This window comes from Cebidichthys violaceus, unplaced genomic scaffold (genome assembly GCF_023349555.1).
Source record: "Cebidichthys violaceus isolate CVI_PGR_0920_01 unplaced genomic scaffold, fCebVio1.0.p SCAF_16, whole genome shotgun sequence".
Taxonomy (NCBI): Eukaryota; Metazoa; Chordata; class Actinopteri; order Perciformes; family Stichaeidae; genus Cebidichthys; species Cebidichthys violaceus.
In genome coordinates, this window is record NW_027176329.1 from 10,821,487 (window position 1) to 10,965,665 (window position 144,179).

Here is a 144,179-nt window from a genome sequence, read left to right on the forward strand (position 1 = left end):
TTTTATGTATCGATATATAAAATAAACCAAATGTCTTTCTTTATTGTTAGAAAGGCAAATGTCATAAGTCACCAGCTGTTCACTACTTAAGGATTCATTTATAAAACTTTTGATAACGGAGAATCCACATACCTATTTTAATAAATCTAAGTTATTTTCTTTTTGTTGGTAAGCTATTTATTTGTTATCGTCTGATGAGGTAACCTAAACATAAGATTTACTGATTAATTCAATATTAATTAATCAATAGTCACCAATGTCATTTGCATTGTTAATGTGCAGGTGCAACATTTCCGAGTAGTGTTGCGTAGACAGTTATCATGGTTCCAGACCGTTTCCAGCCACTACAGGCACACTAAAGGTTCAACCATGAACCAAGTTTAAACAAGGGAAACCACAACATGTAAAACCTACTGGGCCCTTTGCAATGCCACAAACCTGCCTACTGTGAATTCTAAGTGTCAATGTTCATGTAATAACGGGAAACAAGAAAAGTGCGCACAGTGGAGTGCAGCTCTCCGCCAGGTGTGTCTGCAACGACCACTGCAGATATGTTTGATGAATGAATAAAACCACAATTGCCCCCCCCCCCCGTCTAGACCACAAGCGTATCAGACACGTTTTTCACATCTCCCGCTGCAGATACGTTCCCATTTTATTCTATGCAGTTGTCTGCACCGGCTCAGTGCAGCTAATGTATAGTTCACTGTGTAACTCTTTATGCTGACAGTCCCATCATGTGCTTAGTTCCTATAGCCGTTCACTACGTTAGCTGTTGGCACTGTTCGCCAAACGCACTGCAGGACTTTGCAGCCCACCAGCTGCAAACAGTTTACAAATTCACCTTCTACCAACACAGAATTCTGCCAAGGGACCCTGCACATGGCTAATCATTCAGAATGAGGTCATGGGACCTTCTCTTTTTTTTCCTACTGGCACCCACCACTCTATTACGTCTATTATTATTCCTTGCCTTTGTTGGTTAGTTTTAGGTATGAAGAGTGAGATTTGTTAGGTTTAGGGTGACAATACAATACTGGTGCAAGCCAACCAGAGGTTTAATAGGGAGGGTCATGCCTTCACCATATAGGACAGGGGTCACTAATAGGACCATTGTCCGGGTTCGGACCGAGATGCCGTTGTATCTGGACCCTGGACCTACAACAATAGATAATTGAGAATTATTTAATTTTGATCAGCACATTTTTTCTAGCCTTTACGGCACTCTTTCAACGGTCCAGGAAGCACACCAACCAATTGCATGCGTTGTAAATCATATCATGTGATGCTAATCGGCCAATTAAATGTGTGCATTCCGATTAGATTGCAACTTCAGCGACACACACACACACACACACACACACACACACACACGCGAGACGGGGAAGAGCCCTAACAGGAGAATTATGCGAGTCAGAGAAGTTATTCAACATGGTGTTCTCCAAAAAGAATAATGTGGACAGCAAGACCAGGGCCTTTAACCAAGAATGGACGGACTCTATGTTTATTATTCCCACAACCTGTTCAGAGACCTTGACGATTATTAAAAGCAGCAATGCGAAGCACCACTACAAAACAAAGCACAAATCTTTGAAGCAAACATACCCACGCACATCCAAATGAAGGTACAAAAAAAAATAACCTAAGAGCCCAATATGATCAGAACCCTAACACATTAATTCACCGTCCAACAATGATGTTAACAGAGAGGAATAGAGCTGAAACAAGTGGTTTAATAACCAAAGATAAAGTGCCTGCACACAATTTTTCTCCTTTTAGAAAATAAGAATATAACATCATGTTTTTCTTGGTTGACATCACTTCACACCTGAATGAACTGAATTTAAAGCTGCAGGGCAAAGACAATTTAGTTAAATTATTTTTTAGAAAATTAAGTACTTTATTTTAAGATACACATTTTTCAAAAGCTTTCCGTTAAGTAATTTAATTTCAAATACAGCTTGTATTTTACTTCAAACGAGAGAACATGTATTTATTATTAGAATATGTATTTATAATGCATCTTCAATTTGAAAACTGGCGATAAATATTGTTGAAATATTATTCAATTGAACTTTCTTTACTTAATTTGACAGTCAGTAGTTGACTACATACATACGTTGATACAACTGTTGGCTACTTCATTACATATGGGATTAAATCATAGCGCAAGTTAGACATTGTGATATTAGAGGTATCCTGTTGTGAACTGAAGTGTTGGATATGGGGAAATGTTGACCTGTTGGGGGCATTAGATAGATCACCAAAGTCATTAGGATAAAACATCTTGAGACAATAGATGGGTTCCCATCTACCCGTTTTATATGTGCATTTAAAAAAAAAAAAAAAAACTGAATGACAATGCCAAAAAGTTTGCTAAATATTGCAAAATCTCATTTACGCTTGACTGAGGTAGAAAAGCTGGTGTATACGTAAAAATAAAATGACAGAGTACATTGGAAACAGACTTGTGGGAGCCATTGCTGAGATTGTGTTTTATTGTGTTCCGTCTATGTTAAACGTATGTGATGTGGGTAGATTCATATATGGAAAAGTAACAATAAAATACAACAAAAAAAGTGAAAAGAAAATTCCCTACTGACATAGCTATCCCTGCAGCCAGCATGTCTAAAAAAAACCAAAACAAGTCATAATCATATGCTCAATCATGAACTCTTTCAGGACAACCAATATTAGTTTAAATAGGTAATTACAAAGGAAGCAGGAGAAATTGTTGTCATTGTCCATCATGCAGAGAAGTGGTTATTTGCTCTGTGTCACTATTTTATACATTATGAAGAAGAGAAAAAACTGATTGTGACGGTGCAACATTTATTTATTCAATGTGAATACATTCATCCCCATAACTATTTCACCACTACATAATTGATTGCTTTTGCTTCAAACTTCATGATTGATATGTATTTTTCCATTATCTTACACTGCTGTTGCAAAATATGAGACTAATTATTCATCAAATTAGTCTGTTTTGATTAAAATGCAGCTTTGAGAGACCATCCAATTGAATGGGTAATTAATGAAATGATTCTCCTGTGAACCCTTGACCCAACATGTTAAAAGCATTTACATAGCTACTGAAGTCATTAATGCCAGGATTTCATGTCTAACAACCATTTTATGACTTGCTTTTATTATTATTAATTATAAATCCCCCTTTCATTGGACATTTGTGTCATTTAATGTACTTCAAACAAACTCTATAAAGCTGAGGGGTTGAACTTGTGCTGTCCACAATACTGTTTGTATAATGGGAACGCTATCTATCTGTGTTACAGTGCCTGTTTGCTAATATGTAAAACTGGATGTCAAACAGGCACTGTACCTCATTGCAAGTTAACCTTAATTAATACCGAGAGCAACTTCATTAAAGGAATTCCACTGACATTTCTTGTGTTTGCGGAGTGTTAATTGACTATGGTAAACCATTACATCAATAAAAAATCAGTTAGGAAGAACACAGAAAGCATGACCGTAAATCAATAATCAAATCATAATTACCCGGAGGGATTATGCAGATAGTACGTTATGCACATTCATGCATTCTTCTGCAATAGCGAAGTAACACTCATAAAAATGAAAGCATTTTTCTAGCTACTTTCATGGGATATTGATGAAAACAGTTATGTCTGCACACCCTGATAAACTTTAGGATTACAGGTAGGGTTCACCAGACCAACTATATTAACTTGATGTCCATCACTCTGCTGTGCCGAAAACCAGAACTAAGTTATGACTGTTCCTCGGAAGGGTTGTATACTGTAAAGTGCCTTCAACTAAAGTCTGATCGTCTAGAAGTCTATAAGAAAATGACTCTACTTCTCACTTGATTTATTATCTCAGTAAACATTGTAAACATGAGTTTATGGTCTTAATGGCTAGTTTCAATTGGTCCTCAATACAGCATGATGCTCATTTAGTAAATTTTGGTATCATTTAGAGTCAAATGGAATGTAAAGCAGGATATGCTTTGGGGCATGGCTACCTTGTGATTGACAAGTTGCTTCCACGGCATTGTCCGTTCTGGGAGTTGTCAACTCTAACTTTAACCCTTTCACATTGTACTTTCAGTTCATGGAAGTTAATTGTAACATTTTGGTCACCTAAAAATGTCTTATTCATTATCGGTTGCACTTAGCTTTACCTTTAGCTTGTGTCAGCTCTGGTTGCAAAAAACTAAGACGCCGATAGCCAAAATGCTGAACTCGAGGCCTTAAAACCAAAGTGCCCAAACCAATGGGTAACGGTGACTACTTCCACTTCTCAAATACAGTCTGTGGCCAGTAACCACCCCACTAGTGTGGACAAGAGAGATAGAGCATCCAAGATATATCCCAAGCTACTAACAACTGCAGGATCGGGACCTTGGAGAGCGACATGACAGTCCTGACAGTCACATCCAGATCCTGAGCTTTTCCCAGGCTCCTTTTTTAATGGCAGACAATGTACATAACTGGTGACAAAGCTCCCATCCATCTTTATTTTCCCTTTAACAAGATACTTGAACTTCTTCACTTGTTGAGTAGCATGTGTTTGCTTTTGTGGACACATGAGTTGCAGTTATTCTGGCCTCCTTATCCCAGAAACTCTTGAGCTGACTCTTGAGCTGACCAGACCCAAAAAGTCCACAACAAGTGGTTGCAACCTCACAAGTCCTCGATCTAACCCAAACAGAATGAGGAAGATAATGACGCACAGGCCTTCCCCGACGCCATCTCCTCCATATTCATTACGAGATCTAGTGATGCATAACTGAAGTTTTAATTGCCACATGCATGGAGGTGGGGAGATTCATATTAATATGCTAATAAAGGGAAATCAGGGAAAAGAGTAAAATTAATTTCCTGTCCCCCTGAGAAATTCTGGAGCAAGAATTGTTAAGTGACAGCTTAGTATCGATGGTTTCGGACCTTGGTCCAAAAAAAAATTAAATTATATCCTGCCCCATCTGCAGTCAGGCTTCCACTAGCATCCAATCCACAATGGGGTTTTTTGCATAGTGGGTTTCATATTACAGTATGCTGTTCATAATTCAAGCCAAGTATAGCCCTATAAACAAATAAGATCAATAACATCCGTGGGTTTATTTCTTCCTATTTTTCAGGCTCTCTGTGTAATTGTTTGTATTTCACAGGAAGTGAGAGCAGAGGTGGCAGCTGACAGTGACAGATATCAGTCCACTAAAACCCAAATAGAAATCCAATAAGTTTACTGACGTCAATGCCCAGGTTCAGAAGGTACATGTTGATTGAATCAGCGAGGTTGTTGTGAAATGTCTGTTTCGCTCTGCACTGTTTGTTGTATAACTATAAGTTAGCCAGGAGATGTCCTCACAACAAGCTATCGATTCAACTAGATGATCATCATTGCATCATGAGTCATTTGCCTTTCCCAAATGCCATAATATAATGACATTATAAGGTGGCATTAAGGTGTCTCTGTAGTTTTTTCTATTAGTTTTGTTTCTTTATTAAACAGCAAAAAATTACTGGGTGTTTAAACTAGCTGTACTTGTATTTAGCTTCAAGTGGTTTGGGAGGAGACTTTTAGAAATTGTTAGCTATGAAAGTATGAAAGATGCTGAAAACTATAGTTTCGGTAGTATCCTCAGACTGGTTGCTGCTTGATCCTATTTGAACCGGTCTTGTGATTTGCACTTGATTTACTAGGTTGGTTACTTGAGCTTAACATTCTTCACCTTGGAAACAGCAGTTGACAAAACAATTGCAATTGAAGGTCCTCTTAATTGCTTTCAGTAATCACACGGCTATCATCCAGTGATTTGTATTTTAGCGGTTTCAGGTTTTTATTGCGTTCTATGAGTCTTATTGGATCATTATTGTGTGGATCCTTGCTCATCTCATTAAGTGTATAATTCTCAATGATGAGTCTATTGCTTGAAAGGGCAGTAGAAGTGAAATATTTCTCTTCCAGTTTAAGTCGTGCTATATAGTGCATGACTTGCTATATTTGCCACATTCATGGCTCCAAGAGGCTGAATCCTACTGATTTTGACATTTGTGGTTTTAAGTGAAATGTCTTGACAACTATTTCATGGGTTGTCATGAAATTGTATATTCATGATCCCCCAACTCAGGATGAATTGAAGTAAGTTTGGTGATCTCTTAACTTTTCATGTGGCGCCACCATCGAGTCCAAATTTGTCTAGTATTGCAGTTTATGACAAAATATCTACAAAACTATTCTCATCAGGCTCAGTGTCCTTCAGCACTAATTAGCAAATGTCAGCATTAACTAAGATGGTGGGCATGGTAAACATCATACCTGCTAAACACCAGCATGTTAACATTGTCATTGTGAGCATGTTACCATGCCACTAGCATGGCAGAGCACTGTACAGTGTTTTGTTGTCCGTTAGATGTAAATGTAACCATTTTTTAATGAAGCAATAAACACATTTTTTATGAAGTAATGAGCAACACATATTTTGCAAAGTATAAATGATGGCAAAACCAGGTATAAAGATGAAAACTATATAATAACTATTAAGGCTTCAAAGAACCAGACATCCCCACCAATAAGATGAAAAAAAAAGGATTCAATTTCAGAAATTTGCTCAGGGTCACACTGTCTACGCAAACCGGTAGGTGAAAGACTGCGACTTGTGGTTCGAAGGATTCAGTGGCCCATCATGGTTGCTTACAATGTTCTGATCAGAACCCCTTGATCTCTCTCCACCTGCCGGTTTGCAGAGAGCGTCTCATGTTGTGTTCTTGGACAGCTGCTATGACTGAGCAGCTCTTTGGAACCTCTAATGGTCACTTCTGCTGTTGAAAACCGAGCCTTCACACAGTCACACTCCTCTCACCCCAGATAGTTCCATCTGTGTTTCAAACCTGTTAACCTTACATTTATCCCCTCAGAGGCTGAGACCTCAAGGTGATTCACACTGAAGTAATAAAAGATGTCGGTCTGTTTTTTGTGTTTGCACTGAGTGACTGTTGTTCAGTGACATACAGAAGAAACCAATGAGCTTCAATATGGCTTTTATTGCCCATGAATGCCAAAGCTCTTACTTTTCAGCAAATAGTTTCAAACCGGAAATAGTGAACAAGGACATCTTTTTGATGATAAATTCAAATCAGAGAAAAGGTCTGCTGATGCACAAATGACTATGTCCTTGAAGGGAGTATAATTACCTCAACATACAGTATATTTGTGTTGCAGTGATGTACCAAGTGCCATTTGTGCAAAAATGTAATTTTTACTTTCCATCTTGTAATTACTTTCCTTTGTTTGTATATGAATTCCTTTTAAAAGTAAAAGGGAGCCTCGTGATAAGTGAGCAGCAGCAGCATTAGCTCAGTTAGCAAACTGAGCAGTGAAACCACAACATATCAGGGAGAGTGAAAAGGCAGCAGAGGATTGACATTTACTTTACTAAGTTACAAGATTTTCCTGAAATCAAATCGTTTTTTGATATGATTTGTGGTTAACATTTTTTCAGCAATAGTCATTCAGTGTATTTACATTCAGTAATTATATCTCTATATATATCATTTTTTAACAGGAGTGGCTGGTAGAGTCCACCATTCTTACTGTGGATTCATCAATATCAGCCTCACTGTTTCCTGTTCACACTCAGACAGAGCTCAGAGCTGCCTGGCGTTCCTGCTACGGTGAAACAAGCAGTGGCTGTTATTGTGAACCAGTCACATGAAAACACCATGTATTTGTCATCAAGGTTAGCACTAACTGCAAATGTTCATCTAAACTGCATCTACAGAAGTTGATAAGTCATTTTCAGCATTTTTTTGGTAAAGGGGTCATCACACATTTTTGCAAGTGGTTACTGAAGCAAGAAAGGAGCAGCAACAGTGAGGTAGCAACCCAGTCTCACTCCCAACTCGCCAGATGCCCACAGTTGGTAAGTGCTGCTCGGCATCTGATACCGATGCACCGAGCTTTCAACGAACTCCAATGCAAAACCCATCTGCTTCATTATTGACATTTTGTCACATGACTTCTTTGTCACTCTGTGACGTGAGTCGTTTGTTAGTTAGCATCTACCGAGCTCTTTTCCTAAACCTAACTCCCTATTAAGATGGAAATTAATTTTGAAAAGACACTATTCATGTAACGAGTGGAAATTGACATGCTATCCCTGACACGTCCAAAACTAACACTAGAGGGGTACAGCATCATAGTTTGAAGCTTGGGGCCACTGACCAATCAGGCGACTCCTTAGCAGGGCACAGTAAAGTTAGTTACATTGCCGTTTGTGGAAAACTACTTCCGCTGTGTCAGATTGACTTCTTTATCTAAACTAGAGGGCTTTGATTGAAAACACACACACACACACACACACACACACACACACACACACACACACACACACACACACACACACACACACACACACACACACACACACACACACACACACTCCAGTTGCTCCTCTATGTAAGTAGCTGGGGCTTGCTCTGGAAACAGAGAAGCTGGTGAAATGTTTTCTCTGTCTAACAAAGATGAATAACTGAATGTCGGCAGAGTACTACACTGCAGACAGGAAATCCTTTAACAAAAGGAAAGTCGTCTAAAGGTGTTGAAGGAAAATCCTTCCGTCTATTACAGGGATTGAAAAAGAAAACCCTTTTTCTCAAGGTCTGGTCTAAGCACTCAACACTTCATTCTAATTGCCTCGGCGAGCTGGTACTTCCAAGAAAGTGATTGCTGTAGGTGTTAATTTTCTGCAGTGGCGGCCTCCCTTAAAATGTCATTGACGTCATTGGAGTTAAAACAAAAAAAAACAGCCAACCTCAACAATTTCTACCAGACCAATTTCCTTCCTAGTCAGACACAAATTAATAGTGCATACATTCACAACCGTGCACATATCCAGCACAGAGAGAATAAGCAAAGTGAGTGGGCTAATTGCAGCTATTTAACACAATGAAAATATGAACACTTCAGAAGAAGCACCCGAGCAGAAGCAGACGTCATTGAACACTGATGGAGAAGAGAGAGACAGAGAGAGTGTGAGCAACAAAGACAGCAAAACAAAATTAAATATTTTATTTAATTCTCAAAGGCAGGGTGGATTCAAACTGCAATTTGAAATGTACCTCGAGAGGTGATCAATGAAACTCACAAAATGATGTCAGTTAAACTGCCCCCCCATTAATCTACAAGAAGCATGGATCAAGCATGGATCTCTGGTCTCCTCTGTGATTTGGTTTGTTTATCCACCACCTGTCTACACACCAACCTCACGTATCAGGAAAAGAATTGAATTTAACTGAATTGAAAGAATTTAATATGCAGACATTTGTGCAATGTGGCTTCAATGTGTGCAGAAGAATATGGTGTCATTCTCACAATAAGTATTCAGCTATCTTGACGAATACCTCTCTGCACAACAGATGCCCGATACACAGACTGAAACTTTAGTCAAGGAGAACAATAAATTATATTTGAATACTTTTCTGCAAAGCTGTATCCTCTTTGAAAAAGACTAAGTGTTGCTGTTCCATCTAGCAAACAGTGCAATTGCATATTAGAGGTATATTTCCTGAGTATTTTCTCCTCTTTGCACCTCTGCAGTCACTGACTGAGTTCGGAGAAAACAAGCAAGGAAATGGTGTTTTTACAGAGCGAGTGTGTCTGTCCAAATGATGGAGAGAGTCTCTAGAGGCCATGGATGTGTGCTTGGCACTCTGCCAGGTTGTGTAATGATCACATGCTTGAGGCTACAGATGGATTTTCAATTTACAGGTAATGACATGGTGCCCTTGCAGAGGGCAACAACTGGCATGTGAGAATCACAGAGGCGTATCCTTTTTAACCAGATCATTGTCATCACTGCTATTGACTTGCTCAGAGCAGTCATTTCAGTGTTTTGCAGTGTGAACGAACGGAAATATCAGGTACACTGGTACCAGCAGAAAGATGACTCAATAACTACACACGTATTCACTTGAACACAGGGTTTGGAACACAGGTAAACAGTCCAAAAATACTGGCAAGGTTTTCCAAAAATTGTAGGCAATGTATTAACTAAAGAATGGTTATATGACCACTAGGAATAACATAAGAAATGTACAGCTGGAAAGCTAACTGAGACAAAGAAGACAAACTGGCACGAACTAAGTACGGAGGGTGATAACGAGGGGCCTGTGACAGCAGGGCTAATGAGGGACAGGTGAGAACCATCAGGGTGGGGCAGATAATCCCACAATGGCAGGAAATAACATTACATTACGGTAATTTTTTTTTTTTGGTGACCGTGGAAAAGTGGAGAGCAGGGCCGCCTTTCAATCAGAGGGTCGGCGGTTCGATCCCCGGCTCCTACTAGTCTCATGTCAATGTGTCCTTGAGCAAGACACTTAACCCCAAAATTGCTCCCGTAGCTGCGTCTACGGTGTGTAGAGATACTGAATTGTAAGTCGCTTTGGATAAAAGTGTCTGCTAAATGACCGTAAAGTAATGTAATGTAAATAAAATATCTGAAACGTGAGGCAAAAGGTGACAATGTAAGGGATAATGCCCAAAGAGGTGTCCATTATCATGGAGGTAACCATCCAATTCTGGCCTCCCTTTTGGCCATTAATTAATTCATTATTGATTATAGACACCTTGAAGGGCATTATTCTGCTTATACCATGGTGAAGAAAACAAAACTCTAAGCTCCAAGCGTTCCAGGTGCCAAAGCCAAACGTAATGTCTGGAATGCAGCATAACAGCTGAGGGAAATATCTGGCTCTTTAGATGCAAAATGGCCCATGTTCATCAGCTAGCTGCCAACTGGAAGGCACAGAGGTTTTATCAGATCATTTTTTCTAACTACTGCTCTGGCTGAAACTGGGTTGGTGAGAGCAGTGAGAGTGAACCAATGCAGTACAGTTGAAGTCTGTCAAACCAAGACAATGAGCTGAAGGATGCTAAAAAGCTTCGTGGACCTGAGTGGCACTGCAGAGTCAGATGATGATCATCCATGGGTCCTTTTGCATAGTCATTTAATCCACTATCGATACAAAAAGTGTTGATCGTGCAGCTTTAAAATGACAGTTTCAGTGTCAATGGCCATATATTGCTGTGTGCAAAAGGTATATAACCAATCTAATTTAATTTATTATGGAGCAATGATTAAATAATTGTACGCAGATCGTACTCCAGGTGGAAGATAAGCTTTTAAGTTGATAGAAGTAATTTTGTGCTTTGCAAATACAAGGCTATTATAAACCCCTTTTACTGGAATGCTTGAGCAGTGGTTGCTTTGAATGGATTTGCCAGGCACTGTAAGTAATTGCACAATCTAAACATGCCACACAAATGCTCCTAACAACATAAATAGTGGCACAGTGATTTTTCTCTTTGTTTATTGCAGTTGCCTCCAGCCGTTAATGGGCTAATTGTTCCCCTTCTCTGTCTGTCCAAAATATGTTCTTTACCTATAAATGTTAGTCTTTCATTCACATTGAGATGCAGGAGCATAGGATTTAGTCACAGGAACCCGGTGACAAATCCTTATGGAGTGAAGGATGTTGCTGCTGAGAGATTAGCCTCACGCAGGTCTGATGACGCACATAACCCTGAAAAAAAAAAGAAAAAAAAGGTATGCTCGGTGAAGCAGAGAGGCAGGTGAATAGCAGGGACGTGGAATTCATGGATTAGTGAAGCTTTCATCCATGCAGGAGGACAGAATCATGGTCTGCATGCAAAATTATCAAAATGAAATCATTTGAAAGTTTCTGCAAAAATGGATACCACATGGATTCTGCGCACACAGGCGATGTCTGAAAACAGCAATTTAAGAACGCACTGCAAGAAACAAAACAAGGCTTGTTTATGTCTGATAAACGCCTCACTCTCAGAATGACACAAATCCTCCAACTGCCTTTGGCCAGGTCAGGCCGAAACGCAGGCTGCAACAGATCTCCTGCGTCACTGAGTGAGCATCAACCACTCTGATGTTTTGAATGACCGCCCACGCCTCTGCGCACTGCACCCTTTCATACGCACATGCACGTGCATACAAACACACACCCTGCATAAGTACATGCATGCTCTGTTTGACACAGCAGATCTCTGCCGGAAGGAAACACCAAATACAGAATGAGTTTTTGATGTCATGCAAAAAGTCAATCTTTTTTTCCCTTTCTCACATTTTCTTATGGGTATTCTGTATCGAGATGCAGGGAGCTCCTCTGTGCTGGAGCTTCACCATTAAACATGTTGTCACGGTAACTGAAGTCCGACATATGAAGGAACCCTGAGCTTGTCATAGCCCTGTTGCTGTGGTGATGTCTTTCCTCGAAATTTTTTTTAATGAATTTGACAAGTAGAGTGTGAACGCTGAAGGCAGCACGGCATTCAAATGAACAATTAACAACATAAAATAGATACTACCAATGCAAAGACAGAATGTCACTGCAAACAAGTTTATATAGAAATGAAATGTGTAAGTCATTGTCACAAAAAGGGATAAGAGAACTGATATTTGATCATTTTTATATTTTACTCAGTGTCTGAAACTGTATCTGATTTCATATTGCAGATGGTACGGCTGTGTCCTGCTGCACACAGTTAAAAAAACTTAACTCTCAGTCTAACTGACTGTTCCCTTGGTTGATGGCACTTTGTTCTTTTATGATCTTGCAAGATCAACAGGAGGCACAACTCCTATATAGGTGTGTGTCGTCCCCCTCCCCCCCTTTAACTGAAAGGTCAGGATGAGAAATGGGGAAAGCAAAATGAATGCATTCAAAACGGAAGCTGCCTTGGTTTGAGAAACTCAGACAAGGAGTACAGAGAGTCTCTGTGGTGTTGTAATTACTATGGCTTGCACTGGCCATCGGTGTCTGGTAGAGCGTCAGCTTCCGGCAGCAGCTCAATACAGAATACTAATGCTGCAATTAGTGTAACCCAGCAACAGGAAGTTGGCTGCCCTTGAGGAGAGAAGAGAGAACAGAGCTGAATACATTTGCTCCGATACTGACGAGCTCTAGTGGCTGCTGTCAGGTGGGCCATGCTCCCTGCTCAGACCTGAGAGGAAGAGTTGGAACTGTAAGGCTCTGCGGGCTGCCTGCACTGACAACAATGGGGGGGGTAAAGCCGGCATGTCAAGGTCAAGTGCTGCAGGATAATTACAGGTTATCCCTATGATAGTCGAGAGAAAAGCCACTTCCGAAGGTTCCAACATCTGTTTGAATGCTGTCCTGGCAGGTTCTGACCCTACAAATTTGCATTCAGAATATGTAACAACAAGAAAAGTTGCAAAGCTCGGCTGAGTGCAGTCTTCTTTTGCAGACTAAGGCAAGTAGCATGCAAATAGGAGTAGAATAAATAAAGCATACACATGTGTTGTGAAAACAAATATTTACTTGCACATGCTAAACAAAATTACAAATAATTACACAAATGTGCTGGTTGACCACCCACGTCCTAACTCCATATAATAGTATCTCTCTTCACAATCTTCAAACCCTGCGGTCTCCCTTAGACTGCTTGACCATAATGAACTGAGTAAGATGTAATGTAAAGTGTTTCTCTGTTCACAAGCCATGGAGCTTATAACTTATTTGCAGTGCTGCACACATCTCCAAAAATCAGACTGAGTAGTTGAAACAATGGGGAGGTGTGTGCAGCGATCCAGAGGTCTGAAACCAGGCAGCCCCTCCAAGTATTGACCTACAGCTATTGTCTGTCAGTTATATGGCAATTAGTTAACTTTCAGATATAGACAGAAGCCATACTGTGGTGTAAAAGACCATTAGGACCAACTCCAGACAACAGACCTGAAGTTATCGGATGCCTCCCGTTAATTGGACTTAATGGTACCAATTGTAACTCTGCAGAGAGCATCAATTCAACCCGATTGTCCCCTCTCTCACATCTCAAGTGGAGTTGGATGACACGTGTTCTGCATTCTTATGAGCCCGTAGCTATGGAAACTCGTCCTCAAGTGGCAACTTGTTTGATGCAACACACTGAGCTTTGCACGGCACTTTCGCTTAAGTGCAGCTTTCTGCTTGACTCGCTCATTTCTGAGGCCTTGCACCCATTATCCCAATGCTGATGGACAATCAAATGATAGACACAGTGTTTGTTTTCAACAGTTTGGATAGAGGTTTTTTAATTTTTTTAATTTTCTGAATGAGTTGTCAAGCCCATTGTAAGTGCTGACATGTCGGAGTCCGTATCTCCATTCATGTTTTGCGTCTTGGCTTATGGAAAGGAGGAGGACTAAGAGGAGGGAGGTTTACTAGTTGTCATGCCTCACACTACCTACGCTTCATTTGCGTTATATTTCTTCCCATCAGTGGGATGACAGTAAACATACTTATTAGCATAATATTTTTCATTGAATGAAACTGTGGGAGTAGCATAACATGAATGGGATGTGACTTGACACGGAACATGGTTGTACTCTATAAGAACTGCAGCTCATGACAACCCTCGGACAATCATGTCACCTTTTATAAAAGTATAGACCTTCACATTTTCACCGGTTACCTGCCGTTTCATTCAAGAGGTGTAAATACATTTGGAATTAAATCAAAAAGTGATCGAGGCAATGAAAGTACAGCTCCAGAATGTCCTTTAAAGAAAGTTATTATACTTACTTTCATGTTCATAATTTTATTTTGTGATTCTACTAAAACATGTTTACATAATGCAGTCACTGCCACAGACTGGGTCAGGACCCACAGGTGGGTCGAAGGAGATTTTATTAGGGTTGCCAAATAAATTTGCAGAATCTTCGCAGGAAGAAAAGTCTTTTGTTAAACATTTATATCTGCAGTAAACCTTTGAGCCACATGAGGGAGCTTGAATGTTCGGAATGTCCTGATAATTGTAGCTTAACCCTAATTTATAACATTGAATCTAAAATGAAAGGCTAACCTACATTGTTTGTTTAACTGATGAGAGGAAATGAAAAGTATGAGATGGCCACATCAATATGAATATAAGAAAGTTGTGATTTATAAAGCTTATTTCTCATCAAAATGGCTGGATTACCTCTTCAAGATATTAGGTGATGTGGAAATTGCGTAAAAATTAGCAATTTACGCATTTCTTACGATTTATAGATATTTATTGTGATTTGGGTCCCAATGCTTTGTCATTTTTAAAAAGTGTGTCCATAGAAAAAAAAGTTTGGGAGACACTGCTTAAATGTTAAAAAAAAGTTTCTATTTTATATTGACCGTGTTAAGGGCCATTGCTGTCAGGGGCCCCGATTTGCCAAAATTGCACATCAAGAGCAACTACTTCAGAAAAAAATGCCCTTCAATTGAGCAACAACATCAGGTTCAGAAAAATATGTATGCAAATCAAGTGATCAGGAAAAGTCCCCCTCAAAATAACCAGTAACACTCATTTGACAAAGCTTGCAACTGCGTAGTCACACCTGCTGTGCTCACATTGGGTGCGCTTTAAAATAAACTGAGATGTGCAGTATAAACTGATAACATGTTCAATTCAGCTGAATAGTTTTTAAAAAAGATATTTTTAGCCTATAGTTTATTTTTGATTAGCCTTCCAAATTAAGCTAGAATAAATTAGATGCTATCATTAAGTTTGTAAGTTTTGCTGTTGATTTTGTTCTGTGTGGGTGGTAAAACAACAGTTGGCACTTATCAGGAATCTTTTGTATTTTAGTGGGCTGAGCTGTCAAATTTTTCCAGTCAACCCTCTTTAAAGTATCCTTGTAAACACCACTAACAATTCGGCAAATATATAAACAAAACAAAAGTTTTGTTGTAACTTAGTTTGTGTCGCACTTTTCAAAAACAGACAGGGTAACGTGAAAGTGGCTGCCACGCTGGCGATCAGGCACCAGCTTTTGTTTACTGAAAAAAAAATGGTTGACATTTTTAGTACCTTTTTATTTTTTGTTCTCTCAGTTTCAAATGTCGGTTTTCTGGACATTTTTGCTGATTCCCACCACAGATCCATTGGCCTTTCAGCATTGAAGTCTTGGATTCTGGGTCCCTCCAGTGACACCCACATCATATTATCAATCACCTATAATTTCAGAAATGACCTGTCTTGATTCTGCTCAGACAGCTGAAGAGACTGGGATGCACGGTATGCTGTTTGATGGCCCTGTCTTTTAGATGTTAAAAAGTGGTTGCCACTGATGGCAACTAAAATGTCAAGAATCGTTGCCAATTTCTCCAAATGGTCAGCAATGGCACTATTTTGTTTTCGGGACGACATAACATTAAAATGAAACTTTAAGCAACAAAGCCACTTTGGGCTTGAAATAACTACAAACAATTAGATTTAGGCAAGAAACCCATGAAAAGTAAGGTTTCAGCAACAAAACCACTACCACATATCTACAACGCCGTGTCGAATATCGGTCTCCCGGTCCAGCTTTAGCGGGCTCCGTTTTAAATCACAGTTTCCTATAAATACACGTCTTCAAAATGAGCCACTGGTTGCCCACCACCAGTGATTATCATTATTGCCTGGGAGTGGATTCAAGGAACTATTTTTAGTTGGTGTAACTAATAATTTACCCGCGTGGGGAACCATTTTTGATCACAATGCCTCTGCCAAGATGTTTCTGTCTTAACATTGCACACCCAGAGTCTGCTTAGTACATCATTCGTGGTTTGTATAGCACCATTATGAGCTTGCCAGAAATAAAACTAACAAAAGGCAGTGTTACAGACCTACCAGTGGCACATGCATCAATAATAGCCCCCTAGGGTGACATGGCACTGGGTCATCATGCCTTTGATGCAACGTGATGACCCATCCCAAGATGAGAAGAGGAAACAAATATTTCTGTGACTTCATGGACAATTTACCTTTCCTTCCTCACGTCCATTTTCAGTACTAGTGGGAGGGATTTCTTTTGCTAAATAGCATGCAATTGACCTTGCCTAGTTTGTACCTTTTTTCCTTCCTGCTGGCGAAAGCACTTGCATAGAAAAAGGGTTGAGTCATTCTTATTGTCAGATGGCTTAGTTCATCCGGGCGCACAAGGAAATCATTATATGTGCAGTTACTGTATTTACTGTAGACTAAAGGCATACATGTCATACATCTCGACTTTTGAGTTTTGTCCTCTCTCTGCCCCTCTCTAGTTTTCTCTCCCTCCCTCCTTCTCCAACAGGAACTCTCTTTATGGAGCTCCAGCAGATAGGAAACCTGTTTCCATGGGGACTGCTGTCTTTTAGACCGGCTAGACATGCGTGCGTAAGACACTCATGCGGCTCGAAAAGAATAAAGTTTTCCACTTTGATATACTAAGCTATTGACGCAAGATGAATTGCTCAGGCTAAATCGACCAATTTTACTGCAACTAATCAATGACCTACTACAGTGCAAAAGCATCAATTGAGAGTTTAAATCATTTCTGCAGAGTGGATCAAAGTGCAGGTTAAGCCAGTTGTTACGAGAGATACAGAAAATGCAGCCAGTGTCACAGGGACATCCATTTAAGACTGAGCAATATGTCTTTTCTTTGTAAAAAAAAAAATATAACAGTGAATGCATCCTAGACTCACATGCCAAGGTATTGTTTATGTATGCATGCATAAATGAAAGCAATACTGCACTTTGCATATGTAACGAGGACACAGTTTGCCAATGTTGGAGAATTGTTTGCTGCAAAAAGCAGTTTTTTACTAAAAGTCAGGTTGAGGAAAAAGATGTCATGCACTAGATGCATTTGTAATGTTCAAATGTTGTAAGCATGGAAACATAAATTTAAGTGTGATCAGATTGGAGGTTTAGGTGCAGGACATATAGGAATGCTGCTCATCAAAAGTTAATTTACCGTTTGGTTTTTGTGTAAAAATGAATGCATACTGCCACCCAGTGCAAGCAACAGGTTTTCTGAGAGCTGTGTATGACTCATACATAGCTTGTAAAATGATACTTTTACATCATTATGAATTAGATTGCTGTGCTGTCAATTACATCTGCGCATGTTTACACGATTATAGGACCATGTATATGTAAAGACAATGTTAATTGATAAAGTGAGACCCTTCAGGCGGCAGGATATTCTGTTAATGGCCCTAAACAGTGAAGGAGCTCCACTTATCAGTATGGCACAGTAAAGGGTTTTAACAAGCTTGACATGGTCTTTAACAGTCAAAACCGGATATGCAGTTAACGCCTCCTCCTTCCCGAGCCAGTGACTTTCAGCAGTGACTCACTAATTGCAGACAACCATCGTGAATTACACCGAGGGGGCACGAGGGCTTCAGAATCTATTCAGCACAATACAAATGGAAACATAAACTGACAGCATTGACAAAGCTTTCCTTTTCTTCTTTGTGACAAATGATATTTCAAAAAGGGCAAATGTCAAAACAATAAAGCTAAATTTGACCAAAAAAAATAAATAAAATATCCGCAAACGATTTGTCAAAAGCTTAGTTCCATATGAAATACTGGATCAATTTAAATTGACTTTACTCGATGTTCCACCTCAGTGAAACGTAAATCTCAATCACTTCATAAACATAAGCAACATCCATTCACAAAATGTGCAAATACATTTGAGCTTTGATGATTAGCACTAGAAATCTTGGCAGACACTGTAACATCAGTAAGCAGTGTAGCTCTCCGTGTACTGCTCTTGGAATACCTACGCCAGAGTTGAGCTGTGTAGAGAGCCCTGGACAGACAGACCTTGAACCTGCACCAAAGTGACGGACTAGCAAGTCTCTGTGAGCGTATCATTTACGACACAGTCAATACAGATCTCTGTCATACAGTACATCATCTGCTGAAGGATGACTGAGATATTTGATCTGGTACTGCAGGTAGAAACTTTAACTAAAACTCCTGCGTAAGCAAACTCGTTTAATCTTTCATGGCATGAGCTGGCTGCTCTGAGACCAGAGTCAGGGAGAATATCTGGAGTGTAGAGAAATGTCTTGAAACTATTGGCAAGAAGTTAGTTGTAATCCGGTGGAAGTTTTAATCACTTTAATGTGTCTTACTGTCGACTGGGAGCTCTAAAGCATCCTTGCCTAGACCTTACCGCTACACGCTCCTGATGCAACTGTCAACTGGGGCGGACTGTCCAGTGAATGTTTCCAAAATCCATGGGAAATCGTTTTAAATAATCATGATGATTTTTGCCATAATCGAGCAGCCCTTCAGCAGGGCCGTAGCCAGGGTTTTAGAAATACTGAGGTAAGTCCATTCCACACTGAAAAAAAGATTCTGGTGAAAAATAATGTATTCTTTATTTATTTATTGCCCTAAAGGTAATCTGAAAAAACTCAATATGTTTTGGTAAATTTTTCTGATTTCCCAAATTAATTGGAACTATACCGGATGTGCGGACGGATGAACAGATCGCTGGATTGATTATGGATGCAATGTAACACACAAACAAACCTTAAGGAAGTGACCTTTTCACACTAGTGACTCACTAATACAGACACTCAATATAATCAGAGAGGGCAATCTGTTCAGTTCAACAGAAAAGTCAAAACATTATTGAATAAATGACAGCTCTTTCTTTGCTTTGACTATTATGTCAAAGGGCAAATGTTACTAAAGCAATTTCATGAAATCATCATTTATGAGACTTATTCCTTGTATTGCTGAAGGAAGAAATGATCCAAGCTCGGTATCTATAGACATCAGTTACCTATAGAAATGAAAATGCCTCCTGGCCACTGAGGGGCAGAATGTGTGTATGAATGAATGGAAGCCCTTTGACAACAAGTGAAGCACCAAAGGTTTTTCATTTCTATGTTTTCTGTGCATTTCCCGTCATTTAATTTGGCAGCTTTATGTTGAAAGGGAAATTCATATCTCCTCTTTTCTGCGAGGAAAAAATCTGCACACTTAATTTGAACCTGCTGCTCAGAAGCTGTGACTTGCCCCATGCATATAAAGCATTTTCTCTCTGCAGAAGGTGGCATGACATATGGGGTACCCTCCATAAAGTGGCATCCTTCTCTGCCAGTTGAGGTCACAGGAAGCTCCCTGAGGGTTCTGATGGCAGCCTGACATTTTACTGGGTGAGAGAAATGGATGAATAAGATGGCAGAAAGCATATTTATCTGCCGTTCTTGGCTGGATCAAAAAAAAAAAAAAAAAAAAAAAAAAAAAAAAAAAAAAAAAAAGAGTCTCCACTCTGCTGTTAACAGTGACGATCAGCCATCATCTAAAATCAGAAGATGGATACAGTATGCTTTGAAAACACTTAACCCACTTATTTCACATTTATAAGCAATGAACACGTAATAAACCGTAAAACTATAACAATATAAGCAGCAAAGGACGTTTGTATTAATTGCTACATATATATAACTCCTTGTATGAAACATTTGCGACCGGCGTAAACAGTTAATAAATGATTCATAACACCGTATAACACACAGCTATGATCATATCTGATGAATGTACCCAAGAACAAATCCTTGCAGTGTCTAATGAAACATTTACATATTAACTGTTTATACACATGTACAGTTAATAAATGTGTTGTAATCTGATGACAACATTTCATCTCACTAGATTTTGTAATGGGAAAAAAATATATTCTTATATCATGAAATGTTTTAAAAGATGTAAAACTGAAAGGTAAGGTGAAGAACACAAATACTGACATAACACAGCAGTCCTATAGAAGTAGTTAATCAGTTTTAATGAACACAGTGTCTTGTTTCTCACGGCTGGTCACACACTCCCACTTCGGACAAAGGAAGTGAAGACACAGTGTCTGACAAGTTTGAGACAGACCATAAAACCATCACTGATTCCCAGTAAACACACTTGGCGTGTGGTTAGATAAGAACGATAGCCAGGGTACGAGAACATCTACTCCCTGTCTATGATTTATCCCAGGGCGTGAACTCATGTGTGCATAAAATGGTTTGGTATCTTGTACGATGTTGAACTTTTCACCACAGACACTGACTGAGGTGGCTGTGGTGCATCTTTCCGTTGCAAGCAAAATAGAATAGAAGGGGACAACTTTGAATCATTTGAAGACTTCATTATTTTCTTTGAATTTGTGAACAAAACTCTTCTCCCGATTTATAATTAGAAGTTTTTCCAAAACAATTTCCTCTGCAGCTTTTAGCTGCATCTCATGGCCTTCATCAGTGGAGTTGCCTCAGTTGACGGTTGAGAGTGAAGTGTTTGTGAATAAGTATGTACTTCATTACTGAATACAACAAATAGAATTATGAAAAGTACTTCCTCAATGAATGTGATATCTGATAGAATAAATAAATAATTGCCCAGTAGTTGCTATGGTGGACGCTTCTAAGTGGTTGTTAAGCTGTTCGGGGCGGCTACTATGAATACATATAATTAATTTATAATTGATTAAGAAATATTCATAATAAGGGTATATTATTAACAACTGTACATTACTATATTGTCAATCATCCAGTAACTTTTTATATACCACGAACCGGTCATTCACATGAGTTACAAATGACGTTAAGAAATAAACTTGTATGAGGTTACACCTAAACTGTAGTGTATTTAGCTATGATAAGAGATTATATGGATTATTGGGAGGGATTAAAACAAAGCGTATTCGTTATAAGTTACAATCACTATATTAAAAGATGAATTATGTCCATTTATATAAGATGCAATCATTATTAGGGGCTCACTTCAGAAAGTGAAATCAATAAAATCAGGAACAATCACTGATGATCATTGATGTGCTATGTTCTTTTACATCCCATACTAATACAAACACACAAACCTGCAGCAAGAGCCCGGGGGCCTGTTGTTCGAAAGTAGAATAAAGACATCCAGAATAAGTGAGAAAGCCAGGTTGGACAAAGTCTCATAAGTTCATTCTGGCTTAATTGGTTGTTCGAACGCCAAGCCAGGCTGAGGAGGGGCGGCTTTGTCAAGCCAGGTCTAACTAATTTGAGTAAGTGCGCGGCCACGGCTTTCTTCAGTAGACCACAGAGATTGATCACAGATTCACTGATGAGACGACAGGTGTGGACACTTTCCTCCAATGAACAGCGGATCTGAATGCTGACGTAAGGTGACACACCTCTCATAAAATGAAGCACCGCTGCTGTCTTGAAGTTTGGAGACGGACTGACTAAATGAGTAGTGTAATTAATTGCAAGCACCTTTGCAAGTGCAGCCATTTCTAATTACTGTAATGACTGCAATAAAATCAGATTTGAGCTGGCAAACAATATGAAGGGTGTTTATTTACAATGACGAACACACAAATAGGCCCCAATTATGAAAAAGAACTATCGTAATAGGCTAGCTTTATTTTTATTTTTTAATTTGATCATGTTTTGTTTTATTTATTTTTTTAAAATAATAATTTAGCCTACGTGTTGTTTGTTTAAAAACGAGGCCAATGCGTAGCCTTCATCAGAACATGGAATGACTGTATAAAACACATTCATTTCTGATCAGCGCAGCTGCTGACTCCAAAGATAAGACAACAGAATCAACTAAGCTTGGCATTTAGCCTGGTCTGGAGCAGGCTAGCTGCAGAGAATAAATCACCATGGTAACTTGACCAGGATAAAGTTATCCAGCTTTCGAACAACTGACTGCAGGCTAAATTCAGCCAGGATAACCAACATATCCCGGCTTAATCCCTTATCTAGGTTTCGAACAACAGGCCCCAGAACAGACTGAGAACAAAACAACAACAACAACAACAACAACAACAACAACAACAACACAACCAATAAGGGAAAAAGAAAGTTATATACAGTACGGTTGTGTAACTCATGAAGAATGAGAAAGCAACCATCCAGAAGGATAATGTTCATTGTGTTTGTTTGATAAGTGATTTTTAATAGCATACTTGAGAGAATGCAGATCAAAGAAATTAAAAAAGACATCTAAAAAAAAAATGTGATTAGGTCATGGGGTTAGCTGGAGGCAAAACAAAGAACAGACTGGAGGCAAACCCATCTCCTCAGAGTAGTACGCTATAGATACATGTTGAAAATGTCATCTAGCTGTGTTGTTGGGAATCGATATCACATACACATAGGATGATAAACGGCGATTCTAGTTTCCAGCGAGCTGTGATATTGGCGAAACGTTTCAGAGATTGAGAGAAAATGTTGCTAACCTCCAGGAGCTGTCACGGCTGCCGGACTGAGCTTAGATCACCACTATAATATACTATAATCACCACTATAATAATAAACACTATAAAATATAAGCAAAATGGAAAGGAATGATGCTATTGGGTTACATTTTTTGAGAAATTAGGAGATGGCCTGCTGTTGGGCTCATACTGCAATCAGTGCAGCGCCAAAGCATGGAGGAAACAGAAAGCCTGCTAATACCACCATATACGCAACACTTGTCAAACAACCCATCCAAACAAAGTCTCATTTAATGTGCTTTCCTACACTGTGACATGAGTGTGTGGATGCCAGCAGTGTAAGGGTCGGCTAATATGGCCCTGTCGGTGAAGTAACACTCGCAGTCCCACAACTGAACATAGAGAGAAACTGATATTTTCTTCATCCATCATAAAAAAATAAATAAAAAAAAACAAGCCCACAAAACTTGCTGGCCAGCATTAATCAACATGTTCAGGGAATTGTTCTGACTCCGCCCACTCTCCTTAAGGCTGGAACCAATCACAGCGCACACTGGGCAAGAGACACACATAGATGCTAAGAATTTTCCAATTTACTTCCACTGCATGAGTTTGGATTGTGCGAGAAAAGCACCTTGAGGAAATCTGGGTCAAGAAGTGGTCTATTGTTCAAACGGGTCAAGTCTTATGAAACATTGTCTACCATTATAGAACTTCAAGTTCTACCCAGGCTTGATTACTTTAAATGTATTGAATTTTTTTCTAGCTTTAATGATATAAAGCCATGTATCAAACGTAATTATGGTAGTTAAATCAAAATTTGACAATTTTGTGCACCCATCTGTATAACAAATTATGATGAAACATTAAAGATAATACAGTTTAGTTCACTGTACACTAATGCAATGGCTATTTTGAAATGTTAATGAGTTTGTCAGGTCTCTCTCTCTCACACACACACACACACACACACACACACACACACACACACACACACACACACACACACACACACACACACACACACACACACACACACACACACACACACACACACTTTCATTTCAAACCACCAAATCTTTTTTTGAATGAGTGAAAAGTTTTTTATTTTTGTAATCACATGCCATTTGCCTGTTGATATACCAAACGCTACTGCTTTTCAGTTGTGTGACTTGTATTTTAATTAGAGTTCGAAATTAACAGATTATTTTCACTGCAGCAAATATTGGCCTTGATTCTTACAGTGATGAGTACTAGTTATATTTGGAAATAGGCAAAAAAAAACAACTTTTAAATCTGCAGAAGGACTCCCAAACGTCTGTATGTTTTATAAAACTAGTGCAGTGCCTGTTCAAAATATGTCTTCAAATATATTTCAAGACCCAAATACATTTGTCTCCCACATTTCCCCCCTTGAGGGACTCATATTAGAAACATGTTAGAACCAGGACGAACCCTTGGCCTGTGGTGTTGCTGCTTGCAGCTTTCTTGAGAACCGTTCATACAAACGACTTCACCCTTGACACTGCACTTCCTGAGCAACACACCTGCCATGACATAGTTGCATCACAAACTCAAGTCGCAACTACTCAGTCAGAAACACTGGTGAAATGCTCTTTGGTTCACGGGGGAAACCACAAGGGGCAGACTTAGCCGTTAGGCAGGGTAGGCAACCTAGGCCTGGGGCCAAAATAAAAGGACCCCTAGATTTAGAAAAATATTGAATTATATTACTATTCTAACTAGTTTTACCTTGAAAATAACTTACGAAAGGTCCCCAAAGCATGTAAAAAATATGCAACTCAGCTGTGTAGAGTAGACTACTACTTACTATGTACTTTTACTTAAGAGGAAAACATTGTCGTACTATATTTTCCAGGCAGAGTTTTACTAGTTACGTTGCTGATTCAGATTAGACTCACAAAATATAACAGTTTTAATATTATGCATTAACCAGCTTCCATCAGGCAGACAGAGATCAGATTTAGATCAGACGGGGAACAAGAGTGATCGAGGCCGTGATGTTACGCTGTGCCACCACCAGATGGGAGTCAAATTGAATCACTTCAACTGCAATGGATCTTAGCCCATCATGGTGATACACCCCAGCCCTAATCAATCACTCAGTGATACATTTTTTGTGTAGTTGATTAATATGCTTGCGTGCTTATCGTTTCCAATATTTGTTCTGGTTTAAGGCTATAATCATGTTAATAGATTTAGAAAAGATGCCTATAAACATATACTCAGCTGTCAGTTTATGTTGTGCAGCCCCGCAATAAATCTCACCCTCATGAAGGTGGTTTAGTTTTTGATTTAGACTTTGACTTGGCCATTTGTTTTTTGTGTAGGCTGTAGTGTGTGGCTCTGTTTAGTTGTATAAGGTTCTATTTATCACATTAACAACGTAATTATTGTATTATATCATGGCCATAAACCGTATATATACAGTCAGATTGATATCATATTGTTAAGACCCACGCTAGATTTGATCATCACTTCTCTATGCTTGTAAGTCAGACTTCTACCAGTGGGTGGTGGTGATACGCCGTTAACATTGAATATCGACAACATCATGAAATCCACCGAAGAAGACCGACACCCCTCCGGGTTCAGTCTGGGCTTGGAGTTAAAAGTAGGCTGCATATTTCGGTCACCGGGGGTAAACAAGGTAGGCAGACAAGACACGTCGCCCCGATCGTTGACACGATCGTCTGTGTATAACTATTTCCTTTTAATTTGGGTGGCTAAGTATGCTAGCTAACAACTTTTTTCTGCTCGAGTTGACTGACAGTAGCAAAAAAACCCTGCTGAGGCTAACGTTAGCTTAGCCAGTTAAATACTCCTAACCAGGGCAAGTTAAAGGTATCTGTTGACAAACGTTATTGAATCCCACTCATGCAGTCGCGTCTCCATCCGTCTGTACGAGTTCGTTATAACAGTAACGCTAGCTGTCATTACACGTTGGTCGTGTTAAATGTGTGTCAGACTACACAAAGCATTCGCACCAGTAATGATTCATTATTTTGTATTATTGTAACGTCTTATGCAATGCCAAAAGTATGTTTGACAGTACCACACATTACTAATCTGTAATATTACTATTATGTTGTTGGGATCACGCTAACCTCACGGGTTTTTTTTCTCCCTCAGGTTCCAGCTGTGTGCCGTCTCAACAGCATGACAGGAAACCCCTTGCAGCTTGCAGGTTAGCAACACCAGCCTGGACAATAACATTACAGCTTCGTTCTGATGTCAGGAACACACTAGAAAACCACCAGGAGGACTGGAGCCGGTATACCCCTGACAGGACAGTCCAGATCTCTCTCCTTTCTCCACTTAAGACAAATGGTTTTGAGTCATGGATCAAGGTGTTGTGGACAGTCCTGTTACCCTGGTCATCAGGGCACCCAACCAGAAGTACAATGACCACACCATCAACTGTTGCCAGAACTGGACTGTGGAGGAACTCAAAGCGCACATCTCAGATGTGTACCCAAGCAAACCCGTGAGTAGTGTCTTTTGCTCCAATCCTCCAGGACAATGCGTTAATGTCTGTGGTCTGTCCTGCTGTCCTTTGCCATTCAAGTCAGCTGATCACCTTTTGTTGAATCACCAGATAGAGCTCAACCTGTGTGTTGTCGTTTTCACCTGTACTGGGCAGCCTGACGGTTTAGTGCGGCACAGAAACATGAAGTGAGAAAGAAACTGGTGACATAACCATTTAAAATAACGTTCCCAGTCATAAACAAACATGAGTTCCGCGGTGTGCACCGTCTGCTGGGCCCCCCCCACATGTCATATGTATGATTGCCCGTTGTTGAATGTCCATTCTGAAGAATAGTGTAGAAGAAATGGATTTGGCTGGTATTGTAACAGAGTCCAAAACTGTTCAGATAGCTGTTCCTCTGAGTTAATTTGTGTTGAATTATCATAGTCACACAGACCGTTGACGTTGATCTGAAGTGAAAGTTAGGTTTCCAGACTCGTAGTAGCTGAAAGGAGTCTGTGGATTTGGCCTCACAATGAAAGGAAGACATTTAGACTCCTGCTGTATTGTGCAACTAATCACATTTTGCTCCCTTTCCTCACTGCCCGTGAATAGTTATGACGCAATCGTTGTGTAAAACACACAGGGACAACCGGCTCCCTTTGAAAGCTCTGGAGTAATCTCTGTAAGGGCTGCACTTAAGTTAGCAGTCATTGACTGTGGCATATTTTAACAATGAGGCATCTTGAACCCAGAACAAGTTGGCCAGTATTTGAAAATAAAAAGGCCATTTAAATTCCTGAACGGCCGTACAGTGAATGTAGGCTTTAGGAGGACACACTCTGACCTTGTTCCACTGCCAGGTTAATCCACTGTTAAAACCCACTTATTCCTTCTGAGGTTACTATAATCTCATCCTCATTACTCACTCACACAAAGTATCTGCCTTTTGATGTCGTAATCTACATTTCAGAGTTTGCCGTTTTTCATGCTCATTGTTTTTGTCGACATTGTTGTCAATATTAACTAGAAAAGGTTGAAACTAAATGTAATGAACTGTATTCTATTATCTCCTGTGGCCTAATTAATCTTATACTTTTGGATTTCTAGAGCTCCAAAGACCAGAGGCTGGTGTATTCTGGGAAGCTGCTTTTGGATCACTTTACCCTAAAAGATGTGCTCAGAAAGGTATGTTCTCTCTGTGGAGGATTTCGTATTCATTAGAGTGATGCTAGTTTAGTCACTCTTATCTCTGCTTTCACCAACTGCATATTATAAGCAAGTGGACACCTGTCAGACTCCCATGGTTTGTGCTCGAAAGATAAATCTTACTGATACAATAATGTTTTGCTTGTAGTAACAGTTTCAGAAAGGTCCCGTCCTCTTTAAACAAGACAAAGCGAGGTTTATGAAGAAGTAATTTTCCCGGTTTAGTCAGGACTCCTAACCTCTGCCCTGTGGAACACCTTTGAAGCTGCTCCATGCGACTGTGAGCCAGGGTGCTATGTTATTTAACGGTTAGCCACAAACATGCTATCCAGTAAAGATACTATCACGTGTGATGGGTGGTATTATTAGACTAATGTATTGTCCCAGATTTATTGAGAAAATCAACTGGACATGTTATTCTTCATTTACTGATATTTAACAGATAACATTAAAACAACTCTTCTTTTAATTTTAGTTCCTAAAGCAAATGACACCGTAGACCCATGAAGTTCACAAGTTTCTTTGTTTTTTTCTTTGAACATGCAATACTTGGACTGTGTTTTCATAATGAGCTGTGTTTGCTTCTACAGCAGGATGAGTACCACATGCTCCATCTGGTGTGCGCCTCACGAACCCCCCCCAGCTCCCCGAAGCCCCCCCGCAGCCGCAGTAACAAGCCTCAGGAGAGCTCGGCCGGTCCCACGGTGGGTCAGCCACGCGCTCCTCAGACCTTTCCATTCATTTCATCATCAGCGCATTTCCTTACATCATCCAGCTCACTGCTGTCATCTACACCTCCTTGAGGATTTGAAAAAATAAAAATAAAAAAGCGTGGCTTGCCTTTCTTTCAAGATGACTCATAAACTTGTAACTTTTTTTTTCTGGTTTCAGCCCCTTCAAAACTCTACTAGTCCGTCTACCGGTCCACACAGCCAGCCACCTCCAGCAGAGAGCAGTGATGGACTCAGACAGCGAACCGGACCCTTCCCTTACCAACAGATGTATCCACAACTTATGCACAGGTAGGCTCGCTATAGCCAGTAAGGAGTTTTAGAACATAGGAAAAATACACTTCTTTAAAAGGGAATAATTCAACGAACATTGCTGCTCCAAGAAAAATCCTGTAATGTCTGAATGATGCCACAAGGAAGATTAGCATAAAATACAGTTCCACAGATTTATGAAGCAAACTGTACTGCAGCACATGTCTGAAGAGCTGTAGTTACAAAGAGATGCTATTGTTTTGAAATAATTCATTTGAGCTTTTTTTCCAGTGCAAAGTTTGATTTTCTGTACATAATTACCTTGGCTGTTAGTTGATGCAAATGCCATTAATAACTCATCAGTCTAATGTATCTACAATCAAAGACACGTGTGTGTGTGTGTGTGTGTGTGTGTGTGTGTGTGTGTGTGTGTGTGTGTGTGTGTGTGTGTGTGTCACACAATGTCTGCGTTTCCAGCTGGAATCAGTACTCTACACAGTCAGCTGCTCCCACAAACATGCCCGCGTACATCAACCCCATGACGCTGATGTGGTGGCAGCAGTTGTACGCCCAGCAGTACTACATGCACTAGTAAGTCCCCTCATGTTTCTTAATGCGTTTACCGATTCACTATCCAGCCAATAGTAAAAGATCCCCTCTCTCTCCCTCCAGTCAGCTACTGGCTGCCTCCTCGCAACACCTCAGGCCGGACCAGCCCTCGACTCACTCCAACCAGCCCGACCCTCTGAGCCAGCGACCTCAGGCGGACCGTCGAGGCAACCCGGAAGTCCAGCTGAACGCCCAGGGAGGGGAGGTCCTGAACGAGGAGGAGCTGAACCGGGATTGGCTGGACTGGGTGTACACGTTCTCTCGTGCTGCGATCCTACTCAGTATAGTGTACTTCTACTCCTCCTTCAGCCGCTTCGTCATGGTGATGATAGCCATGCTAGTGCTTTACCTGTGAGTCTTCCTGAATTATGCTGCTCTATATTGATGTGGTAGTCCAGGCTTTTGGTTAACATTGTACATCCACCTCCCATAATGATTCCTGTCTTGTTATAATTGTCATAGACCTCATATTTTGCTAAAAATTATGATTAATAATGAATGGATAGGATATTAATTGTTCCTGGCAGGATGTAAAAAGTTTGTAACGTTAGTTGTTTTTTTCTGTCTGCAGGCATCAGGCCGGCTGGTTTCCCTTCAACCTGGAGAATGAGCTCCAGCTTCCTGGAGACAGAGCCAATCCGGACGACGTGGAGGGAGAGCTACAAAACCAGGACTTACAGGAAATGGTAGCGTCTCAGCTTTACCAAGAACATTCTATCTGTAGCAAAGGTTGTATTTGAAGTGAAAGTGGTTCACTGAGATGCCAGTTTACAGAAAATAAAAATATATAGAAACAAGTAAAAGTGTTAGTAGGGCTGGGATAACACCAACTATTTTCATCATCGATTTATCATTTGAACTATTTATTAAGAACATTTTCTTGTACCAGTTTCCCAAGATGGGGATCATATCAGTTCATTTATTTGGGTTTTACATTGTCTGACAAAAAAGTACAAGTACTGAAAGTATAAAACAATTTTACTTCAGTTAAATTACTTGTGTAAAAATGTACTCAAATAGAAGTTTAAAAACGGAACAAAAAAAAAAAAGTTTAAATAAATTGCATTAAATGTCACCGACCACACCAGTGTGTCACATGACCACTTATGTCCAAACCAACGATAAATGCCATTGTGCATACAAAAGATCATCAATTATAAATATATGACCGCCTTCCTCAGTGAAGCCTCGCAAGAATTAACCAGAAAAGAGACCGAACTCAACAGTTAAACTGAAGTAACAATAGATAAAAAAGAGCTATTAACAACAAGAAGAATGAATCCACATAAATTCAACAGCCCAACGCTTCTTATACAAACAGCAAAAACAAATATCACCAAAGCAGACAATATGGAGCTGTACAAACAATATAAACTCTACAGCGGCTGCAGCCACAAACACACATATTAAAGCAACAAAGAGAGAGACGGCACAGGTTCTACACACCATGTAGCACGCACATACAACACTGCAAGGCAAGACAGAGGTAGATGACATTCTCATCTGAAGAGCGAGTTTCATTTGTCAGGAAGTCTGTTGTTGTACTCACCTGTCTGAATGCCATTCTGCAAGGCACTGCAGAAGAACTGCTCTGGAGTCCTCCTGAATCTGCTCCAAGTTCATCTTCTTTGCTGGATGCTTCTCAAAGCATGTTGGAACCCGTCCACTCAGCCAGTCTGTCCCACAAAAGTTTCCAAACGTGTTGAGTTGAACGTGGCTCTGCAGTCACATCAGGGATTATCGTAAAAAAAAAACAGCAGACTGTCTCACACTCCTCACTGAAGCTCTTAAGTGAACGCAGGAGTCACTGTTGGAGGATCCACCACGAGCAGTTTAGCATTTAGCTCGTTAGACAGACGCAGCATGCACCTGTTGATGATGCGACATCATCAGGTGTTTTTGATTCGGGTCACTTAGTTATTAGTTAGAGGGTCAATTCATCCCAAAATCAAAAATACATATTTTTCCTCTTACCTGCTGTGCTATTTATTGATCTAGATTGTTTTGGTGTGAGTTGCCTAGTTCTGGAGAGATCGGCTGTAGAGATGTCTGCCTTCTCTAGAATATAATGGGACTATATGGCGCTCGGCTTGTGGGGCTCGAAGCACCACAAATTACATTTGAAACACTCAACAGCAGAAAACACTCTTTCCAGAAATTATGACCCGGTTACTCAAGATAATCCACCGAGCTTGTTGTGAGCAGTTCTATGTAGGAACTTGAAAGAAAATAGGTAGATGCAACTTTGTTTTAAATTTGCCAAGGGACAAGAATTCTAACCATACCCCATAAGGACGTGATCCTTCATTTGATTGCCTTGTTTAACCGTCCACTTTCCTCTAGCAAACCTCAGACACACCAGCAGACTCTTCTCTTTTTACTTTGTTCCAGTCTCACACAGTGTATCAGGACCGTGTCAGAGTTAAACCCACTGGGTCTCGCCTGATGTTCCCCTTATAATTTGATTTCGTCCCGTACAGGAAGGGGTGATGGACGACGGCTCGGACGACGACGGGGAAAGTGGGGAGGAGGGAGCGGAGGATCCAAACAGCGCCCCCCACGCGGGCTTCCTGTCCTCCACGTGGTCGTTCATCATAACCTTCTTCATGTCTCTCATTCCGGAGGGACCGCCAAACGCTGCTAACTGAACCACGAGCCGCCACGAGTCTCCACAAGGGCACATTCTTTCTCCTTCAAGAGGAGGACGAGTATCCCGCCTGCTTAGGGAAACTGTTTCTGTTGCAGCACCGTGTTATAGTTTCCCATTAGTGCACTTCACTACATGTCCAAGACTTTGAGCCAAAACACAAATGACTGATTGGACGTGAAAAGAGTAAAAAGGGTCAGAACATTTTGAACTGTCACAATGAGACGAAAATTTGTTTAGCTGCTCTACACAAGGATTGCTAGTGATGCCATGTGAACATAGTTAGAATAATAATTGATTCTGCAGTTTTGAAATAGGGACAACAGGCACATTTCTAAAGAAAAATAATTCCAGCATTCTTGTGTTTTTCTTTTGTGAGAAGCTGCAATATTTGTTGAAATTTGTTTTGTTTGTTATTGCGGTTATATTCAAATAAGACATTTTCTTAAAAAAAAAAAAAGGGGGCCACTTTAGTCCAAAAGCTAAACTTCAGAGAATAATCCTGAGTCATGTAGCGCCTGTGATAATTAACATGAGAGATGAAGTTCATAAAAATGTGTCTGAACACATTGTGTACTGTGTTGAAGTGTGATTTTTTTTTTTTTTTTACTGGAGTGAGAGCTGAGTAAGGTAGAAGAATTGATCTTCCACCATTAATGGAGTATCAAACAGGACGGTCGCTGATGGGACTGGAGTCACGTGGCGTCGAGCAAACAGGAGACACTTTGCACTGCCAAAGTTCAGATTTCATTTTGGACAAAACTCACACCTCTCGAGTGTGTGAAAATGGCTTATGCTGTTACCTTTTGACATGTTCTGTACCAATAATAATCAAGTTCATTAAACCTTCATTCATGGCATTGTAGTCATGTGGATTAAGATGGATAATGCTATGTGTTTTTTTTTTTTATTCCTCCAGATTATAACTTTAGCTAAGAGCAACACACACAACTACTGATTTAATTGCCCGTGGCCACAGAAAGACAGAAGCAGATATTTACTTCAAGGAATCCGTTAACCTGTAGCTCCATTGTGCAAAGATCTGGTCTGGACGCATAGGAGTTGACGTTGCAAGATTCCCACTCTAACAGGTTCCCTACAAAACCAGAAGACCAGAGAGAGAGAGTGTGTGTGTGCGTGTGTGTCACCAGGCCTTAGTGAGTGATGGCAGGAAAAGCGCGGGTGTATTTAGTAACATTAATGATAGCTGCATTCCACTTTCTGGGACACTTCAGGGCACCGAGCCATCGTTAATGTAATCAATTTCATTACTATGACAAGTAAAAAAAATGTCTGCTGTGAATAAAAGTCCATTAGATCTCTCTGTAACTGTTTGTTTGTTACAACAGAGAAGGAAATGTCAATCAAACCCAACCTGTAGCCTTCATGCCCACTCAGGCCTGAGAGGAGGTGTAATTAATCGAATAACCAGAACACAGAAACTCAATGTGCCAGCAGTACTCAGCTGTGGCGTGTCGGCAGGGTTGGAGTTTTACTTTTTTGTGACGGCTGGATTAAGAAATCTGGCACCCAAAAAATTAGATTACCATTGGCTTTATTGGCTGGCTAGAATTGTTTAGTTAAAATCTAGCATTGCTTTTTTGTTTTTTAAATTTGAAAGGTGGCCTCGTGGTGATTTTCAACCCGGTGTATAAATCCGTTTAAGCCCGAGGGTCCCCCATTTGGACGACCTAGTACATAAAAACTTAGAGAGTTTTGTGTTAAAAGTAACTGGCAGAGAACCCACGAAGAACGAATATAATGATGTTATAGTTCTGCAGAAACCTCAGCGTCCTGGGAACAACATGAACTAGGTCACTTCTACATGAGACAAACACATCTCCCATCAGCCAAGCAAACAAATAACAAAATATCATAAATCATAACTCGATATGACTGGAAAAGACCGGAGAAAACAGCTGCTACACTCCGTTAGCAACGTGCTACCTACGAACATGCAGCATGAAAAAGCATGTCCGCTTGACGGAGATTACGGACATATCTTCCATTTCTCTCTCCGGTAAACCATCGCAGAGATATTCAGCTTCGAACACAAAAAGTCACACAGCTTTCATCGAATATTGTACTCACTTTTGGTCGAATCTCAGCGAAAAAATGAAATATCTCCGTACTTCCACTGCTTGGTATGTCCAGCTGCATGTGCTCCGTGTGAATCCGTTCGATTCGTGTCTCTCCGACACTCCTCGGCTTCTTGGGAGGGTTGGAAGCTCAGCAAATTAGATTTCAGATCTGCCATCAGATGGGACGTTTTTGAGCTTTATTGGCTAATAGTGCTGTCAATCATCTAGCTTTCAATTCCAGGCAATTCTATTGGCTTCTACGGTTCGAAGGAGGTCTCAATGGTGAAAATCGGAGAAAGGGGGGCTGAGATACAGCCCTAAACAGAGAGAGTGGGCTGAATCTGAAGCAGTATGTGACCATAAAATGACAACTAAAAAGGACTTAGAAAGAGCTTAAAACACTCAAAAAAAAAGCCCAATCTTCTGTCTTTTGATTCATTGAACATCAGGAGTGATACATAGAAGTGATATAGAGTTAAAAAATATTTTTTTATTCAAATATTGGAATATTTAATGAGTTTTTTAATTTTATATGCTCTATATTTTATAAATGTTTCACTGTATCTATGTATAACTGTGTATAGAGAGCCTTTATCAGTTGTTATAAGAGCTGGGAATATTTTAAATCTTGGATTTCCATAATTTCCAAAAAACAATATCCTGAAATTGCTGTTTTTCCAGCTCGAGCTTTAGAATTTTCCAAGTTGTGCTGTGTTTCATCCTTATCTTATGTTAACCTGTAACATGTATACTGATATTTCCATGACTTTTCACATCTCAAAAATATATTAATTTTTTTTTTTTTTTTTTTAATTTAATTATACACTCAATTAGGTATTTCTTATCTTTTTTCGAGCTGAGGCCTGAAAATAGGCCTCGTTTTTAAAAGGATAAGACAGATCTCTGCTGCCACCTTTTGTCTTAATGATGAAAATGTTACAAATGGGACGGTCAAGAACTTCCCTACAAAATACACATTTTCATAAAGACTGCTTCAGATTGGTGTGACTTTGTGGGACATTTTATAGTTGAAAAACAGACTTTTAACTCAAAAATAGCTTTTCTGTGTATCAGTGTCTTATTACTTATTGGCCGACATCTGATACCGAAGACAAGTAGTATTATATGATATGATTTTATTGGGGACTAATATATTGTGTCTTGATTATTTATGATCCGTGTTGATCACACCTGGTTTTATTATTCTTAACTGTTGTCGACATGTAGATTTAAGCATGTGGATTGTGATGCTGGCAAGTGTGTTGCGTGATGACAAATTACACTGGAGGACAATAAAGTATATCTTATCTTATATAGCTGTGTTAGCTACAGTGCCCTCCAGAATCATTGGCACCCTTAGTAGATATGAGCAAAACAGGCTGTGAAAAAATGTCTTTGCTGTTTATCCTCTTGGTCTTTCACTCAAAATATTCACAAAAATCTTACCTTTTCATTGAAGTAAAATTATTGAAAGAAAAAAAAATGTTGACATTAAATAAATATTTTTCTCCAAAACATGTGTGCCACAATTATTGGCACCCCTAGAAAATATCATGATTAAAATCTAGCTGAAGTATAATTCCAGTCATATTTTACATTTGTAAGTTCACCTGTTTGATTAGGAACTTTTAAGTGGTCAACCATGACTTCCAGTTTCACTGGGGTATAAATATGAGATAATACAGGCCAAATTCCCTTGGTCATTCATCACAATGGGAAAAACCCGAGAACACACTGACGATGTGCGACGAAACGTTGTTGAGCTTCACAAATCAGAAAATGGATATAAGAAAATCTCTAAACAGTTGAAAATACCCATTTCCACTATCAGGGCAATAATTAAGAAGTTTAAAGTGACAGGAGATGTTAAGAATCAGCCTGGAAGAGGACGTATGTGTACATTGGCCCCACACACCGTGAGGAGGATGGTTCGACTGGCAAAAGAATCTCCAAGGATCACAGCTGGAGAATTGCAGAGGTTAGTTGAGTCTTGGGGTCAGAAAGTCTCCAAAACTACCATCAGATGCCACCTACATCACCACAAGTTGTTTGGGAGAGTTGCCAGAAAAAAGCCTCTGCTGTCAATCAACAACAAGCTAAAGCGCCTACAGTTTGCCAAATGTTACTGGGACTTTCAATGGGACCGGGTTATACGGTCAGATGAGACCAAAATAGAGCTTTTTCGCAACAAACATCAAAGGTAGGTTTGGTGTAGACAGAAAGATAGCCATACAGAGAAGCACCTCATACCCACTGTGAAGTATGGTGGTGGATCTTTGATGTTGTGGGGCTGTTTTTCTTCCAGAGGCCCTGGACATCTTGATAGGATACATGGTATCATGGACTCCATCAAACATCAGCAGATACTAAATGAAAACCTAACAGCCTCTGCCAGGAAGCTTGAAATGGGCCGTGGTTGGACCTTCCAGCAGGACAATGATCCGAAGCACACCTCAAAACCTACACAAAAATGGTTCGCTGACCACAGAATAAAGGTTTTGCCATGGCCATCACAGTCCCCCGACCTAAACCCCAGAGAAGATCTGTGGGATGAGCTGAAGAGGAGAGTCCACAAGCATCGACCTCGGAATCTGAAGGATCTGGAGAGATTCTGCAAGGAGGAATGGTCTCAGACCCAGAGCCATGTGGTCACCAACCTCATCACGCAATATAGGAGAAGACTCACAGCTGTTATCTTGGTAAAGGGAGGCTGCACCAAATATTGAATGAAGGGGTGCCAATAATTGTGGCACATATATTTTTGAGAAAAATATTTGTTTCATGATAAAAATGTAATGTTTTTTTCAATTATGTTACTTCAGTTAAAGGTTAGATTTTTGTGAATATTTTGAATGAAAGATGATGAGGATAAACAATAAAGAAATTTTTTTGCATCTCGTTTTGCTGATTTTTACTAAAGGGTGCCAATAATTCTGGAGGGCACTGTAAACTAGAAGACATCTGATTCTGATAGACCTGCAATAAGATAAACTAGGAGACGTCTGCCTGATGAATTGGTCCTGTCATAGTTTTGACTGTACAGTACATTACAGCCTGCAATGTACCTGTACTTTACAGGTATAAACTGTAAGTACTTATAGACATATCTTTTAAACAGTTACCCATAAAAGAGCATTTCTCTGTGTGATGGGAGTCCATTATCTGAAGAAAGAACCAGATTTAAAAAGTGTTCACTTCTTCACGAGCTGAGAACAAAATTACCAAACACTCAAGAATCAACGAGCATTGTCTCCCATAAAGCTAACAAATGAAGACAGAAGAACGTCACCATGTATTCACTTTTATTGCTTTGCACCAATCGGTCATGACAGAAGATGCATCATTGAGTCAAACAACAGGACGCCATGTGCTTCGCTGATGTTGTGCATCTGTACATCAGAACTAATGCATTTTTACTAAGTGATGATAGAGTAAAATCTCCACATTTTTGTTGTTGACATAGAAGATCAACGTTAAAACCGATGTCATGTGAAAATAGGTTATTCTTCATCAAATTAAACATTCTGAAATGATAAGTACTTGGTTGGTGGATGTTCACTTCGCTGTGTTGATTCTACCGATCAACAGCTCACACTTTTTTTTTTTACATCAAACAAGGAGGTGTAAGGAAAGAACTTGTGCAATACCTGTGACTGAATTCAAATTCAAGATCTTTTTGAAAATAGAGGTTTGGCAAAATGTCACCGACTTAATTTTTGACGGTAGAAAAATAAATAATTTGCCATTCTCTGATTGATTCCAAAAAAAGAAACAGTGGCGCGCACGCACGCACGCACGCACGCACACACACACACACACGCACACACGCACACACGCACACACACACACACAAAATCAGGAGTAACATTTGCAAATGGAAGATAATTTGAGTTACATCGTTGGAGTCGGTGGCTCTGGCTACGACGTGGAACAACACTAGGACAGACATAAGCGCAGCGTTGCACTGGTTCACTGTTGTAAAGTTATGATGGTCCGTCTTTGGCATTTGTGTGCCATCAGGTGTGCGCCGGTACATCTGTTCTGAACACATACATCATCAGTACGAGACTTTAAACACAAAGAGCTTCGACAAGGCACGTAAGCGATTGTCCGTAGAGTCACTGTAGCTACACATAGACGGAGCCGCTGAAGTGGACACAAAACAAATCATTTCAACAATTATTCTTTGCCTGAATAGTAGCCAGGTTCATAGAGTCCATACATTGCACGGTATGGAATACTTATTGCTAAAACAGGACTGCACTTAGCAAAATAAGAACAACTTCATAGAATATAATAGGTATTTGTTTTACATTTACTGTAGAAATTTTTTGCATAAAATGATCTGCAACGCTAAACATACCAAGTTATCTTTACGCCACGCACACATACAAACTATTACCAACAGTAATACAGACAGTATAAAAACTGGTGCATCTAACTGGGTCACAAATACTCTTTTTTAATTCAACAACTTATTATATTTTATGATTTACAGCATTTGTTAGAATAGTTGTGGTACCAGCGATGAAAGGAATACAGTGGACAGTTAATTCTCACTGCCTTGTGACAAAAAAAATAAATATCAAGTGACCAGTCAGAAATCATTCAAGATTCCTGAGTTGTTTAACTGACATTTGAACAACAGCTCTAAAGATAATTAACGCAGATATTAACACACTATAATCCATTTTTTGGTAAGAAACTATACTGGCAAAGTGCTTACTGTACAGTACAGACTTCATATGGCCTCTGAAGTAGGTTTCCTATAATGTTACAAATGAAAACACAGTATACATACATACATACATACATACATACATACATACATAAATACAGAATATTTCAATAAGATAACATACAATATCAACAGTGAGGTTTACAGTGAAAACAACCGACCAACTTATGAGCAGCGACGTCAATACTGAGTGTTCCCCGGCAGACAAGAGAGATGATTCATGAGCAAATTCTACAAAGATGTGTGTAGTAATGTGGTGTAGTATATCTGAATGTACCTCTGTTTTGGTTTGTTTCATTTACTGTGCCATACAATCTGTGGAAAAGAATCAGCTGGCACTGACAGTACCTGAATGGCTTTCATCAAACAGGTTCTGAAGCTGGTGTAGTTGGGTGACGGGTCTTAATCCAACCGAAAACACATGGAAACAAACAGCGCAGGGCAACTTGTGGTGTATGAGCTACGAAGGACCCCAAAATGTACAGTACGGTAATCAGCCAAAACAATAACAGTAAACAGAAAACAAAAATATACAGCGGGATAAAAGTGAAATTCAATTCAACCAGTCCAAGATCCTCACCAGTGAGGCCCCTTCCTTTGGCATCTGTGGTTTTAATGCGTGACGAAATTGCTAGTTTGAGAGACTTCCTAAACAAGTGAGCGTCGGTGGGCAGTAACAGCGGGATTCCTTCATTCCTCAGAGATGTGCGCTCTGCGGTGCATCGCGGCAGCCATAGTGTACACACGCTGCACACTTACAAGACTTCAGGTGGAGGAGGACTCACAGCCGCTGCCCCCAAGATGGGAACGCTGCAGGCGGACTGTGTTGCTCCAGTTCTATGCCCCCTTATGCCACTAAGATGGTGCTCGTCAGCGGGGTGTCGTGTGTAGGGGGGGTGGGGGGGTGGTGGTGGTGGTGAGGCGTCAAGACGGGAGGAGGGCCTCCATTTATCACAGGAAGGTCTCGGTGGTGGAGCTCTTTCCTGGTGTTTCGGGGCTGACGTCGACTCTAACGCAGGCCATCTTCTCCTGGCTGTTACAAAGAGATGAAGAAGACAGAAATGATGAGCGCTTGTGCTAATTCGTGCTGCTGCTGAGGGTGGAGCGCAACTTTTTTTGTCACGTAGAGGAGTGATGGTGCCCAATTAGCAGTGCTCTTAGAACAAGCTTTTACCACCTACAGTACACCTTGATGATGGGGCGTTATGTGTTAATAGAGACAATTCTAGATTCAATTTGCCAATGTTTTATGGATGTCCTCATAAAGTGTAAAAGTATTCATGTTGACATAATCCAATTAAAAGCTTTAGCTACAGGAAACAAGAAGGAACGCTTATCTTTGCTTTTTTTCCAACACTGTATGGACAGTTATCCTGCTTTAAATATTAAGTTGATCTACCTTCCAGGCAGCAATAAGCTTCCGTTTATTTCGGGGAAAATAATCTTGCAGAGTCATAAAATTCAGTCGTCCCTGACAGAGAACATTATTTTTTTTGTCGACGCTACATTATCATATCAAAAGTAATGCACTTGGGAGAGGAAGGGGGGGGGGGGGGGGCTCTGGAAAACTCCAGCAGATGGCATAACTACCTTTCACTACGCTTCACAGGTTGGATACATGACTCTGCACTCGAGTTCACTGCTTTCCACGCTGCCGTTTTGTCCATTTCATCAGAGATATTTACAACCAAGGGGTCAGAATCAGAACTACATGCGAAAAATGCAAACACACACACACACACACACACACACACACACACACACACACACACACACACACACACACACACACACACACACACACACACAAACAAACACAAAGAGAAGACAGCGGGAGAGGTTCAGTGCAGGACAGTTCAAACAAGCGGACACAAACATGCATAGAAATCAGAGATTAAAACAAATCAACAGCACAGAATGACTGACCAGACACACCATTATTTGTCATGAGTTGATTGTGTACACATTATTAGTTAGTTAGACAAGGACACGATTATTTTAACTAGACAAACGTTTGATCACAGACTATTTTACCCTCAACATAAAAACAACAACACAACAACACACAAAGCAGTGTGCTTTAATGAGCCATTGTTTCTGTTTTGACTGACAGTTTTGGCCATGCGACAACTGTCTGTGTATCAGTGAGGAGGGTTAGAACACAGCCATGTGGGTCAGATGTTTTCCATCAGACACACAACCCTGCTACCTCTTCTTCCATTGGGAGGCTGTGGGTCACTAGTCCTATTCTGTAAGATCTGTTCAAGATGGACATAACAACACACAGCTGACTACCAGTGTCAGAATTGGTGTACATGACCACATGATGCTTCAGAAAATGTGCTTACAGCTCTAGTTTATTATTTTCTCGAAGTTTCTGGACAGGTTTTCAGCCATAACAACTATTTTTGTATTAAATGTAGTCCATAAATCATTTTAAGACGTCATAGAAAAGGTGTTTTGTTGCCTCATAAGGGTCAGACCATAAATTCCCCATCTCTCTGTGATTAACAATAGAACTTGACGCCTCATGAAGCATGTGAAATAAAATGCTGCTTTGGGCGTCACTGTGTGCTCCATGGCGTCGCACCACTTACCTCCCCGAGAGTGCTTTCACTGGGATGTTGAGAAGGTTCGAGCCTTCTAAGCTGACCTTCAGTTCCAGAGCCTCTTCTTTGTACAGACTGGACTCTTCTTCCTGAGTGAAAACAGCATTGGAACCCTAAATCACAAAAGCGCACAGGTACGATATCAAGTCACATCTTCTTAAACATGCCAAGTTTAATAATCAACTCATAAGGTTGGGTGTTGTGAGAGCTCACATTACCTTTTGTGTACACATAACCACAGGAGACTCTCACCAAGTTTAGGCTATGTATAAAATGTTCCCTCTACTTTACATAGCAATGCCTGCATGACCGCTATACCTGTATGGTATCCAGATTGCTGATATCTCAAAGGTATTGTAACTGAGTACAAAAGGTAGCATAGTATGTTTGAACATTTGCTGTTCTAGCCCACATATGCATACAGTACAAAACAATTAAGAGCAATATTGTTATTATATTGTAAGTTTAAACATTTAGAAAAAATGGTCTGCTTGGTTCTATAACTAAAGACAGTCTGAGTTGATTCAGTTTAGATTTCCTCCAATTTGGAAGATGAAGTGGGGTCAATGCAGAATGAATGCACCGAACGTGAAAAGGCTGCTTCAGTCAGCTTTTTGTTAAAAAGTGCAACGTAAGATGCAGCCAGAATCTTAATTGAAAATGAACTAACATTATCAACAGAATGTGGAGAGGTTACAGTGTTAGCATTATGTCAACGATGCTTATGGATAGTGTTGCAGGGGGTCTGTCAGAAGGTCCCTCTCCTAACGCCGTTTGATAATTCCTTTGGTGAAATAAGTCTTCTGGTGGCAGGAAGGACAAAAACAAAAACAAAAAAAAGTTGTTTCTAGTTTTTACCATTTGGAATTTCATCTAATAAACAAACTATCAATATGTAGATGGACCATACAGACCCCAGTCTGCAGCAGCAAAGTAAACGAGCAGATGGCTAAACGTAAACTCTAACCGGCTGACAGAGTTTCAGCAGTTTGGTTGAATTTTGCTTAGTTTTGTCCTGCTGTTAGTAGTATGACCCAGCAGTAGTAGTAGTAGTAGTAGGGGAAATTCTGACCTCTATTTCTTTGGAGTGCTCCAAATGTCACATTGCCCCTTTAAAAAAATAGAAAAACTATACATTCCATTCTAGATTTACCAGATTTTCTTGAGCTTTCTTCTTCTTGTCGTCCTCTTTCTTCTTCTTGCTTTCTGGGATCAAGTCATCGAGCCAGCTCAGCTCTCTTTTTGTGAAGAAAAAGTCTAGAAGCTTTCGGATAAAGACCAACGCCAGAACCTGACGACACATAGATAAGGAAGCTATCATTAATGAGTCAACATCACTAAATATAAATAAAATACAATAAAACGGAATAAAAACAGATATATTACACTGAGAAAATATTGAATATCTTAATTTCATCTGGCACCACAATGAATGAACATCAATGACGTAAGGTGATATTAGAAATCTGATTTCATCCTCTTACAGCTGAACACACTCCTATGTGTTGTGACATATATCTTAAATGAGTCTTTGTCTTCAACATATCATGAAGTGTGACGTTGAGGTCATTACCATCATGGGAAACACGACAGCTGCGGAGGAGGCCTTGATGACCCAGAGCAGCACCAAACATGTGAGCTGCACCAGAGTGAAGACATGGACCTTCCACAGCGGCACGTAGCGCAGGTAGATCAGGTCGGGCTGGTGCTTGGAGGGCATGCCGAACAGCTTGATTCTGTCAAAGAACTGCAGAGGACATGAGAGGCTCAGTGAGAGAGATAAGAACTGCTAATGAGAGAGACGGGGGGGATGAGGGGGGGGGGGGGGGGGGCTCAATACCGTAGTCAGAAGACGGACTCTTCTGAATAACGATCAAAGGTTTGGAACTACAAGGGAAAACTTATCTTAACTAACTGCTGATGACTGTTCTCTTCAGGAACAAAGGGCATATTATCTTCTAAGACCAGCAGAGTAGAGTCGTATTATTATACGTGTATTTGTGTATGGATGTCTGGCTATTAGTGATCCAGTACTTGGGAGACAGGGGGCATTGGAAGGGATGGACAAGAACTTGACTTAAGTGTACTATGATCAAGTTGTATTAGTCTTTCGTGATGTATTTAATAGAATAAAAAACTTGATCTTAGAGTCTTACTTGAATGCCTTTGAGGGAAGAGACACCCATGTAGAGAAAGACTCCATACAGGACTGGCATAGGAATAAACTGTAAAGAGCAGAAGTATAACAACAGTATAAATTATTCAACTTGCAGTTCAGGAAAGGAACTTGTAGCATGCCATTTGTTGCACCACGACAAGTAGTGAAAACCTATAAGAAAATAATGAACTGATACATAGCTACTTAGATGAACTTCTCATTGTGAGGCCAGAAACATTCCAGTGTCTCTTCTGTATCTCACCTTGAGCACCGATGTCATGAAAACAGAGCAGCCCATGAGGACAAAGATCATGAATCCAGTGACACGCTGCTCCCGGATGCCCAGAAACTTGGGCTGCTCTCCCGGAGCGGAGCAGCCAGACTCCACCTTCAGGCTGTTCACGTGGGAGATGGAGAGGACGGTTGCAGCCACGAACCACGGCAGGCCCATGATGGAGCACACACCCAACATTATCGCCACTATCAGCAAATCCAGGTGATAGCCACAGCCTTTCTGTTGGACACAGGGAGATGAGAGACCGCAAATAAGTTTGAGAGCCAGTGAAGCAGTAACGTTTGTAACTGGGGAGCAAATGTACTTCAAGTAAAAATAGAATTACAAGACTCAGGAGCACAATCTTCGCATAATTTGCTTTCAAATCTTTGCTTTATGTATTTTCAAGGTGGATTGAAAGTATTTTTTTTGGTAGCACTGCAGAACCTGGAGGCATAAAAATACCTCAGAAAAAAAAAGCTGAAATAGATTGTAGTGGATTGTAGATTGTAGTAGCATTTCTGTGAGATGAGCACAGCAGAAGGACAGACAGGAGAGTATGTTAGCTTCAACCAGAATTAAGGGTGACAAGAAAGAAGGGGGGGGGGGGGGGGGGGGCGACTTGTGAGAGATGAGTGAGCTACAGAGGAATAGAGAGGTGTAGAGTGGAAGATCTGGAGGCGGCACAAATTAAGTTAAAAAAAATAAATAATAATAATTACAATGTACATTTTATACATTTGCTTACACATAAAATAAATTGAAAACATGACTTATGTCTTAGATACTGCACAGCTACAGTTTGCACTGCTGGATGTTAAAAGAAGGGATAGACGTCAACCTCAGAAACTCTGCGTGTAACTCTGAGTGTAACTCTAAGATGTAACTCTGCCAAAAGTAAATCTCCAGCGGCCGGTCTGACCTTGAGCTTGTGCTCCTTGCGGTTGATGATGACTGCAGTGATCTGCTGGTCCATAAAGATGAGGATGGTGCAGAGCAAGGCAGGAAGCGCCGCCACCAGCAGCGTCCACCAGGGATTCTCTCCTAACGGATCCATCAGCCAGCCTCTGTTCTTTGAAGTTGGCTGCAGGGAAAAAGCAGGAATGGTCTACATTTACTATATTAGGCCCAGCTTTATTATTTGAGAATATTTGATGATGTGAACATTATTTAAGTACTTGTATACCAAGCGTAAATGTATTTAAGTACAACATTTAGATATTTGCTTACATAAGAATGACTTTACAGCAGAAGTAATAATGTGTGACGGCCCCTTGTCATTTGAACAATCATGCATGAAGATAGACAGACATGCTGGAATAGATGTCTACCTCAAAGCGGTCAGGGACATTCAGTTTAGGAGAAGGGATCCCCATTAGATAGTCCACCAACACCATGATCATGATGGTTATAAACACAGCGAAGTCGCTGATGGTGGATCGCACCTACAGAACACAACACACAAGCAACACCGTTATTATGTGTTTTCTACTGACACACACAGCCTTTGTCTTAAGGTCACTGCCGAGATCCAACAAAGTAATAATTACATTGATGTCAACAGTGAGAAGCGTAACAATAGCAGCATCTGCCTACACAGAAGCCCAAGTGATAACAGACTAGCTGGTGCTGTGTGGGCGGATGCAAGGAAGTCTTTTCTTTCTGTACATGAGACAGCTCCAGTATGCTAATGACTGACACAATGTAAACATTTACATAGCGTGAGAAGCTTTAAGCTAGATCTGCACAGCAGAGTAGAAAGAACACCCTGCTCTCTCATGGGAATTTAGTTGTTATTTTTAATACAAAAATGTATTGTGCTTTGTCCTTCAAAATTGATTTCTGGACTTTGAGGACTTAGTGTGAGATTAGGTCTAAACAATTATGGTAATTATCTAATTGCAATTATTTTGACTGATATTGCAATTTAGATGTGATTTGCAATAACAGAGGGAATGCAAATTTTTACATAATTATTCTCATTTTAAAAAAAACAACTTTAAAATGATTACGGTGTGATTTGTGAGGGGATCTGTACCAAACAAAGATGTTTTGTCTGAAGTCTGAGGAATATGATGTGTAGACTCGGACATCTCTGCAGCACGACAATATTTAATGAAAAATGGAATTTTGACACACCATATTGCGATTTCGAATTGTACAGCCCTACATGGGATCATGGGAGTTGTTGTCTTCATTGTTGAAACAACCGCTGTTGCCGATAATTATCTATCTGACATGACTCCAATGAAACCATGTTCAGACTGTCAAACACTGCTGCAGTAAAATGAGAGGTTTTCTGAAGGGATTCTGGTGCTCGGAAGCAGTAGTGCTTTTGTCCATAAGGACAGACAAAATCAGCACAAAAGAAAAGTGTCTTGTAAATTTAGGATAATAAAAAATAAATAAAACCTTGACTTCATAACTAGAACTAATCTACAGCAAATTCCACACTGTGTTCAAATTAGCATGTAAACATGTCCCACAGAGCTGTCAATGCAACCTTCCCACAAGTGTAGAGAAACAGGATTACTCATCATTACACGTATGAACTTAGTTTTACACAAGACGGATCCCTTCCAGACATATTTGGGGTGAAGGGAATATGACACCATTGACAGGCAACCAAATAAAAACACACCGTTACCTTGAACAAAATCACTATTTTTCTGGGTTTGAACATTGTTGGTAACATTTAGGCTAACGTAAATTTGCAACTAAAGAAAATATATAACATATAGGTTTAGGCATTTCATTTTGGAAATGTTACGTATTATACCTTTACGAGTAGTACTAGTAGTACCAAGAAGAGAATGCACATAACAAGTAGCAAACACCTCACCCTGGTGGGAAAATATCTCTCCGTCTTGAACTGCTTAAGGAAGGAGGACAGGCAGAAGGTGGTGAAGAAGAGGATGACGGACCAGAAGAGAACATCTGGGATGTAGGGCCCATGATGACCGCAGGCAGGACCCACAAACTCCCCATGGAGGGTCTTACACATCTAGAGAAAAAGGAGTATTAAGTTAGTATTGTAAAACAGTTGAGCTGTTCCAGTACTGACAGTATTATTGCTTGCAGGTGTTTTTGGCAGGCCAGTCACAGTTCTTGTGGCGGTTGCACTTGTTGCATTAATGTTAAAGTGTCTGACTTAATCGGTGTGAATTAGTGAGTTGGTGTGAGAATGTATGTACAGGATGTAGGCCGATGATCCTATAAATGGGTGTGATTCCTGCACATGACAGTGGAGATCATTGTGTGCTGGTCTCACCGAAACATTGAGGCTGCTCCATGGGATAGAGTCCGAGCTGTTTCCTGTGCTGTTCCACTTCTGTACGAGCTCCTCCGAGGCATTGACCGGTGGAGAGCACTGACACCTGGGGACAAGAGAAGAAATGCTGAGCAAAGTACGGATGCTTAACTTAAGTTTGGTTCATTTTAAAGTCAATTAAAAACACAGGATGCAATAAATCTGCTGGCATCGGTTGTTTTTAAATTTGTTATTTTGCACGGGGGTAATTTTCCTCTCTGGGGAAGACATGAACTGGGAACGGCTCAAGCCACTGCTATCACAGTTTTCAGCAACAAGAGCAGTGTGTTCTTAAAGGGATATTTTTCATGTGCATAATACACTACTTTATGCAACTCTTTAGCATATAAAATGGCATCCTGACCTAAAGAGTGCATCAGAAAAGAGACTTTTTAGCTCTGACTTAAACAGTAAATACATACGCTGAACATATTAGTTATCAGAGAATTTCATAGTTTATTCAACTCACTCTTTGAACGAGAAATTGGAAAAAAAAGGAACTGTAATTGTAGTACTCACGAATACAGGGTAAGGTTGTCCAAGTTGTTGTGCATGTTGACAGGGTAGTGTTCTCCCAGGTGAAAGAGCTTCTCGAGAGCCTCGTAGATGAAGATGATGCAGATGAGTGCAGCGAAGGCCTCCTCTGTGAAGCGGGTGATGTAGCAGACCAGGGAGCTAGCATCTGTGGCCACCAGGACCAGACACATGAAGGCTGTCCACAGACCAATGCTGGTCCGCAGCGACAGGTAGGACAGTCCGTAGTCACTGGGAAGGAAAGACAGACAAAGGTGACACGGAGGAGAATGGACGCAGGTACACACATCCACATTAGGGCCAATTAGTCGATTGGAATCCATAAGAAAATGTATTCATTTAAAAAACAAAATGCTGCATACTATGTAGACTATTTCGTCTCATCAGTATTTTGACTGCGTATCATGAAGCAGACTTGATTGAACATACGTGCAGAACTTGAAGAGGATCTTCTCAAACACTAAAACCGGGCCCGTGCTGCCAAGAATAGTGAGGGGCTGGCCTGCGAAGAGGGAGTACGCCACTCCCGTCAGTGAGGCCCCAAACAGAGACTCTATGGCACTCTGTAGAAACACAGGAGAGGGAGGGAGTGAGGGAGGATGTGGGAGGTGAAACCACCAAAAGGAGGATAGAGAGGGAGGGACTGAAGGAGGAGAGAGAGAGAGAGAGAGAGAGAGAGAGAGAGAGAGAGAGAGAGAGAGATGAAGAAGAGACCCCCCAACAAGAACACAGACACTTTTGATTAAACAGACATTCGGAGCTGCGTCTGAGAGACTAGACGAAAACAGTTTGAATGTTTCCACCCCGCTGACTTGTCCGAAGACATGTATGTGTGTAGATCTCGCTTGCTGAGTTTACTCAGACGCATCACACACACCAGCACACAGACTGTGCCTATGCCAACAGTCCCTGTCCTAGTAAGGACATCTGGTTAAAAAGGAGAGAGAGAGAGAGAGAGGCAGACAGCGGGAGCGATAGAAAGAGAGACACTATAAAGCTTGCATTATGATAACAGATTGGTGCATGGGAAGCTGATTATTCATCATACCCTATTTTGGACAGTGAATTAAGACCTCACAGTGAAAGACACCCACCTAGATGAGAAAGCGATAGCACGGTGTAGTGGGTGAAAGATTATAGTGACTTTCCTTGACAGTGCCAGCACAATACTCACAAAATGAAATGATATACTCACATATGATACCATAATTGTACTATGTTCTGGTTGTTTAAGTATACACGGCACCTAGACAACCAGGGGTTAGGGGTTTGATTCCCACTGGGCTCATGAAAAGCACAAAGTATTGACTTTTGAGTGTCAAGCTTTCAGACTCACTATGTTGCCTTTTGTTGCCTCCCCGAGCAGACCCCCAAATGTGATGACAGGGGACATGCAGGCGCAGTAGAGGAACAGGACGGAGGCCAGACACTGCAGACTGAAGGAGTCTCTGATGTCGCTCCAGTAGAATGGTAACTTCCGCTTGACGTCCAGGACCAGACCTCCAAATATCCTGGAACAGGTAAGTTTTGTTTGAATTTTCAAGTAGGAGTGCACAATGATATTATAACATACATTAATTAATAACACATCAGTGCCTTAGGTAGGCGGAATGGCAAGAGAACACACTTAATTTAATGTCACATAAAACGCATGAATATGAAGCAGTGGTTCATCTATTAATTCCATTGAGATTGTTTCAGATATAAAAAGGTAACTGTAATGGTTCTAAAGTGAATAATAAAAATGATAAATGTTTGCAGCCATTTAACTTAAGTGGCTCTGCAAATCTCTTAACATTAACACTCTGTAAATTGTCATTTTATGGTCATTCAACACAACCTTCCATGTTCTTTTAATAGTTTGAATTATTCAAATGCAGTGTTTCCTAATATAAAGTAATTATTTTGACACAGTTAATTGGTGAGGACTGTTTGCTTGAACACTAATTAAAAAGGTATCAACACTGCCAGTGTTGATGCTGAGGCTCAAGTATGCATCTTTATAAATGCTCAAGCTCTAAACCGAGACACTGTGGTGCTGCCTGTCATCTCCGTCTGCCTCTCTTTACTTTGCTTTTGAGGGATTCCTTTTCTCACCGTGTAAATCTTTCTCTTTCCTCTGACACCTGTCCAATTGCTCTGCTGAGAAGTCTTCTTACATTTTCTTTCCCCCCCACACCTCTGGAATAACCTCTATTGCCTGCCTCCACAACCCCTGTTGTCTCTTCTCTACAGCCCTAGCTTCTGATAGCATTTCCTTACATTAGCCTCTTACACTTCCTTGCACTCCTTTGTCCTCCAGTAGCTCCCTCGTAGCATGAGCCTTTTATAGTAGCGGTGAAAAGCAGAGTGAAACTGTAAATAATACAGTGCCTCGCAACAGATGTGTGTGTGTGTGTGTGTGTGCGCGCGTTTCTGTTTGAGGTTTCAAATAATCTCTCTCTCTCTCTCTCTCTCTCTCGTTTGTACCGTCTCCAGATACCCAGCATGAGTTTCCCATAAATGTCAGCAACTGAGTTCACAGAGTACAGTAGACATGTACCTGCTTAAAACACAGTGATGTTGAGCTTATCAACATTTAACATTTCATATACATTCAAATTCTATTCTACTTTAATGATATGTGAGGTATCTCAGAAAAAAATTCAAAAGCTTTTACTGAACGCTTATAGATCAAGTACTATTACGCTCTGGGTAAGGAATAAACACGTACTGTAATAATACTTATGAAAATGTCTCGTAATATATCTCATTGTCATTTAAGAGTGTTTGCAGCGAGGAAATTCAGTCTCTTTGAGCGCTACTTGGACGGAGACAGACTGAATTTGTGGCTGAGATGAGAAAGAAAGCGCCGTACAACAGGCGACAATTAGTGTGTCCACCTGGGTGTCATGTTTCCATAACTGCGGCTCGGAGCTGGAGCTGATGAAAATGCATAACTACGGCAGAGTCATTTGTCCCTGGAATGAATGCCGATTGTATAACCTTTCCCACTAAAGCCAAAAGACAGCTGTTAGTGGGTATTAGTGGGGGGTTTCTTGTCCAGAGGGAAAGGGGCTTGATGAGTTTTCTCCTGCAGCTCTTGTTAACAAGAAGCATTTTGTCTCCACATAATGAACATGATGTATTAAACAAGCAAATGATATAATAGAAACTCCTGGAGTGGGTAAGTAAAAGGTGGCAAACTCACCTCCCGGTCCTCTGCAGCTCAGGTCCTGCGTGGTCCTCACACTTTTCCATCTCTCCAGCTGGAGACGCTGTGCCATTTAGCTGTGCCGGGACCTTCCTCTTCATCTGCAGGTCAAGTCAAGACATTTAAAAATGACAGTTTCACACAATTCAGTTCCTTTGCTGTCATGATGCTTTAAATCCATAAGGGGGCACTCTCATTGTGATTATAGTGGTGTGAAGTAAAGTGTGATATACAAAAAAGAAAAACACACAGAAACTTCTAGGTTGTGGTTTGTGAGACCAGACTTAAATACAGTATGTGAGGTGTAGTAAGTGTGTACTGCGTCACACACACACATTGAACAATCTTTGACAGAGAGAGTCATTAACCTGAGATGGGACATTCTTGGGAGGCTCAATCCGGATTGTGGGGTCCCATTCTCCAGGAGGCAGGACAGTCACTTGATCAAGGAACTCATCTATCCCCGAGAGGAGATCTGTTCGGTCTTTGGCCTTGTATGCCACATCGTGGAAAATCTACATAATGAATATTATTCAGAGTTATTAAACATCTCTGCAATAAAAAATAAAATAGATAACAGCCCAACATGCATCTTTAAATCTTCCCAAATTCTAAACTGAACCTCATAATTTTTGATACAGTTTTCAAGCTGAAATAAGACGTCTTTCTTTGTCTCACCTCGTCCGTCATTAGTGTGGCCATGGATCTGCCAATCTCATGGTACTGGGGCCCTTTGCCATGAGGACCCAAAAGCAGGAAAAGAAACCTTTGAAAAAGACAAATAATCATGAAACGCACCATGAATAACACTGATCTCAATACTAATCACAACAGCACATATTCACTTGAAGGTACTCTGTGGAGTGTTCACATCAACACTCATTGTTTCTCACTTAAATGCATTGTGGATATCCTTGAGGATGATAAACATAAAAAAAACTACATAATTGTTTTTGCAAAGTTTACATTTTTTTTCTCAATATTTTGATAGCTACATTGTTTACATCTATGTTTGCTAGCTAGCAGTCTTCTTTCCTGCCTTTGCTGACTGACACATTGCTATGTTTCTTGACATGTTACAGACATAGTTGATTCGTTGGAATACAGTGAAACGGTCTATGGCGTCACCCATGTGTCCATGTACCATGCTGAGGCCAAATTTAAACATTTTTGCCAAAATATATGTAAAAGCAAACCAAAGAAAGTTGTCTCTGTTTTCCAAAGCCACCATCTTGTAACTGGTGTATAATGAGCATTAGAGCTACAGACGGTTATTGGTGGTACTGTGGAGTATAAAGAGGGAAAACAAGGTTGTGGACAGAGATTTACTGTATTCAGAACCACAGTAAATCCCCAGGTCATGTTAGTCACATGTGAATAGGTCTTTTACAAATGACTCTGTAGAGTTATTATTCTCCAGCAGCAACTTAAAGCAAACTGACAAGAGTCAACATTTTTGGAGTAAAGGTCTCAGTCATCATCGTTCAATTCAAAATGACTGTACCTTGTGGGCACTGGCACCTCTGTGAGGCCTGTGATGAGGACGGCAGGGGACAGTCGTACAAAAGCAATTATGGGCTTCCCCAGGAAGTCCACTTCTCCCACCAGTACGTTGGAAGCTTCAGCACCCGGAGGAATCTTTTTCATGAAATTCATGTCCACCTGAAACCAATGGAAGAAATGAAATTAAAGAGTCAGATAAGCAAGCTAATACGAATGATAATCAAAGAGAAAGAATGAGGGACTCGTTTACAAGGACGCACATGGACGCTATCATAACTAATTAAAGACAAGGCAAGTTAGTAGCTACATGTAGGACTACATAGTACTGTGCAAAGAATATCAGTTGCTGCCATATTTTCCTGAATAAATCTCTCTTATGTGCAATGCTACATACAGAACTGAGCATGACAAGAAATTCGTTATCTCTGTGTAGAAAAGACTGTGCCTTCATCCCTCCTTTGTATCCTCTTACTCATATAAACACTGCACCTTATTTTTGGCAGTCATAATGGATTCTTTTATAATGATAACTACTTCTGGCGGCTTGTCATTTTACTTAATGGATGAAGAACACAATGGTAGGATGAATGGAGGCCATGCGATGGAGGACTTTTTCAAAACTAAACAGTTACATAACGATGAAGACTTTTACTTTGTTGATCAATTCTTAGTCCATTACGGTTAAAGCCTCTTACTGGGACTGCAAGAAAAGCACTGATGGGTATGTGAGGGTGGCCTTCAGTCAGACAATTTTCAACACAGACCATTGAAATGTCTGTGGAAGTCAAGAAACTGAAGAAAGACACTGATGAACTCATGGGCCCTTCCACCATGATGGACTGTTTCTGTGCTCAGTACTGTGGTTAGGTTACCTTGCTGAAGTCGACACTGCTGCTTTCTCTACTGACCCCTACTTTGGAAGGTCTCCTCTCCACTGCCTTGTTGCCATCCAGGTTGTTTGGGACAGAGTTCGGAGACACCAGTGGTCCTAGGGGGAGGGGACAAAGGGAGAGGAAGGGCAGGAGGGAAAAAGTGGTGATGGACACTGCGTCAGTACTTGGAAAGCAAAGACAGGTCGAGAAGTTGAGAATTGCACTGTGCGTCACCATGAAATGCCATTTCTTATTTTGTTACTTAAGGCTATTTAGTAAATGCCATGCGTCTTTCATTTTTCTCTCTACTCAGATTTTAAATTTTAAAAGAGCTAGAAAATAAATGGCCAAAGTATTTTCATCTGTGATATACAATGTGATAGCATTTCATTTTTGATCAGAAGTGAGTTCTTTGCAATAGAAAATCAGATACAAAATCCCAAAGTCACAATGCTACAAGTTAAACCGATCAGTTCTGTTTTCGTGTGATATTTACATTCTGTTTTGGTCATATGAGCAGAAAAATTAATCACTGCATCATATGCAGCTACTTAGCCTCATTAGTTAGTCTTAGTGGTTACTTTAGTGTTAGTGCCAGAATGTCCCAAGTTCATTTCTTGACTTCTCAGGTTAGTATAAGCTCTAATATATTCCATTATATTATCTACTTTATCAACCACATTTCTTTACAATTAAATGTGATTAAAACCAGTATTCTACAATGATAATGATTAACTTAAATACAACAAATAGGCGATCCAGCTCATAATACACATGTAGCTAAAATCAGTAGTACTTGGATTAGCCTTTTAATATTTCACATTTTTGGGTGTAAGTGAAAAGACTTCTTTCACTACAACCATCACTAGATGTGATAATTTGGTACAGAGCAGCAACACTGTGATGTCTCTCCACAGGGAAGACGATAGATTTCACAAAGCACTGTTCCTATTTGCTGCCCGTCTGTTGAGCTCATAACGCTGATGCTTAAGTCAGTCCTGCTTTGCTTGAATTCATGTCAGCTTTGAGCTAAAGGTGATGTGCCTGACAGTTCACCTTCCTCAGACTTCAGCACCTTCAAGTGGTGATGCTCCGGTATTTCTGTGCATAATTGGCTGCACACTTCAACATTGCTGATGCGATTTGAGCCCTACCAGACACAGGAAACGCTAGCACTTGAGGTGACATGAGAGCGGGAGATGAAATGAGGGAGGCGTGTATTTGAATCAAAGGATAGCATTTGCATTCTATCCTCTGAAATTCTGAAGTAACACTTCTTTTACCAGGGTTTCCTTCTTTTCCCACATACACACGTTTCTCATTTTGCCATCAGGAAGTTATCAAGCTAACATCAAACAAAATACATTAATAAAGGCTTACGCAGTATGCTGCATTTTCATTTACAATAATCCCAAACAAAATTAAAATGAGCCATATATAAACAGCATGTGGTCTGGCCAGTGATCCATGCCCTTGAACTGTACCATGGAGTAACCCCAGTGGATGCTGGGAAGCTGTGACTGCTGAACAGGAGCATGATTGCTCACATACCCGACAAAGCCTCTTGGAATAAGGGAGGGATTAGCTTAGGTTGCAATTGCCAACATGCTTCATTCAGGAAGCTAAGCCCTGGAATGCTCCCCCAAACTGGTCTTTTAAACGTGGCGTCATAGCGCTCCTCCATTCATATGCAAAACAGTAACATAAAAATCACTAAAATTACACAGCATTTCTGACTCTTGTGTGGAGCTGGTAGCACTGGGACTGTACAGGTATTATGTAAAAACACTAAGTTCCAGTAAGTCTAGATGCGGGCATTTAAAAAAAATCTTTAATAAGATAAATGTTTAAGAAAACTTTCAAAGGGAAATGCTTACAATTTTTAAAAAAAGCTCTCACACGGGGTGTAGAATAACATGGAGTGCGTGTAACAGTGAGTGCCTGCTATCCTGTGTACAGGTATTCCACCCATGACTTCATGCTCAATGGATCCATGGCCTGTATATGTATAAATAGCCAGCGGTCAAGTCAATACCATTACAGCCCATGTCTAAAGAAATGGCAAGCACACCGTTGACTACTAGAATTATGTCCTCACTCGTTATTAACCTGTTACTCATGCAGACACATTACTTTCAATGGCATATTAAGGGCACTTGACTGTCTAATCCATATAGATGTTCAATACACAGTCAGATAGTTGCTATTTTAAGTCAACGTTGTACAATAGAGCCGATTTAACAACCTACAGTGTTATTAAACTGTGATGAAGGCTTGAAACTCCCCCTCTGAATAATAACCCACACACTGATGTCAAGACGCTTGCTTCTCGTGCAATACTGAGTATTTTCCTAGAAGAGGGTACAATTACAGAAGCTCCTCAGCTATAATAAGCCCACCCCAACCCTTCAGATACAGCTCCCACCAAGTGATCGCTATTGACCCAAACTTTGTAATGGAGCCATTCCCAGAGTGAGACAAACACAGACGGACACACTGAAACGCAAACAGTCTATTAATAAACTGACCAGGCTTGGTTTGGGAAGAACAAAAAGTCACTGCTGGTGCCAATACGATGGTACATACAGTACCAATATGGTACTCTGGCTTATATTTAGCCATGCTGCCGGCACCCGTTACCCTCACTACTCTTAAATCGGGTAAAAGAATGTTTACACGTAGGAATCGATGAGGAGGAAGAGCATGTGAGCAAACTGAACCAATGGGAAAAGCACAAGTTTCATGACATCATGACATCGGTGTGTGCTGAAAATGAGGCAGTCACCTGGGGATAAAACACGTATAGGGATGTCCCGAGCCTATAAGATCTGCGTCTGAGACTACGGTACTTTTAATCCTTCATTACAATAAATTGCGCTCTGAAAATGTAGCCTATCAAATAGGCCCCGATGCACTGAGTTTGAACAGAAATAACTTTCTCTAAATGCAACGTGGTCAGTGAGTGAACAGCAGAGCAGCCAACAAATCTAATTAATGATATCAACACTAAGAGAATGTGTACAAGTAAAAGCTTTGGGTTATGTACTGTTATATTTTGCAGGTGCACCTCAAAAATGCATTTGAATGTTCATGTTGTAGGAATATAGAGATGCTCTGCAAATCTATTCCATTTTTACATTATATATTGTGGTTATGGCTGATACTGGAGCAGGATCAGCAAAGAGAAAAAGAAAATAATTGACAAGACAAAATATAAATTTAAATAAAAAGGGACAGTGAGAGAGCACGGCCGAAAACAATATTGAAACTTGGTCGATCATTTAACAAATAGATTTGAATTATGGGATTTGAAAGGTTTTAAAACCGATCCAGAATTGGCCCTTTTCTTTCTAGACTGGTATAAAATATATCTGTGTTTTTCACTAAATACATTGAGTCTTTCTTTCACTCACATGCAAAACAAATGCCCATGCTAGCCAGATCAAGACCTTTACAACAAAAGGCGTTGATGCTCATGTAAGCACTACCGCTTTTGTCCACAGGTGTCGCCAAAATCCACACAAAAAGTTCTTTGTTGTTGCTTTAAATTCTGTGGGAAACTATAACAGGAAAGCACTGATGCAGGTGACATTTTCTTGGTGAAGATATCAAGCTGTTTAACCTGTCTGGGTTGGCTTTACTGATTTGAACATAGGCCTCCTTGAGGTTAAGTTCGTATTGGGAAACCATACAATGCACCTATCCTATACATATGATACGTATTACAGATACCCAAGATTAAATGAAACACAAAAAGTGAGAAAATAGTGAATTTGACAAAAAGTAAAAATGATCGGGACATCCCTTCTAACAGGTCTTACGTGAAATGCATTGACTGACATAAAAGAGATGGGGGGGGGGGGGGGGGGGGGGGGGCTAGATGTGGCAATAAAACATATCATGATGCAGGAGGGGAGAGAGACAGACCAAGACAATTTGGAAGGCAGCCTTGCAACGACAATGTCGGGGGTGTGAATGGGGACAGGGCCAAGCAAGTCATAGACTCTGAGGAATGTCTTGAAAATGTGTTAAGAGAGAGAAGTTTGAATGGAAAAAACAAGTAAAGAGTTTGGAGAGCACAGAGAACGAGAGATATTAGTAGAAAAGAATGGGTCAGTGGAATAGATGCAAACAGAGAAGCGAGAGAAGCGAGAATCATGGCAGAGAGAAGTGTCAAAAACAGTGGATAAAAGGGAAAAGTGTCTTAGTGAGTGAGCCTTGCTTGTTATTGATGAGATGGCCGCAGGGTTGGAAGTTAAAGGGACAGTTCAACCCAAAGTCAAAAAGACATGTTTTCCCTCTTACCTGCTATTTATCAATCTGGATTATTTTGGTGCGAGTTGTCTAGTTTTAGAGATATCAGCCGTAGAGATGTCTAATATTTGGGCAACGTACACCAAAACAATGTGTATTCACAAATAGCACAACAGGTAAGAGGAAAAATGTGCATTTTTAATTTTGGAGTGAACTGTCCCTTAAACAAGGAGCAGAGCTTTCATGCTAGTGCTAGTGTTCTCTGTTCAAGCCGTGACTCACACTAGCAGGCTACACAGATATTTGCCTTCTAAGGGCATCAGCTCGAAGCCCTGGGATGCCGAGGATGCTCGCCGGCTGAACTCCGGTGATGAGGCCTCTTCTTCTGCAGAGTTTTGTGGGTCGTCGTCCTCGGGAGGCGATACCACCACTTCGGGGATGCCTTGAGGGCCAAGGCCTGTGCCGTGGGTTTGAAAGGAGTGGCGGATGGCAGATGGGGTATTTTGAGGGGTGGCAAGGAGCGGAGGGCCTGGGGCGTGCCCAGTGTTGGAGGAAGAAGAAGAGGGCAGGAGATGGTTGAGCAGGACGGAGACCCTGGACTCTCGTCTCTGGGAGAGGTTGGAGACAGAGGAGGCTGCCCCTGCCTTGTGGAGAGAGAGATGTGAAGAGGACAGGCCCTCTCCTAACAGAGGAGACAATGGCAGACAGGGGGATAGGAGGAGGAAAAGGAATAAGGGATGGAGCAGAGAGGAAAAACATGTGAAGTCGGAGTACATCACAGAGGTGGTATCTGGAGGAGACACAGCCAGAAGGGGTGGGCAGCAGGAGGTGTAGTTAAGAGAGAATCGTGCTTGAGCGGAAAGCATGGCTGTGAGCAGAAGACACTAAGAATGATTCAGTGAGGCACGTGGGAGGGTCTGCGAGGGCCAAACAGCTCGTCCCATTCAACTCCAAACAAACGGATCATACGACACGTCGGAGGTGAGGCGAAACTCGGAGTTCAGAGAGACGTGCATGCAGGAGAGGATGAGTTAGCGCGATGTGAGTGCACAGAAAGCAAACGTGTGCTCTACCACAACAGACCAGTCATAAACCCTACACCGTACATACTCATCTGACACAAGACATACATCATCACCAGCCATCAATGTGACATATGAATTTTTGACCTTTGACATTTGCGTTTTTAATGAGATTAAAAATGCAAGCCCAACAAGAACCACAGGCACGGAGGTGGAGAATGTGACATTTCTTTCATTCTTAGAAATCACAGGATCTTAAAATGCACACCACACATCAACACCACTGCGGCCATGCCCAGTAAAAAAACAAAAAACACACAATGCTGACTCCAGTTGCAGGTGAAGCAATATTTCCTGAGTGTCAACCTTTGGAGTGAAAACAATCATTAATTCAAAACCCAGAGCCAGGCCAGCAATACAGGTTAGCACAGTCAGTATAGCACCCAGACTTCTCTTTCATTTTTGGGGCCGACTGAGATCACTCTCTAGATTTTACTCACTTTTACCATCCACCTTCTACGATGGCATTGGGGGATTTGAACAGTGGATTTTTAGGTATAGTTCCACCCAGCGGTGGAAAATGTGGAGGAAAAAGAAATGCGAGTGCGTTGTTGGATCTCACCATTTCTTTCAAGCAAGAGCGGGTCAGAATGTTTCTTGCCTATGTCAGCGAAGGAGCGCACCAGAGGGATGCGGTTGCTGAGTTTTCTCTCGTTCTGGTGGTGGTGTTTCTTCAGCATGGCTTCCCGGACGTTGTGGCGCAAGTCCTCCTTCAGCTGGCCCGATGCCACCATGCTGTCTATCAGCATGTCTGAGTCGTACAAAGACAGGGACGTAAACACACAGCAAGATACGGACCACTGAATGTTATATTACTATAGTGACGGAAAGTTATTTGTATTGTTTTTCTCATACTAGTCACCACATGGCTACAGAAGCAATGGTGTGAATATGTCATGCATCTTTCAATGAGTATTGAAAAATGTACCCGCGATTTCCTCGATACTGTTGGCCCTCATATCCAGCATGACTGTGCCGTTGAGTATGCAGCTACGCAGCTCAAACAAGCTGTGTAGTGACAATGTGGCCACGTAGGGCTTACTCCACCTCTCCCCGCCGTCTTCCACGTCCTCTTCAAACTTCAACCACCTGTAGGTAAACACCAAGAGCACAACACACACGGATACAAAACTGTTTGTGAATCCACTAACTATAATCAAGCAAACAAATTTACATATTAAAGTATTATAAGAGAGGGAAAGATCTCCGAATGCAAGTTAAGTCACAATTATAATTTAGCTCTGAGTAAAATGACCCTGAGGTTGAGCGTGAGCCGAGTCTGGGTCTCTTCAGATCTGCAATGGAGACGGCCTTATTTATGGTATTAAAAATGTTCACAGTAATGTGCACATGTCGTGTAAATGTAGCCACCGAGGCTGATAGTGACTAATAACCATGATCATGATACATAATCAGGGTTTCCAACCAATAATTTAGTTATGCTACAAAACTTTCGTACAGATGCATCAAAAGAATTCTGAAAACGAATGTCTGTACAAAAAGCCAACAGATCTATAAAGCTTGCTAGGGCAACAGCTTTGGTCCAAGTTTACTTCCTGTCAGATATTGCATGAACAAGCATTGCAACAGGAAATACAAAAGGGGCCCATTTAAAATTTTGATGCTAAGTTTGAAAAGGTCCATCTTTCTGCATTGCTTTCACTTTATGCGGTTGTTGTCACACGGTTTTGTGCCTCGAGTTGCTTTCTTTCTGACCTGGCCGTCTCCTTCCATTCAGTGGCACCGCCTTGTCTGAAGGAGAGCTCGTCCAGCTCAGTGAAGAGGTCGTGGGGGACGTGCTCCAGGTCATCGTCCTCTGTACCCAGGATGAACTGAACCCGCTGGGATGGTGTGTCTGCGCAAAGGGAAAAGGTCACATTTACAATGTTTACAGTAATAACAACAGTAAAACTCTTCAGGGATTAGCTGTTATTAAAAAAGGTAACGTGGAGTTTTTGACCTTTGTTCGCACATTACATGCACAGTCCTGCCAACGGTTTCACACTTTTCCACCGATCTGCAGGTGGCTGTAATGTGCCAAGAAATGCAGCAATGTGCCAGTAAAGGCGGGGAGGATGAAGACTGCAGGCTAGTAAACATGGGTGTTAACAATGCATGTTCCACAATGTTCTGCTTTGGAAATGTTTGGTGAGTAAAGAAATAGAGCTCAAGGAGACACACAATACATTTTATGTAATGCTGAACATAAACATAAATATGGTCCAACTCCACAGAGCATCTACAAGTGGAAACAGGAATTGAATCTTAGCATAATAAAAGGAAATGGTAGTAGGATGAAACAGAATTGTTTTGCTTTCATTATACTACGTAAGAAGGAATACATCTGCAGGCCTGATGCTGAGAAAGTGTGCGAGAGAGCATAATGAAAACCTGCAAGCTTTACAGCAATTTTCTATTCATGTCTGATTAAATTAGAGGGCAGATATCAGGATATCTGGAACCAGAGAGAGAAAACGGAAATCGATAAAGCAGATTATAAGACTAAGCGCCGCAGGGAGGCAGAGATGGAACGACTGGGAGCAAAAACGGGACAGATACTTTGCCGGAGGAGCTGTAAGTGAGGAAACACCGGTGTATCCTTGGTGGAAGTGTTTTCAGCACCCGTGACGTATAAAACAGGTGTGACACACAGCTGGAAATAGTCTCAAACCGTGGCAGGTTTTTACAAATGTAACTGTTCTTTCTGTATTCATAAGCTGTAATTACGATCAACCGTTTGTGTCGCGCCTCGTAAGGTGCCGTTCTAACAGCATTCCTTAATGACAGTTCACCTTGATATTACTTGTTTTTATCTTAAAAATAGGCTACAGTAAATACAATTCCACTGCTCTAATCGTGACATAAAAGTGTGTTTAAAAAAAAAAGTAAATTCATTAATAGTAAATATATAAATTGTCATGAACACTGTTATGCTATGCATAAGATACAATGGACAGCTGATGCATCCTCAATTCCTTTCCTCGTCCCCGCTCCCATATCCCGTGAGTGGGACTAAAAAGCAAGAAGAAGAGGCGAGGAAAGGAATTGGGGACGTACAAACAGGGGAAATGAGAAATGCCCTAGATAACCCAGAGGAGTTCACAGCATTGTTTGGGTGCGCACAAGTCTTGCAGTTGAGGTGATGCACCAATTTCTCACACAAACGCACGCACGGATCACTTAAAATGTCACTGCCTTCAATCAGTGTCAGAGGCCCGTTCACAGTGGCCTTTAATGCCTTTTAGAGCTGAATGTTTTGTTCAGAGCCATTTGAAAGATGGTGAGAAACAGAAGGCTAAAGCAGAGTGGTTCTATAACCTGGGAAACTGTACATTGTTGAGCAGCTTTCTGCTTTTTGTGTGTTTTAAATGAAGATGTCTTAAAGCATTCATATTGCATTACAACCCCATGACTATGGCCATTAAGGGCAGGCAAATCACAGCTTTATAACTATTTACAAAGAACATTTATACAGTTAGCAGTTAGTGTGCTGTGAAATAAACACAATGGAAAAAGAAATTGAAAAAGTATGCCAAATGGAAGCTAGGTCTATCCATTGTGGATTGTTAGGGTTTCTGTTTATTGTCTGAGGAGAGTCCTGTGCATGTATGAATAAACACAGTTGAAGGCTCTAAACGTAGACATTAACTGCAAGGTAGAGTACTGACTGACAGAAACTCAGTAGAGACAAGGATTTAGAGAGAGAAATAGAGTGTGGTTTGGTCGTAAATGGGGACATTTAGGAGGAGTGTTTCCAACCATATGTGGGGGATTCCCGGCCATCTTCCTTCCCCTCCTCAAAGTCTCTCTCTTTCTTCTTTCGGTGATGTTTGTGTCCTCGGTGGCGATGTCTTCTTTTGCTCTCCCTTCCAAGAGGAACATGGACGCCTACGTACACCGCTCTGTGGCCTGGGGAGAAGGAAATTGCAACACCAGTAAGACACCTTTTACTCTACACCCACTTTCACACAATTTGGACAAGAAAAGAAAGCAGGAAAGAAATCTTGTAAACAAAATAAAGGTTAAATAGCATAAAACAGTTTCAGTTACATCTCAGTATTATGCAATCTGAATACCACTAATTACGTGGTAAAGAGAGAAAAAAACATTTCATGTTATTTGAAGTAGAACCACTGATGGAAGGTGTTCTACTGTAAAACCTGAAGCCTCCCGTCTATTTCTTGCCCATCACACACAGATGATTTGGTATAGCTAATGAAAGCAAGCACTATGTCAGATTCTTCCCAGAGGACAGCAATATGAATGGAATTCCAAATGCAATAGACTAAATTCAATTTCAAAATCCAAGGCTACATTGTAAAACGGACACTTTAAGCCTACAAGAACAGTGTCACTGTCCCAGTCTGTTACAACTGAAGTAAAAGACAGACACGCTAAGATGTTAGGCCCAAGACAGAGAACCTATTTCCATTTCTTTCTAGTTCTCATGACAATCGACTTGAAGGAAACCAGAGTACAACATTCACATTTTTCACCCCTCTGCTTTCTCCCAAATGTTTACTTCCCCTCATTATTATTACTGCCACACAGAAACTGTGTTCTGAAATGCAAACGCCCTATTTTTGCCCTACATTCTCTGCCAATACTTGTTTTTCACAGATGAGTCATCTCTCTTTGATTTGAGAAGGGAACCCAGAAGGAATGAAACCAAGATGCAGCACTCAAGGCATAAGTGACATACAGTACACATGAGCCGAACAGATGGAGGAGAAACAGCGATGGGTGGATGGAGAGAGAGAGAAGAGAGAGAGAGAGAAGAGAGAAAGAGAGAGAAAGAGAGAGAGAGAGAGAGAGAGAGAGAGAATGGAGTGAAAATAAACAGCGTAGCCGGACAGAGAGCAGAGGGCTCCAGGGGTGTCACAAAAGGGGAGAATGGGATAAATAGAGATATTATTGAATAGAGGATGGAGGATATGAAGTGTGGTGCACCCACATAAAGAAAGAGCAGTGGGCTGAGGGAGATATTGTGCTGCTACGTTCTCTACATGTGAACAGCATCAACACTTAATTATTATATTATATAATTATTTTACGATATTCACTGATTCATCATCTAATCAAATGGTCGATAAACATATATAATAATATACAATTATATCAGACTTAAAGTGACCAGCAGCAAGTGAATGAATGAAAATAAAATAAAGCATTAATTTAATAGAAGTAGAAAAGGCAACAATCGTTTCACCTTTACATGTGCAGGCTTAGGCACCAACCCTTACCATCAATTAAAAAAAAAAAAGCACATTCGTGACAGGAAAAATATTTCAGTCTTGGCAGCTTTAAACTTACTTTCCAAATCTTCCCTTTCATAGTTTGTTTGAGTGGTGAAGCTGGACTTCCCATGGTCAACTAATGCCTCCTCATCTAGACCCTGAGAACGACAGGAGGAGAGAGAGTGAGCATAAGAGACAGAAGGAATATAAAAAGATAATAAGAGACACATCAGACATTCAACAAGACCTCTCATCGCTCAATGGAGCACAATGTTAGGAACAATGACATGAAAATATATCAAAACTCAGCTTGAGTCCAATATACTGTCATCACAAAGCAATCAAAGTTGATGAACAGGACTGACAGATGTAGGATCTAAAAATACTATAATAACAATTTAATATTTACATTTGAAGGATAATGTAACTTACATTATTCAGAGTTTTGGACATTTTACTTGCAATGTCATCTAACATGCATGCGTTACCCTGTGACATGACATGCGCTCGCAGGACTCTCGTCCATGAACACATTTCAATGTTATGAATATGAAAATATGAACTTGATCATAAGTCAGCCCTTTCAGATGGCAATGTTATCCATGGGGGGGATAGCCTAGTAGTTCATTTAAAAATAGAAGAACGTTTTTCAGCACATTTGACCTTTTCTCTCATTTTCCACGTGTTTTCTGTGAAGGGAAAATTGGTCAACTGTTTTCCAGGTTTTCCAGGACGTGTGGGAACTCCCTCTATCAGACTGAAGGTTTTCCATTAAGCCGAGTGGCTCAGCTGTGATAAGACTGGTGGGAACAACACAGCATGGAGAGATCCTTACGTTTCCTTAAACACTCCAAATATGTTAATCGCCCTGTCTGTTTTGTGGAGCGATATGAAGGCAGGGCTTCCTACCCAATTGAAAATCCCTCCATAGCTGTGGGTTTATGTGTTGCAGTAAAGAAAACAAAGTGCTTTATTTTTTTACAGATGGCCAACACCAGCAGCCCGTTTCCACTCCTTTTAAACATCATCATGGAGGACAATATAATTCAGTGTTATTGATTAATGTGATGATTCATCTCTTGTTTGAAATATAGTCCAGAACACAATTAGGCTACATCCTCTGACAAAGCAGTTCGATTCAGCAGATTGATAACAGCGTAGTTCATCCAGCAGATTAACCTCTGGTGGTTTACTTTAATAACTTGAAGTTCAGTTTAATGCAGAAAGGTATCATTGGCACTTCATGAGGGTTTATATACGTGTTATTTTTCACAAACCAATTAGTTTGTATTGGAAAGTATATTCATTTGGTCCATTCCACAAAAGGTCGAATTTCAAGAGGCCGGCTACACTCATTAAAAAAAGAGGTTATGACCTTAGTGAAAATAATTAGCCTGATATCAATGCCATGGAAAGATCCAATTAGAGGAGACATAAATCTGTCAGGAGGCATGACGGCAAAGGTGCATATTACTAATATTCTTTATCAAATTACAGTGCCTTCAAACTACACTTACAGCACCTAGACACACATACAATTGCTATATTGTGAGGACACTCATCCCTCAACCGCAGCCTTAACCATAAGAAGTACAAGGTTAATCTCAACATTTGAGAAGAAATTTGTTTTAAATGTTTTTTTAACTGGCTCTGCATCTCTACAGCACAAATAGTACATGTGAAACGCACGGCGGGGTTTTGCCAGCGGGTGAGCAGGAAGTTTGGGTGGTGCCTGGCGGCATGGAGGGAGACTGAATGTACTACCTGCGCTGCAGTTGAAAATCAACAAACTTTCCATTTCATCTCTCCATTGTCATCCTCCTTATCTGACAACAGGTAAGGGAGGGGTGTGTGTGTGTGTGTGTGTGTGTGTGTGTGTGTGTGTGTGTGTGTGTGTGTGTGTGTGTGTGTGTGTGTGCGTAAACACTAAATCTGCCCACTGGTCAGAGGTCCAATCAAATGTGAGGGATTTGATTTAACTCTCACTAGTAACTGCACACTGGTCATCCGTTTCACTGTGAAATATGTAAAAGTACAGAAGCTTCAGTTCCTCTAACTTCCGCTTCACTGGGACTTTAAGTGCCAGAATATTTTTGGCAGCCACTGTCTCCAATTACTGCTGCATGTGTGGCAAATACTGAACTTAATCATCCCCCCCAAATTCCAAACCTCTGAAAACTGTAATACTTCCAGCTGTTCTCTAAGACCACACGGAGAGAATCAATAGAAGTCTAGCCAGCTGTGCTCCGTGATCAGTGTCTTTACACTAGGCATGATGTATTGAGACCAGGAAGGAAACGCTTATTTTAGACACACATTCGTATAAGGTCGATAAACACTACAGGGTGGCAGTGAGCCAATGGTGGGTCGGACAGCCAGTGCTGATAAGATCAGCCTGAATTAGAGATAAATAACATGTTTGTGACAGTTATGGCCGATAGTAAGGATCCTATCTTATGGTTTCTTTTAGTCCAGGTTTTTGGACAGCTTATATTTCAATAACCGGTTGGGGCAAGTTGCAAAATACAATATAAAATTAATTCCTGCGTATTTCAACTGAGCCTAAAGTGATACAAAATATACACTTCTACGATTAGTTTTTTAAATATCCAACATTCAGTCTTCTACATAGGTCATATAACATGATCAGAGACGCGCCGCAACAACTGCAAATGTGCTGGTCTCCTGCCTTGTGTACAAACTCTTTGATGCAACACAATCCCCCAATTGGATGAACCTTTCAGTTCCTTCAACCAATCGCAGAGAGGCACTGCTGCCAAGCAGGAGAGTGTGGAAACAAAAAAAAGACGATGACAGCCGCATGCTGAAAAGACACGGGATACGTGGACAATATCAGGGCCTTGTATGTGTCTCAGCCCCAACATGACCTCCCGACACCCACCTCACTGAAGTTTCATTCTGATAGAAGGAAACACACTCTATCTCCTGCTTTCCCTGTTTCATTACCAGCTTCCTACTATGGATATGTCAGTGACATTCAGATTCACACATACATTACCATAATCATTCTCCTGTTAGAACCCTACGTAGGATGAATGATGCCATCTGTGATTGTGTCTGCGTGTGCACTTGTGTTCCCATGTTTCCCAGTTGCTAGTGGATTTGCATGATAATGAGCCGTGTTGCTCTCTGACGGTGCCTTCACGAGGAGCGGTAATAATTCAGCTGCAGGGAGGAGAGCCGAGAGAAATTAATCTATCTCTAGTTACTGGAGTTCCCCCCCCCCCCCCCCCCCCCCCCCCCCCCCAACTACGGCACACCAAGGGCGTGTAAAACTGACCAAGGGTGACTAAAACTGGACTGGTTCCTCATGGTCATTTGTGTCAGTCATACTAGCTGACACATTTAGAGATTACATTTTCCGAGATTACAATTCCGTATTGTGTAATTACTTTTAATTAAAAGCCTTTCAATTTGCTGAAAATGTAAAACAAAGATTAAACAAGAATAAAACTCTTGATATTTGTTTAAAAAACACTTTCTTTTCACAGAATTGTTTTAAAAAAAATAAAATATAGAGTAAACTTAAGTAAAATCATTTAATGGAGTAACTTTTTGAACAGTTTTTGGCTACCAGCCACAGTTCTAGTTTCCCAATCTGCCAGAATCACATGTACCAATGTTTACAAGCACCGCACACAAAGCTGGTGTGAACATATTCCTGCTTCATGAGTCTTTTTCTTAAGCTTCTTAAAATGCCACTTCTACAAATCTGTTTATTTCACTGTATAAACACCGGTTTACATCCCATTATCATGTACTCTATGCATGCCTGTTTAGCGGAGTGTGTGCACATGTAAAAAGTCTGTTGTGCCCTCAACCCCACATTGCTTTGTACAATTTAAGAAAACATGATGCAACCTGTCACATAGCTTTGTCCAAAATAAACTCCTAGTCTATCACCCACAGTCCCCAGGCCAGGGAGGCAATTGGCCATTATGCCAACAAAGCACAGCTGTGGTTGGGCTACAGGAGCAGTGCCAGTGGGGAGGGCAGAAGAATTGCCAGCTGGGTAAGAAAAGACACTATCTGGCGACATTAATAGATGTTGTTGACGAAAGGCAGATGCATCTCTGGCCACATCTACACAGCCAGACTGTGGGCCTAGCACTGCTTTCTGTCCAGTGTGGATCCAGAGGGTGTCTAGTAATGACCAATAGTATACTATAGTGTTTGTTTTAAATATGCCTGAAACTAATGAGTGATTAGCAGAGTAGATCTGGATCAATACAACAGTAGACTGCACAATAAAATCCAGATACAAAGATAGATGGAAACAAATGGAACCATGATCTCAATCTAGAAAAACGCTGTAGCGTAAATATGAGCACAATGTCTCCTGGTCTGTCCACTGAGACATGTGTGCTGCCACACAACAGAAACATTACTCGTGGGATGCGCTACATTCTGCTACAACTACCACTGGTAAAACAGATGTCTACCACGGTGGGGAATTCCGATCACAAGCCCCTTGATTGTCACCAGGGAACATCACGTCACCTCTAGTCTGAGTTCGGAAGTGAAAGCATGCATGGAGTCTGGTGCGTGATAAGCCCTGCCTGGCTTTTCTCAAAACACTTGAGATAACAATCAAAAGAGAGGTAGGCAATACCAGCAGGAGACCTGCCAAGACAACACAATCAAATCATGAAGTAAAGTGTATTCGCAATTATCATGCCATGTGATTTTTGCAAATTACACCCTAAAAACAGATTATATGCATTCATATGCAGAATCTGGTTTTTTGAGGCCAATTGTTTTAGGCAACTAGACAAGATTTAGGTATCAGAAGCGTGCCGGTTTCCATTTGTATACCGTGTAGTATTATGTTCCTTCAGGCTGTGATTGAATACAGGTAAACAGTCCACATGGAGCGCAAGAGAGGTGGAATACATTGACTGAAATGCAAAGGCAGAACCCACCGGCCATCGCCTGATGATGATTTTGCTTTATATTGGTTTAAAATCAGCATGTAAACTGCCAGCTACACGCCGTCTCTCAACTCCGACTCTAGTCTTGCATCTCAAGTTGCTAATTGGACTGTAAACAATGAGCAGGGCATGGAAAAGGAAGTCTTGGCCCAGATATCTGCTGGCTACACCAGAACCTCAGAAATATAGCCTCTTGTCTGTCGTCAGATGACTGCAATAACCCTAACTTACCTGCTCCCAACCAGATCATTCAGCAAAGAACAATATGAAGTTGAACTTGTACCATAATAAGGGCCAAAAATGATCCCGGTTGCTCTTAGTTTTACAGTTATACTCCACAAAAAGTATTTTGAGCATGAAACGCTCACCACCTAGACTTGAAATGTTGCTGCAAAAGTTTGTAGTTTGATTTAAAAAGTAACTGTGAAGACTAGGTGATTAAAATGCTGTTTATTTGTTGTTTAATTGTATAGCTTTGAAGTGGGTCACTGAGGAAATACTTAAGTGGCAGCAAATTAAGTGGCAGCATCCCATCAAACCCCCAAAACTGCTCATCAGAGACAAAGACTCGCTCAATAAGTAATAAAGTTGCTAATAAGGATAGAGACCTATTATGTTCTAGACAGAACAAAAAAAAAATTCAATAATATTAATTAAAAAATATAAATGTTCCACTATCTACTTTATTGTCCATGCTGTATCCATAAAGGAAATCATAAAGGGCTGTAAAAAGCATAACTGTAATCGTGTATGTCAGTGTATGAGGATAATAATAATAATAATACCAGCAGAGGTGGCACAATCAACATAGGGAATTATGCAGGAGGGTGATTTATGGTTCACATGGTTTAATTTTGCTTTTAACCATGTTTTAATTTTGTACTTTCTGTGTGTATGTATATTATTGGCCCTTATATGGTCACATTGTGTTGTTTATGTTTGAAATTCTGCCCCTGTTAAGCACTTTGTGACTTATGTCTGTAAAAAGCGCTTTATAAATAAATCTTACTTACTTACTTACATGAAGGTTTAAGAGTAAACAAGGCTTACCATGTGTTCATCCAATAGCAAAGAAAACACTCCATCTGAACTCAACATTGAACTTTATACGAGGATTTCCCAAGTACACGATGAATGTTGTAATACCATCCACATTAATAAATGGACATGTCCACGCTCATGATAGGCTTGTTAGGAAATGCTGGTAATGTATGTATACAGAGGTGTTTGTCATCAAGATATGAATAACACTATGGACTTTGTTGTGTTGTATCATATAATTTTGTTTTACAATACCTTAAAATATTATTCACGTACAGCTTCAGTAATTACTTTAGAGTTAGAGTTGAATAAAACTTTTCATGTCACAGTTCATGTCATTGTGTGATTTTTTGTTGGAGAAACTCAGTTTTACAGATCCGTCGATTAAATCAACTTATCGTATGTTGAGAGTTACTCGACTCAAACTTGATTTGGTGAAGGACAGCCTCATTTACATGCTTGTTTATTAGAAAGCAGTCTTAGAAAGGGCACCTGTAGATCAGTGGGATAGCATGACACCATTGACAGGAATGTGTGTCATGTCACACTCGTGCATGCATGTGTATGCGTGAGTATAATGTGACCCACTCACAGACAGAAGGCACTACTAGAGGTCAAAATTGGTTGAAAGGGGAACATTTGGCTGATTTACTCATAACTCATAGATGTTTATTTTTTGTACCTTATTGAAATGAATAAGTGAGCGGCTGGAATCAGAAAATGTTTGACATTGTTGACTTAAATGATTAATTGATAAAAAAAAAAAAAAGTAGTTGCCAATGTATTTTCTGCCGATCGACTAATCGCTTCATCGTTGCATCTTTTACACTTCAAAGTAATTTTCTTATTCATTGACAACATGACGGTTGACCTCTCTTCTGTTAGTAAGCTCGCGTGGGAGTAATTCTAACCACGCAGCTGCCAAACGCCTCTTCCGCCAACCAGACAGTGAATAAAACAAGCAGCCACCCAACAGGCCTGGCTCCTTGCCAGCCTTGCTTTACTGGGACCCGATCCAATCGATGGAGACTGACGTAAGAGAGGTGTTACATAGTGAGAGACCTGTCCCTCGAGATTACTGAAGATCTCTCTGTCTTACGCTGCCAAAATGGACAATTGCATACTACGTATGAGAATATTGACATTTATTTACAGCCAATTAATGGTAAATGATACAACCAATTAAATGATGTCTGAAAACAAAATGACAAGTAGATCTATTATAGATGGCTGCTAACCAAATTATGTACATTAAATTATGCACAAGTACTATGTAATTTGGGGAAATCTTTTCAGGAAGACACAAACATACATGGTGCTTTGCAGGAGCTAGATAACGAACGTAAACACAGATAATAATTAAATAATTTGATCAGGCAGCAACATTTAGCTTTCGCAGACTAACTATTCAATTATTTACCTCCCTGGAGTCCATCACCATGTTTGGACAGGGCAAAACTAAGAAGGCTGAGGCAGTCACAAGCTGGTGACTCGTCTCTGATGTCTCCAGAGTGAAGATATAGTTTAAACTGCTCATCATGCAGAAAACAAACAGATACTAATCATAGTCTCCATTGGATGTAGTCAATACTCCCAATCATTCACAGACTTTGCAGACAAACACAAAGATGGAAACCATCTCCTCTCTCTGCCTCACACATATTTTCCTTCTGATTCCAACAGTCCCCCTTTGCATATTTCTCCCACTCTAAGAATAATAACTGTCCCCCTTTGTAATGTTATCTGGACTGAATGGAAACAAGCGTTTCTTTTAAATTCACTTCGGTCCATAAACGTCGTCTCTATTGACAGAATGCACCTTGTTTTGTATTCGGCTACCTCGGCAGACCCATTTTCCACCCTCCTCTCCCCAACACTCCTCATCTCTCTCCTCTCTTCCTTCCTGTTCTCCTTGTCCCGCTCCTTCAAGCAGCCATAACTGTCTCCGTCGGTTTCCTCGCTTTCCTGTTCCCCAAAGGCGATTAAAGAGTAGAAAGGAAACGTTTCCATTTCAAAAGACACATGAGGCAACAGCTTCTGTGCACCGACCACCTGCCCCATTCATCGGCACAGACCACTGCACTCTACCGTAGAAGAGCACCAACCAATACAAAGCACAACTATACCAATAACACTGTCATGTTCTACACTTGAACAGGATCCAGGGGCTCTGTGCATGCAAATGTAAAACCACACAGATGGGACCAGACGTACCGTAAGCACATGCTCCCCTTCGCTCGGTTCATCCATTTAGACTAAAACATCGGCAAAGCACAGGCAGCGAGGACGTCGGCCAGTTCCTTCTTTGACGGCTATCTCTGTTAGGGAAGCTGTGTGAGCTGAAACGCTGTCGCACTCGTCCGTTCCCTCTTCCTCCGCTCATCTCTTTATAAAGAGAAAGGAGAGAGAGAGAGAGAGAGAGAGAGAGAGAGAGAGAGAGAGAGAGAGAGAGAGAGAGAGAGAGAGAGAGAGATGCTTCTGAACACACGGTGCTCTGCTCTACCCTGTCAGCGCGCTCTTTGCTCAGCGGCCAATCCCACCGTGCCACCATGAATATTTTATTCTCCCGGCCAAGAGCTAAAAAACGCACCCATACACACAGAGGACGTACACGCACATTTGGAGGACATTCAAACGCTCACCCACTGAGGTATTCAGGTCACAAATGAAGACCCCCCCCCCCCCTCACCCCCAACACAGATAAATAGAAACAAGCACACGTGTGAGCTGGCCATTCCTCAGAGGTTGCATTGACTTGAGAGAGGACAGATAGCTGCGTATTCATTGAGACTTCAAATGCATCTGTGCCTTTTGACATTCACAGTCCTTAAGGCCTGAAGGTTGCAGACGTCTTTCGACAACCTGTAATTTTACAAAGAACTGCGTCTCATTTGTCAACTGTTACACGAGTAGGGCAAAAGGAACATATTCCTGAAACCTAAGCAGTAACTATTTTCTAATTGAAGGAAGCGCTATGGATGTCGGGCCTGAGGGACCCTTTGGATGCCGAACAGGACCAGTCAGTTCTAAGTAACCACAAACCCATGAAGGCAAAGGTGAAACCAAACCTATAATTAAGAGAGCACCATGGTGATGGATATAAAGTGTGCATTAAATGAAATAGAAAGAGTGCCATCTAAAGGCTGAACATTCACTGGCATCAGACAAATTTGACTTAACAAGCTGAAGTCTTGAGACTGAACAAAAAGCAAGACCGTACTATTGTGCAAATAAGTTGCAAATATTTGAAAAAAAATGTACTTTAAGCTAATAAGGATTTGCATAAGATGTACGAGCTTTAACATTAAAACTAGAAATAATTTTTGTTATTGATTAATCTGACAATATTGAAATTGGAATTAATTGTTGTCGTCAATAAAAACATAAACAAATTGTGAAAGAAAAAATAAAAGCCCCATCACCATAGACCAGGGTGATGTCCTTAAATTGCCTTTTTCCCCAGACCACCTGTACAAAACCCCAAAATATTCAGTGTAATGTAAGATGAGGAAAAGCAGAAAATCCTCACATTTGAGAAGCTTGGACCATTTATTGTTGATCATTGACTAAGCACTCCTTTCAACATCATTTTACAGTGTTGTATATTAGCAAACGGTATGATCAAGGACAGAGAAGGTGTCTTGGTGTGTCTCTTTAAAGCAAAAAAATATATGAACAACCCGAGCATTAAAACACATTCGGACCCAGAGGGTTATGGTTACATCTCAATTCCAGTCACAATAAGAGGCAGTACAGGAATAATGTACAACATTAGTATGCTGCTGGTACAAAGCTGTACTATAGGTCACATTCAGGGCACTGGCATGCCACCGACGACCACATCCACCCAGAGGAGAACAGAAATACAGACCCACATTTGTAGTATTGTTACTGGATAACTGAATGCAGTCTATGGAAAATAGTTCATAAATTCCTGTGTTGCTCCCAGCAATCTGTTCGTGGTTCTTTGTGGTCAGCTACCATTGGCTTACATTAAAATTAGTGGGCTAAAGCAATTTCAATATATTTAATTAACAGTTGAGCTGTAAAGCCTGCATCACAGTTTTTCCTTTGATGTTTTTGTTTTATAACATATGGTATTGTGTCCTACAGTATTTGGTATAGTACTGTATGTGTCATGAGGATTTGTTGTGGTGAGAGGCTATGGACAGGATTTTGACAGCTTATCTTCATATAATGCGAACAAAATACTGAATTTCAAATGCAGTTTGCATAAACGTTCCTTTTCAGTCAAAAAAGCATTTAAAAAGGTTCTGTGTGTGAGATCGGGAGCCTTTCTGTTGCCTCCGTAGGGCTCTCAACGCGGCTCAATCTAACGGGGCTAATAAGGCTAGCAGTGGCACTCAAAGCAACACGAGCAGGCAGCTCAACAACCTAATGATGTGGACATTGACTAACTGATGAACACCGCCATTTGCAAGATTTTCACTATTAAGCTGACGTATAACTACATAGTATCTCAGCTAGGGGTGGGGAAAAAAATAGGTTATTAGATGCATCGCGAAAGATTATGACTTGACTCAGAAAAGTCAATAATTGGACATTTAAAACTCAATTCTCATCGTTATGATCGCCTGTAACAATTCTGTGACACCGAGCTGTCCGCCCCCCTGAACGCAACAGACATAATACACGTGCGTCTTGTTGACGTTCTAAGCTAGGCAAAATACTCGCTGGGTTTTGGTGAGGGCGGCTGAGCAACCGAATGTGGATACGATCCGACAGGCAACCCCTGTAATAGCTAACGTATGGAAGCATCTTGCTTCTTCTTCTTCCACCCAACTCGGAAAGGGTGAAGCGAATCATGAACTAGATTCACATTTTTTGCCAAGGATTAGCGCCTCTACTTACTCATTGAGAATCAAAGCTTTCGCACTATGTTGCACACTTTGGAATCGAGATACAACATTCATCTCAACATTTTTACGAACACAGCGATACTCTACAATCAAACCAAAGCTTAAGTCAAGGAGTCAGTGAGGAAAGCGGGTCGGATGGTAGTAACATGCTATGAGTGACAACAGAATATAGTGTCACAGTAACGGCACACTTTATCAAATAATCAATCAATTAATTAACCTACTGCTTGCACTCTAAACATATTCATCCCTACAGCCGTCCAATAAGTTCTGCTTCTCGTGAGGTAAAGAGATTAAAGATTTTTCTGGCAAAGGGTTGCATGTGTACAGTCCAGTGTTCATGCGCAGGAAAGAGGCTTTGGGACCACGCTTCCATTATATGCAACAACCAAGACTGACTCAGACCACACCTAGCAGCATGGGGTTGATAGGTTTCTTAAGTTTTCCTGTAAGTGGATGAACTCTCAAATCCTCTCTGTTCACATGGTGGGCAAAACCATACTACCATGCAGATTAGTACAATCCTGGGCCCTTTGATCTGCTTTCCTGTGTTTTACAATCATGAAAGGACCTTTACGGCAGTGACGGTTACTCCCAGCTGTATTCTCGAGGCTGCTCTGAATCCCATGTGGATGAGCAAAAGAATCCCAAAATGAAACAACTTTTTATTTGAGTAAGAAACAAAGTACAGTACACATAGCTGTGTCACGCTTTAATTTATGTAGTGGACTTCATCAATCGTTGCCTCCAACAAGCACTTAAAGGCTTGTGGTATGTTTAATCGCATCGTACTTTCTGAAAGTAGATTTGATTCTCGCAGAAAGTAGATCGGGAACAATGTAAACAAACGGGCTCTCTGTTGAGTACGCCAATTAGCCTTTAGCTGGGTACGGTAGGAATTAATTATTTCTATCGTATTATCTTAATAGTGTAGCTGAACAGTACACAGCACCATCAGACTGGCAAAGAGGCTCATTGTGTGTAATTGCCCATTCAAAGCAATGTCATACAGTGAGTAAGCTTTATAAAACACTCACTAAGCCCGGCAGTAAGTGCTGAGCCAATAATAGTGCAGCTCATAGAGCCTACCGTGGCTGAAATAAAACCCCTTTTTCACTAGTGGAACAGCAGGACGCACAAATCCCTCTTCACCTGAGCTTAAATTCAGTGAGAGATCACACGTCAGAGCCACATTAGCATAGTCAAAATCGTTGAAAAGAGAAGAGTTCGAGGTGTCAGTGACAAAGTAAAAGTGTGCATTTATTAAGCAAACTATGGGGAAAGCGGTCCAAGCTATAAAACCGCTATTGTAATCCTTCAGTTTTCTCTCAGTGTCTCGATCCTCAGCCTTTCCACCGCCAACCCGTCTTTCCGATACAACCAGATCGTCCATTACACTGTAGTGCGGATACTCTAATCTTTGGCCACTAAGCACTCATAAGGTTAAACATGCAAAACACAGGCAGGCGGAGAAAGAAAGTTCATCTCCAACTCTGAGGCTAATACCGGTCGCTTAAACACAAAGCTGAAGCCATCTAAGCAGCTTTCTATAAATGCCACAAACAGCCTGAGATGATAATCGGTGACATAAAGGCAGGTGAACAACAAACGCCCAATGACATTGTATGCCGTGTGTCCCCATGGCCCATTGATATGACTGTAACACAGTTAAATGTACAGAAGTTGAGGCCAAACTAAACAATAACAGCTAGCTATTCAGTTCAGAGAAGTCCCATTGGTCAACTAGCAAGCCTGAATATAACAAGAGTTTCTGTTTGAAAACAGATTCCTGTGTGTTAAACAGGCACACACCAGCTAAATGTCAGACTCAAAAGCTTAACAATGGTGATTATAGGCATCAAGCAGTTGAATGTCTGTCTACAGGGCTCTGTGTCACAGTGAATGTAATGACGTCCATGAAGTACACAACTCCTTTTCATAGGGCAGCCCAGGGGTCAGGTTTCCTCAGAGCATGCACGTGGATGAGGCCCACACACAAACATAGTAGTGGATAACCCAACACCAGCATTGATGTCAGACAGCCAGCACGCCTTTTAAACTTAGCTCTGAAACTAGTTTCTTTTTTGGGGGCTCGCTAACACTGCTGTGTGTTTGATGCTCATCGCTCTGTCTGTGACAGGAAAAGTCGCACCAAAAAGACAGGATGAGAGTCTCTACTCAGCCACAAGTTAAAGTAGCACAATGAAGATAGTTTGGTAGATGTGACCAACTTTAACCGCGGTGTCTGATTGTTCAAACACAATTCCTCTTTCAGCTCCACGTCTATTTTTCCTCTTCAGTTGGACGAGCCCTCGTAGTAAAATTAGCAGCGTTTCCTGACTTGGAAATGTCACACAGGAAGGCTGGTCTATTTTGGGCGCATTTGATATGCAAATGAGCCTTTTATTTCTGTAAATGTACCAGCGGGTCGTATCGACTGGCTGGGACACATATGTAGTAACGGACCTGTTGAACGTGAGGGGGAAACGCTACAAAGCTGGTACAAACGTAAAGTTAATTAACTTACACGGGTATCACCAAAGGCACGTGGTTATGTGCACGTTTTAGTTGATTAAAGCGCGTGGGCACACACTAACCTCCAAACAGGACATCTATTACCTCAACTAACGTTTATAACGTCACTTTATTAGAGTCGACTCTTCCTCGTGCACCCCGGATAGTCCATTAACGTTAGCAGGTGCTATCTGAAAACAAGTGAAGATGAACTAAATAATCTAAAACTTCGGCAGAGTAACCCATTTATGTTAAAACTTATGTTTGAATAAACGCTTTGGTTGAATTAAACGGGAGACCCGACACACAACTTGTACCCATGCCACGTGTCAGAAGTAGAAAGCCGGCTAACAATAGAAGCCGGATAGTGCCTCACTGAATCTGACTCCCAAAGCATCACTAGAACACGTTACTTCTGCGGCTGCTGGGCAAACAAGAGGCAAACACGGACAAAGAGCCGCACAGATGTAATGGAGGGCTAACGGTAGACTGTGTTGGGCGGGCACTTACTGTTCTCAATAGGGGCCTCATTTGTTCCGACGGTTCGTCCATTTCACCTGCCGCCGGTCTACTGCGCACTAGCTCTTTTATTTTTAACAGTTGATGTAACGGAAGGTCCCGGGCCGGTAAAGACTAGTGAACTGTAAGGACTGGATATGCTTTCCCTAACGACTCAGTGAGGACACGCCTCTAAAATGATTGACAGGGACTGATTGCCAATTCGCGTGCAATACCCGGCGTTCTCAGCCAATCAAATCGAAATACGTCACGATGTGGGCAGGGGCTGTTTTCCGGTCTCCCGTAAAGTCTCAAGCGGGTTTGTTTTATTTTTTGTGTGTGTTTCTTTCTTTTTTAAAGCTTCGATAAACTTCCTGGGACGGTTTGCTTCCTTGGCCATCTGAAATGTAAGTTGTACAGATGAGAGATGAAGTCTAGATTCCAAAGTGTCATATCTAAACTAACTGGATATGAAAATGATGCATGTCGCCGTAATAAGGTATCTTGGGTTTGAGGTTTTGGGCACTATAGCCTGAATGAGGACTAAGAACTATTTTATATCACTTTTTTAATTGTATTTTACTTTAGAGCTACTTAAAAGCAAACTAACGAAAACAATGGAAATGAATACCATTACCAACCGACAGGTCTAAGACAACAACCAAAATGTACCCTTAAAGTTATTTGATAATGTTAGAAGTTTATTTACACTAGCAGTAACAACACAGTGAAATAATACCTGTATTCTCAACAGTTGACAAATACACACAATTTCATGTACATAAATGTCTATACAATATACCTGCAATTTATACATTCAGAAAAAAAATAACCAATATTAATATTACATTGTAATAAGATGTTTATTATGACCTGAAGTTATTCACTTCTAAATAAAATTAAATCACAAATGTTAGATAACAGGACAGACGAGAGTAATTAGGTTGTATTAAGTTTGATAATGGCTAAGCATTCAAACACTGTAGATTTTTAAATCTACACAGACTTTTTTTATAAAGGTTTTTAATATAAGAGTTTACTGTTATTGTGCTAGCCTTTTTTGCATTTCTGTTCCTTTACTATTCCTGCGAATCATCCGATATTGATATTACAGTACATTCAAATACTTATAGGCTATTATAATGTCAATTTTTAAAACAAATCTCAAATTTGAAATTAAATCCTAATTATTATCCTACACCCTCCTGCCACATGCTTGTCATCCATCTTCCACAAAACAACCTTTGCTTATCATGTATTATAGTGTCTTACTATGTAATAATTCACTTTCACCAGCAGATGGCAATGCTGTATCAACCATTTATCCTGTTTAAGAAAGCAGTCGACCACCGACATATTTAATTCACTCTTTAGAGGCAACCCTTTCGGTTTCACTCTTTCACTTCTGGTCTTTTATGCTAAATAATTAGTCAAGTGAAACCACCTGGGAAACGACACCTAACTGACTTTTAAAGCATCAGAAATATGTTGAGATTGTGATGTGATGGGTCACAAACTAAACATAAGAAATAAGACAACACAGTGAAATAACACTGTGTTGTCAAAATATGTTTTTAGCCTCGGTGTAAAAAATATGGTATGTTAAGTTGGAGTGGATACACAATATGATGCTCTTAGTCTTTGCAATTACCTTTAATAACCTTATATCAACTGTAGGACCAGCCTTCTTACAGAGCTGTGGGATTTAATACATACTTTAAAAAAAATGTGATTGTGTCATACATTGTATTGCAATGGAGTACAAATACCATCAGGTGTTAGCAAACAGCAAAAGTAGTCGGTTCTTTCAGAAGAGTTCATGGGTGTCTTCCTTTAAATAGAGGCCCGTTCCTCACCCACCCATCAACCTCCGGCATAATCACGCGGCAGCTCAGAAATAGAACTGTGAGGTGGGAGATCAAACTATCACCTCTTAATTGTACCCCGAGTCTTAAAGATGCTGAGAGCCCATTAGCGCACAACGAAGAGTGCTGTGTACTGCTCCTGAAACATGCATCCGCATAATGAATCTGGGAGATGAGTCAGAAGTTAGACAAGTGAAAGAAGTGCCACACTGGCATCCACCTGTGCTGGGGGACTCACGCAAAGAGATGCAGACTGCAAGGTGTGGTGATGCTGAGAGAGAAAGTTTTCTCTTTCGAAGCTTCAGAAACAAAAAAAGAAAAGCAGAGTGAAGAGTGTAGTCGTACTGAACTTACTGTAGTGGAAGAAATACAACCCCTGTCTCTTAATGTACAATTTAAACTCCAGAACTAACGGCTGCAGAACTTGTAGAATCTGTGCAAAGGTTACACAGGCATTTTTCATTTAGCTTTGAGCAGCAAGAGGCGACAGTTCGGAGAGAGTAACATGTTAGGTGCAAGCCACCAAATGAATATTGACTGTGTCATGTTTGGTCCCAGAAGCTGCAGAAATGAAGAGTCCCTCTCTCCCAGAAGGTTTAGTGGATGATGTTTTTTCTCCTGTGGCGAGGCCTTCTGATGGCGCCAGGAGAGAAGGACCAGAATGTGACATACCCAAATTTGTCGGAGCGCTCCATCAAAGTGCCAATGCATTGATTTTGACCACAGATCTATTCCACGCGGCTGCCTCGGCACGCCCTGACCCAAAACATCGCTCTCAAGACCAGGGTCCTGCTGGAGCCTTAGTGCCCCTGAAACCTGTTCAACTCCTCTGGGGCACTCAAAGGAGGTGGGATGGGAGGGGAGGGGTAGAGGCCAGTGACCAGCATGGTGTACCCAAATCGACTCTGGGATGGGTAGATGGAGGGAGGGGTAGGCTGCGGAGATGGTAAATGGTGGTGGTGGTCAGAAGGGGAAATAAGGGGGGGGGGGGGGGGGGGGGGGTCCGGCCTGTTGAGGTGCGTCCCACTGCCCTCAGGAGGGAACACGGGGGTTTGAAATCAATGTGCTGTTAAGTGCAGCTTAGCCGCGGGATACTCACTCCAACGTTATCCATGCACCAGTGAGTCCGGGCCCTGCCTGCACGCTGCATACGCCGTCTGAGGGCATCGACACACGAGGGCCCGGCCTGGCCTCCGGTTCCTCTCACCTCTGCGCTCTCTGCCAACACTCAACGCCCTTATGCAAACAGTTGTGGCCCCGCCAACTTGAGACTCATCTCACACCAGGGTCTCACTCCAGCAGACCTGCGAGCATTACACCCGCACTTAAGTCAGCCCACCACCCCCCCACCCCCCATTTACTGCTGATTAATCAGGTCCAAATAAAGCATTGTGTTGTGTACATCGACACCTGGGGCGAGCTAAAAGGAGAGCCTTTGTCAGCATCATTAGGACTGTAAATGCCTATGACCTCTGCTTGAAAACACAAAGAGCATGTGCTCATTGCACGTAAAACAGAACATTGCATCGCGTGCCAGAGGATATGTACAGTACATGTACTGTATATGTTGGGCTAGTTTTACAATATAATATAGCACACTGGACCTGGTTCCTTTGGTGTGGGCCTGCGTGTGCCTGCAGTGTCCATTGTTTCCCTACAGTTAAAAAGATCTGACTCACGTCGACTAATGACATTAAACTCAAGATGTTTGAGAAAGTCTTTGTAAAAATAAAAAGCCATTAACTAGATCATGCGTGAATACATCACAAAACAGCAGAGTGGCCATGCGAGGCTCAAACCGTCCCTGAGGAACAATTCCACAGTAATTCTAACTGGCTTGATAAGCATTTAACAGAGGTGACATTTATCAACACATCAAAAGGGGAAATGTAGTGTGAAGAGGAAACATAATCGCCACCGTCTCACTCGTGCTCGTCTGTGGGGTACTTTTGAAAAAGGGGGGGGGGGGGGGGGTCTTAAAGAAATGTTGACCCAGACACACGTCTGCCTGTGGCTGCATTTAGCCAGTGAGAGCAGTAATAGTGTGTGACTGAAGGTGAGGAAACCGCCTCAGGCCTTCATCTGTGTTTAGATGTCAGCCCTCCTTGGGTACAATGTCTCCGTAGCCTCCTTGGCCTTTCCTACATCAACTCTCAACGTGATAACCAATGGGCGGCCTGGGGAAGGTTGGTCACACACATATAGCAAGAAGAAGTTTTACTGATGTGCTTTAAATCCTGCAAACCACTGGATTGTTTCCAGGCCTTACTGACACAACAGCAGAACTCAGTCAATTACTGAGATTGTAGCCAGCAATGTTAACAGCGGCAGTCAATTCTTCAGGCCTCATCCCAATGCACATATAGCGAGTCAACATGGTCTGAATTTGCGGTAGCATGCTGTAGAGGTGTCTATTGATTACTGTACTTCTTGCATGAATGGGTTGAGAAAGACACAATTTATCGACTTGTTGCTAGGTTGTTGTTTTGGAGTTGTCGAGAGCTTCCACGAATCACCTGGAATATCCTTTGAATAAATAATATGAGCATTGTTGACAGAGCTGCAGTGGAGAGCAAGGACAGTGTTTTTGTAGTCTATAGATGCAAGATGCATGTCCCTGTATGTGTATGGAAGTCATGCTGTCGCTGGGTATGAGGTTTCACTCCAGTGGGAGGACGGCAGACATTACATATGCAGTGCTGACATGCATTTGACGAGGCATTCAAACAGATAGATGCACCTTGAAGCGTGTACGTGTGCTTGGGTTTGTATGTATGTCTTGGAAAGACAAATTCCAGCAATCATGTGTTTATTGGAAGTTAAACTGCAGTATTTCTAATGATTGGTGTGAAATACGTATCACCCATGCAACTTCTTAGGTCAATACAAAGCACTAGAATTGTGTTACTACTAGCATCCTAAACACTGCATTATTTTATATGCAAGATTTTACAGCTTTTTTTTTTAGGTTTGTCATTTATGTTTTCATGTGGTGCTCGTGTGAAACTTTAACGTCGCCATCTTGGCCATGGCCCCCTTTTAAATGAGACTCAAAATCTCAATGGGATGATCCTGGCTCAATAAAGGTTCAATAAAAATAAAATAAGAGGCCCTTATTCTGACTGAAAGATTCACGCCATTTCCGCTCAACTGTAGGTCAGTTATGGGTTATAAATTAAATGCGTGTGAAATTCTAATTGTTTTTCCCCTCCGATCGTCAGGGTATCAATTACTGTCACATCGCTACAATTCTCTTTCGCTAGTTGTCCACTCATAATCTTGATTCTCCACCTCACCACCACCGAAGAGCAGAGGTCAAGGCAGCATGAAAAGGAGAAGAAAAACATCATCAGATGCTCAGAAATACAATTTGCTGAAACGCACGAGTGCAAACATTTATACTCTCTCAGCTCGAACCCCCCCCCCCAGAGCCTTTTTCTTACAGCTTTCCTGAGAGGCCAGGGCAATCAAGCACTCTACCTTGTTAGGAGGTGTTAATTGGAGTTAGTCAGACTCCTCACTTTGTCAAGGAGTCTGACAACAGAATTAATTAGAATTCGAGTATGCAAATCAATTCAAATTGGAGTCCTTATGGGGGAGGATTCAAAGTATTTTCACTTGAAGAAAAACAGGTGTTGAGAACATGAGCCAAGTAGTCTCTGTGTGAATATTATGACTTCTCTTTTCATGAGTTTGATCTCCACTAATCCACTTTTGAGAGGCGTATAAATAGAGGTGTTTGGCTGTGCGTTGCCCTTAGTTGGGTGGCCGACGGACCATTTTTCATTTAGCCTGTTATCATATCTTCTAAGTACACATGCCTGCAGTTGCACTACTTGGGTAAATGATAAAATGCGTGAAAACGCCATGGCAACAACAGAAGGAATGGTAGGACTGTGTGCTTTTCACTTAACTGGGTCTATGTTGTGAGTCATGTCATCTAAAAAACATGTAAATCTCATATTTAAATCACACTTCGCTCAATTGAATTGTGAGCTGTGGCGTTACCTTGTCGCACTCATTCGTTGCTTGAAAAGGATTGCTCAGCTCTTTTTTATCCCAACATGATGGGCTCTGAGAATTTTAAGAAAACATGACAAAAAAACAAAACAATAGTGCTTACTGACTGTGACCTTAAAACAGAAATAGGCTTTCACACACTATATGCCATCCCATGCCCTTATCATTTTCTGTTGTTTACTATGCATATGATTATTTGGATTTATGATAATTACAAGTCTTTGCGTATGAAAATATTAAGAAAAATTACACTACATGTGTTTTATCAGCGGAGAAGGACGATAGATTTAAGACAGCAGAAGCTTATCCAATTCTAAGTGACAAAGTAACGTTGCTTGAAATTAATTCCTACTCAATTGCAGTTGGTCTCAAATCGCTTACAGGAGAAATGTTGATTGATAATCTTTAAAAAATGCCTCAATTTGAATCCAAAATTGGGTATATTTTACCACTGCACCACTCTATTTGAAAGCATGGTCTTAATCATATTTTATAATGTAGGCTTGTTGCTATGTCAACTTGTTGGCAGCAATCACTCAGGGGAGCCTTTATTTTAGAGGCCCAAATTCATGGCCTCTATAACAAGCCATAAAAACATAGTAGGGTTACAGGCACCGCCACTCATTCACTGCATAACACACACTTGATTTATTTTCATTCATTTCAGTTCCAGCAGCAAAAATGCATGTGTAGATTTTTATCTCCAGCTGATAAAAAGGCTGATTAATTTAAGAACTGCCAAAGGCCCATCTTATTCATTCACTGTGGACATGGGACGTTAAAACATAGTGAGGCAGACATTTGGACAGCTGCTTTGTGAAAAGCCGTTTTATTATCCATTTAATAACACCTCCATGAAGACAATTTGTACAAGATACATCACATTCTAAAGTGCACGAATACTGTACAACGGAAATGACTTAAATACGCAGGGGGAAGAAAAATTAAATAAAATTCACATTTGTAAAAAAAGGAAAACTTGTAAAAATAAATGAATAAAAAGGGACATGCTTTTTCAAAAAACAACAATCACTATGCATGTTTCTGCTCAGGTATGTGAGAGGGGCTGGCCTGGGAAAATAACCATGTGCAGCTTGCTTGCTTGGGGGGGGGGGGGGGGGGGGGGGGGGACGACACACTAAGCTTTGGCACCTTTAGAGAAAAGAGAAAACAGACATTAACAGGGAATGAAGAATTATATTTAGTTTCAATAAATACAGTCTTAGGGGCTTGTGTAGAATGCATAATAACCCATGCCTTTTGGGTTGTCCTTGTACTCTTCCGTAGTCAAGTCCTCACACTTGATGGTGGGGGAGTTCTCTGTGCTTGAGCCCCCAGGGGACATCCTGCGCCGCTTGCACACCACGGAGTACACGCCAGAATCGCTAGAGTCCACCGATTTCAGCGAGTGGGACGTCTCGATCCAGGTCGAGGCGGGTGGCGCGCTCTCCTCGGGCAGCTTGTCTTTTGTGGCCCCCAGCTGGTCCTCCGAGAAGGCTGGGGGGCTTGGACGAGGGGACCAGGGCAGGCCTGTGGTCATCTTGCGCTGGTAAGAGCTTCTGGTGCCCCAGCCCGCAGCCATGGAGGCGAAGGCCGAGTCTGGATAGTAGCTGAGGGCGTGGGACGTCTGCAGGGACAGGGGCTTGATGCCGTAGGACAGCAGGCTGCTGGTGGAATAGTCATTCTCATAGGAGAGATCCAGCTTGTTGGAGCCCGGCTGCTGGACTGGGGGGACGAACCAGCGCTGGGCGGAGGCCGCTGCGCTGACGTCCTCGCTCTGTGGGGAGAGGAGGCTGTTGGTTTGGGGGACGGCCCGCTCACTGGCATAGAAGCGGTTCTGAGGCAGGTTGTTGACGAACTGGTCCTGAAAGAAAGGCTGCATGGCGTAGCGGGCCCCGGGCACAATCTGGGTGGAGCGTGGGGAGTCCGTGGGGGACGGAGTCAACCGGTCACTCTCTGGGGCCGTGTACATCCTGTTCGACCAAAAACGAGAACACAAGAAAAATTCAGCATTCGAGACATGCATCAAAAAGCGTACCACAAGAAAAACAGATCAACCGCACTGCTTGAACTGCAAGACACATACGAGTCATAGTTGTCCCGGAAGCCTTTCGCAAAAGGGTTGTGATCTATCTTCAGCTGTGTGATCTAAAACAAACAAACAAAAAAGAAATCTTGCATTAATAATGTGAGAGAGCAATACTAAAGAATTACTTTTTTTTATAAAATCAAGCATAAATGCATTCATTGCATCTAAACAGCTAAATACATTTGAATTCTAAATCATAAATAATAACATGTATCATTGCAGTGCTTACATCTGTGTTCTGGTATGCAGTGACTGCTATAAACTGGTTCTCTGGGAAGGTGAAGGTCTGAGTTCTGGCCTCGTTGCTCATGTCCTCCACTCCGTCTTCCGTCACCTCCACAATGTGCAGTCGCGGTTGGTATTTATGAAGCGACTGCAGGACTATCATCTGCAGAGGAGAGACGTGTGATGAGTGCAACGCCGGAGATTTCACAACAGGCTGCGTGAATTGATTTGTGCTCTTCTTTTTTTTATTAAAAATAAAATGCTCAAATATCTTTAAAAAGACAGCAATCATGCTTGAAAGGTATAGTACTCACACAATTATTTTCAGTTAGTTAAAATCAGAAACAATATTGGCAAATGGAGAATTAGAGCATGTCAGAAATCAATATCTTACCTGTGTGTTGTTGTTGTTGGCCCCTTTATTGTTGGTGAGCTTCAACTTGCCAAAAGAGATTTCTTGCCTCATCCAGTGAGCACCAGTGTTCGGAGATTCAGGATGAACATACATTTTGTTACCTGAAATTTAAATAACGCAGTTAGTAATATGCCAGAAAGAATACATCATATCCTGCTTTTTTTTACATTATGCATATATTAATAAATAATAATAATAATAATAATAATAATAATAATAATAAAGATCTTTGGGGGAAATCGAATCAAAATACATAAAACAGGAATTATTTATTTTAGGTTATTTTAATGAAAACCAATAATTGAAAGTAGATTCAAGACAGACTAATGTTCAAAAGTTCTGTTTTAGAAGATGCTGAAAATGATACTTTTTCTTCTAATCATATTTATCTTAACAATAAATTATCAAATGAAGAATTAATCATTTTAATCCATCTAGTACCAGTCATTTGAAAAGACAAGTTTCACACTAGAGTTGGATCTCCGAGAGGAGTCTAAATTATTGCATTTAATGCATTGAAACACTACTAAACGCAACCTTTCAAAACATTTTGCAAAAAATGAGTAAAAATGATTCCAATAAATTAAAAGAACCATCTTTATTTCCAAACAATCTTAATCTTTGACACCCACATTTGATTCTCACTTCATCAAGCTCTCAGGACTGAATGCTACATTGCTGTATTATTTATTTCTAACCATGTTTCATTCCTTATCTTTTTCGATTTATTTTTCAATCCTTATTAAACAAAATACATGATTATACATGATTTGCCAGAGACAAATGGGTTTTCTTAAATCGCTAACTCACCTTGCATATTATTGTCTGCTTTCCCACAAGTGACCCACTTTCCTCCCTGAAAGCGCCAGTGATTCGGGTCAGCCAAAATAACTTCTACAAAGACATTGTAGTGGGCCGTGAGGTTGAGTCCAGTGATGTTGAAGCTGAGGAATGGGAACATCCGTCTAGATAAGAAAAAAACAAAAACAGGAATAATTAACAGATGTGCTCATAAAAGCAGGAAAAAACGCTCATGTCATGTGTGGCATTTGGCAAAGTGCCTCTCTTATATTAGATTTTAAATAATTGTACATTACATTATTGTCATGTTTAGTCTGCTATGTAGTTGTACATTTACAATTTACCAGAAACGAAAACTTGCAATTTAAAAGTTCAGAACCACATAAAAATGCGTAAAAGGAAGATAGGAATCCTGTGCGTAAAATGTTGGTCATGCATAAGAAAGTGGTTATGTCATGAGAAAGACTCTTAACAGGCCGACGGGAAATATTAAAACGAATTTCACATTCTGCACATGTCGTGTGCTTAAATTGGGCCTTCTGCTTACCTGCCCTGTTTGGTGATGATCATCTCGGTCTGGTGCCGGTGGAATTTCAGCCACAGAGGACGGTTGCACAGATAGACCTGCGCTCTGGCTCCAGCGGCAGACCCCGGCAGAGACATGGAGCCAATGCCCGTCCCCGTCCCGGGATAGGAGGGGTACAAACAGCCCGGGCCCTGGCTGAACTGGTACCCTCCGCTGCTAAACTGACTCCGGCCGGTGCACACGGACGAGGAGGAGAAGCCCGTGGGCGGCAGGACGGATCCGTAATGAAGTGAAGCCGGGTACCTGGAGCCGCTAGACCCGGTGTACACCGAGCCGGTCTGTCCTGCGTAAGGAAAGAGGGAACAGGGGCTTGCCATTTCGGAACTCGCCTGCGCGGACGAGATGAAGTATCTGTCGGAGCCCAGTTCGTCTATGTTGTAACGTCGACCGCTCGTCAACTCGTCCTCGCCGAGCACCGGGGAGCCTTTCCTCCCATCGGGCCCGGCTTTAGCGAAAGTGTCCCCCTCTGCCTCACCCAGCATCCCGTTCCCTACCCCGCTCAGGTACTTCTTAGGGGCACTGCTGGACTCCGATTCCGTACGGTCGACTTCTTGGTAGTCAAGCTGCGATGACGGCCTCGGGCTGTTGTTGGCACTGTCCGACGACGAAAGATTGTAAAAAGTCTTGGGTAAACTAATGCTGGGGCTGGGAAGGATGTTCTCTAACTGCATTGTTTAGACCTTGCAATACAATAAAAAGAGTTTCGAGAGTTTCCAGAGGAGTGAATCTCAGCCAAACGGAGACGACGCGACGAACCGGCGCCCTGGTAGTTTCTGGCTCTGCACGCCTCCCTCCGTTACGAATGATGGAAGGAGGTTAAATCGGCTCCTCGCCTACGGACGTTCGGATCAGATTCAAGGCTGGACACTGGGTGTTCAGCGGCTCTTATAAAGATGTAGTTCTCCACGCACCCAACTGATTGTGAGCGAGAGGGGAGGAGCTTTTGGAGAAGCACGCGGGCGCACCAGCCCGCTCCGCAGCCAATGGTCGCACCACTCTAATTCAATTAGAAAGCGTCTGGTGGAAATAATATCAGGAGAAAAATGTCTTCACGCGAGTTGTTACGTTTATTTTCACTCTCACGTCCCGGGTACAGACTTGAGCGAAGTGGCGCTCGCTCCACGCGCCACGCATCCAGGATTTAAAAACAATAAATTACAAGTGCAAACAAGCTTCAGTTTGCTGTCAAACATGAGTGAAAAATCATTTCTAAAAGGCCAAAACGACAACCAGTGTCTCTGCACATGTTACCCATAAACTAAGTCTCTAAATGACCTAAATAAATCGCACTTCACCAGTCCTGCATTCCCCACCGCGCACGCTTCTAATCCCCGATACACTTTCAGCTTCGGCTTCAAGTCATCACGTAAAATGTACATTCACACACGGCTTGTCAGGTTACTTCCACACTCACTCACCGAACGAAGACGTATCGTCGATGAACAGCAAAACACCGAGACCCTTTCTTCTCCTGCAAACACTCCCAATACAAAAAAAATCCCATGTGCACCTTATTTCCTATAATTGGCCTCTGTCGCCTCTTCCACTTCCAGGTTTTCAGTATTGGCTCTAGTAAAACTATCGACCGTAAAAACAGGCTCAAAAGGAACACTTGAAATTAAAAAAAGACGATTTTTATTTTTCGTTTGACTTAATTTGTTTCTGCTTTTAAAAGTAAAAAAAAGGCGAGTGTTATTCCAGCTTCCTTCTCATTTTCTCAGGTGACAAATGCATTTTTGTTGCTAGAGCTTTAATTCACTTCAGATATTGAACAAAATAGAAATAGAAATGGATCTTTTTTTCTTATTTTCTACCTTTTTACATTTTAATCCAATATTTGAATTATTGTTAAATTTGTCACGGAATAAAACGCCAATATATTTATATGAGAGATAGCATTAACAGTAGGTGGATATTCGTAGAAAAAAGTTGATCTATTTCCTAATTTGATTGAATTAAAATATGAAACTGTTAAAATTAGTTTCAGTAGATTTGGGATGTGGGAAATGTATTTCATATGAATAGGCTACATAATGGGGATGAGCTCTCTGAAAGCAGACATCTGATATTTTATGTCTTTTTCTTTTTTCTTTATTTGCATTTGAAGTAACGGGGTTAACTGCTGTTTTTAAATGACGGTAAAAAAAAATCTCCCTTAAAGCCACTGAAATTCAGACAACGGTAGGCTTATATATACAGGTCTGAGAGAAAGAAAGCACTAACACTGCACAAGTCTGCTGCATGACTCCCGGCGAAAAACAATAAAAAGGACACATAGTCAGTTGTTGGGTTATAATTCAAAAAAGAAATGAACAAAAATAAAACCTGCTTACTGAACATAAGGTCATTTTGAATTTCCCACGTCTGTGTCTGAAACACAAACACAAACGCGCGCACACGCTGAAGGAACGAGTGAGAGAGATCTCCCGAAACCAGAAATAATCAAAGAAACATGTCGCACCTCAAACGTCGTTCATACGGCCCCCGGACCTCATCATAAGGGGATTTGTCAGCAGTGGAACGGCGACAGCGCCCTCTAGTGAGCGACCAGGATAACTAGGGAACTTTCCCATCGTTGGTTTTATTCAAATAACTCAACACTGTAAGAGCATGCAGGCTTTCACTTTCTCCATTTGCATCTCTCACTTTGCAGCATCTTCAACTGCAGCGAACTCAGCTTGTGTTTGCATGTGTGTGTGTGTGTGTGTGTGTGTGTGTGGGCAGTCTGGGCATGTGTGCCTTAAAGTAAGCTGGAGGGAGAGGAGGGGGTGAGATGAATTTGGGGAAAATGGGGATACAGATCTGTGAAAAGCTGTGGGAGAGTCTCTGCTGGAGGCAGATTGGCTGGTGTCATAAATGGGACAGTGGAGCTGGCTGTTGGGCCATCAGGGGACCAGAGCTACATGATGCACACGGCACACAATCTGTCAATCAAAGACCGGAGGGCCGTCCCAGACTGCCTTCACAGAGGCAGGGAACACCAAACATTCGAGAATAGAGATCAAGCATTTTTTTGTCTTCTCCAAATGGCTCAGGGAAGAAAAGCAATTCTATTATTTATTTTTTGACCTGTCTCTCCAACAGAGAGTCTCACTTATCTGCAGCCATAACCAAATCCTTTTCGTCCTCCTTCCCTCTGCTTTTTGCGACGATTGCAGAATTCCACAGGGGACATTGTGAGAAGGTGCCACCGGAGAAGCTTTGTTTTTTTTTGTGAAATGTAAAGTTTCATTTCAGCAGAATCAGGAGGAGCTACTGTTTGTGAAGGCCCACACTCACTCAAAATCCCAAAGGCTTTGAGCGAGTATGCTTGGATGCAAAAGGAAAAATGAACAAGTATGCATTGTGAGGATCACCGTAGGCCTGTGAGCCTGATCCAGGATTAAGAATGATATACTTTATGTCAGTATGTTAATGTCCTCTCTCTCTCTCTCTCATTCTCTCTCTCTCTCTCATTCTCTCTCATGCCCAGACTGCCCTCTCACACACACACACACACACACACACACACACACACACACACACACACACACACACACACACACACACAGCAGAGGTGCTGCTCTCTTGACTCAGTGTTGCTGCAGGCTGTCATTCTAGTTGGAGGCTAAATCTCTAGTTCAAAGGAAGAACAAAAGTCAAGCATTTCACACCTGAGCTGTCAACGCCTCGTTGGTACAATCTCTTATTCGATGGGCCCTTGCATGATCAGCAAAATTCTAAAAAAAATGATGGAGAAAGTTTTTATTTGGGTTTCACGCCACCCGCAAGGTGACAGGCACCTGAACTTTTCTTTGCACAAATTGTTTTGCAACTTTGAAGCGCATGTTTCACAGAAAATCCTGTCTAAACCAAACTCTGTGCTGTTGTTTTAATTGCCCCGCTTTCCAAAGTAAAGTAGGTTGGTTTCTCTGAAATGACCCCAAAGACTCAATGTAGAAAACAAAATAAATGTGATTTACAGGCCACCTATAAATGAACTAATTCCAAATGAGGTAGATGTTTAGGCTCCACTCATAAAGGAGCTCCCACTTGTGACCTGTCAGCATGTTTCTTGACCACCTATAAAAGTCCAAGTGTGTCTGAGATGACCCTCCTTGGCCCCGGGCCAAGGCCTGCGCGACAGGGGAAGGGAAGTCCTACCATATTGTTGTCAGAGTAGATCATCAACAGAGCACATGAAAGGCATACATTCCAGGTTTTATGGGCCAAGGTGGCTGCTGAAGCCTTTGCTCGTGAGTGAATTCATGTACCCCATTGCAAGGATTAATAACGCAAGTCTCATTAGAGATCCTCGCCACCGAGACCCCTGGAGGGAGGGGTGCTGGGAAACGAACCGAGTGCAATGTGCACCGTGCCAGCGCCCTGCGCTCCTCTGCAAATCATCATCCTCCAGAGCATTTTTATTGGAAAGAATTTATTTCACAAGTTTATCAAAGATGTCCCCCAGTATATTTTCCAGTGTGTGGGGGGATTGCTAGCATTTAATCAAAACAGTGGCCCTCCGCGCGAGGAAAGCTTATGTTACAGACATGCTGCTGTCTTCAAAGATACAAAGGTGACAGCTTTCATGAATTTCCATTCGGGTGCATATTGCTTTCATCAATTACTCCCTTTTTTTCTTATTTCCTTGTCCCCGCCATTTTCTTCATGATTTAAACAGCACAAGGTTCTCCCTCTAGCCTGGACAAAACCTGTTTTGTATTCACTTCTTTTTGTTGTCAATGCGTTTTTTCTTAACCCCTACTCAGAGAACATTAGAATATGTAAAGTATATTCATGTTTGATGTCATGTAGGCTATTTCACATGTCGTTCTAGCAGAGCAAATTATTATGAAATGGGAATCTTTCCCATCTGTAAGCAGTCAGTGAGTGAGACCCGCGGGAATTCTCTCTATATATGCAGCACGTTTGAATTTTCTCAAAATACATTAAAGTACGCCAGATTGCATAAAACCATCAGATGCTACTTTGCGTCATATCAACAGATAAGTCTCAATGTCAGCATGTTGCATGCATGCACGCATGTTGTGTGTGTGTATGTGTGTGTGTGTGTGTGTGTGTGTGTGTGTGTGTGTGTGTGTGTGTGTGTGTTTGCCTGTTGTTTTTGTGTGTGTGTCCGGCCCGTGGAAGGAGCTGTGGATTATTGCAGAAATGTATCCGGGGATATATGAGCCCGATGCTTCTGTGATGCGAAGGGTTTTCAGGGGGCAATGATAATCCACTGTGTTAAGACAAATCTTTGAAAAATAAGGTGTACTGGCTGCATTCAGGGAAATAGGATTGCACTCACTGTATTTGACTCCCCAAGGCATGCTAACATGATTTTTGGATTACTGCATTATAGAAAGTGTCACCCAGGGCCTGTGGGGAAACGCGGCAGCTACACGGTATGGAAGCAGGGTGAGTTTCAGGTAGCTGTGCTTCTCTTATCTGACTTTTTATCCTCTCATAAATACATTATCTCCTGGCGCCTGCCGTGCTGGGTTCTCACGGAAGTTTTGAATTCTTCAAGTCTAGTGATGTTTTCCAGATTCTGAGAAAATGGGAAATAAATTAAACCCTAAAAAAGAAATTGCCTACAACAGGGTGTTAACGTCATGATGCTTTTGTTTTTTTGTCTTTGAATTGGGTAAGCAGATCATTGAATTGACTCTGACACATTTTACTTTTACCCACTGTGTTGTCACAAGCAAAAAAAAAAAGAAGCCAACAGCAGACGGTAGTCCGATGGCCCGAGTCTCACCCTCATCCCCATTTTAGCATCAACCTTTGTTGACCCACTTCTCCCGGCCCATCCTCCTGAAAACACCAGAGGCATCGACATAAGGGACCGGAGCAAAATAGCAGGTGCTAAAAGTTTGACAGCGTAGACTGGATATATGTGTTCCCTGGAACGTGAGGTGTAAGGGAGGGTGGCGGAGTTGTATCGACTCGGCATTAAGCCTCCCTCTTTGGATAGGCACACGAGGCGAGTTGGGGTGAGCTGGGGTGGGGAGGGGACACACACACACACACGGTCCCACACTCAAGCTCAACCAACCAGCCAGCGAGACGCAGCGGCCCAACCCAGCTCACCCCTGGTTCTCTGTCCTTTCCCATAGCACTATTACTGCCAAACAAGCTGGGCTTTTATCACATCGCTAACCCTGACTCAGAAACTGCATTTCAGGAGGACCCTTTCTTTCTTTTTTTTCTTTTTCCTTCTTTTTTTTCCTTTTTTTTGGGACAGGGAACACAAACAGATTTACACCACAGGAGTATTCTGCTGCTGCTCCTGCCTCAATGTGGTTAAATCAGTGAGTCAGAAGTGAGAATGTAGAGTTTTAACACTTCTCTCTCCCGGTATGAAAGCTTCTAGAGCGACACAGAGGAAAGCCCGAACTGACTTACTGTCTACCAGCCCGGGGCATATGCTAGTGGGAGGGAGGTTATGTAGACATGATTAATGGCTTAAGGTTGACCCCCCCGGTGATACAGCGATGTAGCCTCGGCATCTTCAGTCTCCTCTGGGGAGTAGGGGCTACATTCACAGTGCTAGAAGGCCCTTTGATGCCCCTGTCTGTCAAACAAAAAACACACCCTCACAGCCCCCCATTCAGGCCTCATTTATACGAACACTGGACACATTTAAGTCAATATTATTATTTCCTTTCCTTGCTTCGTGCAATTAGATATTAAACTAATTGATAAAAAGCCAAATCATCCTCTGAAAAGGCTCCTATTCCTGCTCTGGAGAAATGCGTCCAGCAGCCATTAGATATAATTAGAGACCACAGAATGCTTTTGTATTAAAACATTTGCAGCAATTTGGCAGCTGTATAATTTAGATGTACTGGATCATGCCATGCACATACATGAAAACACACACACACACGTGCACGCACGCACATAATCATATACGCTTGCCGACGCGTATGCACACACGCTCATATATGCACACACAGAGGGACCTCAGTGCAGCGGACACCTTCAATATTGAACCCAGACCCAGGCCCGGTCTGTGTATTTACATGTAAATGGTCTACAACAATCTGCGGCCCCTTTCGTCGGCTCCGTCCCTCCAGCCGTCTGGGCCCGACGAAGAGAGCTGCTAGTCAGATGGGGGGGGGGGCGAGGGTAGGGACCACATCAGATGGGCTCCCGCGGTGATGGAGCCAAACGCTCCGATGGGAGAGGGAAGAGGCTGCCTGCCTGGCAGCTACTGAAACAGCAGGGACTCCCACATATCATGGAAGTGGTCCATGGTTTGGTCTCCTTCTCTGACTGGAGAGCAAGGGAGAGACGTAGAGGACCAAAGGCCCTCCTGTCTGAGGGCCCGAGACCAAAGCAGAAGTGGCCTACGTTCGAAGGGAAGGGCCACTCGTGTGTGGCTTGGTGGGAAAGTTTAGTCAGGCTTCCCAGAAGAGGGCTGATAACCTGGTCTCTTCCCTGTGGGTAGAGGTGTCATATTTGACAAGTGTATATGTGGATGTGGAAGGGTGGGTGTCAGCGATAAGAAATTACGAACAGCAGTGAGCATGCATATCCAAGTCACATGGTGGACGAGAAGGAGGCTGCCTGTGTTTGTTCCTCATGCTCGTCTGTCGAGTGTTTGTGTGTCCTTCTGTGCTGGCGGGTCAGACATGGTGGAGGTCTAGACACATGGACCAAACATTCTGTCTGACGTGGGGGTGCGCTTGTTTCGAGGTTCATCTGATGGTTGTGGACCTTGATAGAACAGACCAGCCGAGACAGGCTGGACCCATACCCAGCGTTAATGGTCCAAAAATCTGGTGTATATTGAAGCTATTGAAGCCACTTGGAAAAATCTGACTTTTAGCTGTGCTTTCTGATGCGCGTTTTACGTACACAGTATGAAATGAATAATGTTTTGGTGTCTGAATGAGTCAAAATAACCTGTAGTCAACTTGAAACAATTAAAAAGCGATGTGTTATTTACTTGGTTGGCAAATATCTGATGATTCAACTCATGACCAAGTCAGAGAGAGGGGGCACGCCTTGATTTTCAAACGGAAAACAGATGCTGACAGTGATTCATGGGAATGAATAATGCCATTTAAGTCCCATGTCTCACAGTATTGTTTGACAAACTGGCATTGAGCTCCATATTAACGGTATAATTTGGCGGGTAAATGAAACGATGAAGGCATTTTGCATGCAATAAGATTGCCTTTTGGCGTTTTATTTGTATGCCATGTAGTCTGAACTGAATGCAATCCAAAAGCATTTACGTTCTGAACAAATTACCAAGTTTAAATTGAGGGGGAGACCGTTTATGATTGGCAGGTAGGTGGCTTATACAAACACGTCTTTTGCGACGTTTTACTTTTCCATTGTCTGTATGTATTTTACTTAAACCTAACTTTGCCTGTCAACTCTTGGCAAGAAAGCAAAATAAGCATATATCGAAAAATGCCCAACTATTCTTTTTTTTTACAGTAAAGTAAAGTCTGAATTAGTTTCACAGCATTTTTTGCTGCAGTTATAGAGTCTTTTCGTTTTTTGGAAAGAAGGGAGGACGAGGACATAAACCCATGGCAGTGCAAGGAACCTCGTGTCTGCTTGGTGTAGCTGTTCTTCACAGCTCTGATCGGTACATCAGGGGATCCCCAACGATGGCCAACCTTCAAGTCTAAGAATGAATTGGCAGAGTAGGACACACCAGGCTAATACCTTCCACCCCTGGTTCAAGAATGTCCCCCACCTCCTCACCAGCACAACGAGCGATCACACCTTTTGAGCAGAGGCAGATAAAAAGGGGAGCCCCAGGCTGATGTGGTCTTCGTATAGCTGTGTGAGTGTGAGCGCATGTGTGTGGGTCTCTATGTGTTTCTGAAGTGTGTGTGTGTGTGTGTGTGTGTGTGTGTGTGTGTCTGTGTGTATGTGTGTGTGTGTGTTTGTGAGCTGTGTGGGGGACAATGCAACACGTTAAACCAACGTGGGAGGTGTGAAGACAGGGGATCTGCTGCAGTCAAAATGAACAAGGAAGAAAACTGCTTTTTGCTTTGTTGTCACTTCTTGTGAAAGTGCAATTAATTATGTTCATTGTCAGGCTTTTTTGATTTTGCTTGTTGCCTATGGAGTTGTTAATTGTTACATGTCAGAAATATTAAGGGGATGTCCTTCGAAAAAGAACAATCCCAGTTGCTTGAACATGCGTTAAAGGCCTACCTCAACGTAAAAAGAAAGGGGGGCAACGTTTGCTGTGTTTCATTTTGCTTTAGAGGCGATCTATGTAGGTGTTGGGGACCAAAGTACCTGTGTGGTTAGCGGTGGTTGGCGGTGAGTCACCCAGAGCAGAGGATGTGAGTGGGTGGTCTCACACCACCCTAAAGCTATTTTCTCTTTCACTTTCTCAACAGGATTTCCCTGAATCTTGTTCAAAATCTCTTAGAGGGAGCTGTATTGCAAAGTCAAATTTTAGTGGCAGTTGTAAACCTTACCATCCAAAAATTACCATCCACCCCTCACAAACATTCTGATGTGATCTCGATTGCAAATGTTGTTGTACAGAATATCAGTTTAACTTGACATAGTCTATCATTCATAATGTGAGAGAAAGAGAGGTTTTTTTTCCATAGTTTGATGATGTAACAATTCATAATTTCCCCATTGTCACGCTTTGAAGAGCAGACAACAGGGGATGTAGCCAAACGCAGAAAAAGATGCGGATGCAGCACAAAACTATGTAGTGATTTAATTAAAAATAAAACGTACAAGCAGGAATCCAACGTAACTGAAGACGCAACGACAAAAAACAAAGAAACTGGCCTAGTAAAGATAGAGACTGTGGAACGGGGAAGTGGGAAAAGGTGAGCATGAACACAGGTGACTACCGGGCTGATGAGAGATGGGTGAAACTAATTAAGGCGGGGCAGACTATCACAAAGGCGGGAAGACAACAAAGGATGAAAATCATACAAACATAGGACACAGTCGGCAGGGAACTGAAGTAACAACCTGAAGTAAAACCAAGATCATGGCTCACAGGCCTTATTCACAGCAGACCATTTTACTTGACATTGCAGGAAAAGCACAGGTGTGGCTTATGGCATTAACGATTGCTCTGTTCTATTCAAGTGTCCCAGAAAGCCGTGACCATGTGACAGTGCAACAGTGAGCCAGCAAGCACAATACAGAGTGGTACGACTTTGTGGTGGCAGGTAGTTAGCTTGTTGTTAAAGTGATGTGACTTTAAATACAAGACTTCCATCTTTCTTTAAGTGTCCATCCGGCTGACAGGTCCTTTCAGTCTGGCTCTAAACTCTCTGTAAGAGAGATAGTAAATGGACAAACTCAACAGAATACAGCAATTGAAACGGTGTCAAGCACAAAAATGTTTACGAAATGAACAAGGATTTTTCTCAAAAAGACTTCAGTGCCTGTCAGCTGGAAATTTCTAAATATGATTCGTTTTATTTTGTGTTTTAAATGTGTGGATAGTGAAGAGATGACAGCAAATATGAGGAGAGGGAGAAGCAACAAAGTTCTCCGACTGGACACAATCGTCACGGTTTATTTTGACGCCGTAAGAGCTTGGCCACCAGAGCACCCCTCCTTTGTTTTTTTAACTATCCAGGCACTTGCCATCCCGAAGTAATCTAAGATAAGATAGATGAGATTGGATACACAATTTAAGTCAACCTGGCACACTGTAGTTTTACGTGAGCTGGAACTCATCCCAGTTTGCATTGCTCACCCGTGACATTCTGCCAGTCCTGGCAGGGTCGACATGACTCGGGGTTCAACACCAGGGTTAGGCAGGCATCAACCGACTCATGCCAGTTAACAACGATCTCTGCTCTTTGTAGCTTTCTGATTCCTGCCATTAACAGGGTCACTAGTTGCTGCCCCCACCCGCCCCTCTAACCCTGCGTGCATGTGAGCGAGCTTTCAGGGTGAAGTGTGTGTGTGTGTGTGTGTGTGTGTGTGTGTGTGTGTGCTGTATGTGTGTTGTGCTGCAGCCTGCTGGCCTTCCTCTCTGCCGAGGCCAGAAGGCGTGCTCCCCGAGTCCTGCCAGCTCCTCCACAGTCTGGGGCCACTGATGTCAGAGTGGCAGGAGCTTGTAGGCGGCTGCTATTAGTGAGTCCTCTTCACGCCGGATTCTGGAGTTTCATCAGCTGGTTGTGTAACTTGTTTCTTGTGGGACGGGGAGGAGGAGGGGGGGTGCATGTCTGCACTTGTGTTCAGGAGGGGGGGAGGTGTGAGGAGTTGGGGGGGGCTAACTTTTGGCTCCGCGCAGAGCAGTGCGGGCGGACCTTCAACCACATTATTGACACCAAAGTAAGCTACTAGCCAGAAACTTTAGTGACGCCCGGGCTAGATTTAAATTTTTGTTTAAGATAAAACGCAGAACTGTGCTGTACTGAATCTGATTTTGATAAGAACACCTCCGAACAGCTGCCCTCCCCACGTCTGTGTTTATGGTTCAGTCCTGCCTCCTGTATAGAGCAGCAGCAGGGGCGAACCATCACATTTGGTGCCCAGCGTGGGGGCGGTTGGTGAGCTGTCGAGCTCCAACTATCCCATGGAGCTTTTCTTCTGTCTTTTCAGTACAATTTTGACTAACCTCATTTGCATCTGCTAATTAGATCCTGTTAGCATAATTCATACACATGACACCCTTTTGAAGCTAATGAATAGATACATCTCCAGACAACTCGCAAAGAGCATTTAATGAGACTCAACTTACTCACGATCGCCTGTTACTGTGAAGAGGAAAGTTGAGGAGGAAAATCAGAGGCATTACATTTTGTACCTAAAAGTCAGGTGGGAGTTCTGAATTAAAACTTGATAAAGCAGTAATATTTTCAACATAATTTGAACAACCTGCTGTAAAGGTGTTTATATAAATATTCAAGGCTGCCTGTACACCTAAATCATGTTCGTTTCTCTTTTCACGCTGCATAAAAAGTTTTTCAAAAATCATCAATCCATTTGTTTTAATATGAAAGGACGCCACAGATGGTAGAACGCAGACTATAACTGTGACACTGACATCCACAACCATCCATGCAGATAAGGTATATGCAAAACACTGATTTATGAATATTCATCAGTGGAAATGGTGAATATGATTCATCGTATACAGCTGGGTATAATTCACAGAGACAATGTGTAGAATAGAGCAGAGCCTTCCTGCCAGGTTTTCAGAACAGGAACCATACTCCCCATGCAGTTACATCTCTGAGCTGCTGATCCCTCTATTATCAGGATGTGTTCTTGATGAGAGTTCACAGCTTTCACGGTCCCAGAGCTGGGTCACCACGGGAGTGAAGCTTCTATACTTAACACGCAACTCTTCACCGCAATAGGTTAAAAGTTGGTCATATAGAAGGAGTACAACACTATAGCTCTAGCTCTTTTTCTCAAACGATGCGATACTCTCACACAAGGACTGCTCTCTTTTGATAGTTGCACCAAGCACAACAGAAGACGGGAAGGCTGCCGTGCGACCCCACTGCTGTCACGCGTTCTCGTCTGTATCACAGTAGACGACGTTATGTTTTGAAAAAAATAACGATCATACAATTACATGAAATGAAGGCGAAAACTGGTGCTCAAATTTGTGAAACACTCCAAAGTGTGTTAATTATTGACTGCAGATGTTTATTTGGTAAATTCTGCTTGACCTGCGTTAAGATCTATCCAAACTTTTTATTTCACAAAAGAAAATCATTTTGCTTTTACAGAAGTTTGCTTATCTTTTTTTAAGTTGTAGTCTGATTTGATTATGCCTATCAAATAAAGAGCTATAAGATTTAAAAAATGAATTATGTTTAGACCCAGGTGATAAAATGTAATGATTCAAAATAATTATTGGCTGCTTCAGAAACAAATTTGTGGCAATCTGGATATTAAAGTAAAGTCAATATCATGATTAAAGCATCAACAGAGAAGCAAAATGCTTTGTACTCCCTTTGAGTAATACTGGGGGAACATGCAACTCAGCTGATGACACTTTACATGTATTAGTTACTTTATCTGTCACTTTCATTTTATTTCCTTCCTTTTCTTTTTTGTAAAGACCAAACAAAAAATTGCTACAGAAAACTTGAGGTGTCTTATTCAAACTGCAGAATGTATGTATAGCTAAAGAGTTGGTGATCAAAATAAACAAATTTGTTCTTAAAGTTGTGAAACATCTTCAGCTGCCTCTAATTTATAAAACCTTTATAATTCATGCATTCCTGTACAGATATATTTCTTTTTCATTATTTTTCTATCTGGTTGGTGCGTCGGTAGATTGAAAGTTCTCCACTGGTTAGTAACACACTAATACATATATATTTCCATAAGTATTTAGGGCCAGACAAAAAAATGAAGTGACTTACAAATAACTGAAGACCAACTTTCTCCAACATCATTTGTGTCGAATGACTACAAACTACATATCAATCCTCATACTACTTTGATTAGCACAAATTCACACACACAAATTAATTTCCACATTTAGAGAGGCTGTAGCGTGGAGTGTTGGAGCTCTGCTGTCGTTCTGGTGCGGGGCTCCACCTGGCTGATCGAGTGAGGACCCAGCGGGGAGTCTTGAATCATCTCAGCTGAGGCCTGGCTTGGCCTGGCTGGAGCCCTCGTGATGTGATACCATAGTGAGCCAGGCCCGAAGTGTGTTTGTGCCGCGGTGTGGGTGCTCTTGTCTGTGTCGCTGCGTGTGCATGGCTTTTTTGTCTGTGTGACTCGGTGTATGTCTGTACGTGTGCGTGCATAGCGATGTGTGCGTGTGTGCGCGTGTGTGTGTGCTCCCGTCTGCTCCCTCCAACCGGTTGATCTTTCACATTTCGCACGGGCAGGAGGGACAGGAGGCTGCCAGGCTGCGCCCGGAGCCTGGGTACAGTACGGTTAGCAATGCCCGGCATTCATTAGCACCTCCCAAGCTGTCTGCACTTTTACCAAACGCTCTAGCTAGCTAACATGCACTGGCTCCCTGCTCCCTGCTCTCATCACCCCAGTAAAGGCCTTCACCATGCGTTGGCTCCACTCAGACACAGCTGAGGCCTCGAGTCTTGGCTTGGGCCACTTCAACTTTGTTACAGTTCAGCACAGCGACACAATGGGAAGCCGGGCAGCTTTGACTGAGTTCATAGAAGTTTATAGAGGAGGATTTCATTTCCTCTTTTACTCTTTTGCACTGAGTGGCTTGATTCTCCGTTTCACCCAAGTTCAAGTGGGACACTTTGGCAGAGAATTCCTACAATATCCGTACATATCTGATATTGTTCCTTGTGTTTCTGGTTTCCTTCTTGAAAATTATTACAGGAACAAATGATTGTGCTAATTAAATCTGCACATTTCCCCTACTATGTGGTCAATAACTACAATCATTTGTAATCGGCTAGTGTGTCTGTTAGCTAATGGTATGGCTATGGATATGCCATATGGATGTATATATTAATGGCTCGAAATATGGCGCAGAGGTGGCAAAAATTCTCACCCACCACGACAAAGGCTGGGTTTCAGTTCCCGCTAGCGGTACCTCTGGCTAAGCCATGCATGCCAAAGAACACAATTGGCGGCGGTTGCTGGTGGGAAACCGGTGAGGGATCACGTCCTTGTTGCTGTTCTTCCAACTCATGCAATTACAAACATTTTCATTTAATGTTGTAAACTGAAGTGACCAACAAAAACACTTCAGAAATATATTCAAGCATGTGTGGCCAGAAGAAGAGCCCTCTTACGCATGCACGCACACAGTTGGCACTCTGCTGAGCGAGTGACTGTTTTTTTACACTCTACACAATCATATGACTTAATGACAGTTCTCAAGGAGGGAGAGAAACAGCGAAAAAAAAGTCTGACCTGTGCAAAGCTGTGAGTCTACTGCAGGCACCGTAACACAAGGTGTGTCTCACCTCATTACTCATCTATTTGTTTTACACTTCCAGAACTCTCTCCTCTCTCTCTCTGTCTCTCTCTCTCTCTCTCTCTCGCTCTCTCTCTCTCTAACTTTCATATGTTCTCTCTCTCCTCCTCCCTCTCCTCTCATTTGAGCCTCTCTCTTTCCCTCACAGGCTCAACAGGCCGGGGATACCTCTGAGAGCTGCGACCGGGGTGCAAAGAACACAGCAGGAGTGGTATTTGTTAGTCTTGGCTCTTCCCCAGCCAACTCTGTTAAAGCCTGAATGTACTCTCGAGGGCTTCTGAGAACCCTTTCAAACTTAAATTTGAAAACGCTTTCATGGTTCTTGAAAATTGTATATATATATATATATATAATACATATATATATATATATATATATATATATTATAATATATTATATATATATATATATATATATATATATATATATATATAAAAAATGTATATATATATATATATATATATATATATATAAAAAAAAATTCTGATTGGTGTGTTCTTTCAGCAATAAAGAATGTCTGACCTGCATGTCAGGCAACACCTAAGCTGTGAAATAATGATGAAAAGTCGTGGAAATCAAACCGTAAGCGGATCAATACACTATAGTCAAGTCCAGTCAAGTCCATTTTTTTTTATGTAGCCCAATATCACCAATCACAAATTTGCCTCAGGGGGCTTTACAATCCGTGCAGCATAAGACACCCACTGTCCTCTTCAACCCTTGCTTCACATGAGGAAAAACTCTCACAAACAAACCCCTTGAACTGGTGAAAAATACTGAAGAAACCTCAAGAAGAGCGACTGACGAGGGACTCCTCTATCATGACGACTGTAATAGATGTTGTGTGTGCAGAATAGACCAACATAAGATCAACTACAATATAGACAATCCGTATTACAAAATGATAATGTGAACATATTTGAAAAAGACGCATCCAGGAGGATGTCAAGCAGCTTCAGGGTGTTCATTCCGTGAAGTCTACCAAAGTTAGATTGGGTAAACATGCAGGAGGAACTTATGATGTTCTTAATTTCCAAGGCTCCTCGTGTATATCATTTTCCACCTGACCCATTGCTGCAGAGGTGAGCAGTCATCCAAAGAGTGACTCTTCAGAGTGACCTCTGTTTGATGTTAACAGACTGCATGCATGAAATATACTTGTAGGAGCTTCGAAGTCAAAGTGAAAATTCAATCCCACTTGCAGCCTCAGTGTGCATGATCTGTCACAAACCGATTCAATACAAGAACGTTAACGGCATCAATTCTGAATGAGAAAATCAGCTTCCAGATTGAAATAATAACTAGAAACATCACTCTGCCACACATTAGTAGACATGATATTCATATTTCTCGCTGTGCAGCGCAGAGCAACAGCATGCTTCCCCCAGTATCAAAGGAGCTCAGTGATACCAATTAATGGTGCAGCCGTACAATAGATACATTACAATATAGAGTACCTCCTCTCCATGGCAACAATCTCACCCCGAGCCGCTGCTATCTTGAGTTTGGAAATTAGGAGAAAGCAATCGGTGCATCACACGCAGGTAAATAACAGCTCTCATTGAAAACATTCTGCACAACAGGGTCACGTAAGATTGGGTCAAACATTTTTGATTCAAACCTTTTCAGTTCATAAATCTTGCACGAAGAGTAGCAGCTACAACTTCAGGGTGGTTTGAAACAGCAGTTGAGATAATATTTAGAGTTTTTAGGGTCTTTTTATGAATGGCTTGGTTCTAGGAAGAACCTATTTTGTCACAAAGTGTGAAAGACTGTGTGCTGATTAGAGAATGTATGGAGTATGTTTTTTTGTTGAGCATTTTGTTGTTACTTTATTTCCTCACTATGTTTTGAAGGCATGTTCATGTTGTTCTGCGCTAATCTTCATATGATTTTTAACAATCCACCAGCATTAAAAAAAAAAAGACCTATCAAAGGAGACATTTAAAATGACTTGGAGTTATCCAATCAATGTCTGCTCAACCGTGAACCCCGTAATTCACTCTCACTGCTAGTTGTCAGGCTCATTTTTCTCCGGCGGCAGACAGGGCACCATAACGCGCGCCTGCAGGCTACCATAAATGCCGGGGGATCTAAAGTGTACGCTGATATGGACTGAGGGTTTGTGCCACGGTTGCATAGTGTTCGTTTAAAGCACACCATGTTCAGTCTGTTCCTCCATGAGCAAATCCATCTGTTTTTTTCCGGATCTGCTGTAGCACGCTACGCACCCTGACAAACACTTTGGATATGTAGTTTGAGGCTAATCATTTCAATGGAAGACAACCCGAGAAAAGCTGTTCTGCCACATCCTGCATGCGGGAGGGGGCTAATGATATGCGATAATGAATGTATTTGACTACTGAGCCACGTCATTCTCAATACACTCATGATAGAAAGATGGATCTGAAAACTAATTAACACTTAACTGCATGACTGTCTGTTCTGTTGAGGAGTTTAACAATTCACTTCCATGGTGATCAACTTTTGATGTTTGACTGATTTATTTACAACTGAGACAACTGTATAAGGCATCATACTTCGACATGATTCCTGTATTCATTTTAAGAATTTACACTAGTTTCATTTATTGTTATTCCACCGAGGAAAAACAAAAAACAGAGAAAAAATAAGGTTTGTGAGTGAGCCAAAGTCTTTTTTTTTTCTTGGATCCGTAAACATCCGCAGTGGCAAAGCTGCAAAAAAAGGCCACCGCTGATTGAACTAATTTTAGGTGATGCCATGCGCGCAGGACAACCTGCTGGGCCCAAAACGGGCCTTCGCCATGCCATGACAAACAAGTAGTGGGCGAAAAAAGAGAAAGGGAAAATTGATAAATGCAGCAGCCCACGCCAGTTTTTCTTTTCCAAGTGAACAATACCATCATTGTTCAGCAGGGGCTCTGGCACGGCTTTCATGGTGGCGGTTGATTGTTTTGTAAAATCAACAACTTACAAAATAGATTTCTGAGATTCCTGGCTCCTGTTTCTAATGTGGGTAGACTACATACATCTTTTAAAAACAATGTCACCTTAGAAAAAAAAAGGACAATTATTTGCATAACGGTTATATGTTTTATTTTGTAAATGTATATTTTTCTCTGATCCCCTATATTCCTCATCAGCCAGGACGGGCCTTCAGCAATCTGCGGGATGCATCACGTCAGTTCTCTTTCTCCTCCAGCTCGCCATGAGCTGTTTGGGCAGATGCTAAATGCGAACAGCGAACCCCGGATCCACCCCTCACTCCGCATTCAGCACATTGGCCTTTGTCTGCTTTAATTGAGCTCCCCACTCCATTTAATGGCCTGTTTAATACTTATTGAAACAGAGCTAGTGCTGGAGGTTAAATACGTCTTAATGCACTGCGTTAATCCTTTCATTAAAAGAAATCTAAAGCTGGTTGAAAGCTGCAAAATTGCCTCCATTAATTAGGGGGGTCTCTCTGCCCCACTGCTCGGCCAAGCCGTGTGTCGCTGCTTCGAATGGTGGGAGAGGGCTGCAGGGAGAGGGGCCGCACAAACTGCTAATACAACTGGCAGAAATGGATAAAAGAGGAGCCAGCGTTTTATTTAGCGAGGCATCAAAAGAAGCTGTGGTGGTACGAGCTTTGGTGCACTATGCTCTTTGGTAAAGTCTCACTGTCGTCTGTATAAACGGAAAATAAGAATATGGGTTTTTTGATTTAAAAAAAATAGAAAAACAGTAAGTTGTTGCAGTTTTTTTTTTAAAGTAACCATTTTTATATTTTGATCCTGTTTATATGAACATTTCATTGTTTACAATATCATTGTTTTAAAATGATTGCAAGATCTGTAACTTGATTTGATGACACTTATTTTTCAGCATTTAAATTATGTATTTCGCTCTAAAAAAATATCACCTGGTTTACACTTGTGTTGCATTTCTCCGCCTTGAGACTCATTAATGCAACCGCTAGTCGGAGGAATTAACCAGCTAGGATCATTTGTTTGTTGTGTTTTTTTTTCACATGGTGGAGAGTTGGCACCGTGTCATTTTTTGATCCCTGCGCTGCTGTTCCTGACTCCTGAACAGAATGACCCTCTTTCCATAACGAGGCGGGCAGGCCCAGTGTAGACTTGTCTGGGCTCCAAGCCACGCTCTACGGGTGAGGGCGTGTGGTCACAACACGACTACGCCCCATATCCTACCCCCCCACACTCCTTTGCCTTCACCCAAAACCACCGCCTTCAACCTCCCATCCTCTTCCCTTTCCGCTGAATTTTGGACCGGCTGAATGCCCGCTCCTCCTCCTCCTCCTCCTCCTCCTCCTCCTCCTCCTCCTCCTCTACCTCCTCTTCACTTTCTTTACGAAGAGCTTGCAGGGTCACGCCAGGCGACAAACAAAGCCAAGACTTTGCTTTAGCCCCTTTCCCCTTCTAGCATTGCTCCAAAAAAAGTTGCAGATCGTGTTAGGTACACCTGCTCGGGAACAATAATTAACCTGCGAAGTTATAGTCCAGCTGATGTGATGCCTCCACTCAACTCCACTCTGGAGTCACATTAGCAGATTGCAGTCATCTTGAGCACTGCTCTACCACCGACACCCGACAAGCAACCCTCCCCCACCCCCAACCCGCATCCCCCGCCCTGCTGCTGCACTCCGCTTTAATTTCCCGACACTTTGAAAGCTTTTCTCACTGTATATTTTATCACTTTTTCTTAAGACTTGCGCTCAGCTACGCCTCAGCTCTTTTTAAAATACAGAGCCAAAAAACAAGACAAGTCGCTTCTTGGATTCTCTCTCTCTCTCTCTCTCTCTCTCTCTCTCTCTCTCTCTCTCTCTCTCTCTCTCTCTCTCTCTCTCTCTTCCTCTCTCTCATCCCATTGTGAACAGTCTTATTGGAAAGAGCGCACTTAACAGAAGAATTTCACACTGTATTAGAAGAATGCATCTTTTCACACCTGTAAATATCTTGTCTAATCTGCTTGGTAACCAGCTCCTCTGAGGGAGGGCCACATGCTGTACAGCAGAGGGGCGATGGTGGAATTCACTTCCACTGCCAGGATGACAAACAGAATAGACGACAATGTTACACGGTAATCCGGCAAATCAAAGAAAATGAACACATATGAAAGCTGCGCCGCTGTTCCTTTTGTCTTACAACCTTGCGCATTCATTCATCATTTGCTAAAAAAGAAAAAGTCGAGAAAATAGCAGCAAACACCGTCTATTAATTCCGAACATGCGGTCGGTTAATGTTATGTGATTGAAGTGTGACAAAAAGTTGTGAGGTTTATTTATTTATTTTTTTCCTCCTTTGCTGTTGTGATGGAGCTGGTAGATCTGTGGGCGTGCAATCGCACCGAGGTAGAGACACTCGGAGACAGACACACATTACATCTCGACGTGCCAACAAGTTCAGGAGTGAAATCCTGTGGATGCGAGCACATGTAAAGTCATCATAACATTGGAACAAGGTTATCTGAGAAATGGCAGCTTGTGTGCCAGTTTATGTTTTACCTTCACGGATTGAAAATATGCTGACTGGTTGGGATGAATTTGCACACGTGCGAGTGCGAATGCACACAGGCCCAAGTGATACGCAGTCCGGTGAGAACACGTGCACACACCCATGCAAAAACACACTCCGGATTATACAGATATCACACTCATTTGTCTTTACAAATGTTTACAACAACAAACAGCAGATCTTTTTCAATTTGAAAAAAATTGTATTTATGCATAACTTTATTCCGATTTTTGTTGTTCTTACCTTGAATTACCTGACACATAAATGTTGCATAAGACACACATCAACACGGACGCCCATCGCAAAGAATTCCTGCTAGCTAGCGAGTGCTACAGCAAGCTAATATCACTGCTAGCTATAAAGTATTGTAACATAAAGTCAGCTAGTTTGATAATAATGCAATTCTTACCATTGGTTAGCTATTATGTTATTGTGTTAGATGATGGTGTACATACAGTACATGAATCTATTAACATTGATGCCCCCGTGGAGGCTTCTTCCCTCAAAAATCTCACCCTCACACTTTCACATCAAATTAGCGCAAAACCACTTCTTTTAGTTTCCTCGCAGGAGTATAATGATTTCAGAGCTATCTCAAAGGTTAGTAACGCCAATACCGTCCAAAAAAACCAAGGAAAATTGCTTTCACTCTCACACACACACACACACACACACACACACACACACATTCACACAAAGGCTCCCGAAGAAAATCTTGTTGTGTGGAGCCGGGCCTGCACTGCAGCTATCGATCATTGCTCCAATCAGTCCATCCATTGGCAGGAGCGCCTCTGATGAACAGGTGATATTTCAAGTGGACAAGTGTCAGCATGCCCCATACAGAACACTCAAGCTCCACTGCTGCCTCTTCGTTACCCCCACCTACGGCTCTCAGATATCTCTAATTGCCTACGGACCACATTCCCCCCCCTTCCACAACCTTCCATCTTGCCCCCGGCCAGAGCAGGGACAGAATGGCGGTCGGTGGACCTTGGGAGAGTGGTCTCGGCTGGGGCCCCCTCACTAACACTCAGCCCAATGTGTTAATAGATCCAATGCCATCTTATTTTCGCACTTCTGCGAGACGGCAAGGGGCGGCCAGGCGGGATCGACAGTCTGCCGAGCTGAAAGAGCTGGAACAAGAGGAGGAGGAGGAGGAGTGGATGGAAGGAGGGGGCAGCGGTGGGTTCACAGCACTCTACCGAGGAGGTCAACAAGAAGGCAGGGGGCACAAGTTCAACTGTGCAATGGGATCAGGAATGGAAGGGTGTAGGTGTATGAACGAATGCAACCTGGAGCCCAAACCTATAACCGCATCCTAACCATAGCAGTGTCAGATCAGAAAACTGTCTACATTTTTAAAACATCAGTTTTAGAAGGCAAAGACAAATGATGTCGTCCTGATGATAGTGCCGTCACATCAGAGAACGCGTATGTGTTGTTCCGGAGGGCATGGACAAGCGCGTGTTTTGTTTCATTTGGAGGACTTGTTGCTTCCTCAGTATTCAAACAACTGAGCATCCATTCAAACCTGTTCAGAACCTGATTCTCTTCCAAGTAAAAACAATACATTGTAATGGCAGATTTACACTGTAAATACACTCATAAAGCATTAGCAATAAGAATAAATCATTCAAATACTTTGTGGTCTATTCCAATGGATGGAGAATCACAAAAAAAAACACCTAATTAAAAACCACGCTAAATATTTTAAAGACCCCTTTTAAACAAAACAGAAAAAAACACAATCATTTTATTTCCATTTGTTTTCTTCTCTTTCATATGATTTCAACATGCATATACAACCCTGTCTACAAAATGTTATTCCTGAACAACTAAACTGCACTCAATTACGTTTTGATGGAAACGTATTTAACCCAATTTCGCCTAGTCTCAGTTTTAAAAAGTGTTAAACAGTTTGAAGCACATAGTTAATGTTGTAAATTGTAACAAAAACATGACAAAACTACTTTGTTAGGCTTAGTAAAAAAAATGATGGTTTGGCTTAAAATGACTACGAAATTGAAGCATAACGCAACAAAAGTGCTCAGTTATGTTTAGGCAACTAAAGTGCTTAGTTCATGAGTTTTGACTCATCCACCACCACAACCTCCTCTGCACATGAACCTTTGTGAACTCATTTGAAACCTTTTTGTGATACGTCAACAGCAAACGCAATTCACAACAAAATAGGATTCTCTCAAAACACAATTCAAATGCAGCTCCGTTGCATGGGAAGGTATCTGCTGGTACCATAGCATCTCATATTTACTTTAAACCAGATACACCCGAGGGTCCCCCATTTGGACGCAGAGTACATCAAAACTTAGAGAGTTTTGTGTTAAAAGTAACTGGCAGAGAACCCACGAAGAACGAATATAGTGATGTTATAGTTCTGCAGAAACCTCAGCGTCCTGGGAACAACATGAACTAGGTCACTTCTACATGAGACAAACACATCTCCCATCAGCCAAGCAAACAAATAACAAAATATCATAAATCATACTCAATATGACTGGGACAGACCGGAGAAAAAGGCTGCTACACTCCGTTAGCAACGTGCTACCTACGAACATGCAGCATGAAAAAGCACGAGCGCCTGACGGAGATTACGGACATAGTTTCCATTTCTCTCCCCGGTAAACCATCGCAGAGATATTCAGCTTCGAACACAAAAAGTCACACAGCTTTCATCGAATATTGTACTTACTTTTGGTCGAATCTCAGCGAAAAAATGGAATATCTCCGTACTTCCAACGCATGTTTGTCCAGCTGCTGGTGCTCCGTGTGAATCCGTTCGATTCGTGTCTCTCCGACACTCCTCGGATTCTTGGGAGGGTTGGAAGCTCAGCAAATCAGATTTCAGAGCTGGACCTTTTTGAGCTTTATTGGCTAATAGTGCTGTCAATCATCTAGCTTTCAATTCCAGGCAATTCTATTGGCTCCTACGGTTCGAATGATGTCTCAATGGTGAAAATCGGAGAGGGGGGGGCTGAGATACAGCCCTGAACAGAGAGTCGAAGCAGGATTTGACCTTAAACTAAATAACTAAAAAGGGCATAGAAAGAGCTTAAAACACTCAAAAAAGGTCCAATCTTCGGTCTATTGATTCAATGAACATCATGAGTGATACATAGAAGTGATATAGAGTGTTTTTGAATTTTAAAAATGCTTTTTTATTCAAATATTGGAGTATTTGATCAGTTTTCTAATTTGAAATGCTCTATATTTCATAAATGTTTCACTGTATCTATGTATAGCTGTGTATATAGAGCCTATATCAGTTGTTCTAAGAGCCCAGCATATTAAAAGTCTTGGATACCCATACTTTCCAAAAAACAATACCCTAAAAGTGCTGTTTTTCAAGATCGAGCTTTTGAGTTTTCCAAGTTCTGCTGTGTTCCATCCTTATCTTATGTGAACCAGTAACATGTATTCTGATAGTTCCATGATTTTTCTCATCTCAAAAATATATAAAAAAAGTTTTTTGTTTTTTTTATTTTTTTATTTTTTTTTATACAATTAATTAGGTATTTCTTATCTTTATTCGAGCTGAGGCCTGCAAATAGGCCTCGTTTTTAAACACCATTTGAATACAAGCTATGTACTTAAATTATACAACTATTAAATCAAAATGTGATTTTAGATGATGTGATGATTGTCTTATGAACAACTAGTCAAATTAGTCTGTGCATTTGGGTGGAGTCAGATGACAGTGAAGATAGATCTAGACATCCTAGAAAAGTTATGTCCATTTAAAGGGTAAGGGGAGTCTGAACAGGCTGAATAGTAAAGGCTTAAACTGAAGTACTGGGATGATCTTGAACAGCTGGAACAATTGTCAGGTTGGAGTTTAGGGTCGTTGGTTGAATGCACAGTGGGATACTTTTGTTTGTGTCCTGTCGTCTACAACAGACAACTTTAGATTTTTTAAAGCATGATTCTTTTCAGCCTTCCCCTAACCATGCAAATGTTTTTAGGTTATGTAATTTAACGAGAACATAATCATTCAATAGAAAACGCCCATATGAGTCATTTTGGAGCAGTCATATGGGTATGTGTAACCTGCAAATGTACAGATACAGATTGCTGGTACTTACAAAGGATTTATCTAGTATCTAGTATCTAGTCACCTCAAGGACCCCCAGTTATTACATCTATCAAAAGAAAATAAAAAATCTTGGCTATGAGTGTTGGAAATTCTACACATGCTTTGCCAACCGCCTCCTACTCATGATACAATGTTCTCAATACTGATTTGGGCCCTGAATACCGTGGCAATGTCACACCACAGCACAATGTAAATGGTTGCTTCATAGCAAAATTACAAAATGTCTCAGGTATCATAGACGTTGTCAGTGTCAATTGGAAAAAGAAATGCCATGCAACCATGTTGGCCTCGTGAAGGGCATAAAATGCGTTTTGAGTGGCTGGGAAAGATGTCCTTGTTCTTACTCATGCTATTACCGTTGGCCCATCCGCCTTCACTTAAAAAAACACGACTGAAACGAACAAGCTCGAGCTGGTTCTCTGGGAGCTATCAAGAAATTGTTCTTGGAGAGAAAAAGGTGACACATACATCACATTAAATGTCCACCGTCTCTCATTGTTCACCTGAAATGCACCAGCTGATGATATATGCAGCAACAGGGTACCAGAGTGTTGACTTTTACTTTTAGTTCAGACGTCTCCAGAGGCCTCTCACTGTGAGGACCAGAGAGGCAACAGTCACACTTGTTTTTCTCATAGCTGTCATTTTTCTCACAGATGAGCGAGTCGCATGCAGGAATCAAGTTTTGTTTTGATGAGTAAAATGATTAACTTTTAGTTTGTTTAATCAATTTACATACATTCTATGGATCCCAAAGAGAAAATGAAAAATATTAAGAGATCATTTGGAAACAAAAAAATGCATGCATCTACGAAAAACAAACAAGCTCTTTTTTTAAATTGCAGCTTTCTTCTATCTGATAGTTTGTAATTACATTATTGTATGCTAATTAACTTATGTTCTATTGCTTTTATCTTAATTTCAATGCAAAGGGCAATTGCAATTGCTTCAAATGGTTTGGTATCATTTACTGCTCTATCACTGAACAACCCTGTCAACATGATCAGTTTAGTTATTAAAGAAAAATCAAACCTAAACCAAAGAGACCACAGAAACGGTTTTCTGATGCACTTACGGCGTTGACATTGTTTTGCAAGAGATGTGGAATCCCTTGATCGCTTTGCAACGCCCACACGGTATCAGAACATTAGTCATCGGTGTCACATTTGCCAGTCCTGAGGGGTTACTCCAAAGACACAAGTGTTTTCTTTGTGTGTGTTTTTATTATTTAATTTTTTTTGTTAGTGCAGTGTGGCATATCCACGCTTGTGTGTTGTTGTTTTTTAAATTAGATTTCTGATAAGTCACATGATGCCAATCAAATACTCTTGGATGCTGATAACTGAGTTTTGTGAATTTGAACCACAGTCCTGTAGACGGAAGAAACTTATTGGACGAGCACTTGATGTCCCCAGGCGATACCTTTTGTTTTTTTGTTTTTTAAAGCATTTATTAATCATTAAAAACAATAACGGGTTAATAATGGACATATATAATATTTGCATTTTATTTCATTTTCTTTACACACTTGGACTGAACACAGGGAGGAATTTATGAAGTTAACTTAATTCTGTGAGATGCTGATCATGATCCTTGTGCAAGATTCACAATATTTTTTAGATGCTATGTGTGCATGCAGTACATTTGTAATTTAATAATAATAATAATAAATTGTATTTGTACAGCGCTTTAAAAGAAACTCAAAGGCACTTTACATGGTAAAAACAGAAACAATAAAAGCAATTACAATATAAACAAAACGGATGACAAAACAATAAGGAACAAAACTAAAACATAAGCTTCACAGGTTAAAAGCAGATATAATTTAGCTTATAGAAGCACTGCATTACAGTCAGACTAAATTACACGTTTATGGAAGAGACTTTAACAATGCTCTTCTAACATTGTTAATCACATCTTGTCGGCATCATGTGACGTTTTGTCAAACAGAAACAATATGACAGTATGAGAACAGTTCCCACATACACACGATGCACCTCACCCACTTAGGGGTGGGTGGGTTTCTGCAGAACCCTCGGCACCTCTCCCACCCGTGGTTGTGTCTGAGGGCGGCGTGTCGCCAATCAGTAGTGGACGGTGAAAAACTTTCCTCTACACTCACAATTCATTTTCACCCATTATAGTGAATGCAGTAATTGTTAATAATTTTAACCTTGAATTTTTTTTCATGTTTCAAAATTTGTTTTTTAATAATGTTTCGCTCTGGTGCCATTTGTCTTCCAAAGCAGGCATAATTCAAAATACAGTGAACCTTTCTCTCACTTGTCATACAGTAGTGTCAAAAAGCCTGATTAGCTTTAAGGAGAGAAACTAATAGGTCTAGATTTTATTCTCAAAATGTAAAGGTTAGAAAGATTATAAAGTATAAAAGTTCACATAGACACTCAGAAGTGTCAGGAGGAGGGGGAGAGTGGTAGTGTGTGTGTGTGTGTGTGTGGGGGGGGGGGAATAGAAAGTAAAGGAGGAGTAGACTTTGGCTCTGAGCCAAGTGTGTCTCAAGCATTTTGGGTCCTCACCTTCCGCTGCCCCTGTCAGGCTGCTCATGGTCTCCCTCTCTAGGCGTCAGAGATGCAAAGTGACAGCCAGGGTGGCTTCCATGTCAGTGAGGTGAGACTAGGCTCTCCGGCTAGATGCCCCGACCAGGACCACCCCTTTGGGTCTGCCGCGTGTGAAAAGTGAGAAAAAAAAGGGAAAAAATCCTCACGCTGCAGTGTCTTGCCGTGATTATATTGTCAGTGCCCCTCCCAACCTGTAAGATATCCCCTCCTCCTCCTCCTCTTGTCCTTCAGCTTCTCAGAGATCCGAGGGTGGCAGATTAGCATGCTGTCATCAAAGTGGCAGAGTACTAAAACATCCATTAAGCTTTTAATCGAAGAGACGGTAGGATGTGTGTGGGGGGGAGCATGTTGTGTCGTGTGCGTTGGTATGACAGCGCTCGTCTTGCGGAGGTGAGAAGTGACAGAGACTTGTCAAAGGTCACAGTCGGCCAGAGGCCAGCCCCACTACGCTGTCAATCTGCACTGCTCTTTTGTGGCAAAACGCATGAACACACGGATAAAATGCACTCGTGCCTTTATTTGCGCCCACGTATTTCCACCACACCTTTTTATTTCCACCACATCATGCATGCATTAATGTATCTTCATGTGTACTTTTGGCACATCGGTGGTTAAACTAATCCTGGACGTACACACAAACACACATTACAAGTGCTGCTTAACTGTAAATCTAGGTTTGTCAGAGGCAGATAGACTTCTTTGTGTCTCCTCAGCCGAAGGATCACACCTCCAGCTCGCTTTGTGATGGCGCACACAAGGTCGCTCAGCTGTTTAGAAAACAGATTAAAAGCATGTGCACAAGTAGTTTGTGTGTGTGAGTGGGCAGGGGTGGTTAGTTGGATTTGGCATGCTCCCAAAAGCATTTCTTTGAAGATATCAAGGCCCCCCTTTAATGACTGTTTCTCGCATAGATTACTGTAAACTGTGATTTTTGTTCATTTTTAGCCACGCTACTGTGGCTCTATGGATGCCAATATTGGTCTGTTGGTCCTACGGCCCGGCACTTTGGTCCAGACTGAAACGTCTCCGGAGCTATAATTCATGCGCCTCAGACAATAAAGCTGTCTGACTTCGGAGATTTCCCGACTTTTCCTTTAGCGCCACTATGAGGATGGCGTGTGTGGTTTGAGTGAACTTTCTCAGCAACGATTGGAAGGATTGCCATTACATTTGGTGCATAATCTAATTGTAATAGCTTTGGCAGGGCTCAACCAAAAAGATCACTTGCCGGGGGCAAGATAAATGCCACGTCAGGCTAGAAAGTCAGGCAAGTGGTAAAAAAGAATCAAACACATTTTTTTTCCAGAGCTGATGATAGAAGTAGCTAAGGAGTGAGCCATCACACTCCCTTCTCATCTCTGTTGAAAGTTGCACATGTAAGAAAGGCGGCGGGTAAAGACACAGTTTATGAGCAGAGTGAGCAATTCGATTTCTGACCCACTTACCCGACTGGGTAAGTGAAAAAAAAAAAACATCACTGTTGAACCCTGCAATTTGGTGATCCAAAATTTAGATTTATGAACAAACACATGCAAAATGAATGACACCCCCATCAGCCTCAGCTTTACTTTGAGATTAGTGCTAATTAACAAACAGTGAGCTAGTATGCTAAAAAACTAAACTTAGATTGTGAATATAGTAAACATTCACAAAATTGCATTGCTAGGCAACAGCTTGGGTCCACGTTTACTTCCTGTCAGCTGATGTAATTCACATACACTGCAACAGGAAATAAACAGGGACACATTTGTAATGTTTACGTACTGTGAAAGGGTGTAGTTGCTGTAAATGGTAAAAAATCCCAGTAAAAGTCCCCTGAACCACCCAGACATGGTCTGAGCCCTGGCGTCTGGCTCCGCCCCTGGCTGAATTAGCATTTACATCCAAGATTACTGGTTGAAATTGCAAGTACGTTTTTCTAAAATGTATCAGACATCTGTTTAAAATGTTTCTACCACCGGAAGCAAACTCGGAAAAGAAAACAGAAAAGGAGCAACTTGTGTAGCATGTAGCGCAGCCAAATAAACGGAGAGCTAAGAGGATTGATCACAATGACAATGTTTAAAAAAATTGACAGACCATAAATTATATTAAGAAATAGGGATTGATATAAATTCTCTAAACAGTCAAGCTATGAGGAGCATCGAGGTCTGGCAGGGGATGATGCATCTTTTCCTTTGAGTAGCGACATGCGGACACATGCTTGACTCACAGAAACCTTCACACTGCCCTTCAGAGTTTTTATCTCCCTGCTGAGAGGCAGTAATGTCAGTGTTTGTGCTGGTCAGCAGGGTCTCTGTCCACACAGTCAGCGGGGTCAGCGGCCCCACAGCAGGACCTGGACACTGGGAGAAACACAGGGAGGGGGTCGGAGGGGGCACCAGTTCAGGTTCTGAGGGGTCCGCTCATCTTCAAATCCAAGCCAAGGCCTCCGATGCCAAGCCAGTCTGTCGGGCCCCCATCTCGCTGCGGTTCTGGCCTCGACACCCTGCAGTTTTTGAGGCATAAACTGGCATAGGCCAGCATAAGCTTCCTCGTGGCGCTGCATATGATTAACTGGACCATTGGGCAGCTTGGCCTGAGAGAGGCCCAGGTCCTGGGCATGAGTCCACAGGGCACGGGCAAGGACAAGGGAGGCTTTGCCAGGGTGGAAGCAGATCTCTCCTCTTGTTTACATCTCATACAATTTTTGTGCTGACTTTGAGCTAAACGCTGTGTTATTCTCAATGCATCAGATGGATCCTTCTGCCAACATCAGTGTCTCACACTTTCTGAGGCTTATCTATGTGTAAAAATCTTCAGATGCTAGCTAGTTAGGTTTTTACAAGTAGAAAAGGTGCCAGTGAGTCAGAAAAACTGAAATCATGGCTGAGGTGTCTCATGTTCAGTATTTGTGTTTGATAAAATCATATATAGAAAATTTGGGCCATGGATATTCAATGTTTGACGTTCATGCAGTTAAAATGAATTAGTTTTAATAATACTTATCACATCACACTAACATCAGCAGTACATATTCAGAATACTGGGCTGTATTTTTCCGTATTTGCACGAAAGTTTGTTGGTAAAGTGTAAAAAACAGATCTGCTGCTTGGGAACAGAAAGCGTTAAGCAGCACATTGATGGGTTTTAAAACAGCAGTCCAAAAAGCTGCCTTTAAACACGATCAAGTCTTTTCCTTCACACCTCCAACTTCACAAGTGTGACTTCCGTCTGTTGCGTCTCTCTCTCTCTCTCTCTCTCTCCATCTTTTTTTTCTTTTCGTCTTCTTTTCCCTTTAATGTTTTTCACTTGCAAAATCCAGCACTACACTCACTTTGCATGAAAATGTAATCCTCTTCAGCATAATGAAGCCCGTCCAGGACTTCTTGAACATCCAGGTCGTGTTCACATGAACGCAGGTAAATCAAGAAATGATTGGCTTCACGTCCGTACTAGGTTGCTTTCTATGATGCCCGAAAAACCAGACAGGATCAATTTTGTGTATCAGTATGGCTGAACGGGCGCGGCCACTGCATTTTTACATTTACCATCAGGGCCTAAGCCTGGGTATCATACGATGGCAGTACCATTACTAGTACCCTTAATGTGATACCTATAAAGTACTTATTCAATGCCCATCATGTGAATGGAAGCTGTGTGTGTGTGTGTGTGTGTGTGTGTGTGTGTGTGTGTGTGTGTGTTCACAGCCTAGCTAATCCCTGCACAGCACTCATCCAGTGGTTACCGCTGATAAAACCGTCCCCCGACCAGCACTGTTGCCTTTGTTAGCGCTGTTAGCACCGTTAGCTTCTAGCTGACAGCTCAGCCATCTTGGTGTGCAGGCAGGCAATCTGTATAGGTTGCGGATCAATCACATGTCACATTATAAGCTGGCAGTGATTGGCTGTGAGTAAAACCGTGCAAATAGTCTTCTTTTAGATCTGGGCACAAAAAAAGATTGATTACAGGTATCGTTTGACTGGAGAAGTTACGATACTTGGTACTGGGTTATTTTGGTCAATACCTTCAAGGTATTGTCGAACATAATTTAGCCCTATCAGGGACCCAAAGGAACTGTCTTGGTTGACATGTAGCACCAGTGATCAATCACTAGATTATGCTTGAGCAGATGTTAGACAACAAAGAACGACTGTATGTTGTTTTAAGCTGTGTTGAAACAAACTAAGTGAAAGGTGACATAAAAACAGACTCCTGGGACCAAGCAAAAATCTTGTTATGTTTGTCAAAAATGTCTATCCACTAAACTCCAGAGAGGATGCTGTAGCAGCCATGTTCTATTTTGATGTTCGCCAACAAAAAATGAAATGGAAAAAAAGGAATCTGTCTAATCTCTTTGGCATTTTTGGCGATCGAACTGAAAACTCACCTGAAAACAAGCCGACAGACCCAATGGCGTTTTCAAATGTATCTGCATGTTGTTGACATGGACCCAGACCAACTTAACCCCCACTTGTACCCCTACTCCCCTCCCCCTCTCCCTTTTGCCTCCAAACCCCTCTAGCCCTTCACCCTTCTTCTCCCCCCCACCCCCTCACCTCGTCCCTCACCTCCCCCTCTTCCTCTCCCTGAGGGCGATGTGGTCTTTCGTCCCTCAGCTGGCCGCCTCCCTGGCCCTGTGCTGTCACTCTGGATGGCTCCTAGCATGCTGTGCCCCGCTGTGATTGAGCATTACGAGGTGTTTCACGCCTCCGTGCATTAGGCGAGACGACAGGGAGGGCGTTGGGTAAACGATATGTATGGATCGTAAGGGCAACAGGGTTCATGGCCGGGTCAGGTCAGAGCGAGGAAGGCGATGGTCCTGGATCCTGCGACAATCCATGCATACACTCATGCATGTGCACACCTGCAAGCAACTACCTATACCGCTCAATACCTGCACACACACACACACGTTATGCCTGTATGTTCATGTACAGGCGCACACACCAATACATGTGCATACACGTTTGCACATCAAGTAAGGAGTGCCATCACGGACGGATTGACAGAAAAGAGCTCACTGACATTTTATTTCACGCGCAGCAGCCACAACACTGGTATTTATAGAGTTAATAAAAAAACGGCAAAATGCAAACCAGATTGTACACTCTTTCCAGCCCACTCATCAAGAAGCATCACAAGGTCCACTGAAGTTGACGCAACTAATTTTCACATTTTAAAATAGTGGCTGCTCACTTCCATTTATTGCCATCGTCGCTGCATGTCCTTAACAAAAATGTTCAGCTGCGGCAACTCGAGGACAAGCACGCGGAGTAAATTCTTGATTTCAAACGACACACACTTTTCGCTCTGGTCTTAATCTATCGCCGCGCATGAACAGGCGAGGCTTGTTTGAGCTGGTGAGAGTGTGTAATTAATGTGCTGTGACGAGGGGCTTCTGCCCAGTGACAGTGAAAGACCACCTACTGGTTTTTAATACTGCCTGTCAATGTGGCCACAGGACACTCAATACAGGCCTGTTTCAGCTCGGGGGGCTGAATGGGTGAGAGCTATGCAGAGAGACAGGCACCAAAAAAAAGAAAATTCATTTTCCTGTAAAAATAGAAATTACATAATTATCTAGAACATTTTATTCATTTTATAATATTTTTTTCATTTTAGATGAAGAGAAAACTATTGGAAAAAATAAATGAACACACTTTCAACATTTGACATGTTTAGTTAGCCAAATGGTTCAATGTAGGTTTGACTTTGGCCAGTGGACCACCAGTTTGGCCCAACAGAATATAAGATTTGGTTTATGATTCACAAAAGCAGCATACCTGTCCTTTCTCCAGATCCTGTCTGAGTTTTACAAACTCTGTTACACTTCTGTAAGCAACGGAGACGCGATTGTTATCATGCCGGTCTCGCCTGCTCAACCCCCTCATCACCAGCACCCCCTTTTTTAACACACACATATACACACACAAGCATGCGTAAACACATGCACACACAAAAATACAACATCAAACACTTACGCACACAAACGCACAGAGTCACACACGTTCAATTCGTGAGACGTGGCCGCAAAATGACATTTCTTTCGCGGCCACTGCAGATCATGCAGGGGTCATGGCAGTGTATGTGACGTGCTAATGGCCATTTGACCTGATTTACAGTGAGTGTAATGCAGCTCCTCCTATGAATTGACATATACATACACATGGAGAGAGCAGAAAGAAAACAACAGCTTTTTCATTAATGGCACTTAAAAAAGATGTTTCTTTTTTCTTTTTTTCACTAGCTTGGATATTCTGTCAACTGTCAAACTATTCAGAAAATGCAAAAAATAAATAAAAGTGCTGTGGCGTCACTCATGTAACATGACAGTAGTCAAATGCCCCGTGTAGAGTGTGTCGGCCTTAGTGCCTGTTGAGCTCTCCCTCATTGACATGCCCTTCATTGGCTCTGCCTTTTGTTTTTATGTCTCTACATACTTCTAACATGACCATTTCAGCCTGAGTAAGCAAACATGTGAGCGCAAACAGCTCCAGGTTACGTGGCACCGCTGCAACTGCGACAAAAAGGACCCAGAGTACCAGCCTAGACACTAGAGTTAAGTATAGGCTCTTGTCTCCAGGCTCTTTGAAGGGAGAAATGATTCCCCGCTTCATGTCTTCCTGTCTCCTCCTCTGTTCTAGCGCCACAACGGAGCTCTCCAGATCAATACGGCCATACAGGAGCTCTGCCTGCCTGTCAGGCTGCTTGACGGCTTGACAGGCACTCTGGAGTGTCTGAAGGATTTCAAGTCACTCCTCTCTTAATTTCCCTCTCTTGTCACATACCTGGTCTTTCTTTACACATACTATCCTTGCCATATTCTTTCCATCACTGCTCCTTTTGCTCTTTTTTATTTTGTCTTGTTTTTTACCCCCGCTCTCCCTTTCTCCGTCTCTGCGTCCCTCTCTCCCTGGCTGCCTGCAACCTCGGGGCTCGACAAGCTGGCCGGGCCGTCGCATCTGCCAGCACATCTTTAGCGGCTTGGCAGTGAGGAACGTCCGTCACAGGTTGTAATCAAACCTGCCTGGAAACCGGGCAGGATGAGAGAGGAGAGAGGAGGAGGAAGGAGGGCAAGTGAGGGGGAGGGCCCCTCCTTCTGCCTGATTAATCATAATGTAATTTTAATTAAAAAGCACAGTGTCAAAGGGTTTAGCTGCCTGAGAAGTGAGCCCAGATTGCCACGCAGCAGCAGCCCCCTCAGTCTGCGGGCAGGAAATGCGTCCTGACAAATCCAGGCGCCCGGGCCAAGAAAAACAAAGGCCACCATTACCAGGATATTGTCATTGAGGGAAGAGCAGGGGTGTGGATGAGAGTTAGATGAGGGGGTGGGGGGGTGACATGGATGATGAGGGGACAAGGAAAGGAAAAGGAGAGCAGGGATGTGAGGGGATGGGATGTGGGGACAAGCAGAAAAAAGGTTGGGGGTCACACTGTCATGCCAATTGGCGCTCGGTGCAAACGGCCGTGTCATGCAAAGAAAGAGTAGAGGCAAAAGTGAGACGCGAGAGATCCTGGCATCGTCTTTTGTCAAGGGTGGATATCGTAAGCTCTTGTGAGCGATGCTGTAGGCTTTTCTTTTCATTTTCTTTATTTTGATGCTTAAGTTTGTTTACATCCCAGGTGCATGTAGCGTCGACTCACTGTCAGGCCGGGCTATCTTTACGCCACCTGAATCAGAGTTGCCGTTCACCGCAGTGTCGGCTCCAGGCCAAGCTGTGGCTGAGACGATGGTAGCCGCTTGAGACAGGGCAGAAGGAGCCGCGGTGTCATGTCATGGTGGGTGGTGGTGGTGGTGGGGGTTGGGGGGAGGCCAGAGGGCTGCAGCCAGGGTCAGGGTGAGTTTCTGAAGAGAAGACGCGGGGTGTCAAATCGGCTGAGTAGAGAGGCGAAGCCAAACACTTGTGGTGACACGGCATTACCCTGGGTCATGGTGACAGATTAGGAGGATTACAGACATGGGTGGATTGCGTCTTTGCAGGAGTGCCCTCTAGGTGTATTGTTTTGGATGCATGAATGTGTGTGTGTGTGTGTGTGTGTGTGTGTGTGTGTGTGTGTGTTCATGTGAGCATCTATGAGAGAAGTACTCAGATCTTTTACTTAACAGCAATGATACCCGGACATAAAAACAAATCCATTACAAGATTAAAATTCCTGTGTTCATATCCTGTTTGCTGTATTCAGGCAAGTGGTGAAATGTAACAAAGTATATCTACTCAACTACAGTTTTGAGCTATTTCATGCTGATTTATACTTCCACTCCTATACATTTCAGAGTGAGATATTGTCCTTTATACTCCACTACTTCCATTTCATTTATATATGTACAATTTTGAATACACTATGTTTATTGAATTGATTTCTGTTTACATACATTTTGCATTTTTGGGTTTTAAATACTTCATGTACAATCATCCAGTGGGAAAGAGGATCAATATGTCAGACTGGGAGAGAAAAAAATAAATACACATGATTCTGTACCTATTGGTGACTGACAGTCCTGGAAGTGCATCATTTTCTACCAGCCTATAGTGGCTCCAGTTTATCGTGCATTTTAACAGAAAGAAGACCTACAACAAAACTCAAATTTAGAATATGTCGTATGTGTCATGAGCCTATACAGTTAATACAAGTGTGTATTCTCAACAACATATAATGCAAGTGTCCAAAGTAAAAGAACCCCTTATAAGGAATGTCCCTTTTCAGTGTGTAAAGTGAGTGTGGATGTTATATCATTTCACATTATGTTACGTGATTATTCATATCCATGCATTCATGTGGAGGCAGCATTTTAATATTGTAGCTGGTCGAGCTAAGGTGCTAAACTGATTTACATACTGTTGCTTCAATCTACGGAATTGCCTGATAAACTGATTTGTATTTTTATATGCAAAATCTGAACCTGCAAAGTCGTTCATAACAATAGCTGTCCAAAAAAATGTAGTGAACTCTTCAGTCGTTACATAAAAGGGGACTTCATACTGTATGAGGACATGGTCTCCATAAATGATTGAAGAGTGAAGGTGTAGTGTACACTGCTGGAGTGAGACAACAAAGGAGATGGATACACCCCCAGAGAGGGAGAAGGGGCTAAAAGCTCAGCGTTCATACCCTTCATTCTGTTTCTCTTCATGGTTTTGGGGGGTTGGAGTGGGGCGGTGGCCAGGATTGGATGACCTTTGGAGAGGAGGAGAGGGGAGGAGGATACAGGAGAGGGGGTCCACCAGCATCCGGCTGGGGTTGGGGGGGGGGGTCCTGGGCTGAGGTTTTCGGAGGTGAGAGACCGTGAAGGGCCCTCCGCCGTGCCCCCAAACAAGCATTTGATTTCTCCCTCCAGGTGTCGTGTGCCTTACACTCCTCAGATGAGTGGCGCAATATCCTCCGAGGCGATTCCTCTGTGTGTCGTCTGAGCACGGAGGAGCAATCGCGAAATCCCTTTGACACTCCTCTCTCTGCAACTCTCCCTCACGTTTCCACCGTTGTCTTGAGGCAACAACTCACTTAGCGCAAGATTTCAGAACTAGACTTCTTCTTCAGCAAGACATGGTTAGACACAGTAGCAGACCGAATAGAGAGAACTGTAAAGAGAAACTTTTTATTTCTCGATGAGGTCCTTTTTTATAATATTGTCATCAACTAGACACCTGAGCCGGTTGGTAGGAAAAACAAGCACTTTTAGTGGACATTGCAGTCCGCTGCAGCACTCTCGCTCAATACTGGACCATTTTTTTTAATAGTTGTCCCCATTAGGCATAGAGACACAAAAGCATGGTCCAGGTTGAAAAATACCCAAGTTGCCCTTAATAGGATGTAGTTAACCCCCCCCCCCCACACACACACACACACACACACACACATACACACACACACACACACACACACACACACAAACACACACACACACACACACACATATACATTTTTGGTGCACATCAGGATCTCATTGTACAGTTTTGCAATTTTTATATTTATTAGTTTATACTTTAAGGTGCAATATACAAGATTGGGAGCATTTCTATTGCCTCTCAACAGGTTTCAACATGGTGGTGGCTGAGCCGGTGGCTTGCAGCTAATTGTGCCAACGGGGCCAACAGTGCAAACAACAGCAAAGAGCTAACAGTGTTTACCTGAGGGGTAACCGGAGGCTGGGTGTTGGGTGTTGGGTGCTGGGTGCTGGGCAGGGACCTCACCTGTCATCATGACAAGTAAAAAACAAATAATGCTAAAATAAAATAAATATGAATATTTCTCTACTGATCTGTGCTATAAATGTAATTTCTGTATGATTCCAATCATTTAAAGCATTTTTATAATCAAAATCGCTGAATTAGCGCATGTCCTGTTCAAACAGAGGAGACACGTGAGGTGAGGCAGCGACGAGCTGTTCCTCACCTCAGATTGTGAATCCCTCACAAACTGGGTTGAGCGCGTGCCTTTTGCTTTCTCATTGTTTGTCACCACTGTAATATTTGTAGATACTTTCATTATATGTCCTTTTGTTCCATAGAATAGGTAATGTATTTCACGTCTGTGTAGAACATATTTAGTGTTGCTGATCTGACATTAAACCGCAGTGAAAAAGCACAGAGAGGCAAACATTACCTCTGCCTCAAGAAGAGAGCGTGTGAGAGCCCACGAGTCGGGTTCATGCTTGTTGTGTCGTTGCTCTTCTTCTACATTTTGTTTCTTCTTATATTTTGCGTTGACCACAAAAATGTAAGATTATATATATAAGCTCAAAAATGTCTCAAAAAACAAGGAAATATGAATAAATCAACAGCAATTCAACGTCGTACAGGTAAAGTAACCTTTTATGTGTTTGTTGTTCTCTTTATACATCCGTGGTTGTTACGCAGATTGTCGCAGAATCTCACAATTTGCCCGCGAGCGCTCCGCTTCTGAAACGCTCCCGGTGGAATCAAATATGTACCTTATCTATGTGTGTGTGAAGAATGCTGATATGAAAAACAACCAGTAGTCAATGTGCAGGCTGCCAATTGAATGGTGATTTAAGCTTCTCTATTGGGTTCATATATTTGTAAATCTGACTCATGTAGTGTCAGTGCCTCACCAGCCACGAACCTCACCGCACGTCACTGGTGTTGGGTGCTGGGAGCTGCGCTTGCGCGACGACGCTGTCGGCCATATTCTCTTATTCTACCTTTGTCCTTTTTTTTCAACCCTTTAGTTTATAGTATATTTTGTTTATGCATGCATTCAGAGGTGACAGCAATTAAGAATTTTGTTGACAGTCTTGAAACTTGAATTTAAAAAAATAAGTAATTGTTAATCATTAATAATTAATGATAATATATAGAAAGAAAACTTCTGATCTTCTTTTAATCAGGTAATTAGAGACTAATTTACTTATTTCCTACCCACTGATGGCTGAATCCCATCCATATGCCTGAGTTAATGTCCCACTCTTTGCCTTTATTCGCTAAATCAACTCCATTGAGCACCTATTGATCAGTGAAAGCTAACAAGTGCCGGGGAGACCAAGAAGTGCAAAGGAAATAATAGGGATCTGTTGTGGCCCATTTTGTCTTGTGATCTCGAGAGGCATGCTCCAGCAGAGCACACGCTAAGACACTAACGAGGGTTTGAAGGACCTCCCTCGACACCTGGGGGCTGGCGACACAAAGCATGCCACCCGCCCCACTGAATGGAGAGGCTAAAAGAGACAGATGACATCCTAAACAAGCATTAACACGCAGGTAGCTAACAAAGCCAGCTTGATCTCATTTACATGTCAAAAGGCGTGCACATGCTTCATGGGGGAGAGGCATATGTAGGGAAATGTACAAATACAAAGCGTGGGTGCATTACGTAAGGGGGAGTGCACATATGCACGGGCGTAGCACAAAAACAGTCCTAAAGGCCGAGATCGTTATGAGGAAGAGAGTGTGCCTATTGGATCAACAACTGAGGAGAGAGGCAGAGTCACTTGCTCCCTGTCAGTCTGCTTTTCACCCAGAGCTCCTGGCGCTTCGGCTTTCGGTTCCCCCTGAACAAACCACCCGCTGGCTGCCTTAACCGCCCTCTAATAAACCCATCTGTTGGGTCATTATTGCGTCCACAGCCATCTGAAGAGGGGAGCAACCCCGCAAAGCAGACAGAGAGAAGGCTGAGAGCGGGAAAAGAGGAGGAGGAGGGGAGTGATTTCTCTTTCAACGTCCTTTCACCGAGAGTCAACCAGCAAAGGAAGTGATTTACTCTCATAAATCCTAAAAATGAACACTGCTTTGGCAATACTAAAGTGGAGCAAAGATATGCTCTTTATTCATTCGCACCATTATCTCTTTTTTTTCTGCTGTATGTTTTAAAAATCCGAGCATAAAGATTTGCTCCTTCCTTTTCAGTGATTGTGATGTTGATTTTGATGGTGCCTGGCAGCAATGTTTTTTGTTGTAATTTTTACTTATAAAACTTTTAAACTTTTCTTTTTGTGAAAGCTTTTGGAAATGTTTGACATCCGTTTTTATTTTTCTTGTCTGGTATTATTTCCTTTTGTAAAACACTTTGGGACATAGTCAAGAAAAGTGTATATTATTATTATTATTTAAAAAGAGCATCTGAAATCAAAATGATAAAAAAGAACACGTCAAAAAAATCTTTGGCATTTGAGAAAACAATCTCAACACAGAGATGATGTTATAGATGTTCTGGGGCTTTCGATCATATCACATGATCTTCATCAGGAGATGGAGTTGCCTTGTCATTGTGAGATTGCAGATGTTCAACTTTTAATTTTTTTCTGAGTACTTTGACGACTTCTCAACCATTAAGTTACATTTTTCAAACAATCTGAATTAATTTGGTCTTCCCTGTAACTTAATCTGCTCTGGTTTCATTGTGAGGATCGCATAAGGCTCTAATAATAAATCATATATGTTACTTTTTTACTTATGTATTTCAGATGGCTTGTCTTCTCTTTCGATTAACAAATTAACTGAAAGTACATGACATGAAAAAACCCTGTATGGCCTGTCTCACAACTCCTGAAATAGGTGGACTGTCAGTGTGTGTGAGTGTGCGCAGCCCTGTATGACCATATGTACTGTGCACATGTGTGTTGTGAGACATTGGCATGGGCAGCCGGGAAGGGCTGGCGAGGCTTTAACTTTGCTAAGCTTTTTCCTGCCAGGTCCCTGCGAGTTCCCACTGTTCGTTTATATTGAACTTTGTAGGCCGGTGGCTTTGCCAGGCTCCCCTGCCTACTGCTGTAATATAGGAGCTGCTGGGGACCTGCACAGCCAGCAAGACCTAGGGAGAGAGACACAGATCACACTGGCCCTGTGGTTATTACATTTACCAGTGTGTGTGTGTGTGTGTGTGTGTGTGTGTGTGTGTGTGTGTGTGTGTGTGTGTGTGTGTGTGTGTAAAGGGGAGTGTTTTTCCTCATAGTTTTTACAGTGTAGGTGTGATGTCTGGCCATTTAGAAGCGTTTGCTTGTGTGAATTTTGTGTTTGCACAATATGAATTATTGCAATAAAATAATAAAAAAACACTGAAATTTCTGTGTGCTTTGTTTTTTGTGTGTGCGTGTGTGTGTGTGTGTGTGTGTTTGTGTACATGTGTGTGTGTGTGTGTGTGTGTGTGTGTGTGTGTGCATGGAGCTGGCGATGCTCCACTGCGTCCTCTCCAGCTCACACAGCCTCTGTCATAAACAGCCACAGCCTCTGGCAGGTGTTGCGCTGTGGTGCACAAATACGCGCTTCCCAACGTGACACACACACACACACACACACACACACACACACACACACACATACATGGGCGCATGTCCGAACACACACCATTGGGAATCCCCACAGGTGAGCCTTAGAGGGCAGAGTCAACACCTTATTATTAAAATGCACAGACACCCACATGTGCACACACACACATGCATGACCAACACACATGCACAGTGGCAGCTGTTTAGGGCGTCTCACACACTCCCAAGCTCTCATAGGTTATAGTCTTAACCCACATATGAATTTCTGAGAGCAAAATGCTAAACTTCGGCACATACTGAAAACTCTTTTGATACAAAAATAAGGTTCTGTTGTTCTCAATATGTAGATATATATCGAGATATTGCATTCATATTTTGTTACTATATTTTTTCAGCATGATTAAACGTGAGCAGCCATTCTTCTTGATCAAAAGTCATCTTATTTAAAAAATGTAGTCAAAGTCAAATCACAAAGTGGAAACTCCTTAATGAATTTAATAATCTCTACAAAAATGAAAAGTGTCATCATGGCGATTCGGAATAAATGTTGATCCACCAGAGGGCTTAAGAGTTAAATAATAAGCATGCGATAGCTGCACAATTAGAACTGACAACATACATCGATCTAATCATAATTTCATATTCAAGTGTGCCAAATTAAAATAGGCTAAGAAAAAGTCTTGTTAACTTTAGTATTTTTCTTTAATTTAGAAATGAACAATTAACAGTACACTCACTTTGTCTGATGAAACAGAAATGTACATGTACAACATGTAGATGTAGATACATATTTTGGTTTTAGAAGCAACATCATCAGATGTATAGGAAAGATGACACATGAGGTTTTATTGATATTATTTAGGATTAGGACTCAAAAAAATAACTGACTTTGTCATTCCCTTCATTAATAGTTAATATCAAGGAAATAAGGGACTTTAATTAATTTAAATAATTGCTGAAACAATGTTCATGCCTTTACATAGAGTACAGTGCTACAAATTCAAACCCATAAGCACAACTTGAACAGAAGATACAAATCTCAGCTCTGCTGCCACAGATTGGAGAGATAATCCCTACAAAGCAGTGTGTTTATCTCTTGTCCAGAAATAGCAATTCATCAGTGACCCTATAGTGCTATTCTCTGTCCAGGCCTAGCAAGACAGCACTAAATGTTCAAGTGGAGGTAAGTGCCGGTAACTCCTTTGACAATACAAGCATGGTTTCAAGCTCCCGCTCAATACTGCTCCTCTCCTCAGAGGCCGCGAGGAGGAGAAGGTGGGGGGAGAGGGGAGTACAAGGACCAGGACTCGGCGTGGAGGGGTCAGAGAGTGTGTGGCTGGGGACTGTGTGTGTGTGTGTGTGTGTGTGTGTCTGCACTGTCTCTTCCACGAGGTTCTGGAGAGAGAGACATGATGCTCTCTGTAGAAAGGGAAGATGTCATCTCCATGCTTCAGTGAACCCTGAAGCCCTGCAGAGCGAAGGACTAACAGGGAGGAAAGTTCTCCTCGAAGCATGAGACCAACTAAATCCCTCGACACCTGCTGAGACAATAAGTCCCGGCTTTAACAAGTGGGACGGTAAGAACAAAATAGGAAAAAAAATCTCTACTAAAGCAATTTAAATGGAGACAAACACAACAGGACAAATAAACAAAAAAGATACTGTGGCTTTAGGTGGATGATACACATTGGGGTTGGTGAGTCGTGGCTTTACAGATAAACTAAATATGATTAATTGAAACAAATAAATTTGAAAGAAACACAATATTCAAATGAAAATAAAATCACTGTCACGAAGCAAAACAAAAGAAAACTTTAAATAATTACCCTGAATCCAAGCATGCAATTTACTGAAGCTGGAGACTTGAGACTCGACAAATGGGCCCCTAACAATCATGCTTGTACCACTAACTAGTAGTGACAACATGCTTTATCCACAAGTTATGCAGCATGGATGTGCCTACATCACATCTGGCTATGGCTCACGCAGGTTTTTGTTTTTTATTTATAATTTATCTGTCCTGCCAACATCATTATTTCAGCTGACTTATAAGACATATGTGGATTTAAAGGTTGTGAATCAATGGGTTCTGTGCACTATCATCAACTTGTACAGCTATGTTGTGTTGATGTCATCCACGCTTTTTATCTATCTGTCTATGTGTCGAGCACTGATTGTATTTAAATGGCTGAACAAATTGGAGATGTGCGCAAAGATTTCAAAGTCTATAATGAGGCAAAGTAAAACCCAGCAACAACATGAACTAGATAAGAAGGCATCAGGCAGAACGAGATATTCATTTACTATGCCAATTCATCAAAAGCTCTCTAGACGTTTTGAGACGCAGCCAATGTTTATAATAAGCTAAATGATGTGTGTGTGTGTGTGTGTGTGTGTGTGTGTGTGTGTGTGTGTGTGTGTGTGTGTATAATTTATGTGACAATGATGCTCTGAAATAATGAAGAAGTGAAAAATGGGCCTCAGATCATCTCAGAGCGAGACTGTGGTGGCCGTGATGGAGAAAGGTCACGCTTGTCTCTTCGACAAGTTGACCTCATCGTTGAAGCCATGAGACAACAGTGTCAGAGGCTCAGGAAGCTGAGCCAGGCCGTGTGTATGTGTGTGAGTGTGTGTGTGTGTGTGTGTGATTTTGTCAGAGAGGGGGTGGGGATGCATCATGTGTGTCCTAGTGTGTCATAACACGCAGCGTATCATGATGGAGAAATCTGTGTTGCTCTGAATTGTGGACGTGATAAAAATGTGTGTGCGGTGTGTGTGTGGTCAGCAACAACTCAGTTTGATGATGATAGTATGACTGTACTGCCCTCTTCATAACACAAAGCTTCCCTTTATGTTTTCGCTTTAAGCCACAGCGTATGAGTGACAAAAGTTATAATTTGTTCATCGTCATGTTTAAAAAAGGGTTTGCGTTTCAAGCAGAAAATATCAATAAAGCTGAAGTAAGTCGTTGTCATGTGGTAAATCTTCCTTGATTTCCCTTGATTAATGCTTCCCGACGGCTCTCAACATGGCGACGGCTGAGCCTCAGCTAGCAGGTAAGAATGCTAATAGTGCAAACAACGGCAACAATGCTGACAGAGCAAACAGCGTTAACGTGTAGGGGGGTTGGTGTTAACCTTCCCATCGACGCCGTGGGTCGGGACGTCGTTATCAGCAGTGACTGCCATATGAGCCCAGAGCAAATAACTGTTTGCTGCCACATTACTGCTCTGAATTTGGAATTCAGGACCTTTCATCAAGCCTTTTCCTTGCCTGACCCAAACATACCCTTACTTTAAAGATGAACGCTGCTAATATTTTTGTTATTGTCAACAAATCCCATGAAAAGACTGAAACCAACAGTATGTTAGTCTGGCTCTTAACACTTTCTGACTTCCCTACTTCGTCTGTTGCACTCAAGCCCCAACCCCATCGGTCTCTACTGACAAAGTGAATCCATTAAAACCGTTATGTTTCCTTTTAAAATAGGATCAGTTATGTCCTAAAACAGTTGGACACAGTTGTTTGTAACAAACTTAACTCATCACCCAGTGCAACAGTGTGGCTCATTAAAAAAAAAAAGTAGCTCAATGGCAGAAAACAATATATATTTTCTTAACAATATCTTCCATATAATCAGATTTGATTTAAAAAAAGCTGTCTTTGAATCATCCAACATCAGTGTTCCGTGTGGCGACAGAGTTAAAACAAGTGGCTGCGCACAAAAAATAAATGTGCTGTCTCTCAGCCACAAGTTTTCCAAGTGCATATACAGTACTCCCAACTCTCAACTGTGATTGTGTAGACATACAGATGGAGCAAAGGCAAGCAGCTGAGCAGCCTCCTCTCAGACAGAAACAGATTCTTCCACACCTCTCTCTGTTCTGCCTGAGAGCTTCTCACAGGTACGATTTCTTGCCCTCGGTTCGGGAGCTGAAAATGAGAATCTCCAAATTAGAAGTCAGGGAGTCGTGTCGGAGCCTGACCCTGAATTCTCACCTCCTACCCAGCTGGACCTGTGAATACTGGATCTGATCTCTATGGCTCCGCCATGCTTCTCCGCTCCTGTCTGCTGTCTTTTCATACTCTTATTTGTCTACAGCATCCTCTTGCTGTAATGGGTTTTTCTTTTTTTTCTATATATTCTGTGCCTCTCTTTCTCTTTCTCCCCAACTCGCTGTTTGAATTAAAAAGCACTACATGTTCACCTTACTTTTATCTTCAATGTCCATATTGCTTAGTAGTTATACTATGACATGACAATTATTTGTTAGCTCCAACAAAATGGCAATGAAAGGCACACATCCAAAACAAATGTCATATGCATCTCATTTTAGCTTAAAAAATATTTCCACATCAACTTCTATAAACTGTTTGCTTTTTCACTAAATTAAAATGTATTTTTTTTTTTCTTCTTGCGGCTGGAGTTCAGGCATATGTGAGTGCAACCTGCAGGGCTCCACAGTGACAGGTCTGGGACATAGCAGCCCATTACCACACATGTCCTGTCAGGGGGGGGTTCCAGTAGCAGTTGGTGAGTTTTCTGCCTTCGGGACCCTCCATCCTGAGCAGAGGGCTGCTGCTCGACGGGCCCGGCGAAACATGGCCCGTCTTCTCTCCCTTATAGTGCTGAGGGGAGGATGAGCTCAATCCACAAGGACCCGGGGGGTGAGGGAGACGCTGGTTTTGCCTGTCCCAACAAGGAGGGGGGGAGTGGGAGGCGGTGAGAGTTAGTAAAGCATTAGTGGGCCCTGCTGGTGTGTTGGCCCCTGTGAACCAGGCAGTGATTGAGTAGTAGTGCCTGGGGCTAAACGTGGCACCTTTGACAGTGTCAGGGTGGCACTATAGTGGCGGCCAGCTAGCTGCTTCTGCTACATTACACACCAAACGGTTGTTGGTGTCTATATTCATGCTGACTGGAATTGGGGGATTATGATGGCAGACAGCCACAGCATATGGACGAGGAGAAAGAAAAGGGAGACAACTCATATATTCTTGATCCACTGCGTATATATGACGACTTCACCCTTACTCCATAATTTAATTCAACTGAACATCAATAGTGTTTTATTATCTTTATAGGTTTATCATTTATTGTTATCAGGAACATATTATTGTAATGTCTCCCACCAGACTGCCGGCTCTTCTGATAAATGAGTAAATGGGTGAATGAATTATTGATCACAATGAGCTAACCCGACTTGCTAACTTTGCTAAAATGCTGCACCTTTTCCTTTACAAAATTCATCATTAGTTTTGAACACAGAAGAGACACAGGAAGCTGTCAGCGTCTAGTTTCTACCTATTGAGCTCTCTCCGCAATACTTTTATGACACTTTGGGTTAAGGCACTGACTTTGCTATAAGATCATGACTTGTCATGTGCTATATAAGCGCCTGCGATGCACCTCTTACTCTGCACCATTTACAACATTAACCTGCACAAAACACAAGAAAATAACTACAAAACTCTGTTGTCAATCAAGTAGCGTTACATGTACGTATAGCAACAAAATATTTATTTACAATGAGAAACAAGTGTCACATGTATTACTGCAGCGACATTTCTTCCTTTCTTTAATTACCGTGCTGACTTCCCCCGCTCTAAAAGCAAAACATATAAGCTTAGAACTACTACAACAGGTTTAACTCATTTAATGTCCATCAGTCCATCATTAAGTGCTGATGGCCTCACATTCACCGCGTCAAGTGAACATGTGCCCGCTTCAATACATCCACCAAGCTGTCCATTATATTCAAAGCAAACTGGCACTCTGTCTCACAAACACACACAACAACCATTGACAGACTTCTCTCATCACATTTGAAAGACATGCTGCTAATGGGGGAACGAGGGACATGAAATCACTTTCAGTGGGACATAGAGGCGGCATTGTGAGGTGGCCCGGTGGTAATTACACCACACAGACCCGTACTGAAGGAAGCTATTTAGCAATATGGCCTTGGCCTGGGCCTCTACCGCTGATCTCATTTGGCCGCATTAATTAGCTTCGCTCTGAGCCACCGCGCTGCGTGTTTGCGCACGCAGCCCACTGCTCGGCTGCTCGGTCGGTTAGTTAAGATGACTACCACGACAGTCTGTTCAGCTCTGTTCTAAATCGGCGGGGCCTCCTGAACTTCCTTACACCTCTCCGTTCCCCCTCCTCCATCCTATCAGTAGAAGACAGCTGGGGCTGCACAGAGGGCATGACTGCTCCCCATTCACCGCATTCAGAATGGTGGCAGCCACCGCGGCCCATTGTGCCGCGGTGGCTGCCCCGCTTGCAGAGGCAAGAGAGCTCATTTTGTTTGTGATCTAAATGAGCTCCTATTATGAAAATCAAATCTCTTCATTCCCGCTGGTGGAGGTTGAGAAATCTCAATTTATGATTAGAAATATGTCTACAGATCAACATGGCTATCTTATTATCTGCAGCATTTGACGACAGCCGACAAGGGCAGAGTAAAAGATATTTTAGGTTGAGCTAAAGTACGAGAGCACCTTGCCCTCGCCTAAGTTAAAGGTTAGAGGAGCTGCTAAAAATAACTGGCCATAGAACATAAAACATCCTTTTTCTTCATTTTTAATATTCCAAAACAAACTAGAAATAGACTATATGGAAAAAAATGGGCCACAGCATCCACCAGTGAGAGTGAGGTTGAATGTTATCTTTACATCCCCATGCAGAATTTGCACTGACTTTCATGCTGCCTGGCAGCATTTTGCCTATACATCCAGAGTTTTCTTATTTTGCCGAAACAGAATTATTGAGTCCTCTTGTGTGCACCGAGCAGCAACTAACCCACTAGACAATGCGGAGGTAAAGAGAAAATAAAGAACGCTCTGCTCAGAGAAAGCACTGACAGCTGCTGGTTTTGAGGACAGACAGGCTTTTTCTGCTTCTTCAGACAGGCGGTACAAGAACAAACAAAAGGCCAAAAGAAAAGTTTGTCAGTTAAATGTTTGCTTCAGAGAAACTTGCACAGGAATAGAGAGGATCAAGTAATGCAAACTGGGGTAGACTGTAAAAATCAACTTTTTCACCCCGGGAGGGTGAAGTACCTCTCAACGACACTGAAGTTCTCCTTTTCAGCCCTGCTTCGTTTAACACCTCCAACTAGAAAAGACAGAAATTATTATTACACAAAGTCAGAAAAACCATGTCTGTTCACCACACTGCCCAAAAAGGGAAATAGATGTGAGCTTGATAAAGATACAACACGCTCCAAATGCAAGTGGTTTTAACAGACGGTACCCCAACATTGCTTCCTCTTATTATAACCTCAATGGAAGCATAACAATTATAGCTGAACAATGATCAAACTTTACAATTGTATATCTCTTTTTGGAATATCGGTTTCTCATCTTGCAGCTCAGAACTTTTTTAGTCGCCGAAAGTACCGCGCTCTCTTTATTTTCACACCAGAGCTTTTCTGAAGAAGGTGTTTGCTTTGCAAACACAGGACGTCTTATTTTTAGAATTCAACTCCACGTTCTCTTTTGCTCGTGAGACTGTGCTGTAAATTTCAGTGGGATCACAGTGAGATAGCACAGCCGTCACAGGAAGAACCCCGCTCCTCTGTACGGCTCTGTGATGGCCAACAATCCACCCTGCATCTGCAAACAACACTTTCAGAAGAGGAGCAATTAAAGATACACACAAGGACACCCCCCCCCCCCCACACACACACACACACACAGACACACACACACATACAGAAACTCTGACACATCACCACATCAGAGACACACTTCAATTTGCTTTGCTGATGTTATTTCAATGGCTACAATAGAATAAAACTTTGCTGATGTGAGAATCCATTTCTAATGTCAGTTGTCAGTAATATCTATATTGTATTCAAGGCTTAAAGTTGCTTCAGCCATTCATAAACCCTAGCACAGAAGACACAAAAGCTACGGTGGCATATGCTGAAGGTGAGCCATGCGTGTCAGCTAGGTCAGGCAGCAGTAGGTCATTTCCATAAGGTGCCGATGGAGCAGGTGATAGGAGGGCGCTGGCATGAGTGGGACAGAGGTAGCGGGGCAGATGGACCTGTCTTGCACTGACCATGTATCCCCGCACCCTGCTGGGGCCCCAGGAGGGGGCTGAGCAGGCTCCCAGAAAGAAGGGCGTCCCACTGAGACCCTGGCATTGAGCCCTGCCCAGCCTTGGCCTGCACCCATCTCTATAGCCTCCCCCCCAGCCTCACCCCCTTCCCTCCCTCTCCACCCCACCCTGCGAAACACCCTAAACGCTGACCAAGCCCTCGGGGCTCAGGCCAGCCTCCTGGGCTAACAATGGCCCAGACAACAAGCTGGTCCACGGGAAGGCCGTGCCAAATGAACGTGCCAGGGACCAATTCTTGCAGGATGCGTAACAGCGCTGCACTAATGCAGTTGCGCGTTCAAGATTTAGCTGCGACGTTATGCTATTTTCCCCTCTGGGGGAAAAAAAGATACCGCGCGGTAACGTCTTAACTTCACACAAGCGCATATCTGCAAATGTCTGAAAGTGGATTTGCTTAAAGGTGAAAGACTGGCCCGTTTATGCAGATGTAACTCGTCTCATCTTTTTATCTGCTTCTATGGAGGTCCAGACATTTTCCGTTATGTGGCAAACACACACAGCTTGAGCTGTGAATATGCTTTGCAAGGTGACATTTCCTGGTTATGTGCAAATAAAGCTCACAGAGAAACGCTGTCAGAGACAAAGACTGAGGTGGCTCTCTGTGCAAGAGATGACATAATTCCCTATGAAGCACAGAGTTGCATGGATAGGAATTATAGGGAAGAAGTGCGTCCTTTGGTGAGTGGATGATAGTAAACGATGATTAACGGGAAGCATTTGAGCATGCTTCATAGCGTGTAGTAGCTGGGGCAGTGTAGGCGGGGGGCCCTGAAATCTCAAATAAGCTCTTCAAACTATTATTCTCCAATAGAAACTCAATTTGCACCACACTGGATTACGAGTTATATTTATCGACCCGTAGCTGGCTCTCTGCAGCTGCATGGAGCCCGCTTAAATCATGAGGGAGGAGGTTGGTGGGGGGTTGCAGAGCAGTAGATTGGCGATAATTGGTTGAAGGACAGTATACAGTAATAATGGGTCTAAATAGCCAGGCTTGAGAACTTCCTGTCATGTTTCACCACTTCTATTTCCATACCAATTAAACCTTGTTGAAGCTGCCCTGATGAGAAAAATGGAGGTGCAAAGGATGTGGAATAGCTAAACACATCAAAGCCATGCTCCGCTTTCATTTATGTTGCTTGTTTTTTAAGGATGTTTATCCAGAGGAATTACATTTTTAAGATATTTATCCACCTTGTCTTGACTGTTCTGAAAACCGTATGTTGCAATACAGCGAGGGATGTGTGCAAAATGAACACCTTGTTGAGGATGTGTGCACATGCTTTGAGGTCTCATTCGAAATGATCCTTCTGATTAAAATATGGATTATCTTACTTCATTCTACCCGACTAGATCTCATCCACATACAGAGGAAGAGAGGAGGGGGACAGAGAGATTGAGAGGTAGACCGCTGGATAGATGGAGACCAGAAGGATGGGATGGAGATGGATCTCTAGAGATATTTGCCGGTGATGAGCCACCTATAATCCATGAGGACGACCGGGTCTCATTTCAAAGTAAGATGGAGGGTCACATTGTTTCCACTCGACTGAGGGGAGATCTGATTTAAATTTTGAATGCGAGAGTGTGAGCTGGCCCTCCCCGGTTTCAGTTCAGATGAAATTGGCCTTGGCGCATGAGATATCCTCCCGTTGCCCAGCGGACCGTGCTGGGTGCAGTGCTTTGTCAGTGTGAGGCCTGAAGAAGTACAGGGTCGGTGTTTACCTCGGTCAGCTCCCATAATGTTGCAACCCCATCTGCTGTAGATCAGCCAGGAGACACACAAAAAAAGGATGTAAATATTATTATGTGTGCCTTACATATCCAAAACTATTCGCTGTGACGTTTACACCACACTTGTGTGTTTTCATGCAAGAGACATTTCTTGTGTGATAGCAACTTAAAGGAATAGTTTGACACCTTCAATGGTAACACTTTTGTGTCTGTAATGCATTAAAATACATGCCTATAATGTGTTGATCTGCTTATAGCACTTCTATAATCATATCATAAGTATTCATAATGCTATATAAAAAAATTATACATATATACATTATAAAGCTTTTTATAATATACTTCATAATTGCTGGCCACTCACCCACTCAGGATCATAATGTATTATAGTTTGCATAATCATAATACATTATAATCTTCTTATAGTGCCATATAATGCATTAAATCACATACTACATAGAGTATAATCATACAGTGCATAATACTTATGTTTATAATGTATTTTAGACAGGGGCTTGCAAAAAGAAAAAAAATGTCAGTAAGTAATCAGAATTATGAAGTACTATGATACTTAGCTTTAAAAGATGTTTTATAATGTCTTCTGATTATTGTTATAAAGCATTATGAAGACACTAAGTATATAATGCATTGTAGACGTTATAGAAAGTGCCACCCATTCACTTTTTTTGTTGACAGTGACAAGTGACAAGACTGACACTTCTCACATTTGTCTAAATATGAACATGAATCCATCCTCTCATCTGACAAACGCCAAACTGCTGATTTAATGTGTGTGTGTGTGTGTGTGTGTGTGTGTGTGTGTGTGTGTGTGTGTGTGTGTGTGTGTGTGTGTGTGTGTGTGTGAACATTATGGTTCAGTGGTAAGGGACATTGCCACAAGTTATCCCAGCAGGGTGAGGATGCGCTGTATAATCACTACTGTCACAAGACAACACAGTGACTATGAAAAAGGAGCAGATCGGTGTCCCGCTGTGACTCAGATACAGCTTAAGGGCACAACCACTAATGCTGGAGGCTGTGAAAATGTTTCAATTCTATACATCACACTGTATCTCAAACGCTAGAAATAGTAGCAGGGAGGTACTCGAAGCCCACACATCACAGCTGTATGTGTAAACGTAGAATGCATGGGACGTGAGGATGAAAGTAAATGGCGACAGAAGTGAGGCTGATGTCTTACAGATGAGACGGAGGAGAAGAAGCTGGGGTTCCCCCCCCCTCCTGTTGATGAAGCGGCCCCTACTCAAGGCCCGTGTTTACGATTCCCTTCGAGTGTTTCCCCCCACGGCGCTCCGTCCAATTCTCCTCGACAAGGGAGCATGAGGGAGCCGAGTAGAATGAGAGTGGGCTCATGAATGGATGGGGACAAATTGACATGTGGCGTTTTGTGAGGTGAGTGCCCAACCTCTCGACCGCTGATTACCATTCGCTAATGAGCACCCCGGTTTATGAGTCTCTGCGTTTCTCTCTCTCTCTCTCTCTCTCTCTCTCTCTCTCTCTCTCTCTCTCTCTCTCTCTCTCTCTCTCTCTCTCTCTCTCTCTCTGCTTCTCCCGCAGAATGTTCTTTCTCCTCTCCAGCTTTGTGCAGGCCCGGAGTGGCCGGCGGACCATAGGACCATAGGTGCGCTGTTAATTGGGAGACGCACACATCAGTAATTAAAGCAGTAGGGGGTCTTGTACTATACCAACTCCCTCCAATTCCCCTTCTTTAAAGGCTCGCCCTCCCCCCTATAATTCAATCCTGTCTGCCGAATTGATCATTGTGCCGGGGCCAGTTTTGCCCCCGGCAGTTTTGTCACTTTCTAATGATGCCTTTTCAGAGAGGCAAGGCCTGTGTCCTACCAGCACCGGGACCAGTTGGGGCCAATCGTTGTCTTCACGCCAACACCACTCCATCTAATGAAAAGCCTCGCATTTAGCCACAAGCAAACTCCCTCACATGTAGATACACGCATGATATAAACACACACACACACACACACACACACACACAACGCAACGCTCAAAATGTGCGGTCCCAAGTCTGTCGCTGGTACCCTTTTGCTTGTCTTTGGTAAATCTTCACCTGCCTGTTCCCTATTAGAAAATCACAGCATATTGAGCTATGCAACATTGTTATTGAAGTGATCACAAGCGCTTTGTTTTTTACCTGTTAAATCATGTCACCGAAAGCACGGCAAGAGGGACGCAATGTCCTAGTGTAATGCCATTTTTTTGCCGCATGGATTGGCCGAGAGAGAATAATTCAGTTTGTACATGTCGCATCCTGATGGGCCAGAAATACATAGTGACCTGGGTATTTATATTATACAAAGAAAACTTATATCAGACATGCTTGTACAAGCTTGTATATATCAAGTCCTGGATTGCTAGACAGCTCTGACTCAATATATATATATCTGTAATCCGTGCCATGGAGGGTCACTCAGGGCACCCCCCAAACCTCCTTGCTCTCTCCTGTGACAATCCATTGGGAATGTCTCTCACTTCTGCAGTCCATATTTATTCAAAGCGAGCTCAAGACCGCAGGGATTCAGTGTGGCAAAAGTTGAATTTTTGAAGTCAGCTGCCAGTTTGACAGGGTTTGATTGGGTGATTCATATACACTTTAATGGAGAACTGTCATTGTAGGAAAGAAGGATCATCCATTAATGTGTAAACCACGCCTCTACACTTTTCTCACACTTTACATCTGCTCCGCAGGAAATGATCTATAAGAAATCCCAGCAGTGCGGCGCAGCTTCCTCTCCGTGCGCCGACACCACTCGTGGCTATAGCTGACAGAGTGGCAAACCCTATGTAATTAAAAAAAACAGCCGAGGTGTTTCAACGTGGCGTTTTATGCTTCTGCGGGCCATGTTTGAGAGAGACATGTTCTGTTTCCTGCCCCGTTCGGCTCCCCCCCCCACTTATCTCTTAGACCCCCTTGAGTATGGCGTTTTACATTTCTGTTTGTAAAACTGTCAACACATCCACTGGCTGTACTAACGTGTGATTTAGCGCCAACAGAGAGGAGGGATGAGAGAGTGAGAGAGAGGCAACTGCATGAGATCTTGCACATTCTCAAAGTGGAATATTTTTTTCACTGTTATCCCCCTAACTCCCAACTCCCCACCCCCAAAGATGCCTTGATGTTTGTGAAGTGCTTTTTTTTTCTTTTTTTTTACCCTTTAATGATCACATTGTCTCCATTTCTTTTGGTTGTTTTCCTTTTCTCTGGTATTTGCAATTTATATTTTCACAATGTTAGTGAATTTTATTAAAACATTTGATTTTGGGATGACAGATATTTTGTAACTTGTCACAAATTAAATAAAAAAAATTAAAATTTTGGCTGAAAAAAATGTGCTCTGTGAAACGCTAAACCAGCAAACCGTCCTTGATTCAGTTCTGCTGGCGGAGAGCGAGAGAGAAGAACACGTTCAAAATTAATTGGATTAATGTGTGGAGTTGGATTGTGTGTGTGTGTGTGAAATTTACACCTGTCCCACTCCTGTCAAATCAGACATCCCCTGTCATTGCTAATAAGTACCTGGGGAGAGGTGGCACCTCACGACCGGAGAAATAAACAACAGCAACAAACCGCATATACTCTTGCTTATTGCCGCTGCTGACCTGTATAAATGCCGCCCATATATAGTTCATCACACGCACACACACACACTTCGGATCATACTTTCCATGATACAAGACTCACTTTAGAATAAAATCGCAAAACAGCCAAAACTGATTTTTTTTTTTTAAGTCTAGGGAAACAAATTTAAATCTGTGACTCTTTTTGAAGTGGATTTGTTGTGTTTTCAGAAAAGACTTCAAATGTCCGCGGCACAAATACACAGTTCACAACAAAAGCCGCACCAGCATCATCTGTCACGAATAACACAATGAGAAAAGCCCAACACCTTCATCAGTTTCCACCAGAAACAGAGGAAATCCCACATTTTAATAACAGAAATACTGTAGTCTGGCCCCAGGATTTGAGTTTCTCTTATCTTTTTTTTTTTTTTTTACTTTGTTTGGCTTTAATTTACACCTCTGTTTTGCAGCTGTGAGGGGGGAATTCAGCATCTGTCCCTTTGGAGAAGTGCACTGGCAGCAGAACATTAGCTCATTTTAACGGCCAGTGTAATAATCTGTGCACCGAAGGGCCTCCGTTGGAAGCTCTACTTTGCACTAAAGCATCGGAGGCTCCCCTGTCGATAACAAGACAGTCACTTCATTATAGCTTCACAAGTCATCCATTTATTATCTATTGGGCCCCATCACAGGAGCATGGAGGCAGATGTTGCAATATATTAATCAAAGGTGCACCGTTGTGTCAGAAATGTAATTTTCTGCTCCGGCGCTGGAGATCTAATTGTTTGATTCGATAACAGAAGTACGTAGCGTGCCCGGGGGCAGAGTGCCACGCGTTCTCCAGCATACACAAATAGTTGAAGCTCGGGCCCGAACAAATGTTTAAATTTAAGACGACAGGCATGTTCTTTATAAAGAAAAGAAAAGAGAAGTGAGAGTACGATCGGTAGGTTGTTGATAAGAGGAACCTCAGTGGTGCCATAACACACTTCTACAATTATTACTTTTAAAGGAATTAACAAATAGTGAAATTTACAACGGGGTCAAATGGACAATTAAATGTTTACTGTGTTGACTATTTTAGGTTGGTAGGATTTATAAAAATTTTTAAAAGGTTTAATACGTTATTTCTGTAATATTTTAGGAAAATCAAAGCAATGTCTACTATCTGTGATAGACTATGTATTGCTCTTTAAAAAACAGCGTTCAATTATTGTTTGTATCTTTCATATTCCGAGCGAAACCAAAACGTGCGTGAAGCAGGATCCTCAAATGAAATGTTCTGTGTTCACTCTCTGCCTCCACTCAGAATTCCTTTAATCGACTTACAACATTTTACTTCAGTCGCTACTTGGACCCAAAGAAATTAAAAAAGAGATGGCACGACACTTCTTGAAGGCCCGAATGTGTGAATGCACAGACACGTCTGCATGAGCGTAGTGGCTTAGTGCCGATTATAGTTGCACCAAATGTTGAATAGGACTTTCGAAAAACACATTCACGAGAAGCTGTGAGAAATTCACTCACACCAGCGAATGCGAACGCTGACCACAGCCAACGACGGGAGCAGAGCAAAAAAGCCACATTAGCGAGCGTGCGAGCAAAACGCGCCTGAGGAAGAGGAAGGGAGATGCAGAACACCCAAGCTCGCAGAGAGACAAAAATAAAGATATATGACTCTCATCGCAGTTTACAACATTTTGTACAGATTTAACAGAGGGGACGTTTTGCAGAGGAGGGAAGTGTTATTATGAACGTTGATAAAAAAAAAAAAAAAAAAATGACATAACGGCAGAGTGGAATAGTCTGACATCTCTGTCCTTTTATTTTTGTTTGTTTTTTTGCAGCAAATAAAAAAACGTCAGCAAACCAAATAAACCGGCAAACAAGTGCAAAGTGAAATCCAACCCTCACGGAGGCAAAGTTCCCCGTCACACCCACAACAAGCAGACAGAGAGAGGCAGCACGAGACCCCCGACAAAAACCCCTTTCACATGTAACGACTATTCCCCTTCATTAAAACTGCTAGTAACCCTGTTAGGCTGGAATAGACTCACTACGGGTAATCGTGAAAACACTTTTAATCAACGCACGGAAACAGCAGAGACCTTGCTAGAATGCATTCACTCCAAATAAAGCAGGCTCTTTATAAACAGGCGCAGCAAAACAGCTAAGACCCTGATAAGACTCCTCACACTCTCCATGGCGGAACCTGCCTGTGAATGTCTCCTGACAGCTCCTTAGCCCTTGTT

The 144,179-nt window shown here is 41.8% G+C and overlaps 3 protein-coding genes across 13 annotated transcripts; 1 reads left to right on the forward strand and 2 right to left on the reverse strand.

Annotated features, from left to right (window-relative positions):
• The first annotated feature begins 25,620 nt into the window (after nucleotides 1-25,620).
• On the forward strand, nucleotides 25,621-32,858 carry LOC137872791 (homocysteine-responsive endoplasmic reticulum-resident ubiquitin-like domain member 2 protein). Its single transcript, XM_068711237.1, has 9 exons — nucleotides 25,621-25,703; nucleotides 26,186-26,540; nucleotides 27,633-27,710; nucleotides 28,322-28,435; nucleotides 28,623-28,753; nucleotides 29,192-29,305; nucleotides 29,387-29,674; nucleotides 29,895-30,009; nucleotides 31,804-32,858. The coding sequence occupies exons 2-9, from the start codon at nucleotides 26,394-26,396 to the stop codon at nucleotides 31,969-31,971; spliced, it is 1,155 nt and encodes a 384-aa protein (XP_068567338.1). The 5' UTR covers nucleotides 25,621-25,703; nucleotides 26,186-26,393; the 3' UTR covers nucleotides 31,972-32,858.
• A 4,480-nt stretch (nucleotides 32,859-37,338) lies between these two features.
• LOC137872788 (sodium bicarbonate cotransporter 3-like) lies at nucleotides 37,339-77,823 on the reverse strand. 11 transcript variants are annotated; one of them, XM_068711235.1, is made up of 27 exons: nucleotides 77,713-77,823; nucleotides 63,892-63,973; nucleotides 62,338-62,487; nucleotides 60,295-60,433; nucleotides 59,507-59,667; nucleotides 59,141-59,329; nucleotides 57,804-58,178; nucleotides 53,243-53,358; nucleotides 52,372-52,529; nucleotides 51,546-51,633; nucleotides 51,236-51,382; nucleotides 50,865-50,968; nucleotides 49,011-49,185; nucleotides 48,104-48,237; nucleotides 47,660-47,905; nucleotides 47,102-47,207; nucleotides 46,673-46,834; nucleotides 45,162-45,275; nucleotides 44,753-44,914; nucleotides 43,819-44,070; nucleotides 43,555-43,623; nucleotides 42,972-43,145; nucleotides 42,552-42,689; nucleotides 41,387-41,511; nucleotides 40,986-41,047; nucleotides 40,380-40,440; nucleotides 37,339-39,822 (listed from the first exon to the last, which is right to left on the reverse strand). In XM_068711235.1, the coding sequence occupies exons 1-27, from the start codon at nucleotides 77,752-77,754 to the stop codon at nucleotides 39,741-39,743; spliced, it is 3,813 nt and encodes a 1,270-aa protein (XP_068567336.1). In that variant the 5' UTR covers nucleotides 77,755-77,823; the 3' UTR covers nucleotides 37,339-39,740. The 11 variants fall into 11 exon arrangements, with proteins under 11 accessions (XP_068567336.1, XP_068567331.1, XP_068567329.1 ...); XM_068711230.1 differs by lacking the exon at nucleotides 40,986-41,047 and having other exon boundaries at nucleotides 40,380-40,496; nucleotides 53,285-53,358; XM_068711228.1 differs by lacking the exon at nucleotides 40,986-41,047 and having other exon boundaries at nucleotides 40,380-40,496; nucleotides 53,279-53,358.
• Nucleotides 77,824-84,398: 6,575 nt separating this feature from the next.
• eomesa (eomesodermin homolog a) lies at nucleotides 84,399-88,615 on the reverse strand. The gene is made up of 6 exons (XM_068711236.1): nucleotides 87,663-88,615; nucleotides 87,125-87,279; nucleotides 86,294-86,415; nucleotides 85,904-86,062; nucleotides 85,672-85,733; nucleotides 84,399-85,558 (listed from the first exon to the last, which is right to left on the reverse strand). Exons 1-6 carry the CDS (start codon nucleotides 88,370-88,372, stop codon nucleotides 84,808-84,810), a joined length of 1,959 nt encoding a protein of 652 aa, XP_068567337.1. The 5' UTR covers nucleotides 88,373-88,615; the 3' UTR covers nucleotides 84,399-84,807.
• Between the last annotated feature and the right edge of the window lie 55,564 nt (nucleotides 88,616-144,179).

What these genes read in the sequence shown, in the direction of transcription:
- LOC137872791 (XM_068711237.1), top strand. Translation starts at nt 26,394, where the DNA reads ATGGATCAAGGTGTTGTGGACAGTCCTGTTACCCTGGTCATCAGGGCA. An exon ending in ATGTGTACCCAAGCAAACCC is followed by an intron (nt 26,541 to 27,632) that starts GTGAGTAGTGTC and finishes TTGGATTTCTAG; the next exon opens with AGCTCCAAAGACCAGAGGCT. An exon ending in GCCATGCTAGTGCTTTACCT is followed by an intron (nt 29,675 to 29,894) that starts GTGAGTCTTCCT and finishes TTCTGTCTGCAG; the next exon opens with GCATCAGGCCGGCTGGTTTC.
- eomesa (XM_068711236.1), bottom strand. Translation starts at nt 88,372, where the DNA reads ATGCAGTTAGAGAACATCCTTCCCAGCCCCAGCATTAGTTTACCCAAG. An exon ending in CTGCATACCAGAACACAGAT is followed by an intron (nt 85,734 to 85,903) that starts GTAAGCACTGCA and finishes TGTTTGTTTTAG; the next exon opens with ATCACACAGCTGAAGATAGA. An exon ending in TTCCGGGACAACTATGACTC is followed by an intron (nt 85,559 to 85,671) that starts GTATGTGTCTTG and finishes TTGGTCGAACAG; the next exon opens with GATGTACACGGCCCCAGAGA.
- LOC137872788 (XM_068711235.1), bottom strand. Translation starts at nt 77,754, where the DNA reads ATGGACGAACCGTCGGAACAAATGAGGCCCCTATTGAGAACA. An exon ending in GAATGGAAGGAGACGGCCAG is followed by an intron (nt 59,668 to 60,294) that starts GTCAGAAAGAAA and finishes GTTTACCTACAG; the next exon opens with GTGGTTGAAGTTTGAAGAGG. An exon ending in CAGTATCGAGGAAATCGCGG is followed by an intron (nt 59,330 to 59,506) that starts GTACATTTTTCA and finishes TGTACGACTCAG; the next exon opens with ACATGCTGATAGACAGCATG.